This window comes from Haemaphysalis longicornis, unplaced genomic scaffold (assembly GCF_048455015.1).
Source record: "Haemaphysalis longicornis isolate Haplotype H1 unplaced genomic scaffold, Haemaphysalis longicornis Haplotype H1 scaffold_3, whole genome shotgun sequence".
Taxonomy (NCBI): Eukaryota; Metazoa; Arthropoda; class Arachnida; order Ixodida; family Ixodidae; genus Haemaphysalis; species Haemaphysalis longicornis.
The window spans coordinates 173,950,435-174,094,613 of NW_027526335.1; the positions used below are offsets into that span (position 1 = coordinate 173,950,435).

The following is a 144,179-nucleotide window of genomic DNA, read 5'->3' on the forward strand; positions in this document are numbered from 1 at the left end:
GACACTGCCACTTACGTGACTCTTCCTAGTGTCGTCGTATACAATATTCGACTATGCGATCACTATCGAGCGTAATATGTTAGGTACGAGTCCGGCCTGGAAAAATTGTGTGCGGACAGTTATCGTTCCGCCATCTACGAAGGCCAACGGTAACCTGACCAAAAAAATATGTTTGTGCCATGGGCGGCTGCCGTAGTCAACATACTAAGGTTTGCTTTATTAGCCTGCCCTAGGTATGTCGTTGTCGACGTTGCCACGAAACAGACAAGGTGGCTGAAGAATTGCAATTTTGGCTTTATTTTCTCAGTGTGTAAAGCGTCGTTCTTTGCCGGAGAAACAATGAGGGTACTATAAAACACCAAATGTTCCGCATAAAACAAACTGGTATTTTGTGTTCATGGCACCTTGAAGGAAGAGTAGGCTTCGTTAGGTATTCGAACACCTTTTGCTTTTTTTCCGGCAGTTCTGCCATTTATGCAAATCTGCAAATAAATCTTACCTGACCTTAACCATGACGTCTCCCTCTTGAGTTTTTTTTTTTTTTTTTTTTTTTAACTGGGACACTCTTTCTTTCTCCCTAAACATCACGGCCATGTCACTTTTTTTTAGATTCGCGGGAAATTTTACCTCACAACTTAGCAGCATTGTTGAGTCAGAGTAACGCATTTCTTGATCACAATTAGTACTCGAACGGACGGTGTACCGTCCGTCTGCCAATTGTATCTTTATTGCAATACGAGGCGCGTGCAAAAAGCCCCGTAGCGCAACTGAACCTTAAACCCGCTGGTAGTATTCATGCGTATGCGCTTGATGCTAACGCATTCCCTACAGCAAAAGATGCTTACCCATCTTTGGCGAAGTTAGCGATGGTGCTGATCATCCGTAGAGACATGGTTTTTTCCTCGTCGGTGGAAATTGTCGGGTAGAGAAAAGGGACGCCGAAGAGCATGGTCGCATCTTCCCCGTGCGTCGCGCCGTCGCCAGCGAATTTAGAGAAAGACGGCTTTGGCACGTACTTGCGGAAGAAGACTTTCTTTCCTATGGCCGAGAGCTGCTTACCAAGCGCTATTTGGGGGCAGTGAAACAGAACGTCACCGAAAAGGTCTATCCAGCCTTTGTTGTCGGGATCGTCAATATTGTAAAAAGCACCCAAGAGCTGGATCGCGCTGGCTAATTCCCTATCGCTCACGCCGGCAAAAATGTAACCAAAGCTCGGTATGATTGCCCCTATCGTTACCTTCACGTGGTTTTCGACGACGTTTGGCCAAAGCTGTTGGAACATGGCCATTCCTTCATTCAGCGTGGTGCCCATAATCGTGTCCACGCCACGTGAACGCAGGAATCTATCCGGTCGTCCGGGAAATAGAGGGGCTTCAAAGCTTGGCATTATGGACATTGGAATAGCCCTGTTTGCCCTTATAAGTGCCGACGCGTTGAGACCCCGCATGCAGTGCAACTTCCCTGGCACGTCCGCCTGCACGCAACCCGCAATGGTGGCCAGTTTGTCAAAGTTCTCCTTGGCGAAATCGCCCGTGTTGCCAGGAAGGGGCGTGTGCATGGAGCCACTCAGCAGATACGCCCGTCTGAAGGAAGCGCGTGCCGAAGTGAGAGGACTCGCCATGAGCAGGGACACAATTATGGCGCCAGCGCTCTGCCCAGCGCCAAGGATGCGGTCCGGGTCACCGCCAAAGCGTTCCGCGTTCCTTTGGACCCAGTTGAGCGCCAGCAGCACATCGTGCAACGCCATGTTCCCAGCCACGTCAGCAGTTTCAGAGTTGAGAAAGCCGAACGACCACACGCGGTAGTTCGGCACCACGACAACCACGTCCCCAAGGGCCGCCATAAAGCGGCCGTCGTAAAAGTCGTAGCTGTTGCCGCCGAAAACGAACGAGCCGCCGTGGAGCCAGAAGACGATGGCTCGCCTGTGGCTTGGCTTGCGGTCCACGCACGAGCCAGGCACCCAGACGTTTACGTGGAGGCAGTCTTCGGTCGTGTTGGGCGCGTCGATGACGTGATTTTTCGTCAAGACCGTGTTGTGCTCGGCGCAAGGCGGCCTCTTGTACGTCGCGTTAAAGGCGTCTTTCCATTGTGTGGGGCACGTAGGGGGCGCGAACCTCCTTTTCTCCACGGGTGGGCTAGCGAAGGGGATGCCGTAAAACGCGACCGTGCTGTGAGATTTTTCGGCGACGGTGAACTCGACGAGAGCACCCTGCACTTTCCCGCTCGAGGTGCTCACCACGAGGCACTCTTGTGCGGGCACTCGCTCGTAACTTTTAGAGAAAAAGAGCACCGCAGAGGTCGTCGTTATGAAGGCAATCAGGAAAGCCAGAAGGCAGGCGAGGACGCACCAAGTCACTTCCCTGCAATGAACAGAAAATTACTGGCCGTCAATGTAACGCCTCGGAGGGGACCGGCAAGCACGCAAGAATAAGCGTCAATAAAATTGAGGATTTGTGATGTTGATGGGGTGAGTTTAATAGCGCGAGTTCAACTAAGGCGAATAGCGTCAATAAAGTGGTTCAAAACCTCAGATAATAATAGTAATATTAATCAATCAATCAATAAATCAATCATTTATTTGCGTGCCCAGGAACAGCCGGGGGAGTCCTTGTGCTGGCGCACGGAAACAAAAACACACGAGACATGATGTACACATCCCCCAAAGAAAAAATCAGAGGAGAATAGTAGTGGTAACAGAAAACTACACATTTTGACATAAATACACACAAACGCATGAACACAATAGCAGTGCGTGGAAATTTGGGCTTGTTGGTTCATAACTTACAAATTTATAGCGCAGAAGACGAGAGACACAGACAAGTAGACACACACGGCGCTAACTTGCAACGCCTTTATTGAAAACGATAACACACATATATAGGCAAGAATCCCGTGACGTCACACACATGCGTACATCAGCGCGAACGTAAGTAGGCAATCTCTTTTTCTGATAATTTGATAGAAGTCGAACTCTTTTGATAGAAGTTGGAAGCTCTTGGGTAAGTTCGACTTCTATCAAATTATCAAAAAAAGAGATTGCCTACTTGCGTTCGCGCTGATGTACGCGTGTGTGTGACGTCACGGGATTCTTGCCTGTATATGTGTGTTATCGTTTTCAATAAAGGTGTTGGAAGTTAGCGCCGTGTGTGTCTACTTGTCTGTGTCTCTCGTCTTCTGCGCTATAAATTTGTGAGATACAATAGTAGTGGTTACACACAAAGAAAACTGCACATTTTCACAAACACACACACTTACAAGCACTCATTCATCCACGAAAATAATGCCTAACAGTGAGGCATATCTTACTGAAGTACTAAACCAAACAATTAAAAAGTGTGTAAAAAGCAGAAAAAGACGAAAGGATAGCTTACGTTGAAGTCACAGAATGAACGTCAATTAAGTTCATGAACTCAGGGATAAAAGACAAATACAGAGTAAGTGAAGTTGACAGTTACACCAATACAAATTCACAGACATGTTTGCCAAACAGAGTAGGACAATCATTAAATATATCAAGGTAATCCGAATACCGATTGCATGTGCATTACAGTCGGAACATAGGGCACAATACACGCAGACATTTGGTATAGCAAAAGGTATCATGTTTCCTGGTCCACTTTTATGGCCCATATGAGGAACATGTAGCAGCTCACCGCAAGACACTATGCCGTGAATAATTTTAAAGAAGAAGAGAATATCAGCCGTATTCTGCCTGGATGTTAAGCATGATAGCGTCAATGAAGATGGTGATCTAGGGTTACAATTACAGTGCAACCCCGATAATACGATTTTCAAGGGACCGCGACAAAGCGTCGTATGACCGGGGTGTTGTACGACCGGTGTGCGTGTAAATGCCGGCCTAGTAGACGATCTCACGTGACAGGTGGGCTAAGAACTTATTTAAAGTACTATATTTAGCGCGTTCGCGTGTGATTTGCGAACCTTTAGGTGAAATCCTAAGTAAAAAAAAGCAACGCCTATGTTGCGCCCCCCTCCATTCCATGCGTCCGAGTTATCCCGCCAGACAAGTGCGCGCGCTACACGACACCCGTGCCGTCCGGCGCTAGTTATAGCCCGCCATTCCCGCGCCTTGCGCGCGCGAGATAAGGCCAATGTGGTCGTGCAAACTGAGAGCGGAAAATGCGAGTGTGAAACTGCCAAGGCTAAGCGAAACGATCAAGGCGGAGATGAGAAAAATAGCTCGGCTATGCCAGGATATACGTAGCGTAAGCTGAGGTTCAGCTGGTTATTCTTAACTTTCCAGGTTGTCTAGGATTAGATTGATTATCAAGCTTACTGCTGCTTCAATGACACACACATGGTATACGCATTATGTGACAGATGTATATCTAACAAGCGGCTCCGGCACAGCGTCACCAATCGCCTAAGAGCTAAGCTGGTTCCACAGGTGCACGCAGGTGTTGCTGCTACTCAAGAGCCATCGGTTCCACACCCGGCCACTGCTCGCATGATCATCAAGTGGACCGGGCCACCACGTGCGACACTGACCTGGTTATATACGCATAAAAAGCTCCGCTAAGTTGGCTAATCGCGTGCGGACGTAAGAGCCACCGAACTGCCCTAACGGCTGCCCGCGCTTTCTTCGCCCGCTGTCGTTCAGGAGAGGGGAACAAAAAGAGCAGTGACCTCACCATTTTTGTGTGTTTGTATTGATTCCGACCACCCAATAAGCGCAGAGTGGTGGGGAAAGAATAGAGGGGGGGGGGGTGGAAGCGGCGGCCAGATTCCCCCTGCGTATCGTTCCCTGCCTCAACCACATCAACGTCAACTTGTTTTCGTTGGTAGGCATTTATTTGCAGACAGCCATGAATGAGTGTTTGTGTCGCGGCGGCAGCTTCTGTTTGAAACGTACTGGTTTTCTCGACGTGCTAAGGCTGCGCGGGAAATGTGCGCTTATCGCCCGTTGAGTTAGCTCGTCTGTGTCAGTGTGCAGTGTGTCCCATAGGGTTATGAAACTCTATCGTGTGTACATCTCGTGGTTTGCTTCAATTACCTGTGCTTGGTCCAGCACTGTCTGCGTGTCAGCTCGCTCGTCTTATATGCGCTGACGGCTCTCCGTGCGACGACGTCTAATGACCATTGGATACCGACTCACACAGCAGTGTGGGGTACGTGTAGCGCTGCCTATTTTTTGCGGATTACGGGTCCTCCGCGCTAGGAGCGTTTGCGTTGCTACCTGTAAGTACCGCGGTCCTGACTGTTGCACAAAAGGTGCAAAAGTAAAAAGAAATTGTTGTTTTATTGTGCTATGCTCGTTTTTTTTTTTTTTTTCTTTCGCGGAGCCGTATTCTGGCATTTCTTCATCAGCGCTTTCAACTTGGAAACATCAGCTTGTTTTAACGGTGGCCTGCGGCGTGGGCGTTGCAGGTGACCGGCGCTAATGTTACCTGTACGCGTCTTTAATAAAGTGAACGCGTTTTGGACCCCTCTCTTGGGCGTTGTTTTGAAGTGAAGGTTGCTATCAAAAAAAAAATATTTTCAGAGCCGCTTTTAGCATGTTCAAGTTTCATTTCGAAGTGGCGTGGATGGACTGTGGGGTATCAATCGCCTTCGCAAGCGGGGCCTTATAAATTGCCGCACTGACTTACTACCTACACACAGCGTTCATCAAAAGTTACCTAGAGCGAAACTTCTTTTGTGCGCGGTAAGGCGGAACGTGCGATGGGATTTCTCTAAAAACTTGCAACTTTCCGCGGCTTGTCCTGTTCAGAACGGGTAAATTGTCCGCAACAGCTGTTGTTTTCAAAAAGTAACTGTCTTTTCCCCGCCGCCAATGATTATAAAGCCTTTTGTGTCGGCTTTTCGTGTCTGTGGCGATTTCTGCGCTGTTATTATTATTTCCGTCTGAGATGTGCCTGAAGCACTCTGCGCTGAAGTGTACTACCGACCGAGTCCAACGTTCCTTCAAAATTTCAGCTTTGATATCCAGAGCTTGCGTTGGGTTTCCAGCTGCGGAAAGCAATGCAAGCTAATGCCTGATGTGTATTTCGTAGATTTCCACTGCTCCATTGGCAATGGAGCAGTGGATTCCTTTAAGGTACGGGTAAATTATGCGCAATTTGCTCATAATTTCCCCGTACGTTAAAGGAATCTTGTTTGACCGACTAGTGCTCTATAGAAACCCATGTATTTTTGTCGTTTGTTTCTCCTCTATTGAAATTTGACCGTGGCGCCCCCTAACTTAAGCGGCGCCACCTATAGGACGTTCTCCTGGCCAATAGGGAGAAAGCGCGTCGTGAAAGGAAGACACTTGGATCGAGCGGACAGGGAGAGCGGGTGTTCGGTCATCGCTTTGTGGTTGCGTCGTATGTGTTTTCGCGTTCGTAGGCGGCTGAATTGAAGCTTTAAATTCATGGTCCGCCTGCCACCCGAAACTTCGTCTTCTAGCGGTTGGCGTGTTGGCGTGCTGCTGCCGTGTAAGGCCGTCGAAGGTTAACTCCTGCTCACGAGTACCCGCCTACTTGCTTGCGTCTGTTCAGCAAGTGGTCTGCCCTCATACGTAACTTTGCACATCAAGCAGTGTCAAACGGTGCTCCAGAGTAAAGAAAAGTCGGGACGAGGCGGCGAGACGGCGTAAATTTTGGGAAAAATGCCTGTTAGTCCGCGTCAGGATCCGTCTCTTAAATACGTCTCTTATTTCTGGAAGGAATCGCTAGAGTTTCGGTAATCGTCGACTCCCATCTAAACATGCGATCCGCAGTTTCAAATCAGAGCATATTACTGTGATCGATGATGCCGACTAAGAAAAATTGGTCGATTGATTGATCGATCGATCGATCGATCGATCGATTGATTGATTGATTGATTGATTGATTGATTGATTGATTGATTGATTGATTGATTGATTGATTGATTGATTGCGTGTAGTTTTAACGCGCCGACGCAACGCAGGCGATGAGGCGCGCCGTAGTGGATGGCTCCGGGTCAATTTTGACCACCTGGGGATCTTTAGCGTGTGGCGAAATGTCGCACATGCTTTCCTTTGTATGTTCATCCAGTTGCTGTCGTTCCTGCATTGTATCTCTCACTGCTTCAAAGGACATTATTTCAAAGGTACGCTCCGTTATGCGAGTACATAACAACCAACCAACCACCCGACCAATCGACCAGCCAGTCAGCCAACCAGCAAACCAGCCAGCGAACCAAAACAAAAAATGAATGAATGAATGAATGAATTAATGAATGAATGAATGAATACATAACGTTTCCGTGCGAGTAAAAATAAACAGCGTGTGATCTTTCCCGCGTTGCACTGCGCTTAGATAGCTGTTCTCACACCGTCATTATATAAGAATACTGCTAATTACTTAACTATATTATAATAATATTTGAATACATTATATTTTATTTTAATATCTTATGATACCTTGAGACATTCTCATATTATTTCGCTATTTCGGGGATCACGGGAATACGTAGGTATATATAGGAACATAAGGTAGTCGTGGATAACATCTTAACATTGTGGGTTTAGTGGGCAAGCCTTAAGTTGACAAACTGCAACCAATCTGATTGATTGATTGATTGATTGATTGATTGATTGATTGATTGATTGATTGATTGATTGATTGATTGATTGATTGATTGATTGATTGATTGATTGATTGATTGATTGATTGATTGATTGTGAGGTTTAACGCGCCGACGCGACTCATAAGTCGCGCCGTTGTAGAGGGCTCCGGATTAATTGCGACCACCTGGGGATCTTAAATCGCTTCGAAATTTCCTACACATGGGCGTTTTGCTTTTCGAATCCACCAAAAAAGTGGCCGCCGCGGCCGGGAATCGAACCCGCGTGCTCGTTCTCAGCAGGAAAGTGCCACAGCCACTGAGCCAGTCCGGCGGGGCAATCAATCTGAGCCCATGAATGGTACCGAGTCATCTTGTGCCCGAAGAAAGCCAACTCTAGATTTAGCCCAGTAGTTGAGTTACCTCTCAACAATTAATAGCGACAAATACGAGGAGTACGGATTTATCAGTGACCTAGTACCTCTCGACATGGGCGTGCGCAGGGAGAGGAGAGGAGAGGGGCTGGGTGTTATCGAAACTAAAGGCGTTGAACGTGATACGGAGGTAGTTAGAATGAAACAGAACACACAAAGAAACAAGCAATCAACTGAATTAAAAAAAACGTCGCTGTGTAGTAGGCCTTCACCACATAGGTTTTCGATTTTTTTCATGATTTCTGTGTTGAAGGACCATAGTAAAATGCGTTACCGTTGTGCCGAACACAAGAGTCGACTTGGCCTCCAAGGAGCCTTTTTGTGGTTATGGTGGGCGGTGTACTTTCAGTATTGCCCCCCCCCCCCTCCCCGGCTTCTAAAAAGCCGGAAAAAAAATTTGGCCGGCCCCTTGCTTCCCCTTCATCAGTGCTCATCGGGATTTTTGAGGTTGTGTCTTTGAGCAAACTTCTTACATGTAGACAGCTTGCCAGGGGTACGACAAGAAACAGCTAGCCGGGGTGACCGATACGGAGCCTGCTACGCCAAGGCCTCTTCCTATAAAATGCGGCATTTTTGCGCAGTTGCGCCCTTTAAAGTTTCACGTTAAAATTCATGCACATGAAACCACGGGTTGCTCGTCTAGGAAGTGCGCCAGGTTCGGGAAAACGGTCTCGTCCGTATATGTCGTGTTGCGTGCGTTCGACCAAGACAGAGAAGACACGAGTTATCTTCTTCATTTGGCACACATATGTCGTTTAGTGCCGTTAACAAGGTAGGGCAGAATGCGTCCTATTCTTAAATGGCAAACCGTCTGTCATCGTTATTGTTACCTCCCCTCTTTGCTTTTGGTGTTACAGAGTACATTACAATATTCATCTGGTCTATTGAACCTTCACTAAGGTTGATTTGAAGATGCCTTTTTGAATAACGCTGCTGTATTTATTGCATCCAAATTTTACCACCGCCCTGGTGCTGCCACTACTAAGTCATCTGTCAACATCCCTGCTCTCAAAATTTCCCGGCAAAAGGCAGTACTCTTCTCACTCTCGCGTACTCTGGCGCACATCGGGTCTCCACTAATTAAGTGTGGAACGTCTATCTACAATTCTTCCAAACCGTCATGGTCGCTCACCCTTACTTAAGACGGGAATAACGCAATGAATCTACATCCAGTGAACACAGCCATATGAAAATGAAAGTCAGTGATAATACTCGATTTATTATTATATCTCGAATGTATGCAGTTCCCTTAATCAGTGCTTATTTCTGTTGACACTGTTCACCCTGAACTTACTCACGCCTATACCAGGTAAGCAGGTGTTCGCGGGTTTCCAAAACCACGTTTAAAATAAATTGACGAGAACTCGAGCAACACTTCATGAGGATGTGCAGTGTCTGTAGGCGAAGAGGCCTTTCGGTTCACGAAATTCGCACTGGTCAGGTTTGCTATGCACCGCATAAATCACTTTAAGATTTCTAGGATTTCGGTATGAACAATTTGAACAATCAGAACATTTAGATGTAGTGGCTAGTGGCCGGTATGCCTACCTGTTTTGAGGTAAAAATAACTTAGATGGACTATTGTAAGTTGTACACCCACCATAATGAGAGAAATATTTTTCACTGTGGGTGCATATGGCGAACTCCTTTAGGGTCCTCTGATGCTCGCTGCTGTAAAATCAGAGCTTTTTTGGCGAGCATCAATTCTCAAACAACATATTCGCAGAATCCTTGGAATCAGTATTGGCACGCGGTACAACTGCCCCGCGGAGTTTCGGCGTTTGGAAGTTTTAGTCACGCTAAACAAAGCTGGCTCATGAACATGCTAATTACTTTTCTACAGCAGCGTTTAGTGACACGCCAGTTTCCATAAAAGGTGGCTGGCCTAAATTTGCTGAATAATATTACGTCCCAACGTAACCTGGCGTAACATAACCTCACTGAACCTAGCGTAACCTAACCGAACGCGTCATAACCCTCCGAATCCAGCCCAACTGCAAGAAACCTAGTCTAACCCAGCCCAACGACACAGAACACAACCTGTATTACGCAATTCAACCAATTCTAGAAGTCCATTGCGTCGATCTCTTGATTTAGTAAAAACCCGACCAATAATATATTAACAAATTCCCGATGACCAAAAAAAATCTGAAAGCTAAAAAAACAGAACCTTGCAATGGCGGACTCGCACGTGAGCCTGCGGCAAACACGGCTTTTTTAGGGAATAATTATCGCATAGAATCTCTGCGTAGCGTGCTTAGCCAATGAGAGGTTACTGCCGTCAGGAATTGCTGACGGTAATTATGGCGGTTGCCGGAATAATAGACACTACCCTTTTATATGTCGCTCCTTTTGCTCAGAAATATCTTTAGGATTTTCAGTGAGGAGAGGAATTCTAACCGTAGCTTCCTAGCGTTAAATTAGTGAAAGTGACGTTTTTTACAGGTTTTAAACTCATAAATACCATTACAGTATACGACACCTTTTTACTGTTGCCAAAACGTATTGATCTAAAAAATTCGAACGTGTCGCAGCACCACGCCAATGTTGAACACCGGATTTTATAAGCTTCTGCATATAATATTGCCGTTCGCGTAAGCCTGAAATTGGTGAAATGAAGATAGAATGCAGGAGGCAATTCAGTGGAAACCGCGATGACTGTTGTCGCATCAGTCGCTGGGGGACCGTGTCCAGCAAATGCAACGTATTTCATGGCTTGCTGGTCATTTAGAGTACGTGGAAAATACCGAACACCATCGTAGTTTATGAAACGGATAGTGCAACAGCTAAGCTTCATGATCAGTACTCAATCGTTATACCGGTCGACTTAGCCAAAAATTCTCGGAAAATATAACCAGAAGATACACAAACATTCCTTGTCTCCTCCCGGCATTAGTTATACGTGAGTGCGGTCAGAACGAATGTAAATTTCGGCACCGAGAATTCTCCGGTCTGAATGTTGTATTCGCGTTGTAAATTATTGCCCAGGAATCACCAGCTTGGAGTTGCTCATGATCCTGAAGGTTTTCGAAGTTTTTAAGCCCGCTTTATGGGGCATCCAGCTCCCTCGCATTGTGGCGAGTAGCTGTGTACCTGATTATGAGAATTACCGATTCGCTCAAACACGCCTACGCGCCGTCGGAGTGATCGAATCCTTACCTGTTTTTCACCTCTGGGGTGCCACGTGTGCCGCTTGGAGGAGAGGTTTTTTTAACTGGCCGGTTTAGTGTGGTGCCGCTTGGAGGAGAGGTTTTTTTAACTGGCCGGTTAGGTGTGGTGGCATCGGTTTTAGGAGCGGTTCCAGCCATCGTCGTTTTTCGCCGTCTTCTTCGTTTGACTCTGAGGGCTCGAGTAACACGAGCTTACCAAATAAGCATGCGTCAGCAGATAGTCGCTATGCGTCAACAAAACACTATGAAACAGTCTTGCTGGGGCTTGTTACCGTATTTGCATAATTCTAACGCGCAGACTTTTGCTAAACTAGCCATTAAATTTGTGGGCGTGTTACAATGGGTATCAAAGACGAAATTAGCTTCAAAGCGGTCAGCAGCAGTGTCATGGACACGAATTTCTCTAAATATGCGCGGTGGAATCGGCGTCAAATTATGGTTTCGAATTTTTTCATGGAAACTTACCTGCACGTTACAGTCTTTGGCGGGTTAGGATCTTGCAAATACGGGCTATGCGTAAATTCATTTCCGCGACGATAAGAAAATGAGAGCGAATTTCAGCATTACGTGCACTATTTTTTAGGACTAGGTGCCCGCAGTGTCTTTTTTTTCTGCCGACGCTTACCATTCGTTCTCTTTCCATTTTTTTAAAGTAGCTGCGTCTAGTGCAAAAGAACTGATAGCTTGAAGAATGGTGACGTAATCCCAGTAACGGCGGAAGTAATAAAATATAGAAGCTATCAGTTGCTTTTTCCCTAGACGCAGCTACTTTAAAGAACGGCGAGAGAAAGAACGGTAAGCGTCGGCAGAAAAAAGTAGACGCTGCGCCCGTTGGTCTTTGGCAATATGATTTGTACCATCCGTGGTAAGATGATGATGATGGATGACGGTTATGATGACGACGACGACGACGATGATGATGATGATGATGATTATCGTTATGATGGTGGTGATAGCCCAAAAGAGTTTGGGAACGGTGGTAAATTTTCTCGTGATTTTCAAGCACGTGGGATTGCACAAGAAGCTCAGCCCTGCGGGAAAAAATGCCGGAGTTAGTTTTGAAGACGCGCTGGCTTTTTTTTGTGGGGCGAGGGGTGTATATTATTGGGCTAGACATAGGGAGTAGATTAAAAATGGGTAGTTGCAAAAACTCGCCTCCACATTCTTGCCTCTACGCAGGTACAACCTCTTGATGGCTCATACCCCAGCAGGGATTGACCAAGCTGCTGTGTCAACGCTGTTACGAATGTGTTATGGAGATTGATCAGCTTGGTGGGTTATAATCAAGGAGGTTGTATGAAACTTCTGGAGTGGGGATGGCGCTCGCAAACTGACGCCGACGGCCGCCATCTTGACGTGGGCAGAAAACTCGCTCAGTGGTAGCAGACGCATTGCACCCGTCGCATCATGTACTTGTTTTTGCGGCGGGTTACGTTATATTTTTGCTTCGGTTCTGTTTTTGTTTTGCTTGTGGTTTCGGTTATGCTCCCCTTTTCGTGTTTCTAGTTAAGCGCTACCCACGTCTCTTGTGCGTGCGCCGGTGGCCGCACACATCTGCTAATTATTTACATTCTTGGGCGCAAACAACTAAAATAAACAGAAGACACAATAACATTTTTTTCTGCCCCATGTGTCGTTCTTCCGAGTTCTCTCTTACCAAAGAGCAGAACTCGTGTTTGTTCCATCGTCGTTCGCGGATGGATTCTCCAAAGGTGTAGAAAGCAGAAATGGTCTGCTCGTGCGTCACGTTCAGCTGCGCTAATCGCGCGATGAAGACGTCGGGGATCACCTTTCATCTGTAAGTACTGAGAGTCTCTGTTTGTTTTGGGCCTCGAGGGCATTACTATAGTATTATAACGTTATAAGTGCACACTTACCTGCCGTTTGTGCGTGATGTAAAGGGAAAATTCGCCGCAGCACCTGCCGTACGCTTACTGAACATACCATACGCGCTTTTGTATGCAGATATGCGAATGTTTTCGCTCGTAGTTGTGGTGGTCATGTAGTCGCTTGACTGCTGCGAAATAACATGTTTTTAAATATGTGGGCCGCAAATTGTTTTTCCGCACTCTATTAAAGCAGAGTATTGCTCAAACAGTTGCAGTCAAAAATCAAGACACTCTTGTTTAATATATTTCATTTGCATCCGGCCCTACGTGAATAATCTGACGTTTCTCGTTAGCGCTGTTTCGTAGAAGTCTCTGACGCACCGCAATGCTCTCCCGCGTTCTTCGTCCGCGTGATTTTCTTATCAATAGCACGCTGCTCGCGTACGAACGTACGCGGTCAACGAGGTTGTAAATGTGATTGAGTAACCTCCTGCGCGTAGTTTTCTCAATTACCAATAGCACGCTACTATCGTGCGAACATGCGCGGTTAATGTACTCGTGCATTTAATTAAGTAACCTTCTGGATTTGAAAAATACAGAAAGTCAATGCGAGTGAGACATGTACGTGTGATGATCATGCTTTCTGTAAAGTTCACACGAAATAAAAAAACCTGCTTCAATGAGCTTCAGTGTGTGCCTAACCCATTTTGCAAAATACGATTGAAAAGCTGAAAACAGACCCGCCGCAGTTGCCGAGTGGCTAAGGCATTGTGCTGCTCATCCCTAGAACGCGAGTTTGATTCCAGGGCGCGGTGGCGGCTTTTCTGACGACGGTAAAAACGAAAACGCTTGTGTGTACGAGATTTCGGCGCACGTTAAAGATCCCCAGGTGGACAAAATAATCTGGAGCCCTCCAATATGGTGTTCCTCATCGCCTGCGTTGCGTCGGTGCGTTAAACCCCCAATCAATCAATCAATCAATCAATCAATCAATCAATCAATCAATCAATCAATCAATCAATCAATCAATCAATCAATCAATCAATCAATCAATCAATCAATCAATCAATCAATCAATCAATCAATCAATCAATCAATCAATTAAAAGCTCATGCTTAATTTGTTCTTCTCCGGCCAGGGTAAAACTCGGCATGTTGTTTAAACCAGAAAACGTGCATGTGCAGTACATATAAAGATTGCAATATCCTGATGCAAATGATTCCTTGCAATACTGCCTAAAAACCAATCGAACCGCTAAACTATGTCTACAGAGCTTGCTTGGGTGTGAGAGCTGCGCTATTATTCGTTCACCATTAATGAAAAAGCATCCATTAATCCCAGTAATGCTGCTAAAACAAACAAGCGTCAAATAATCGCGCTGTTGCATGTCTTGCACTTTCAGCGTGAAATCACGGCCATTCGTAACCTTATAACGCGGCATCTCGTGCCATGGCGTGCAACATGAGGTAATTTCGATGTTGAGGGGGGCGGCCTATAGCCTTAGATATACCGAATAAAAAATAAAAACAGGGGTGGTGTCTTTAGGCAAGCGCTACGCGTTTTCCCGCGGCGACAGCTGCGTTCACCACCGTAAGATATACACACGAGAACTCACTGCTTGAACCATATCTTACGTCAATACCTTCCGCGTAAGGCAAAATTCAGGCTGCCCTCATATATCGTAATCGATAAACCAGCTTACCCATCGTTTTCTCCCTTGTAAAGCCAAATAAACACGACCGCACTTCAACTTCCCTGCCGGCTCAGCACCTTTTCTGCCCACGACAATATGGCCGCCGACCAGTTCGACCGGTTCCACCTCCCCGCGTTGCCTGCTATTGGCGGCCTCCACTCCAGAAGTTTTATACAACCTCCTTGGTTATAATACGCGCGGCTGCGTCTAGTTTCGGTCGCCTCGTAATCTAGGGCGCGTGTCTGAAGGCTGGCGACAGCACCGGTTTTAACGCGAAAGTGTTATATGCCCGGGTACACCAAGGTCTGACCGGCGTCATATACTTCACGGAAATGACTTCGACTTCGCCAGAAGTAGTTCCAGTGACGCGACTGCGCCGGAATTCGAGCTACGAACTTTCCCGCCGCAACGGGGGGCACGCAGCGCTCTGCCTACTGCGCTACGAATTCAAACGGAAATAGGTTTACGAACGCGTCTTATACTATCTTTCCCACCACTTTCTTCATTCAGATGCCGTCTAGCAGATACTGCCGTCTAGAAGAAGTGAAGCGAAGTACTTCGACATGGCACTAATGAACGCCGAGAGTTGGCGCCTCGATGCCAGCGTCTTCGTGTACGTGGGAGGCGGTTGAATCGAGGTACCCTCCGCCACCTACTGCTTTCGGTTTCGGTTTCGGTTCTGCTTCCTTGGCACGGTTTTCAGGGGGCTGTGGTTTCAGTCGGATTTACGTAAAGTTCCGGCGCGTGCAATCTATTGTCTAACATTGATGCGTCTAAAGATGACATACCGACGTAATATAAATAGCGATCTGCAAATTCATATGAATGCACAATAAATGCTGCCGTGAAAGAGGCATCAACCACATTTTTTTGGTGGAAGGATGTTCAGGGGAGTTGCGGTGCATGAGGGAGCTATACATGTCAGCCCTCATAGAGACAAACGAGGTTTCCCGTTGTCCTTGATGCCAAGTTTTAACGCCCCGGTATTTCCCTGACCACGGGAGCGATTTCTGTATTCACGCGGTCGGGACACGATTTTGTGCGATACGTCGAATTAAGGTGCGGCTATGTCCCACCTGCTTTTTCCAAACTACGTTAACAACACCGAGAAGGCAACGAAAGAGGCAATATCTTTTTTCGAGAGATTGCTTTAGCTCAGAAGAGGAAGTTTTCGAAGGCACAACACGTGCCGTCTCAGCATTGCGATGCAGCAGAACGGTCAACGACAGGAAGGTACCCACAGAATCCGTTATCATGACTTTAGCGGGGATCTCTTGCCCTTCTGAGATTAAGGCATGGCCTTTGCTATTTCTGGTGGAACCTCTTCAGCCAAGGCCCTTCCAATGCCATAAATGCTGGAGATACGTCCATAGTACGAGAGGTTGCAAATCAAACTCCCGATATGGGTCGTGTGGAGAAGCTCGTGCTGCCTCGGAGGGCCAAGCAGCTGAACCTCGATGTTGCCTTTGTCAGGGATCTCACCCTGCTGATTACTCTAACTGTCCAACTCGTGGCCAGGAATTCAGTGTGTTGGAAGTTATAGATAAGAAAAGGTGTTCGCATGGTGAAGCGGTAGCGGTAATCAAAGAAAGGGCATGCGATTAAGCTAGTGTCGCCTCCCGTCAAGATGCTGTCAGCGAAAAGTCAATTTCCAACATCATAAATACTTCGGTAGTCAAATCCATGACTTGCATTGTACAGCCATTGGTAAATTCATTCTCTGCATGTTTGTGTCAAATGCAAGCTATAACTCAGAAAATGGCAGAGTTGCTGCAAATTCTCTCGGTGATTTCCTCGGGTTTTCATCTTCCACCTGCAGGCGTTGCATCATCACTGAATAGAGTCGGCCTACCAGCAGCAGCACCATCTTCCACAACGTCGGCTCATTTGGCCCCATTGCCACTTACGGATGCACTCCCGGGTGCCCCTCAGGGATTTAAGCCACCTCCTCATGCGCACATGTCATGTCAATCTGATGAGAAGGCGGCAGCCAATGAGGTAGAAGGGCAGTTTCCTTTGCATCCAGATACGCCGTCCGCCAGTGTTGAAGACTCGGACGAGATGGAGGTAGGCCAGTCCATCCCACTGGCACAAAAGCGTAGGCTCTCCCCCACTGAGGAGGAGGTCAGTAAAGTTCCCAAACCAAATAATAATTAAAATACAAAAGATTTCCGTACAGTCAACCAATCGGTCTCATGAAATACTACAACAGGCCAAATCCTCGGCGCAGCTTTTTTAACCATGACAAGTATGCGAGTTCTCCAATGGAATTGCTGCTCTATTTTCTCTCCTTCTCCTGATCTCAATTGGCTCGTGGCTCAACTCCACCCTGACGTTATCCTACTTCAAGAAACGTGACTTTCGCCACGAAAATCATTTTTCATTCCGTATTTTCAGTCTTTTCGTTTGCACAGGCAAGGTAGGGGTGGAGGTCTGTTTGTTTTAGTATCATTAAAATTCTGCCTTAGTGCACACATGTCCTTTATTTCCCTCTCATCTAAGAATGAAATACTTGCAGTTGACTTTGACTTACCGGGAAATGTTTCATTTTCGCTTGTAAATGTATACTTTCCTTATGGGGTGACCTCGACTACTTCACGGGATGCACCTGTACCGGCTTGTCAAAATAACGTCGTATTCGCAGGGTATTTCAATTCTCATCATGTTGACTGGGGCTTTCGTGCTGATGCTTGCGGAAGGCGCTTACGGGAATGTGCTAGCGACCACTCTCTCTTCTGTATGAGCCCTTGAGTTGCTACGTACCTATGCGACCAAAGTGAGTCGGCATTAGACCTGGCTTTTGCAAAAGCGGGTCTGGTTTCTCCTTGGTCTGCGGTAGACCGTGCAACATCTAGCGACCATCTCTCTGTGGTTTTTTATATCCGTGTAAGGAAAAACGTTATCCGTAGGGCACACTCCTTCGTAAATATACCTCGGTATGGAAACCTTATGCGTTCAGCCCTGCCTTCGATACCCACTCAAGATAATCAATGTCGCGCCAAGGAGCTAGTATCATTAATACAGGATTCGGCCACGCGAGATAAATTTACTATTACTTCAGTCCAAGGGAAGCCTTGCAGTCTCTGGTAGAATGATGGATGTACGAGGGACTACAGTGGAAGAAACGCAGTTCGGAAAAAATTGCGGTGTAATGCGTGTCCTAATAATCGGAGCAATTTTAAGTATTTTCGCGCTGTGTTTAAACGTATGGCTGCACGGGCAAAAGAAATGTACAGCACAAACCGCTTCTCTATTATCTCAAAAGCTTGTAATAGGCGTGCGCTGTTCAACTTTTTGCGGATAAAGAAAAAAGGCGTTACTACATCAAACCTCGATTCCTTCATTCAGACGCCAACTGCCTTAAACATTCTTCTGCAGGCTCGGTTCACTTCTCAATATTCTGACTCCCCTTGACTGAGCTAGGCTGTAAATTTGAGGAAGTTACAAGGGGTGCGTTATATGACGTGTTGCAGCGTGTACCCGATGCAGCACCAGGCCGAGGTGGAATTACAGTTCCAGTGATAAAGGTGTCGTCCAGTGAGTCACCGGAAGACCTCCTGCATATTGTCAACCACTCTTTGCGTGCTTTCTGGATTCCTTTTGATTGGCGTCTGTATAAAAGTATCCCCTTCCTTAAGAAATCCTGATTATGATATGCATTGGATAACGTAAGACCGATAAGATTAACGTATAACCTTGTCAAAATTATGGAGAGGATTTTATTGGCCAGAATCGAGAAGTTTTTAACCAGTACTAACGTATTGAGCCCTCGGCAGGTGGGCTTTAGGCCAGGCTGTTCGGTATGGTCGGCGCACATAGACCTAGAGAGCCGCCTTCATCTGGCTCGTCGTTCTAGAGAGGTCGCAGCACTGGTGACATTGGATGGATGTGGCCAAAGCTTATGATTGCGTGGAACATGGCATACTTTTAGAAAAGATGGCGAGATTATCTTTTCCGGAATATATTACTTCCTGGGTCAAGTTGTTTTTAACAGGTCGCAAATTCTTTATTGCCCAGCACGGAGTCACCTCCTCGAGTTACAGTCAATCGCGAGGCCTACCACAAGGATCCGTCCTGTCTCCAGTGTAATTTAATGTGTTGTTTAGCGAAGTGTCGGTTATTGCGGGAATACAATTATATTTGTATGCTGATGACTTAGCCTTTTTTGCATCGTCAAAAAATATACATTCTTTGTTCCAGTCCCTGCGGCTGTATCTCTCGACCTTATGATCGTGGCTAGACGGGCTCTGCCTATCCTTAAATGTCGGAAAGTGTGCCCTCTTGACATTCCCGGTGCAAGACCAAGTTTCAATTTGTTTCAACAAATTTGTTTCAACAGGAAGTAACACCACAGGTTACTTCCCGGAAACATCTAGGAGTGATGTATGAGACCGATCTAAATTGGTGTCTTCATATTGATTATACTGCTGGCAAAATGGGGAGGGTGGTTTCACTGTTAAAAAGATTTTGCCACAAGAAGTCCCGTATGCGCAGAGACATTCTCCTTATGCTCTACTGCCTGTACGTTCGACCTATTCTAGAATTCGGCTCCATCCTTTTTACAAATTATCCGCTTTATATTCTACGTCCATTGATTACACCACAATGAAATGCTTTGCGCTTGTGTTTGGGATTACCGAAGTACGTTCCTATTGGGGTATTGTACTGGGAGGCTCGCATCCTTCCCCTGATTCCCCGATTCAAAGTGTTGACAGTAGAGGCATACCTTCGTGTAATGAAATTGCCTATTTCAAGGTCGCAAATGGTCTTCGTTCACTCCTCATCGTCTTTTTTCCCTCAGCCATGGGCCAGGTACAAATGCCCGCAGGTGGTGTTTCTACAGTGTCTAGTAGCCCCATTAAACATCAACATTATCTTGATTCCTTCCTTTGAACCTCGAAATGCGATGGTGAAACTTGATTTTGATAATATTTTTCTCTCAATTCCAAATATTTGCCAGAGAAGACTATATCTGGTCCTGTAATCACCCATTTAGATCAGTTTCCCACCCATGTGGTTGTGGCCACAGATGCGTCTGTTCAGGAAAGAAAGGCTGGGATTGGTATCTTTTCACCTGCACTTGACTGGACATTGTCTTTGCGGCGACCCAATTTCACAAAAATATTCTTGGCAGAATTTTTGGCGATTGCCCTTGCTATTAGAAAACTCAATGAACACCATTCGAAAGTGCTTATTGTGACGGACTCACTGTCAGTCTGCTTCACCCCATCTACTTCAAGGTTTACGCCTCTTCGCCGAACGCTCTCGATGCTCGTACCACCCTATGTACAAAACATCCGCCTGTTCTGGGTTCAAGGGAACAGGGGTATCCACCTCAATTAAACACACCGCTGATTATCTGGCAGGTGTGGTATTGAATGGACCACTGGTTGATGCTGTGCCCCCCATAGCCCAAGTTGCATCCCGGCTTCGTAGGTATAGCTCGCTTAACAGCTTGCCCCCCCACCTCCCCAGTATCTCTGCCTGCCCCTAAATTGGGCACCTCCGGTATTCGTGGAAGAGTGACGTTGTGCAATCGCGATTGTGCGAGGTCACGTTGACCAGCTTTCGCTGCCGAGTGCTTAATTTGAATGTCTACCTTCACCGCGCATGCATAGCACCTTCGGCCGTATGGGAAATTTGTCAAGAGGAGGAGAAGATTGAACACTTCCTGCGGTCTTGCCGGTGGTTCTCCTCTCTCCGAAATCTATTCCTGGAGGTTCCCCTCCGGCGCCTGGGTCTTTCCTTGTCTGTTTCGAATTTACTGTCTTTTGGGGCATCGCGTTTAGTTTTCTGCCACTGGGATGTTTGGCGCGCCCTTCACGCTTTCATTTCACAATGAGGTCGCCTACCCTGTTAAAACACATATTATACTTTCTTTTTCTGGTACGTGTAGTATCGGTTTTGCTTCGGTATGTTATAGGTTTTTCTTCGGTTCGCAACATTGTTAACATCACGTCCCTCACATTCTCCACAGCTCTATTTTACCCTAACATTGAATTCTTAGCCTGTTTACCATATCGGACTTGGCCAATCCCCCAGAGTGGGTACGAGCTGCTGGACACATATGGGTCCCGTGACTAGGGAACCACCCCATCTGGTGCCTGCACGCACACACCTTATTTAAAGGGCTCAGTAAAAGTTGATTCTCTCTCTCTCTCTCTCTTTTTACGCAACAATGCAAAAAGACGAGTGCTGCGGCTTCATATCCAACGCTTAAGATCTGGGGGTCACCCAGGATGGGGGCTTGTGTCTCCGAGGTGTCACATTCAGCCGTTTCTAAGACCTGGGCAAGTCGACAACCGGGGTTCAACGTAACTTTCCGATGCACGAAGCGCAATCATAAGGACCACATGTTACTTTCGGCCACCGTAAGCTACAGTGATAAAGACGGCGCGATCGCGTTCTTGGGTTTTCTTTGCACTAGCGATGATCCCGACAACAATGGCCGCATAAAGCTTATTAGTGACCTGATTCATTACTGCCTAACGACATAGCTCGGCAAGCAGATCTCGGGCACACGAAACAGTCTTCTTCCAAGAGTACGTGCCAAAGCCGTCTTTTTCTGTATACACTGGTGACGGCGCGACGCACGGGGAAGATGCGATCATGCTCTTCGGCGTCCCTTTACTCTACCTGACAATTTCCACTGACCAAGAAAAAGCCATGCCTCAGCGGATGATTAGCCCCATCGCTAACTTCGCCAAAGATGGGTAAGCGTCTTTCACTGTAAGGAACTTTGTACGCTTTGTAGCGCGTCCGTATGGATGCTACAAACGTGTTAGTGGGACAACTGTGGTGCGGCGCTCATAGTAGTGTTCGTCTTACACGAGGTATCAAAACAAAAAAAAAAGTGCGACTGGACTGAAAACACTACGGACGGACGGACGGGGTAGATGGACGGACGGATTGGATGGATGGATGGATGGATGGATGGATGGATGGATGGATGGATGGATGGATGGATGGATGGATGGATGGACGGACGGACGGACGGACGGACGGGCGGACAGACAGACAGACAGACAGACAGACAGACAGACAGACAGACAGACGGACGGACAGACAGACAGACAGACAGACAGACAGACGGACAGACAGACAGACAGACAGACAGACAGACCAACAGACGGACAGACAGACAGACAGACAGACAGGCAGACAGACAGACAGACAGCCAGACAGACAGACAGACGAATGAATGGGTGGAAGTATTTTGCTGCTTAGAGTTCCTACGAGTGGAGCTGTAGCGAACGCGAAGTTGGCACCCACGAAAAAGCTAATGAACGACCTCTTTCTTAACTTTCGAACTCACTAGATGCATGAAAGAAAGCATGATAAACTTGCCTACACCAGAAAATTACATTGAATGGATTCTTTTCTCCCCTATTGCAAATTTGTCCACTTTCGCAATTGATGATGATGATAGTTGGGTTTTATTGGCGCAAGGACTTTCGCAATTGAGAATCTCGAATAATTATCGACTGGGGTCATTAACCAGCCTATGCTGTAAGACAATGGAATGCGACATTTATACTCACGTTATGAATTTCTTGGAAAGTAATTCATTTTTCACTAAGTTTTAACGTGGGTTCCGGAAATCGTTTTCGTGTGAAACACAGATAATATGCTTTACGCATGATCATACTGTTCTTGATCGCGGGTTAATCACAGACTGCATATTCCTCGATTTCACTAAAGCGTTTGATACAGTCCATCACGAATTGTTACTTTTCAAATTTTCACATCTGAACCTAGAACCTATACGTACTTGCATTGTGGGACAGCGTCCTGACTAACCGTTATCAATTTGTAAATGTTAATGACACTAATTCGGCTTTTTCTCTAGTAATTAAGGTGTTCCAATAGGTTCCCTTTTGGTAGCATTCCTGTATTCAACATACATAAATGATTTACAAACTAATATTTCTTCATCTATCAGCGTGTTCGCCGACGAGTGCGTGGTATACAGGGAAATTTCCAGTGATTCTGCCGCTATAGCACTACGATGTTTACCGTGTTTTGCAGTGGTGCGAGCTCTGGCAAATGAAACTCAATATTAATAAGTGTAAAAGCATGCGCATTTCTCGAAGTAATACCCAAGCATTCTGTTACTCTATTAACAATGTTCCTCTTGAAGATAACCCGTCCTATAAATACCTAGGCCTGCACATATCATCTACCCTATCCTGGAAAACTCATATTATGTTGTTAACAACGCCAACAGCACTTTAGGGTATCTCCGGAGAAACTTTATCAGGCTACTTCTTCTTTGAAATTGCTTCTCTATAAAACATTAGTTCGTCCAAACTTGGAGTATGCGACCGGTGTTTGGGATCCGAACACGGCGTACCTCAGTTCCGAGTTAGAAAGCGTTCAGAATCGAGCCTCGCGTTTTATACTTTCGAATTATCACCACACATCCAGTGTTACATCTATGAAAGCAAGCCTATCTTTGTCTCTTCTTGAACATCGCAGAAAAGTGTTCATGCTTGTTCCACAAGATTTGTCATTGTAATCCCATCCTCAGAAGCAGGCTATTGTCCAGTCCATTGTACATGTCGTCCCGGATCGACCATCAGCACAAAGTCCACGTTCCATCGTGTCGCACAAACCTGTTTCAGGATTCCTTTGCCCCGAACACTTGTGCAAGTTGGAATCACTTTCCTGAGTCTGTAGCTGAAATCGGCAATGAGATTGCTTTTCGTTCGTATACATAACCAACCTGTTTCCATAACAAGCTGTTATTTGTAATGTTTGTTGTTGTTTCGCTACTTTTGTCCCTATTTATGTGAGAAAGAGAGAGGGAGATGGTATATTGTGAGTCTAGATAGAGAACGACACCAAGGACGAGCCACCACCGAAACCGAAAAGGGATGACTAGCGACCTCGAGACCCAGACCAAACATCCCGCCCGACCGGACTCCAGCAGCGACGCTGTGGACATCGCAGCTTCCTTAGGTGTTCCCGTGATGTTGCGGCCGGACTTCTCGCATTAGGGCATCACATCGATGTAACACATTCATGTAAGTCGGGCATGAAAAACATACTGCGAAAGTGTAGGCGGGCGAATTGTGTGAGGGTGAGTATGGAGAGGCCAAGGTGTCTATGCTTGAAGACAAAACGAAGGTAAATGCCGCCTGTGTCTGTCCGCTACTAGTCAGGTAATGGCGTTCCAGCTGGGAACGGATCTATGCGGAGCCACGTATAAACGTGACTACGCCTTTGGAGCATCTCGTAAATATTCAAACAATGAAGCTCTCAGTAGCCTAGCAGAGATGACTTCCACGGCGACTGCGCGGATGTGCAAGAGTCACGTGACGAACAACAAAACGAGAAGCGCGCACACAAGCTCTTTAAGAAACACGAGAAATATTTCTTTGCCCGTTAGATTTCATAAGTCCTTCACAACTATAAGTGTACAGGTATAATTCAAGCCGTGCCGACATTCGCAAGCTGCCAAGCCGGGGCGCCGGTGGCGGTCACCATGGTTATTGCAGTTTCGGCGTAGTCACATGCCTATTATCTCCTGTTTACGTCATCGCCGCAAAGTAGCGCGTAGGCGTCCCACTGTTCTGCTCTTCTGTGGAAAGTGCGTTGCGTCTGATAGAAAGAGTGTTTGCTCCCTCACGTAGCACTGCCTGCACGAACGTAGTTTTGCATCCAGTCGCTGTTTGGTGGCATTATTCTGATTTCTAGAGCCCCGTTTTACCAACACGCACCAAGTGAACCCGGTTTGTTTTGTATTTTTTAAAGCAAATCTTTTTACCTCTACCCCCAAGGGTTCTTTCGCGACCGTTGGTGTCAATAGAAAACTCCCGCAAACAAATAAAAGAAGTTACTGGCACCACCAGGAATCGAACCAAGAACTAATAGAGTAACAAAGCGAGAGTTTGTTGTCTTACCGATTGAGCTACGGGCCCACGCGGAGACGAGGAAGACTCACCAAGCACATCTGCTGGTTTACCCCCTGTATTCTCTCTGAATTGCACGTGATAGCGTCACGTGACCTCTTGCGCCGTTGTGCGCTCTGCCCACGGCACGTGTAGCGGCCGTGTGCGCGCCTTGCGCATGCGCAAGAAGTTATAAAAATAAAAGGAAGCTCACACCAATGCATGGCATCTCACTTTTAGTACGCCAATATGCTAAAGCCTGTGGCCTTCAGTGTTCACCAGAAATATCAAAGATCCTTGTCGTCCGCCCTCCTGCCAAACGGCACATCAGGGAAGGCATTGAAATACTCCTTGATGGGCAGGCCATAATTCCAAACCCCAGCATCAAGATCTTGGGCCTACACCTCCAGGCCAACAGCAAGAGTGACGTATCCTTGCAGCGCCTCAAACACAGCATCTATCAAATCATACACATGATCAGGCGAGTTGCCCCCAGGAAGCGAGGCCTCAAGGAAGCCCATACCTTTCGATTAATTCAAGCCTTTGTCCTCTCTAGAATCACTTACGTAACCCCCCCCCCTGTCTTCTTCTCGGCAAGGAGGACATAAAGATGTGGATATAATTATTACACATGCGGTTGAGCAGACCATTGGTCTTTACATGAGTGCGTCCACGAAGAGGCTGCTTAGGATGGGGCTCCACAACACGGTGGAAGAGCTGACGGAGGGCCATCTTTCTAACCAGAAGCTCCAATTTAGCAGACCCGCAGTGGGTCACCGCATCCTTCACCAGATTACCTGAGCAGCTCAGAATGTCACACCGCATGATTTACTCCCGATCTCTTGGCGACAAGAACTAAAGAGGCCCATTTTGCTTAGAAATATGAACCGTTCACACGACGAGGGTCGCCGACAAGCATGGGCTCAAGCGGTAAACACCACCTTCGGCTGGCATCATGCAGTTATCTACACAGACACCTCCCAACATCGAGGGTAGCAATACGCCATCATCGTGGCTACCTCCAGAAGCAACCTCCTTTCATCTGCCTCACTCAAGGCCCAAGACATGATGGCAGCAAAGATGCAGATATCGCCTTGGCTCTCACAAAACCAGGAGTTCGGAAGGTAGCTATTGATTCCCAACAATCCTACCGGAATTACCAGTCGGGGTGGGTGTTCCGAGCTGCACTGCGTGTGCTAAAAAAAACACTCACCAACCAGTTCCATTTAGCTCAACTGGACGCCTGCTCACGCTTCCATGGAGGGCAACGAATACGCCAACCAACAAGCCAGCGCTTTTACCCCCAGGCTATGGAGCTGCACGAAGACAGTCAACCGCTTGTCACGTTCAAGGACATGACCCAGCATTATCGCCTTCAGAGACAGACCCTACCCACGCCTTACCCTGACCTTTCCAGGGAACAGCAAACTACCCTACGGCTCATACAATGCGCCTCCTTCGCACACCCGACACGTCTTCACTTAATGCACACGAATCGCTACGACACTTAAAGGGACACTGAAGTGATTTGTAAACATTGCGGGATTACTAGCGCAAATTGTAGTTCGGAGTCCGTATGCATTGTTTCGACCACTCTGGCCGCGTTTACGCGAATTTATTTAGTAGAAAAATCAATTCGAAAATGCTGTCCTCCTCTCTTTACGCTCGCCCATTTTCTGTGGCGTTTTCGTGTGACGTCAGCAGGAGATGAGCTGGAAAATGGCTGCGCTACTGCACGGTTCGCCGACCAGCCGACATACCGATCGAGTCAGTCGGCCCAGCGTTTCGTCTGCCGGCCGCCGACGGGTCGTCGCTATTCGCTCGCTCAATTGAAACTAAGCCACAACACCTTTGTGAATGAAAGAATGTGCCTTTCCTTACTTTGTTAGTTTGTACACTGTGTCAAACTCAGAGTCCGGGTCGCTCCACACAAGCGCTGCACAAGTGCACATGCGACGCTTCGCTGACTTTACGCTAGTAGAAAAATTTAAGACCAATTGAAGGCGGGAGAAAAGTCAGCGAAGTCAATATAGGTACTAAGAAAATAAAATCACCTGAAACTTTTACCGTACAGCGCAAAACTAGGGAGCAGGAAGCACTTTTTGTGCTGGGTAAACAAGCACAGCGGTCAGCAGCACGACCGCACATCTGCGAACGCTTTTCCGTCAAAGAAATGCAATTGCTAGACGTGAGATATTGTGGAAGTTTGGGTGACACTTACTGTAGGAGTGATATACAACAAATAGTCACATAAAGTACGTAAAATGCTTAAAATAAATAAAAGTGTAAACTGGTCATACATTATAAATTTTATATACCCAAAACCGGCCAGCGCCGGCTAGTGGCCTAGCGGTCTGAGGCGCTGGAATCAGTTTTGAAAGTCGCAAGTTCGAATCCCCGAGGGTACATGTATTTTTTTTTGTTTTTTGTAAGTTGACTTTTTCGTATGCGGCCGATCTTTTCTGAACTGAGTTCACCATTTTTGGGCCGTAACGTTCACTGCTCCACGAGCGAGATCGCAGAACGCGCGCATACTGACAATGACGCGCTAGCGAGTTCTCGTTGGCGTGCTGTTGCCACAAGCACCGACTGCTTGCGGGCAGTGGGCCCAGGCCTGAATCAGCACACCCTTGGCCTGGTGCGAACTAGCTTTTTACGAACAGACATGAGTGAGGCAAGCTCCGAATATGCGGGAAAAGCGCATGGCATTTGAGAGTCTGCGGTGACGCGGAGGGCGTTCATCCACTGCGTAGGCCTCGTCTAGTGATTTCTACGACTCCAAGCCGCCCTGGGAGGTTTATCTTAGACATTTGACAGCCGACAACATGGCAGAAGCGCGGTACGGCGATAGTTGAGAAATTGAGAATGCCCATCCAACAACGCCATCAGATGTCAAGCATGTTGTTTTACAGAACCGAAACCGAAACTTTTGATTGCTAACCTTGGGCATCGTCCAATCACGGTGCCCCCCCCCCCCTCCTGACGTCACAGCCTTTAGTTGGTGCGGCCGCGGCAAACCGCGCATAGTAGTTTTTCTTCTTTCGCGCTTTGTAAAATAATTACCGATTTGTCAACCGGATAAACGATGAATAGTGTGTTAATTTGAGCCAGTCTACACAGTGCAAGCAAAAACGGGAGCTTGACAAATTCACTTCAGTGTCCCTTTAATGTAAATTGTGCTCAGAAGTAGGAACACTCCGCCACATAATCGGGGTGTGTGACTTTAGCCCTGAACAACCCCATCTTCCCGTCAACTACCCAACAAGAGCAATGGGAGAGGCTGCTGTCCAGTCCCTCTCTGCCTACCCAGCTTCAGCTGGTGGACAGAGCACAGGCGCCACCTACTGCATATGGGCTGCAGTGAAAGACCCACTCCCCTGCGCCGCCCTCTGGGCCATTCAGACACCGGAATAAAAGTATTTCCCCTCCTCCTTCACCTCCTTCGTCTCTGCCGCCGATCTCGTTGCCTCCGTTGGCGGCGGCAGAGACGGAGAAGTGACATCATGCAACAGCGGGTTTGAGCTTCCTTTAATTTTATAAAAAAGAGTTTCCGCTCATGTGCTACACTAATACAACTCAGCCAACCACCGTTCATGCAGTATGCGTTTATTTAACCTTAACAAAGAATATCTCTTGGAAGTGATAAAGGGTGTGGTTATGTGCATTTCACTTGTCTCTGGTTTCACTATTTGTAGAGCCAAGTGAGTGAATTTAAGTAACGTCGCATGGGTAATCGTTGTGGGTGCCGTTCACAGCTTTGCTTTCCAACTACATTCGCAGGGTGGATCGGCGCGAATTTTTTTGTCTACAAGGGGATATTTGTGTGCGGTGGATGCGGCTGGGGCACACGCATAGCGCGGAGTTTGTTTACATGAGCGACGTAAAGCGGCATGCTGAAACGTCTCAAGTTAGTTCGTGAACGCGAAGGTTCGAACATGAGTATTGCAAATTACTCTGTCGCGGTGATTCCGTTGTTGCGTTCGCGTGGCTGAGTTGTGGTCGTGCAATCACTGCACAGAGGGCTGGCGCATGGTTTGCGGCAGTATTCAGACCGCCTCATTCGCAAACGCGTCATTCGCACTTTCCCTGCATGTCGTTATAGGCCGCAGTGCAAAGTATAAAAAACGAGCACATTAAAGTTCTCGCGACTCCTGATTGGCTTCGCCCATGACGGCTGTACTTTTGGAAATATGTCCATGGCGTGGCAATGTACGTGCGGAAGGCGTTCGCAATTACGTTGAGCAGGCAGTCGCGATGTAGTCGTGCATATCTGTAAAAGGCTGGCAATAAAGGAGGTGCAATTTAGGAATGCTTAAATGACCAGCTTACAATCAGCTGTAGTGCTCAGTTTTCTAAAACTACCGGGCTTGGAGGCGATTAGCGCGCTAACAGGCACAATTTTGCATCCTTGTTACGCTGTATAACCAACATTGATTCATTTGTGGAGTTTCATAAATCACGATTTGCTACAAGCGAACTGGGTGGCTGCACTGCTAAAACGATTTTCGCTAGCAGAATTTCGCTAATGATGGAAATAAACGAGTCGTGAATGTTATAGTAAAAACTTCAGGCCTACTGCGAAATAGCTGATCTACACGTTGTACTGGACACGCGTTTTACCGAAAATTCTTATCGGTATTTCTTAATTCGCAGCACACCACTTTTGTGCGTGCGCGCACGTACAGAGACACGAAAAATCCCTGCGCCCCCCCAATCCACACCCGGATACATTAAATTGCACGAACGGCCGTCCGTGAAGGTGGAAACCAAACAAGAAATGTAGGCACGTAATTCTGGGAATAGGCACCAGAGAAGACTGCGATCAATCGATTGGATAAACGGTAGAATTACAGATTCTGGCATCTTAGTTCCCACACGAACAAGAGATCGATTTCCTAGAGGAGAAATAGATATATACAAATTTCTCATGCAGTAACTGCGGCAGTGAATTGCTCATGCAATCCGTTTTTTTTACCGAACGTGATCGCGTTAAGCCATTATTAATGGAGACAGGGACACGCAATTGGTTTGTACTGGAATATATTCTGGCATATTTGTACATGAGCACTAACACACGAATACATCTGAAACCAATCTAAAAGAGAAACCACATGACAATGATTAGCAAGCTAAAACAAAAAGGTGTATCACAAAGATTTTATTGGAAGAAAGGTCCGTAATGACGGCGTGCAGGTGGCTTGTGCTGCTGAGATGGCTTACTGTGAGAAAAAATGCTGGAAGTGTTTTCAGTTTTTTAACGCCAAGCTTCTCAATATCCGCTGCTCGTGAATTGACCATATTGAGAAGGACAAAAATTTTACCACCAAGTCTCAAATGCGCCAAGATATATATATATACATATACATACATATATATATATATATATATATATATGTAGTGAATCAGAATAGGAAATGAGGGGCTCGTTGAAAATAACACAGAAATAAGGGTTGGCAGTCGAGAAAACCTCGGAAAGCAAAGGGGAGGATGTGGTAGATCATTGAAACAGATTAAGAATTTGGAAAGAAAGAAAGAAAGTGAAGAAAAAATGCCCGCCAGGTGGGATCCGAACCCACGACCTCCAGAATACCGGTCTGGTGCGATAACCACTACGCTACCGGCGGGGCGATTTTCCCATTCACTTTCTGGGGTATTTATGTTAGGTATGTTTGTTTCCTGTGCTTGGGGGTGGTAGCCAGCGTCATTCGGACTAATCGGGGTGAAGGGGACCTTCTTTTTAACCCCCGGGTCGTGACTCGAGTGTCTACGACATGTCCAGAGTGGTCGACCAGCTTTGAACCCTCTTAAGCTCCCTTTGGCAACAAGACTGCGAGAACAGAGGCCCTCGCTATGCATGTAGCGAATCAGAATAGGAAATGAGGGGCTCGTTGAAAATAACACAGAAATAAGGGTTGGCAGTCGAGAAAACCTCGGAAAGCAAAGGGGAGGATGTGGTAGATCATTGAAACAGATTAAGAATTTGGAAAGAAAGAAAGAAAGAAAGGCAGTCTTGTTGCCAAAGGGAGCTTAAGAGGGTTCAAAGCTGGTCGACCACTCTGGACATGTCGTAGACACTCGAGTCACGACCCGGGGGTTAAAAAGAAGGTCCCCTTCACCCCGATTAGTCCGAATGGCGCTGGCTACCACCCCGATGCACAGGAAACAAACATACCTAACATAAATACCCCAGAAAGTGAATGGGAAAATCGCCCCGCCGGTAGCGTAGTGGTTATCGCACCAGACCGGTATTCTGGAGGTCGTGGGTTCGGATCCCACCTGGCGGGCATTTTTTCTTCACTTTGTTTCTTTCTTTCCAAATTCTTAATCTGTTTCAATAATCTACCACATCCTCCCCTTTGCTTTCCGAGGTTTTCTCGACTGCCAACCCTTATTTCTGTGTTATTTTCAACGAGCCCCTCATTTCCTATTCTGATTCGCTACATGCATAGCGAGGGCCTCTGTTCTGGCAGTCTTGTTGCCAAAGGGAGCTTAAGAGGGTTCAAAGCTGGTCGACCACTCTGGACATGTCGTAGACACTCGAGTCACGACCCGGGGGTTAAAAAGAAGGTCCCCTTCACCCCGATTAGTCCGAATGGCGCTGGCTACCACCCCCAAGCACAGGAAACAAAGATACCTAACATAAATACCCCAGAAAGTGAATGGGAAAATCGCCCCGCCGGTAGCGTAGTGGTTATCGCACCAGACCGGTATTCTGGAGGTCGTGGGTTCGGATCCCACCTGGCGGGCATTTTTTCTTCACTTTCTTTCTTTCTTTCCAAATTCTTAATCTGTTTCAATGATCTACCACATCCTCCCCTTTGCTTTCCGAGGTTTTCTCGACTGCCCACCCTTATTTCTGTGTTATTTTCAACGAGCCCCTCATTTCCTATTCTGATTCGCTACATGCATAGCGAGGGCCTCTGTTCTGGCAGTCTTGTTGCCAAAGGGAGCTTAAGAGGGTTCAAAGCTGGTCGACCACTCTGGACATGTCGTAGACACTCGAGTCACGACCCGGGGGTTAAAAAGAAGGTCCCCTTCACCCCGATTAGTCCGAATGGCGCTGGCTACCACCCCCAAGCACAGGAAACAAACATACCTAACATAAATACCCCAGAAAGTGAATGGGAAAATCGCCCCGCCGGTAGCGTAGTGGTTATCGCACCAGACCGGTATTCTGGAGGTCGTGGGTTCGGATCCCACCTGGCGGGCATTTTTTCTTCACTTTCTTTCTTTCCAAATTCTTAATCTGTTTCAATGATCTACCACATCCTCCCCTTTGCTTTCCGAGGTTTTCTCGACTGCCAACCCTTATTTCTGTGTTATTTTCAACGAGCCCCTCATTTCCTATTCTGATTCGCTACATGCATAGCGAGGGCCTCTGTTCTGGCAGTCTTGTTGCCAAAGGGAGCTTAAGAGGGTTCAAAGCTGGTCGACCACTCTGGACATGTCGTAGACACTCGAGTCACGACCCGGGGGTTAAAAAGAAGGTCCCCTTCACCCCGATTAGTCCGAATGGCGCTGGCTACCACCCCCAAGCACAGGAAACAAACATACCTAACATAAATACCCCAGAAAGTGAATGGGAAAATCGCCCCGCCGGTAGCGTAGTGGTTATCGCACCAGACCGGTATTCTGGAGGTCGTGGGTTCGGATCCCACCTGGCGGGCATTTTTTCTTCACTTTCTTTCTTTCTTTCCAAATTCTTAATCTGTTTCAATGATCTACCACATCCTCCCCTTTGCTTTCCGAGGTTTTCTCGACTGCCAACCCTTATTTCTGTGTTATTTTCAACGAGCCCCTCATTTCCTATTCTGATTCGCTACATGCATAGCGAGGGCCTCTGTTCTGGCAGTCTTGTTGCCAAAGGGAGCTTAAGAGGGTTCAAAGCTGGTCGACCACTCTGGACATGTCGTAGACACTCGAGTCACGACCCGGGGGTTAAAAAGAAGGTCCCCTTCACCCCGATTAGTCCGAATGGCGCTGGCTACCACCCCCAAGCACAGGAAACAAACATACCTAACATAAATACCCCAGAAAGTGAATGGGAAAATCGCCCCGCCGGTAGCGTAGTGGTTATCGCACCAGACCGGTATTCTGGAGGTCGTGGGTTCGGATCCCACCTGGCGGGCATTTTTTCTTCACTTTCTTTCTTTCTTTCCAAATTCTTAATCTGTTTCAATGATCTACCACATCCTCCCCTTTGCTTTCCGAGGTTTTCTCGACTGCCAACCCTTATTTCTGTGTTATTTTCAACGAGCCCCTCATTTCCTATTCTGATTCGCTACATGCATAGCGAGGGCCTCTGTTCTGGCAGTCTTGTTGCCAAAGGGAGCTTAAGAGGGTTCAAAGCTGGTCGACCACTCTGGACATGTCGTAGACACTCGAGTCACGACCCGGGGGTTAAAAAGAAGGTCCCCTTCACCCCGATTAGTCCGAATGGCGCTGGCTACCACCCCCAAGCACAGGAAACAAACATACCTAACATAAATACCCCAGAAAGTGAATGGGAAAATCGCCCCGCCGGTAGCGTAGTGGTTATCGCACCAGACCGGTATTCTGAAGGTCGTGGGTTCGGATCCCACCTGGCGGGCATTTTTTCTTCACTTTCTTTCTTTCTTTCTTTCCAAATTCTTAATCTGTTTCAATGATCTACCATATCCTACCCTTTGCTTTCCGAGGTTTTCTCGACTGCCAACCCTTATTTCTGTGTTATTTTCAACGAGCGCCTCATTTCCTATTCTGATTCGCTACATGCATAGCGAGGGCCTCTGTTCTGGCAGTCTTGTTGCCAAAGGGAGCTTAAGAGGGTTCAAAGCTGGTCGACCACTCTGGACATGTCGTAGACACTCGAGTCACGACCCGGGGGTTAAAAAGAAGGTCCCCTTCACCCCGATTAGTCCGAATGGCGCTGGCTACCACCCCCAAGCACAGGAAACAAACATACCTAACATAAATACCCCAGAAAGTGAATGGGAAAATCGCCCCGCCGGTAGCGTAGTGGTTATCGCACCAGACCGGTATTCTGGAGGTCGTGGGTTCGGATCCCACCTGGCGGGCATTTTTCCTTCACTTTCTTTCTTTCTTTCCAAATTCTTAATCTGTTTCAATGATCTACCACATCCTCCCCTTTGCTTTCCGAGGTTTTCTCGACTGCCAACCCTTATTTCTGTGTTATTTTCAACGAGCCCCTCATTTCCTATTCTGATTCGCTACATGCATAGCGAGGGCCTCTGTTCTGGCAGTCTTGTTGCCAAAGGGAGCTTAAGAGGGTTCAAAGCTGGTCGACCACTCTGGACATGTCGTAGACACTCGAGTCACGACCCGGGGGTTAAAAAGAAGGTCCCCTTCACCCCGATTAGTCCGAATGGCGCTGGCTACCACCCCCAAGCACAGGAAACAAACATACCTAACATAAATACCCCTGAAAGTGAATGGGAAAATCGCCCCGCCGGTAGCGTAGTGGTTATCGCACCAGACCGGTATTCTGGAGGTCGTGGGTTCGGATCCCACCTGGCGGGCATTTTTTCTTCGCTTTCTTTCTTTCTTTCCAAATTCTTAATCTGTTTCAATGATCTACCACATCCTCCCCTTTGCTTTCCGAGGTTTTCTCGACTGCCAACCCTTATTTCTGTGTTATTTTCAACGAGTCCCTCATTTCCTATTCTGATTCGCTACATGCATAGCGAGGGCCCCTGTTCTGGCAGTCTTGTTGCCAAAGGGAGCTTAAGAGGGTTCAAAGCTGGTCGACCACTCTGGACATGTCGTAGACACTCGAGTCACGACCCGGGGGTTAAAAAGAAGGTCCCCTTCACCCCGATTAGTCCGAATGGCGCTGGCTACCACCCCCAAGCACAGGAAACAAACATACCTAACATAAATACCCCAGAAAGTGAACGGGAAAATCGCCCCGCCGGTAGCGTAGTGGTTATCGCACCAGACCGGTATTCTGGAGGTCGTGGGTTCGGATCCCACCTGGCGGGCATTTTTTCTTCACTTTCTTTCTTTATTTCCAAATTCTTAATCTGTTTCAATGATCTACCACATCCTCCCCTTTGCTTTCCGAGGTTTTCTCGACTGCCAACCCTTATTTCTGTGTTATTTTCAACGAGCCCCTCATTTCCTATTCTGATTCGCTACATGCATAGCGAGGGCCTCTGTTCTGGCAGTCTTGTTGCCAAAGGGAGCTTAAGAGGGTTCAAAGCTGGTCGACCACTCTGGACATGTCGTAGACACTCGAGTCACGACCCGGGGGTTAAAAAGAAGGTCCCCTTCACCCCGATTAGTCCGAATGGCGCTGGCTACCACCCCCAAGCACAGGAAACAAACATACCTAACATAAATACCCCAGAAAGTGAATGGGAAAATCGCCCCGCCGGTAGCGTAGTGGTTATCGCACCAGACCGGTATTCTGGAGGTCGTGGGTTCGGATCCCACCTGGCGGGCATTTTTTCTTCACTTTCTTTCTTTCTTTCCAAATTCTTAATCTGTTTCAATGATCTACCACATCCTCCCCTTTGCTTTCCGAGGTTTTCTCGACTGCCAACCCTTATTTCTGTGTTATTTTCAACGAGCCCCTCATTTCCTATTCTGATTCGCTACATGCATAGCGAGGGCCTCTGTTCTGGCAGTCTTGTTGCCAAAGGGAGCTTAAGAGGGTTCAAAGCTGGTCGACCACTCTGGACATGTCGTAGACACTCGAGTCACGACCCGGGGGTTAAAAAGAAGGTCCCCTTCACCCCGATTAGTCCGAATGGCGCTGGCTACCACCCCCAAGCACAGGAAACAAACATACCTAACATAAATACCCCAGAAAGTGAATGGGAAAATCGCCCCGCCGGTAGCGTAGTGGTTATCGCACCAGACCGGTATTCTGGAGGTCGTGGGTTCGGATCCCACCTGGCGGGCATTTTTTCTTCACTTTCTTTCTTTCTTTCCAAATTCTTAATCTGTTTCAATGATCTACCACATCCTCCCCTTTGCTTTCCGAGGTTTTCTCGACTGCCAACCCTTATTTCTGTGTTATTTTCAACGAGTCCCTCATTTCCTATTCTGATTCGCTACATGCGTAGCGAGGGCCCCTGTTCTGGCAGTCTTGTTGCCAAAGGGAGCTTAAGAGGGTTCAAAGCTGGTCGACCACTCTGGACATGTCGTAGACACTCGAGTCACGACTCGGGGGTTAAAAAGAAGGTCCCCTTCACCCCGATTAGTCCGAATGGCGCTGGCTACCACCCCCAAGCACAGGAAACAAACATACCTAACATAAATACCCCAGAAAGTGAATGGGAAAATCGCCCCGCCGGTAGCGTAGTGGTTATCGCACCAGACCGGTATTCTGGAGGTCGTGGGTTCGGATCCCACCTGGCGGGCATTTTTTCTTCACTTTCTTTCTTTCTTTCCAAATTCTTAATCTGTTTCAATGATCTACCACATCCTCCCCTTTGCTTTCCGAGGTTTTCTCGACTGCCAACCCTTATTTCTGTGTTATTTTCAACGAGTCCCTCATTTCCTATTCTGATTCGCTACATGCGTAGCGAGGGCCCCTGTTCTGGCAGTCTTGTTGCCAAAGGGAGCTTAAGAGGGTTCAAAGCTGGTCGACCACTCTGGACATGTCGTAGACACTCGAGTCACGACCCGGGGGTTAAAAAGAAGGTCCCCTTCACCCCGATTAGTCCGAATGGCGCTGGCTACCACCCCCAAGCACAGGAAACAAACATACCTAACATAAATACCCCAGAAAGTGAATGGGAAAATCGCCCCGCCGGTAGCGTAGTGGTTATCGCACCAGACCGGTATTCTGGAGGTCGTGGGTTCGGATCCCACCTGGCGGGCATTTTTTCTTCACTTTCTTTCTTTCTTTCCAAATTCTTAATCTGTTTCAATGATCTACCACATCCTCCCCTTTGCTTTCCGAGGTTTTCTCGACTGCCAACCCTTATTTCTGTGTTATTTTCAACGAGCCCCTCATTTCCTATTCTGATTCGCTACATGCATAGCGAGGGCCTCTGTTCTGGCAGTCTTGTTGCCAAAGGGAGCTTAAGAGGGTTCAAAGCTGGTCGACCACTCTGGACATGTCGTAGACACTCGAGTCACGACCCGGGGGTTAAAAAGAAGGTCCCCTTCACCCCGATTAGTCCGAATGGCGCTGGCTACCACCCCCAAGCACAGGAAACAAACATACCTAACATAAATACCCCAGAAAGTGAATGGGAAAATCGCCCCGCCGGTAGCGTAGTGGTTATCGCACCAGACCGGTATTCTGGAGGTCGTGGGTTCGGATCCCACCTGGCGGGCATTTTTTCTTCACTTTCTTTCTTTCTTTCCAAATTCTTAATCTGTTTCAATGATCTACCACATCCTCCCCTTTGCTTTCCGAGGTTTTCTCGACTGCCAACCCTTATTTCTGTGTTATTTTCAACGAGTCCCTCATTTCCTATTCTGATTCGCTACATGCGTAGCGAGGGCCCCTGTTCTGGCAGTCTTGTTGCCAAAGGGAGCTTAAGAGGGTTCAAAGCTGGTCGACCACTCTGGACATGTCGTAGACACTCGAGTCACGACTCGGGGGTTAAAAAGAAGGTCCCCTTCACCCCGATTAGTCCGAATGGCGCTGGCTACCACCCCCAAGCACAGGAAACAAACATACCTAACATAAATACCCCAGAAAGTGAATGGGAAAATCGCCCCGCCGGTAGCGTAGTGGTTATCGCACCAGACCGGTATTCTGGAGGTCGTGGGTTCGGATCCCACCTGGCGGGCATTTTTTCTTCACTTTCTTTCTTTCTTTCCAAATTCTTAATCTGTTTCAATGATCTACCACATCCTCCCCTTTGCTTTCCGAGGTTTTCTCGACTGCCAACCCTTATTTCTGTGTTATTTTCAACGAGTCCCTCATTTCCTATTCTGATTCGCTACATGCGTAGCGAGGGCCCCTGTTCTGGCAGTCTTGTTGCCAAAGGGAGCTTAAGAGGGTTCAAAGCTGGTCGACCACTCTGGACATGTCGTAGACACTCGAGTCACGACCCGGGGGTTAAAAAGAAGGTCCCCTTCACCCCGATTAGTCCGAATGGCGCTGGCTACCACCCCCAAGCACAGGAAACAAACATACCTAACATAAATACCCCAGAAAGTGAATGGGAAAATCGCCCCGCCGGTAGCGTAGTGGTTATCGCACCAGACCGGTATTCTGGAGGTCGTGGGTTCGGATCCCACCTGGCGGGCATTTTTTCTTCACTTTCTTTCTTTCTTTCCAAATTCTTAATCTGTTTCAATGATCTACCACATCCTCCCCTTTGCTTTCCGAGGTTTTCTCGACTGCCAACCCTTATTTCTGTGTTATTTTCAACGAGCCCCTCATTTCCTATTCTGATTCGCTACATGCATAGCGAGGGCCTCTGTTCTGGCAGTCTTGTTGCCAAAGGGAGCTTAAGAAGGTTCAAAGCTGGTCGACCACTCTGGACATGTCGTAGACACTCGAGTCACGACCCGGGGGTTAAAAAGAAGGTCCCCTTCACCCCGATTAGTCCGAATGGCGCTGGCTACCACCCCCAAGCACAGGAAACAAACATACTTAACATAAATACCCCAGAAAGTGAATGGGAAAATCGCCCCGCCGGTAGCGTAGTGGTTATCGCACCAGACCGGTATTCTGGAGGTCGTGGGTTCGGATCCCACCTGGCGGGCATTTTTTCTTCACTTTCTTTCTTTCTTTCCAAATTCTTAATCTGTTTCAATGATCTACCACATCCTCCCCTTTGCTTTCCGAGGTTTTCTCGACTGCCAACCCTTATTTCTGTGTTATTTTCAACGAGTCCCTCATTTCCTATTTTGATTCGCTACATGCGTAGCGAGGGCCCCTGTTCTGGCAGTCTTGTTGCCAAAGGGAGCTTAAGAGGGTTCAAAGCTGGTCGACCACTCTGGACATGTCGTAGACACTCGAGTCACGACCCGGGGGTTAAAAAGAAGGTCCCCTTCACCCCGATTAGTCCGAATGGCGCTGGCTACCACCCCCAAGCACAGGAAACAAACATACCTAACATAAATACCCCAGAAAGTGAATGGGAAAATCGCCCCGCCCGTAGCGTAGTGGTTATCGCACCAGACCGGTATTCTGGAGGTCGTGGGTTCGGATCCCACCTGGCGGGCATTTTTTCTTCACTTTCTTTCTTTCTTTCCAAATTCTTAATCTGTTTCAATGATCTACCACATCCTCCCCTTTGCTTTCCGAGGTTTTCTCGACTCCCAACCCTTATTTCTGTGTTATTTTCAACGAGCCCCTCATTTCCTATTCTGATTCGCTACATGCATAGCGAGGGCCTCTGTTCTGGCAGTCTTGTTGCCAAAGGGAGCTTAAGAGGGTTCAAAGCTGGTCGACCACTCTGGACATGTCGTAGACACTCGAGTCACGACCCGGGGGTTAAAAAGAAGGTCCCCTTCACCCCGATTAGTCCGAATGGCGCTGGCTACCACCCCCAAGCACAGGAAACAAACATACCTAACATAAATACCCCAGAAAGTGAATGGGAAAATCGCCCCGCCGGTAGCGTAGTGGTTATCGCACCAGACCGGTATTCTGGAGGTCGTGGGTTCGGATCCCACCTGCCGGGCATTTTTTCTTCACTTTCTTTCTTTCTTTCCAAATTCTTAATCTGTTTCAATGATCTACCACATCCTCCCCTTTGCTTTCCGAGGTTTTCTCGACTGCCAACCCTTATTTCTGTGTTATTTTCAACGAGCCCCTCATTTCCTATTCTGATTCGCTACATGCATAGCGAGGGCCTCTGTTCTGGCAGTCTTGTTGCCAAAGGGAGCTTAAGAGGGTTCAAAGCTGGTCGACCACTCTGGACATGTCGTAGACACTCGAGTCACGACCCGGGGGTTAAAAAGAAGGTCCCCTTCACCCCGATTAGTCCGAATGGCGCTGGCTACCACCCCCAAGCACAGGAAACAAACATACCTAACATAAATACCCCTGAAAGTGAATGGGAAAATCGCCCCGCCGGTAGCGTAGTGGTTATCGCACCAGACCGGTATTCTGGAGGTCGTGGGTTCGGATCCCACCTGGCGGGCATTTTTTCTTCACTTTCTTTCTTTCTTTTCAAATTCTTAATCTGTTTCAATGATCTACCACATCCTCCCCTTTGCTTTCCGAGGTTTTCTCGACTGCCAACCCTTATTTCTGTGTTATTTTCAACGAGTCCCTCATTTCCTATTCTGATTCGCTACATGCATAGCGAGGGCCCCTGTTCTGGCAGTCTTGTTGCCAAAGGGAGCTTAAGAGGGTTCAAAGCTGGTCGACCACTCTGGACATGTCGTAGACACTCGAGTCACGACCCGGGGGTTAAAAAGAAGGTCCCCTTCACCCCGATTAGTCCGAATGGCGCTGGCTACCACCCCCAAGCACAGGAAACAAACATACCTAACATAAATACCCCAGAAAGTGAATGGGAAAATCGCCCCGCCGGTAGCGTAGTGGTTATCGCACCAGACCGGTATTCTGGAGGTCGTGGGTTCGGATCCCACCTGGCGGGCATTTTTTCTTCACTTTCTTTCTTTCTTTCCAAATTCTTAATCTGTTTCAATGATCTACCACATCCTCCCCTTTGCTTTCCGAGGTTTTCTCGACTGCCAACCCTTATTTCTGTGTTATTTTCAACGAGTCCCTCATTTCCTATTCTGATTCGCTACATGCGTAGCGAGGGCCCCTGTTCTGGCAGTCTTGTTGCCAAAGGGAGCTTAAGAGGGTTCAAAGCTGGTCGACCACTCTGGACATGTCGTAGACACTCGAGTCACGACCCGGGGGTTAAAAAGAAGGTCCCCTTCACCCCGATTAGTCCGAATGGCGCTGGCTACCACCCCCAAGCACAGGAAACAAACATACCTAACATAAATACCCCAGAAAGTGAATGGGAAAATCGCCCCGCCGGTAGCGTAGTGGTTATCGCACCAGACCGGTATTCTGGAGGTCGTGGGTTCGGATCCCACCTGGCGGGCATTTTTTCTTCACTTTCTTTCTTTCTTTCCAAATTCTTAATCTGTTTCAATGATCTACCACATCCTCCCCTTTGCTTTCCGAGGTTTTCTCGACTGCCAACCCTTATTTCTGTGTTATTTTCAACGAGCCCCTCATTTCCTATTCTGATTCGCTACATGCATAGCGAGGGCCTCTGTTCTGGCAGTCTTGTTGCCAAAGGGAGCTTAAGAGGGTTCAAAGCTGGTCGACCACTCTGGACATGTCGTAGACACTCGAGTCACGACCCGGGGGTTAAAAAGAAGGTCCCCTTCACCCCGATTAGTCCGAATGGCGCTGGCTACCACCCCCAAGCACAGGAAACAAACATACCTAACATAAATACCCCAGAAAGTGAATGGGAAAATCGCCCCGCCGGTAGCGTAGTGGTTATCGCACCAGACCGGTATTCTGAAGGTCGTGGGTTCGGATCCCACCTGGCGGGCATTTTTTCTTCACTTTCTTTCTTTCTTTCTTTCCAAATTCTTAATCTGTTTCAATGATCTACCACATCCTCCCCTTTGCTTTCCGAGGTTTTCTCGACTGCCAACCCCTATTTCTGTGTTATTATCAACGAGCCCCTCATTTCCTATTCTGATTCGCTACATGCATAGCGAGGGCCTCTGTTCTGGCAGTCTTGTTGCCAAAGGAAGCTTAAGAGGGTTCAAAGCTGGTCGACCACTCTGGACATGTCGTAGACACTCGAGTCACGACCCGGGGGTTAAAAAGAAGGTCCCCTTCACCCCGATTAGTCCGAATGGCGCTGGCTACCACCCCCAAGCACAGGAAACAAACATACCTAACATAAATACCCCAGAAAGTGAATGGGAAAATCGCCCCGCCGGTAGCGTAGTGGTTATCGCACCAGACCGGTATTCTGGAGGTCGTGGGTTCGGATCCCACCTGGCGGGCATTTTTTCTTCACTTTCTTTCTTTCTTTCCAAATTCTTAATCTGTTTCAATGATCTACCACATCCTCCCCTTTGCTTTCCAAGGTTTTCTCGACTGCCAACCCTTATTTCTGTGTTATTTTCAACGAGCCCCTCATTTCCTATTCTGATTCGCTACATGCATAGCGAGGGCCTCGGTTCTGGCAGTCTTGTTGCCAAAGGGAGCTTAAGAGGGTTCAAAGCTGGTCGACCACTCTAGACATGTCGTAGACACTCGAGTCACGACCCGGGGGTTAAAAAGAAGGTCCCCTTCACCCCGATTAGTCCGAATGGCGCTGGCTACCACCCCCAAGCACAGGAAACAAACATACCTAACATAAATACCCCAGAAAGTGAATGGGAAAATCGCCCCGCCGGTAGCGTAGTGGTTATCGCACCAGACCGGTATTCTGGAGGTCGTGGGTTCGGATCCCACCTGGCGGGCATTTTTTCTTCACTTTCTTTCTTTCTTTCCAAATTCTTAATCTGTTTCAATGATCTACCACATCCTCCCCTTTGCTTTCCGAGGTTTTCTCGACTGCCAACCCTTATTTCTGTGTTATTTTCAACGAGTCCCTCATTTCCTATTCTGATTCGCTACATGCGTAGCGAGGGCCCCTGTTCTGGCAGTCTTGTTGCCAAAGGGAGCTTAAGAGGGTTCAAAGCTGGTCGACCACTCTGGACATGTCGTAGACACTCGAGTCACGACCCGGGGGTTAAAAAGAAGGTCCCCTTCACCCCGATTAGTCCGAATGGCGCTGGCTACCACCCCCGAGCACAGGAAACAAACATACCTAACATAAATACCCCAGAAAGTGAATGGGAAAATCGCCCCGCCGGTAGCGTAGTGGTTATCGCACCAGACCGGTATTCTGGAGGTCGTGGGTTCGGATCCCACCTGGCGGGCATTTTTTCTTCACTTTCTTTCTTTCTTTCCAAATTCTTAATCTGTTTCAATGATCTACCACATCCTCCCCTTTGCTTTCCGAGGTTTTCTCGACTGCCAACCCTTATTTCTGTGTTATTTTCAACGAGTCCCTCATTTCCTATTCTGATTCGCTACATGCGTAGCGAGGGCCCCTGTTCTGGCAGTCTTGTTGCCAAAGGGAGCTTAAGAGGGTTCAAAGCTGGTCGACCACTCTGGACATGTCGTAGACACTCGAGTCACGACCCGGGGGTTAAAAAGAAGGTCCCCTTCACCCCGATTAGTCCGAATGGCGCTGGCTACCACCCCCAAGCACAGGAAACAAACATACCTAACATAAATACCCCAGAAAGTGAATGGGAAAATCGCCCCGCCGGTAGCGTAGTGGTTATCGCACCAGACCGGTATTCTGGAGGTCGTGGGTTTGGATCCCACCTGGCGGGCATTTTTTCTTCACTTTCTTTCTTTCTTTCCAAATTCTTAATCTGTTTCAATGATCTACCACATCCTCCCCTTTGCTTTCCGAGGTTTTCTCGACTGCCAACCCTTATTTCTGTGTTATTTTCAACGAGCCCCTCATTTCCTATTCTGATTCGCTACATGCATAGCGAGGGCCTCTGTTCTGGCAGTCTTGTTGCCAAAGGGAGCTTAAGAGGGTTCAAAGCTGGTCGACCACTCTGGACATGTCGTAGACACTCGAGTCACGACCCGGGGGTTAAAAAGAAGGTCCCCTTCACCCCGATTAGTCCGAATGGCGCTGGCTACCACCCCCAAGCACAGGAAACAAACATACCTAACATAAATACCCCAGAAAGTGAATGGGAAAATCGCCCCGCCGGTAGCGTAGTGGTTATCGCACCAGACCGGTATTCTGGAGGTCGTGGGTTCGGATCCCACCTGGCGGGCATTTTTTCTTCACTTTCTTTCTTTCTTTCCAAATTCTTAATCTGTTTCAATGATCTACCACATCCCCCCCTTTGCTTTCCGAGGTTTTCTCGACTGCCAACCCTTATTTCTGTGTTATTTTCAACGAGTCCCTCATTTCCTATTCTGATTCGCTACATGCGTAGCGAGGGCCCCTGTTCTGGCAGTCTTGTTGCCAAAGGGAGCTTAAGAGGGTTCAAAGCTGGTCGACCACTCTGGACATGTCGTAGACACTCGAGTCACGACCCGGGGGTTAAAAAGAAGGTCCCCTTCACCCCGATTAGTCCGAATGGCGCTGGCTACCACCCCCAAGCACAGGAAACAAACATACCTAACATAAATACCCCAGAAAGTGAATGGGAAAATCGCCCCGCCGGTAGCGTAGTGGTTATCGCACCAGACCGGTATTCTGGAGGTCGTGGGTTCGGATCCCACCTGGCGGGCATTTTTTCTTCACTTTCTTTCTTTCTTTCCAAATTCTTAATCTGTTTCAATGATCTACCACATCCTCCCCTTTGCTTTCCGAGGTTTTCTCGACTGCCAACCCTTATTTCTGTGTTATTTTCAACGAGCCCCTCATTTCCTATTCTGATTCGCTACATGCATAGCGAGGGCCTCTGTTCTGGCAGTCTTGTTGCCAAAGGGAGCTTAAGAGGGTTCAAAGCTGGTCGACCACTCTGGACATGTCGTAGACACTCGAGTCACGACCCGGGGGTTAAAAAGAAGGTCCCCTTCACCCCGATTAGTCCGAATGGCGCTGGCTACCACCCCCAAGCACAGGAAACAAACATACCTAACATAAATACCCCAGAAAGTGAATGGGAAAATCGCCCCGCCGGTAGCGTAGTGGTTATCGCACCAGACCGGTATTCTGAAGGTCGTGGGTTCGGATCCCACCTGGCGGGCATTTTTTCTTCACTTTCTTTCTTTCTTTCCAAATTCTTAATCTGTTTCAATGATCTACCACATCCTCCCCTTTGCTTTCCGAGGTTTTCTCGACTGCCAACCCTTATTTCTGTGTTATTTTCAACGAGCCCCTCATTTCCTATTCTGATTCGCTACATGCATAGCGAGGGCCTCTGTTCTGGCAGTCTTGTTGCCAAAGGGAGCTTAAGAGGGTTCAAAGCTGGTCGACCACTCTGGACATGTCGTAGACACTCGAGTCACGACCCGGGGGTTAAAAAGAAGGTCCCCTTCACCCCGATTAGTCCGAATGGCGCTGGCTACCACCCCCAAGCACAGGAAACAAACATACCTAACATAAATACCCCAGAAAGTGAATGGGAAAATCGCCCCGCCGGTAGCGTAGTGGTTATCGCACCAGACCGGTATTCTGGAGGTCGTGGGTTCGGATCCCACCTGGCGGGCATTTTTTCTTCACTTTCTTTCTTTCTTTCCAAATTCTTAATCTGTTTCAATGATCTACCACATCCTCCCCTTTGCTTTCCGAGGTTTTCTCGACTGCCAACCCTTATTTCTGTGTTATTTTCAACGAGCCCCTCATTTCCTATTCTGATTCGCTACATGCATAGCGAGGGCCTCTGTTCTGGCAGTCTTGTTGCCAAAGGGAGCTTAAGAGGGTTCAAAGCTGGTCGACCACTCTGGACATGTCGTAGACACTCGAGTCACGACCCGGGGGTTAAAAAGAAGGTCCCCTTCACCCCGATTAGTCCGAATGGCGCTGGCTACCACCCCCAAGCACAGGAAACAAACATACCTAACATAAATACCCCTGAAAGTGAATGGGAAAATCGCCCCGCCGGTAGCGTAGTGGTTATCGCACCAGACCGGTATTCTGGAGGTCGTGGGTTCGGATCCCACCTGGCGGGCATTTTTTCTTCACTTTCTTTCTTTCTTTCCAAATTCTTAATCTGTTTCAATGATCTACCACATCCTCCCCTTTGCTTTCCGAGGTTTTCTCGACTGCCAACCCTTATTTCTGTGTTATTTTCAACGAGTCCCTCATTTCCTATTCTGATTCGCTACATGCATAGCGAGGGCCCCTGTTCTGGCAGTCTTGTTGCCAAAGGGAGCTTAAGAGGGTTCAAAGCTGGTCGACCACTCTGGACATGTCGTAGACACTCGAGTCACGACCCGGGGGTTAAAAAGAAGGTCCCCTTCACCCCGATTAGTCCGAATGGCGCTGGCTACCACCCCCAAGCACAGGAAACAAACATACCTAACATAAATACCCCAGAAAGTGAATGGGAAAATCGCCCCGCCGGTAGCGTAGTGGTTATCGCACCAGACCGGTATTCTGGAGGTCGTGGGTTCGGATCCCACCTGGCGGGCATTTTTTCTTCACTTTCTTTCTTTCTTTCCAAATTCTTAATCTGTTTCAATGATCTACCACATCCTCCCCTTTGCTTTCCGAGGTTTTCTCGACTGCCAACCCTTATTTCTGTGTTATTTTCAACGAGCCCCTCATTTCCTATTCTGATTCGCAACATGCATAGCGAGGGCCTCTGTTCTGGCAGTCTTGTTGCCAAAGGGAGCTTAAGAGGGTTCAAAGCTGGTCGACCACTCTGGACATGTCGTAGACACTCGAGTCACGACCCGGGGGTTAAAAAGAAGGTCCCCTTCACCCCGATTAGTCCGAATGGCGCTGGCTACCACCCCCAAGCACAGGAAACAAACATACCTAACATAAATACCCCAGAAAGTGAATGGGAAAATCGCCCCGCCGGTAGCGTAGTGGTTATCGCACCAGACCGGTTATTCTGGAGGTCGTGGGTTCGGATCCCACCTGGCGGGCATTTTTTCTTCACTTTCTTTCTTTCTTTCCAAATTCTTAATCTGTTTCAATGATCTACCACATCCTCCCCTTTGCTTTCCGAGGTTTTCTCGACTGCCAACCCTTATTTCTGTGTTATTTTCAACGAGCCCCTCATTTCCTATTCTGATTCGCTACATGCATAGCGAGGGCCTCTGTTCTGGCAGTCTTGTTGCCAAAGGGAGCTTAAGAGGGTTCAAAGCTGGTCGACCACTCTGGACATGTCGTAGACACTCGAGTCACGACCCGGGGGTTAAAAAGAAGGTCCCCTTCACCCCGATTAGTCCGAATGGCGCTGGCTACCACCCCCAAGCACAGGAAACAAACATACCTAACATAAATACCCCAGAAAGTGAATGGGAAAATCGCCCCGCCGGTAGCGTAGTGGTTATCGCACCAGACCGGTATTCTGGAGGTCGTGGGTTCGGATCCCACCTGGCGGGCATTTTTTCTTCACTTTCTTTCTTTCTTTCCAAATTCTTAATCTGTTTCAATGATCTACCACATCCTCCCCTTTGCTTTCCGAGGTTTTCTCGACTGCCAACCCTTATTTCTGTGTTATTTTCAACGAGTCCCTCATTTCCTATTGTGATTCGCTACATGCGTAGCGAGGGCCCCTGTTCTGGCAGTCTTGTTGCCAAAGGGAGCTTAAGAGGGTTCAAAGCTGGTCGACCACTCTGGACATGTCGTAGACACTCGAGTCACGACCCGGGGGTTAAAAAGAAGGTCCCCTTCACCCCGATTAGTCCGAATGGCGCTGGCTACCACCCCCAAGCACAGGAAACAAACATACCTAACATAAATACCCCAGAAAGTGAATGGGAAAATCGCCCCGCCGGTAGCGTAGTGGTTATCGCACCAGACCGGTATTCTGGAGGTCGTGGGTTCGGATCCCACCTGGCGGGCATTTTTTCTTCACTTTCTTTCTTTCTTTCCAAATTCTTAATCTGTTTCAATGATCTACCACATCCTCCCCTTTGCTTTCCGAGGTTTTCTCGACTGCCAACCCTTATTTCTGTGGTATTTTCAACGAGCCCCTCATTTCCTATTCTGATTCGCTACATGCATAGCGAGGGCCTCTGTTCTGGCAGTCTTGTTGCCAAAGGGAGCTTAAGAGGGTTCAAAGCTGGTCGACCACTCTGGACATGTCGTAGACACTCGAGTCACGACCCGGGGGTTAAAAAGAAGGTCCCCTTCACCCCGATTAGTCCGAATGGCGCTGGCTACCACCCCCAAGCACAGGAAACAAACATACCTAACATAAATACCCCAGAAAGTGAATGGGAAAATTGCCCCGCCGGTAGCGTAGTGGTTATCGCACCAGACCGGTATTCTGGAGGTCGTGGGTTCGGATCCCACCTGGCGGGCATTTTTTCTTCACTTTCTTTCTTTCTTTCCAAATTCTTAATCTGTTTCAATGATCTACCACATCCTCCCCTTTGCTTTCCGAGGTTTTCTCGACTGCCAACCCTTATTTCTGTGTTATTTTCAACGAGCCCCTCATTTCCTATTCTGATTCGCTACATGCATAGCGAGGGCCTCTGTTCTGGCAGTCTTGTTGCCAAAGGGAGCTTAAGAGGGTTCAAAGCTGGTCGACCACTCTGGACATGTCGTAGACACTCGAGTCACGACCCGGGGGTTAAAAAGAAGGTCCCCTTCACCCCGATTAGTCCGAATGGCGCTGGCTACCACCCCCAAGCACAGGAAACAAACATACCTAACATAAATACCCCAGAAAGTGAATGGGAAAATCGCCCCGCCGGTAGCGTAGTGGTTATCGCACCAGACCGGTATTCTGGAGGTCGTGGGTTCGGATCCCACCTGGCGGGCATTTTTTCTTCACTTTCTTTCTTTCTTTCCAAATTCTTAATCTGTTTCAATGATCTACCACATCCTCCCCTTTGCTTTCCGAGGTTTTCTCGACTGCCAACCCTTATTTCTGTGTTATTTTCAACGAGTCCCTCATTTCCTATTCTGATTCGCTACATGCGTAGCGAGGGCCCCTGTTCTGGCAGTCTTGTTGCCAAAGGGAGCTTAAGAGGGTTCAAAGCTGGTCGACCACTCTGGACATGTCGTAGACACTCGAGTCACGACCCGGGGGTTAAAAAGAAGGTCCCCTTCACCCCGATTAGTCCGAATGGCGCTGGCTACCACCCCCAAGCACAGGAAACAAACATACCTAACATAAATACCCCAGAAAGTGAATGGGAAAATCGCCCCGCCGGTAGCGTAGTGGTTATCGCACCAGACCGGTATTCTGGAGGTCGTGGGCTCGGATCCCACATGGCGGGCATTTTTTCTTCACTTTCTTTCTTTCTTTCCAAATTCTTAATCTGTTTCAATGATCTACCACATCCTCCCCTTTGCTTTCCGAGGTTTTCTCGACTGCCAACCCTTTTTTCTGTGTTATTCTCAACGAGCCCCTCATTTCCTATTCTGATTCGCTACATGCATAGCGAGGGCCTCTGTTCTGGCAGTCTTGTTGCCAAAGGGAGCTTAAGAGGGTTCAAAGCTGGTCGACCACTCTGGACATGTCGTACACACTCGAGTCACGACCCGGGGGTTAAAAAGAAGGTCCCCTTCACCCCGATTAGTCCGAATGGCGCTGGCTACCACCCCCAAGCACAGGAAACAAACATACCTAACATAAATACCCCAGAAAGTGAATGGGAAAATCGCCCCGCCGGTAGCGTAGTGGTTATCGCACCAGACCGGTATTCTGGAGGTCGTGGGTTCGGATCCCACCTGGCGGGCATTTTTTCTTCACTTTCTTTCTTTCTTTCCAAATTCTTAATCTGTTTCAATGATCTACCACATCCTCCCCTTTGCTTTCCGAGGTTTTCTCGACTGCCAACCCTTATTTCTGTGTTATTTTCAACGAGTCCCTCATTTCCTATTCTGATTCGCTACATGCATAGCGAGGGCCCCTGTTCTGGCAGTCTTGTTGCCAAAGGGAGCTTAAGAGGGTTCAAAGCTGGTCGACCACTCTGGACATGTCGTAGACACTCGAGTCACGACCCGGGGGTTAAAAAGAAGGTCCCCTTCACCCCGATTAGTCCGAATGGCGCTGGCTACCACCCCCAAGCACAGGAAACAAACATACCTAACATAAATACCCCAGAAAGTGAATGGGAAAATCGCCCCGCCGGTAGCGTAGTGGTTATCGCACCAGACCGGTATTCTGGAGGTCGTGGGTTCGGATCCCACCTGGCGGGCATTTTTTCTTCACTTTCTTTCTTTCTTTCCAAATTCTTAATCTGTTTCAATGATCTACCACATCCTCCCCTTTGCTTTCCGAGGTTTTCTCGACTGCCAACCCTTATTTCTGTGTTATTTTCAACGAGCCCCTCATTTCCTATTCTGATTCGCTACATGCATAGCGAGGGCCTCTGTTCTGGCAGTCTTGTTGCCAAAGGGAGCTTAAGAGGGTTCAAAGCTGGTCGACCACTCTGGACATGTCGTAGACACTCGAGTCACGACCCGGGGGTTAAAAAGAAGGTCCCCTTCACCCCGATTAGTCCGAATGGCGCTGGCTACCACCCCCAAGCACAGGAAACAAACATACCTAACATAAATACCCCAGAAAGTGAATGGGAAAATCGCCCCGCCGGTAGCGTAGTGGTTATCGCACCAGACCGGTATTCTGGAGGTCGTGGGTTCGGATCCCACCTGGCGGGCATTTTTTCTTCACTTTCTTTCTTTCTTTCCAAATTCTTAATCTGTTTCAATGATCTACCACATCCTCCCCTTTGCTTTCCGAGGTTTTCTCGACTGCCAACCCTTATTTCTGTGTTATTTTCAACGAGCCCCTCATTTCCTATTCTGATTCGCTACATGCATAGCGAGGGCCTCTGTTCTGGCAGTCTTGTTGCCAAAGGGAGCTTAAGAGGGTTCAAAGCTGGTCGACCACTCTGGACATGTCGTAGACACTCGAGTCACGACCCGGGGGTTAAAAAGAAGGTCCCCTTCACCCCGATTAGTCCGAATGGCGCTGGCTACCACCCCCAAGCACAGGAAACAAACATACCTAACATAAATACCCCAGAAAGTGAATGGGAAAATCGCCCCGCCGGTAGCGTAGTGGTTATCGCACCAGACCGGTATTCTGGAGGTCGTGGGTTCGGATCCCACCTGGCGGGCATTTTTTCTTCACTTTCTTTCTTTCTTTCCAAATTCTTAATCTGTTTCAATGATCTACCACATCCTCCCCTTTGCTTTCCGAGGTTTTCTCGACTGCCAACCCTTATTTCTGTGTTATTTTCAACGAGTCCCTCATTTCCTATTCTGATTCGCTACATGCGTAGCGAGGGCCCCTGTTCTGGCAGTCTTGTTGCCAAAGGGAGCTTAAGAGGGTTCAAAGCTGGTCGACCACTCTGGACATGTCGTAGACACTCGAGTCACGACCCGGGGGTTAAAAAGAAGGTCCCCTTCACCCCGATTAGTCCGAATGGCGCTGGCTACCACCCCCAAGCACAGGAAACAAACATACCTAACATAAATACCCCAGAAAGTGAATGGGAAAATCGCCCCGCCGGTAGCGTAGTGGTTATCGCACCAGACCGGTATTCTGGAGGTCGTGGGCTCGGATCCCACCTGGCGGGCATTTTTTCTTCACTTTCTTTCTTTCTTTCCAAATTCTTAATCTGTTTCAATGATCTACCACATCCTCCCCTTTGCTTTCCGAGGTTTTCTCGACTGCCAACCCTTATTTCTGTGTTATTCTCAACGAGCCCCTCATTTCCTATTCTGATTCGCTACATGCATAGCGAGGGCCTCTGTTCTGGCAGTCTTGTTGCCAAAGGGAGCTTAAGAGGGTTCAAAGCTGGTCGACCACTCTGGACATGTCGTAGACACTCGAGTCACGACCCGGGCGTTAAAAAGAAGGTCCCCTTCACCCCGATTAGTCCGAATGGCGCTGGCTACCACCCCCAAGCACAGGAAACAAACATACCTAACATAAATACCCCAGAAAGTGAATGGGAAAATCGCCCCGCCGGTAGCGTAGTGGTTATCGCACCAGACCGGTATTCTGGAGGTCGTGGGTTCGGATCCCACCTGGCGGGCATTTTTTCTTCACTTTCTTTCTTTCTTTCCAAATTCTTAATCTGTTTCCATGATCTACCACATCCTCCCCTTTGCTTTCCGAGGTTTTCTCGACTGCCAACCCTTATTTCTGTGTTATTTTCAACGAGCCCCTCATTTCCTATTCTGATTCGCTACATGCATAGCGAGGGCCTCTGTTCTGGCAGTCTTGTTGCCAAAGGGAGCTTAAGAGGGTTCAAAGCTGGTCGACCACTCTGGACATGTCGTAGACACTCGAGTCACGACCCGGGGGTTAAAAAGAAGGTCCCCTTCACCCCGATTAGTCCGAATGGCGCTGGCTACCACCCCCAAGCACAGGAAACAAACATACCTAACATAAATACCCCAGAAAGTGAATGGGAAAATCGCCCCGCCGGTAGCGTAGTGGTTATCGCACCAGACCGGTATTCTAGAGGTCGTGGGTTCGGATCCCACCTGGCGGGCATTTTTTCTTCACTTTCTTTCTTTCTTTCCAAATTCTTAATCTGTTTCAATGATCTACCACATCCTCCCCTTTGCTTTCCGAGGTTTTCTTGACTGCCAACCCTTATTTCTGTGTTATTTTCAACGAGCCCCTCATTTCCTATTCTGATTCGCTACATGCATAGCGAGGGCCTCTGTTCTGGCAGTCTTGTTGCCAAAGGGAGCTTAAGAGGGTTCAAAGCTGGACGACCACTCTGGACATGTCGTAGACACTCGAGTCACGACCCGGGGGTTAAAAAGAAGGTCCCCTTCACCCCGATTAGTCCGAATGGCGCTGGCTACCACCCCCAAGCACAGGAAACAAACATACCTAACATAAATACCCCAGAAAGTGAATGGGAAAATCGCCCCGCCGGTAGCGTAGTGGTTATCGCACCAGACCGGTATTCTGGAGGTCGTGGGTTCGGATCCCACCTGGCGGGCATTTTTTCTTCACTTTCTTTCTTTCTTTCCAAATTCTTAATCTGTTTCAATGATCTACCACATCCTCCCCTTTGCTTTCCGAGGTTTTCTCGACTGCCAACCCTTATTTCTGTGTTATTTTCAACGAGCCCCTCATTTCCTATTCTGATTCGCTACATGCATAGCGAGGACCTCTGTTCTGGCAGTCTTGTTGCCAAAGGGAGCTTAAGAGGGTTCAAAGCTGGTCGACCACTCTGGACATGTCGTAGACACTCGAGTCACGACCCGGGGGTTAAAAAGAAGGTCCCCTTCACCCCGATTAGTCCGAATGGCGCTGGCTACCACCCCCAAGCACAGGAAACAAACATACCTAACATAAATACCCCAGAAAGTGAATGGGAAAATCGCCCCGCCGGTAGCGTAGTGGTTATCGCACCAGACCGGTATTCTGGAGGTCGTGGGTTCGGATCCCACCTGGCGGGCATTTTTTCTTCACTTTCTTTCTTTCTTTCCAAATTCTTAATCTGTTTCAATGATCTACCACATCCTCCCCTTTGCTTTCCGAGGTTTTCTCGACTGCCAACCCTTATTTCTGTTATATTTATATATATATATATATATTTATATATATGTATATATATATATATATATATATATATATATATATATATATATATATATATATATAGTAAAAAGGGGCGCAATAAAAAACATAACTTTACATCGACGTTTCGGACGGGGACCGTCCTTTATCAAGACGCTTGATAAAGGACGGTCCCCGTCCGAAACGTCGATGTAAAGTTATGTTTTCGAAGTAAACTTGCTATGTTTTTTATTGCGCCCCTTTTTACTATTTAACCTTCACTAGCCTAATCGTTTACCTTATATATATGTATATACATATATATATATATATATTGCAATAATGGATTGCAGTAGAGTGTTAGCGACCGTTCAAACGTGGCCGGGTATTCGCGCTTCTGGTCAGCGCCGCATGCACCCTCAACTTGGCGACAATAAATGCGTTTAAAAAGCGCCTTGCTGGAGACAAACAGGTGAAATATATTTGTCCAGTGTGTTTTGGTTCACATCGCAATGACCGATACGCTACGCCGTTGACAGTTAAGCTGAAGTAAGTGCGCACGCAGCAAATTCACGGCCTCACGTATAACGCCAGGTTCAGACTGCTGTATGAACTGTCGTAATATCTTTAAATGATGACGTCATTCGAGGTCTCAGCCACCCAAACTGCGTGAAACGCCTTTTTTAGGTGCATAGTTCACGGCATGGCTGTTACGTCGGCAGTGTGAACATAGCACAAAGCAAACGTTAAGACGTAATGAACGGTCCTCTGTGCGCTATACATACCCGCACGAAAGGGCGTGCAGCCGTTGAAGCGCGAATAGGGAATTCAAGTGCCACTCAAACGTACGGGAATTTAACAAAGCGATAATAGAAATTGGGAATCAAATGGACAGCCGGCAAAAGGCTTGTCTATAACGGTCGAGCGGCGTGCTTCGGAGTGCGCGAGAAACATCTAGTGATAGTCCCTGGTTTGAGACCGGTAGAATGTGAGCGTGCTTCAGCGTGCTTCAAGGAAATTTCTGGGCAATTAAAGCCTCTTTGCCGCAGAATAACCACTGAGAGGTATTCGTTGCAGTTGAACTTTCGTCTGAGCCCAACTTGATAGTTGCCGTCAGTGTCCCTTTAATTGTTTGAATGGAAATGTCAATTTGTTTGGATTTTTTTACCCATTGCATTTGGAACAGCTACTCCTTTTTCTTCACAATTACTCGCATACTGAAAAGGTTTAAGCAATTTGATTGCGATTACTTTGTTCGCATCGCCTAGAACTGCATAAGCTCACCATACACTTTTTTATCCATAGCGAAGTCTGTGTATATGCCTACATCTGCTAATTGGTCATGTTACCTGGAGGTATGTTTCAACTTCCTTGTTGGGTGTTCTTACCAGATGCTCGCATTATTAGCGAGCTAGTTAGATAGTTAGACAATGCTAGCCACATGTTAACCAACCCTAACTGCACTAGATTTTCCTCCCATCAGAACTTGTTTTGCCTAAGGTAAGAACTAATTGTGGCAAATTCACTCTACTTTTTTCTGCTATTTCTTTTTGGAATGACGTACCACTTGAAATAAAGGTAGCTAGCTCACTTCAACCCTTCAAAAGAAAGTTGAAGATGTTCTTAGCTACTCATCACTAACTTCCAGAAAGATTTTACTTGTGTGACATTTTTTCTCTGCTTGTTCTGTTGTCAATCGAGTCCAATTTGCCAATTTTTTCCACAAAATGTTGTATTTTTTACAATGTCCCATTGTTAAACGATGTTAGATGATATTTGTACAACGTCTGCCACACTTACTGGTTGCGATGGGTTCACAACTTGTTAGCTCCAAAATATCAAGCATCAGAGGTGCGGCCAGAGGTTCGGAAACCTTGGGACCCCCTCCCGTAAATTATACACTCGTGTACTTATCTGAACAAATTTGAATATGTATAATGCTGTAGTATGCGCCGCCCGGCGAATTGAGTCATTTTCATCCTTATATTATTTTAGAAAAGTCCGTTTTCTGTTGCTGTTGTAACTTGGATATATGTGCTGTCACATACCATGTTGAAAGGTATGTTTGTAATTGTTCCGAAGGTTTCACTGTTTTTTAACAAATGAGTGCGTCGTACAGCTCTGAATTCTCCTTTCTGGTCAGTATTGACTGAGCACCATAACGGGGAGACGTATATCATTATTCTTTCTAATTACCCATTGTAAACGTAGCTTGTAATTGATTAGGCGACATGCGTCAGCTGCGACCTGGGGATCCACTCCGACGCCGAAGCACGAGAACCACCTAGGTACACATTTCAAAAGAGAAGAGCCGCCAAAGTGCCCCAAACAATTTCCAGGTGGCGCCAACGCACAGCACCAGAAGCTGCTAAGCTCGGTTCAAATTAATAGCGCGCTTTTTGGAATACCGGAGAAAACCGCGTCAGATGGCGCCATAGGAGTAGGATGAGAGGGTCTTTACGTTAGCTTGCCGCGAAATGCCTACGTTTGGTAGTAATCATGCGTCGCTCAGCGGACACAGTGAACAGCTAATGACAGCTCATATTTTATCTAAGGCATTCCTTGCCTTAGAGGTGAAATTACAATGGATATATGTTTTAGTGCTTGTCTTTTCTTTTTATACGCGAGCGTCGCTGAATTTCTGCAGTATTTTAGCAAGAAACTCCATGCACTTACTCCTTACGATTAAATAGTAAAGGAAGTTAAATTTTTTTGCCATCATAGAACATGTTTACATAGTCTTTTTTTAAACACTGCATAGGGGGTTGAAAAACCAACATGCCTACAAACACGCCCTATAGGACGTGTTTGTAGCAATATACCAAAACGATCAAGCGGTATCTGCAGGTTGATGTTTTTGCGGAAATGTGCGTTCGCAGTGTATGCGATAACTAAGGTTGAAAAACTGCAAATGACTTGCCTGTAGAGCCTATCCTTCGTTATTCGATACTACTAATAGGTATACAAAGTGTCGATAATTTTGTGATTTTCGAATGTCGGCAAATTCATTCATTTATTTATTTATTTATTTATTTACTTATTTCATTTATGTATTTATTCATTCATTCATTTATTTATTTATTTAATTATTTATTCGATACCTTTATAGCATACGTACCCGTCCGTAGGCGGCCCTATTTTGGGCAGGACGGGGATCAAGAAATGGGACTCAATAAACACATCAACAAGATCCGCACATAGCCGTAATAAGTGAAAATTGGTTAAGAAATGAACTTGGGGAGGATGAGGTCTCCCCGCCCCATTACAACGTGTTTCTCAAAGACAGGACCACCAGATGTGGGGGCGTAGCCGTCATAGTAAAGCATCCATTAGAGGCTAAGATTCTAGCCGATATAATGAATCCTGAATGTTTATGCATCGAATGCCTTGATTCTTGAATGTTTAATTCAAGCGTCTTTGTTAACTGCAACACTACCACGTGAGTGGAGGACAGCTAGAGTCATCCGAATCTTTAAAAAGGGGGATCGATTAATTGCGGAGAACAACCGTCCTATATCTTTAACGTCAACATATTGCAAATTAATTGAACATATCATAGCCAACCGTATTATTGAATTCCTTGAAAGAAACTGGATTCTAACAAGCTAAAGACATAGTTTTAGGAAAGAGTATTTGACTGTGACTTAACTGGTTACCGTCACACACGAATTTGCGAAGGTTCTCGACAATAATGTTCAGGTAGACACAACTTTTCTTGATCTTAGCAAAGCATTTGATAATGTTCCTCATGACAAATCAATTCAAAAATTCAGAAACCTTAATCTTCCAGAGACTTTAGTTGCATGAATGTCTATGCACTTGATGAATACAGAGCAGTATGTTTTGATTGATGGTCATGCCTCAAGCTGTCTTCCAGTCATATCCGGACGTTGCTTTTTCTTTTAAATATCAATTATATCGTCAGTGTAGTTACACCTACCACTCATATCCGGCTGTTTGCAGATGACTGCATTTTACTCCGTGAAATCTCAAGCATGCAGGATCAAATCGAACTCAACACAAACCTGGACAATATGTACAGTTGGTGCAAGGAATGGGGCATGGTTGTCAACGCAGAGAAAACTGCTTCCCTCCGGATACTGCGTAAAAAAAATCTCCATTCGAATTTCAGTACACACTGGAATCGTGTGAAGTTAACCAAGTCAACAGCTTCAAATACGTATCGTAACGTTTACTAATAATGTTTCCTGGAACTTGCACATCGACAAAACCTCCTCCTCCACTTTTCGAAAACTGTGTTTCTTGAGACGCAATCTTCGTATTTCGCCGCCAAGTGTTAAACTTCTTTGCTACCATTGATACCTTAGAGCCAAACTTGAGTATGCTGCTGTAGTATGAGAACCGTACACCAAAAATAACATCGATGAATTGGAAAAGACTCAGAGAAAAGCTATTAGGCTGATTTGTTCAAAATTGCGTCGCACAGATTCCCCTTCTGAATTAATGATTTCCAATCACATTCCCACGCTTCAGTTAAGAAGACAGAAACTCCGTCTTGATTTCCTCTGCTCGCTTACTAACCATGAATCGACAATCGACAATCGACCCTCCCTTTATATATCCGCCCTGACTACAAGACACACGCAGCACAACCACCCAAGATCGCTAATACAATACCATGAGAATACTGATACCTACAAGTTTTCATTTCTCCCCCGTACCGTGGCAGAATTGAATTCCATTACTTAGCCATACTCGTTATATTCTGCATAACCCTGTTTTTGTTGTTGTTGTTGTTGTTGTTTGCGTCTAGGTATTGGCAATATCAATGCAATTTTCGTTGTTTCATTTTTTTGTCCCTTTTACTGTTTTGGTCGTGTTGTGATATTCAAGGGCTCGTCCTGCCGGGAACACAAGTGTGCTGTGCGGTATGTATAATTAATAATAATGTTGATGTTCCCCCTTCGATAGGAACCGGTGAAACACGAAAGTGAAATACGCTTTCACAGGAGCAGTTGAATGTTTATTATGCGTCGATATGAACTTGCACATCACTATTTATATTTAGTCGGTATGGCACCGTTATACGCATGAACGTTAGACACTGGATCGCACGCGCCGTAACATTGCGTATATCCCACTGAAACCACAGGCTCTCGCAAACCGTCCGTGCGAACGAAACGAAATGGGTTGTCTGACGGCACTCAGAATACTCGAGGGAGGAAAACGACGTGTACCCGAGCACAAAGTCGAACTGATATGGACACCGGCTTTCTCAGGGCTGGAGGGCAACACACTCGCACACCAGCTCGTCCGAGTACTTGAACACCGGACATCACGAGCCACTACAGGGAAGGCAGACGGCGGTACCCTGAACCGCACAAATCGCTCAGCAGAGCGGAGCAAACGATCTGCAGGTAAATACAAGCTGGATCCTTCCCGCACCCCTGTCTCCAAACCAGAATGTACCCCGAGAGATACGAGGAAGAGTGGCGCTTCTGTAGGCAGATGGGCACGTGGGCACGCTCTGGCACGGCATTGGAGAGTACGATTTCTTGAAACGATACCCCCACCCCTTACCGAACGCCCCACAACCCTTCCCACACCCCTTAAGAAGTGATTGGAGACCTTGCTAACCAACCCCGCCTTGGAAGAACAGCTCGTCCTGATCTCCTGGGGCCAGGCGGACGCGGACGCATATCGGTCCAGTGAAGAGGGAACCACCCCATCCGGCACATAGTCGCCGCAGTTGGCTCAATGAAGTTGTTCTCTCTCTCTCTCTCTCTCTCTCTCTCTCTCTCTCTCTCTCTCTCTCTCTCTCTCTCTCTCTCTCTCTCTCTCTCTCTCTCTCTCTCGATTCCAGCGCCTACGTGTATGGGGAACGCGCAGCGTAAGCTGCGAGCCGAATTCCGGATGTCACGCTCGTGACACGGCCCGCTGTTCCTTTTGCTGTAGCGTACCGTGTGTTCACCAAACGATTCGCTGACAACCCGTTTGGTATCGTTCGCACGGACGGTTTGCGAGCGCCTGCGGTGTCGTCAGTCGGGTTATCGCAATTCTCCGAAGCCGGCAATCCAGTGTCTAACGTTGATGCGTCTGACGGTTCCATACCAACGAAACAAATAGCGACGTGCAAGTTCACATCGATGCACAATAAACATTCAACTGCTCCTGTGAAGGCACATTTCACTTTCGTGTTTTACCGGTTCCTATGGAAGAGGAAACAACCACATTTTTTCTACTTTTCTCTCAGCCGAACTGGAGAGGAGAGCGCGAGCGAGCATGAGTGGGGACTGCCGAATTTCATACCTAACTAATTTTGGGGCCCTACAAAACACGTTCCGCCGATTTGCCCGCCCGCAGACAGTCTGGACGGGAGAAGCGCATGTGCCTCACAGGTGCTGCACAGTGCCAACGCCTACTTTTTGCAAGTTCGCCGTGGTCTTCCCTATTTCCTCCCCTATCTCTATTCGTCCCGAGCCCGTCGTGTGCCCCGTCCGCAAGCTTCCAAACGAAGTTGTGGGAAGGAGGGGGGGGGGGGGGCAACATGTACTGTACTACGACGACGTCCTTTTTAGGACACAGCCCTTTGGCGGCCGTCTCTGGGCTGAGCCGGTTGACGGCGTAACCGAGAGAACTGTGGCAAGACAGACGAGTGAAATAAACAGCGAACGATGAAAGAAATCAAATGAGGAAAGTGTCACAAAATTAATAGAGGAGAGTTAGTGAGTCAGTGTTTTATTGATTCATAAAGTGGAAAGGAAGTGGACTGGAGATATTTTGAACTCATTTGGGAGTTCACCACCATACACCCAGCGCTCTCCGAAGTGTGCGGTGGCGGAGGGGAGGAGGCAGTATGCTGTGTCCGCACGAGGCGCTTGACGGCGCGACGCTGTGGCGAAAACGTGAGCGGGGCGTGTGTGTGTGTCGATGATGTACGTTCGCTTAAGACACACTTCGCGGTTCCTTGCTGAGGCGCACTTCCCACCACCGCCGCAGAGGCTCACCATAGCTGCCGTCGAGAAAACCCATGAGTCAGTGCTGCCTCAGCGCATGCTGCTGAGTCCAAATACCGCATTAGGGAGTATCGTAATCACCAGTTCCTTTTGTGTTTGCATTTTCTTGCACTATTATTGTCGTTTGGTGGCTGCGATCAGTTTTGTTGGAAAAGAGTGATCCCCACGGAGTTCATCTGGCACTTCGCGTTCGTGAAAAGCCGATCAAGTGGCGACTGCGAGCGCAAGGCCCGGTCGGCAGATAGTCGATCGTTCAGTGTACCTGACTTGCACCTTCACGCCAGTTTGTTACATCTTCATCAAAATTCCATTGCCTCAATGCCTGCTGTGACGTCGTACCACGTTCGTTCGTTGTAACCGAGCGTTCGTTATAACTGAGAACGTTATAAGTGGACCCGACTATAAGCGACGGCAGCAATGGTCTCATTGAACCACTTTTTACTTATCCGCAGTCATCAGCACTAGTTCCCAGGTCTGCGCGGAACCACCTGCGCCTGCACGTCAAACGGAACGTGCCCTCTCCTGTATGAACCGGCCCCTTGTTGCCCGGCGCCACTACGACTACCTGTTCCCGTAACCCTTCATGCTGTCGGGAAGCCAACGCCATCGATATCGTCAAGACATCCTGGACACTACGAATAGCGGCAGCCATGCCCCGCGCACCTCACTCGGCATGTCAACGGAGCTTCCCAGCGCTCGGTACCCTATACCATCAGGTGTTGGAGTGCCAAAAAACACAGGACCTGCAACCAATCCCCAACCCCTCCATACAACAATGGACGGTGCGGTTGACCAGCAAGTACCCTACGTTCCAGCTTGACCTGGTTCAAAGGGCCCGCGCAGCCCGCCGCAGCCAGGGGATCCCGGACTAGGGATCCCCTCCACCGGGCAGGTGCCCTAACAACTTAACCTGTTGTTGTTCATAAAGATTTCTTTCATTCATTCATTCATCAAACCACTTTTTTTCTTTTCGTCTAGGTTAGTCCCTCCTATGATTTTAAGTCAAAGAGAACTAGTAACTCTTCTCTTCTGCAGTACCCATGCCCAAGAGTGTTGCTTGTTACAATGACAGATTGTGTTCTTGTATTGAAAGCACTCCTCCTGTGCGGGGACAGTTAACAAAACCCAGGCCCGTATCGCGAAGTACTAGACCCCATTAAGAATCCAACGACGCACTTAGATGAGCCTCAAGACAGCTTACAGAATACTATTAACGAAGTTAAATAAACTCTTCGCCATCACCAACATTTTCAGATTTCTCGCTGGAAAGACATAGCGCACATATGTCAGAGGACTACTGCAGCTGTGCGATACACTTTTCCTGGGAGTTTTGGGTTCCAGCTTACCAGCGATATCCACTGCATGCTACACTAAACTTAGGGCGATCCAGAGCATCCCCGCGCAAGCTCTGCGCATGTGTCTTGGTTTGCTTCGGTGTGCGTCAACAGTGGGAATAATATACATTGCCCAAGACAATCCTATAGCAACTTATGTGACCACTGAGACGCTGCGCATCCACATCAGGCTCCTCACGAGGCTACCATGTCACCAACTTCCGCAGCTTATTAGAAGTGGACAACGCTCTTCATTTGCAGCCACTGTCGCAGCGCACAGGGTTGAAATACCGTCGAGTTACACGCTTGCGGTCACACCGTTCTCCCTGTTGTTGTGCCTGGCAACCCCAGAGATTCGTCTCCATGTTCCAGGCATTGGAAAGAAGGCCGACTGTCCAACATTTGCTCTCAGACAGTTTTCCATGCCGTTACTGCACGAACCATACAATGACCGGAAGCATATATACACACATGGTTCTGTAACGTCCTCAAGCTCGGCAAGTGCGGTGTTTTTGCCATCAGAATCAACCAGAATTCGATTCCTTGTCGCCCATGGCACGATCTCGAAGGCTACTGAACTTGCAGCCATCCGTGAAGCGCTTGAATACATTATGGTAGCTCCTCCACAAAAATGGTATATTTTTACCAACTCCAAAGGCGCCCTGCAAAGTTTGCGAGCAGCCTTGGGTATGGTCCTCCTTTCCAATGTTCCAGAAAGTGCAGAATGATTTCACCAGGCTGTCATAAAGGGACATAATACTTTGTTTCAGTGGCTGCCAAGCCACCGTGGAATAACCGGAAATGTTTTGGCTGATGCAGCTGCCCGAAAGGCCATGACAGGGAAAGAACCATCTTGCATCCACTTTCAAGGACTCATTCCGCTAAGGTGCTTCGTCAGTTCCCGCGCAGGACCTCCATTTGTCATGATGTCAGGGTTCGGGTGTTGGTGAGCGAGACTAGCGCACGTGATCATGTTGGACCCCAGCATAAAACACTTTCGTGTTTAAAAGGCAGCCTGGGAGAAGAGGACGTCGAGAAGAAATGCGATGGAGGCTGCTCGCCGGACGCACGTTCAGGGCGCGCCTGCATAGAGCAGTGAATACACCCGTCGACGCCGCACGTGCGACCATGCCGCGACATCGCCAGGTACCTCCGGATCACTAGCCGGGTCCGCTACTGCACCGGGCAACAGCGCTGGGATCCCTCTCCTGCCGTTTTGCTGAGCCTCGTGGCTTCGCCTTCCGTTCCGGTCAGCCTATAGGACCATCGATGTCACTCATGACCGAGTCACAACGCACTACATCAGTGGGGCGGTTCTGTTTTCCTTCGCGCTTGAGCTTCTTCTCACGAAGCGCCATCGACCTCCGACAGCGAAGGACTTCTTCCCGCTGACCTCTCTCTTTGTGCTTCATTCTTTTCTTTTTCATTTTTTTTTTCATCCCGTTCTGCGGATTCCCGCTTTGCCGCTATGTGCAATGTAATACATCTATGTTACACCTTCTTGTTGTGACTCTATCGTTATTGCTCTTGAGTGCACATCTCGGGGTCCACACCACCGAACCCTGACATCATCACACCGGGCTTTGTGCAGCCGCGCCACCACAACTATACTCGGTTGCAACTTAAGCACGGCACCGGAAGTTGCCGCTGTGCCTTATCACCGTAGCCGGATGTGTCTCCGCGCGGCGCAAGTAGGGCGTTACTGGGAATATTTTAAACATGGCGTGAGCCGTGCCCGTGATTTTTTGGACTTAATATGCTTATAAACGACTCCAGTGACGACAAACAAAATGCGTGAGACAAGGTAGACGATATCACCCATTCATAGCAAACCCCTTTCAAAACGCACGCGCACTGACGTCACGGGTCCGGCGCTTTGGCGGAGTGATACACTACATGAGATGGTGCCGTTCTTGAGTTGTAACCGAGTATAGGACCCTCTACTGCAGCGCCGTCTTCCGTGTGGGCTATCTTGATCACAGTCTACTTTACCTTGTATACTGCCGTTGGGAGCGGCCTTCATGAAAGCCTATTCCTGCCTCATCGGGATGGCCAGTAGTGCCCACGGCGACGCCTGCGGTTGAGGAGACCATCGAACATGTGCTTTGTCGTTGTCACCAGTATTCATCGGAAAGACGCGTATCGGTCACCGAGCTCAGCCTATTGTACAATCAACCGTTCACAGCAGAGACTATTCTTACCCGACAATCAACTACGCAGAAGGCAGGAAAAGCGCTTCTGCGTTTCACGAAGGACACACCCTTGGATGAAAGACTATAGTGCCCATGAAGGAACTAAAGTGTGTGCGCGGCGCCGCTCCTATCCCCTTTTTCGCCTGCCCTCTTTTTCATCCGCCGAACTCCCCGTCCGCAGTGCCGAGTGGTGAGCACTAGGCCTGGATGACCTCTTGGCCTTTCCGATCATTTTTCTCCTCCCCCTTCATACCTGATGGTAAGAGCTGGCTGAGGGACCGAAATTACAAGTTGCGGGGCATCGGGAAAGGGTGGTAGGTGGCAGGAAGAAAGGAGCGAAGGTGAGTCGGTGTGTAGTGCAATGTTCGGAAAGGGGCATCTTCCTCTTTAAATAGATGAAAACGTGCTGCCGGTAACATACTTCTGCTTCACTGGCCCACAAGTTCTCTTTGCGGGGCAGCGCAAACGTTGTTTGCCATTCTTGGGTAATGGCCCGGTATATATGTGCATGAACCGCGCCGTGTGCCGCCACATTAACAGCGCATGTGCGATGAGGCTATTCAGGCAGTTTGTATCTCGAGTAGCTGAGAAGTAGTTTTTATGTTACACAGAGCCGTTTCGCAGATGCACCCTTGTAGCAACTAGGCATGCTTCCTGCGAATTCATTAGCGCCGTGATGGGGTTGCCACTTGTCGCGGCGATGACGAGGGCAACTTCCTCTGCGACGTGCGTATTGTCGTGCAGAGAGTGAGAGCGGTTATTTATGCCTGTTGCGATGGTGACGCGTACCACGAGGTCGGCCTGTTCAGTATATGGGGGTGCGTCAGTGTATCGTTTTCTGTGGTTTTAGGTGTAGTTGATGGTGACCTGCAATCATTGACGCATTGCAGAATTAGGGTGTAGAAGAGCATTGCGTAAGAATACTAGAGAATACCTACAATGGGTTCACCGATACCAATGTCCTTCATAAACAGAGCAGTAAAATACCTATAAGGAAGGGCGTCAGACAAGGAGACACAATCCCTTCAATGTTACTCACAGCATGTTTACAAGAAGTACTCAGAACGTTGGATTGGGAACAGGTGGGCGTATAATTGAGAATACCTCAGTAACCTCATACTTGCTGATGAGGTTGCCTTGCTAAGCAACTCGGGGGACGAATCGCAAAGTATGATTACTGCACTGGACAAGCAGAGTCGAATCTCGGGCCTGAAACATGATATGCAGAAAACTAAAGCAATGCTCAAGCGCCTCCCGAGAGCACAGCGGTTTGAGATAGGTGACGATGCAGTAGAAGGGGTAAGCGAATATATCTACTTAGGCCAAGTTGTGACCCCGGATCCCAAACATGAGGCAGAGATATTTAGAAGAATAAGAATGGAGTAGAGTTCATTCGGCAGACATTCTCAGGTAATTAATGGCAGCCTACCATTGTCCCTGATGAGGAAAATAACAGCTGCACCTAACCGGTACTCACCTAACTCACCTACGGGGAACAAACTTGGAGGCTCAGTAAAAGGATTCAACTTAAATAGAGGACGCCTCGGCGAGCAATGGATCGGAATGAAGGTGTAACATTAAGGGGCAAGGAGTGAGCTGAGTGGGCGATGGAACAAACCCATGTTAAGGACAAATTAGTAGAAAATAATAAGAAGAAATGGGTGTGGGCGGGGCATGTAATGCGAAGGCGAGGTAACCATTGGTCACTAAGGGTAAAGGGGTGGATCCCTGGAGAAGGCAAGCGCGGCAGGGTGCGGCAGAAAGATGGGCAGATGAGATAAAGAAGTTTGCGGTGATAAAATGGTCACAGTTAGCTTAGGACCGGGGCAATTGGAGATCTATGGGAGAGGCCTTTGCCCTGCAGTGAGCGTAGACTTGATGATGATGAGAAGGAGGAGGAGGAAGAAAAAAACATAGAATACATTCGAATGCATGATGATGCTTACGCACATGTTTACAGCTGTAACCTCTGATTAACACGAAGATGACACAGAATGCGTCTCCAGACTTACCGCGGGACGCCAACCTGTCGTGCCACCGACCCGACCGACCGTCATGGCCGTGGGGCTGACATTCTACACTTTTACCAGCTCAAGCCATTCCACTGCCGGTATGCGTCTTCTTAGCGCGCGGGTCAGCCGCTTCAGGAGCGGAGGAGAAATATTTCAAATGATCGACAAGCCGGCATGGAAATGTGCATCCAGATTGTGTATCCAGACACGGCGCGGTTCATGCACGTGTACACCAGGCCATTACCCAAGAATGACAAACGGTTGCGCTCCCCTCCAGAGAGTATGTCTGGGCCAGTGAAGCAGAAGAATGTTACCGGCCCCACGTTTCCATCTATTTAGAGAAGCAGATACCCCTTTCCGAACGTTGCACTGCACACCAACTCACCTTCGCTCCTTTCTTCCTGCCACCTACCAACCTTTCCCAATGCCCCGCAACTTGTAATTTCGGGCCCTCAGCCAACACAAACCGTCTGATATTGAGTTGCAACAAACCCCAGGTCTTCCCACAACCTTTTCCTCCTTCGAGCAGTGGGTGGCTTGGGTGACATTCCCGGACCTCGCGACCAGCACAACAACTTCAAGGCCAGGACACCGAGCCAACCTGGACAAAATGCTCCCAACAGGGCGGGTGCCTGAACAAGAGCAGCAAAGCCAGATAAATAAATTTATTGCTAACCCTCTTTCTTTATATTGCCTATAAAAAACCGCCTGTTAAAAAGATGATGATGGTAATCAGCCTCAACATATGGAAAGCCTCTACTGTGTCAAGGGACAGAGGGATGGGTAGTTATGTGAAGGAGGATTTCTTGGGGCTATTCTGTCGATTTAGCTGGACACATTTGAAGAGGTCGACGGCCAGAGGCAGTAGCCAAGCAGAAGGGGCAGGCCTTACCTCACACGACTTTGGCCAGCCTAATTGTGACGGCATAAATCCATAATTAATGAAGAAATTCGTGATCTTGGTCAGGTGCATCTTCCGAAGAATCAAAGGGAAGTGCCAGACGCAAGGTTTTGGTGCCCTTCTCGAACAAATCCCGGGTCATCTCCACTAACGTGAAATCTGGAGAGGGGCGAAGCATGCAGCGTACAAGTGTATTCTTGGCACCTTGGCGTTTTTGCCCACGGAGAAAAAACCGTTGGAGATTGAGGTATACAGCTTTGCTGTAAAAGTATTGTGTCTTCGAAGCACGAAGCTCTCTAGCGCGAAACGTAAAGGAGTTTCCCGGTGTTTTAGTACCGTTACTAAAAGAAACGACGATTACGACGACGACGAGTGCAGGAGACGTCAACAGCCTAGGAACTAAGGGGCTTCGCGTTCGTCAAGCACGACGCACTCATGGGAAGCCGCGGCAGCGCGATCGAGCTATGCGCGACCGAGCTGACGGTGGCCACCGGCAGACGCAAAGGGAAGAGCACGAGCACGACCGTGATGGCGGTCAACGTGTACAGCAATCCGCAGCACCGACAGCAAAAGTTCAGCAAAATCGAAAAGTACAGTCGCCAGCTATGCGCGCAGCAGTGGTTCGAGCTGTGCAGCGAGGCCGACGGCCAGCTCCACCGGGGCGGCACGTGGAAACTCCTCCGCCACCTCATGGACGAAAGCCAGAGTAAAGAGTACCAACGACACCGGCTCGCGCAGATCATGTACGCGGCGACGAAGGAGCTCGGGGAGCGGGAGGTTCACAAGAGTCTCAACGAGCGCTACCTTCCCGAGACCGCGAGAGAACGGCACGGAGAATATGCCGGCCCGCCCAACCCCTCGCTCGACAGAGACATCGAGGAGTGGGAAGTCCGGCGCGCGACCCAGGCCCTGAACTGCCGGTCGGCGGCGGGCCCGGACCGAGTCACGAACAAGGCGCTGTGCAACCTGAACGACGCGGCCGTAACCTCACTCACGAAGTACTTTAACGAGCGCTGGGTAGCCGGCAGCCTCCCGTGACAGTGGAAGACGGCCAAGACGATACTCATTCCCAAGCCCAACAAGCCGCCGGGCATAGAGAGCCTGCGCCCCATCTCCCTCACGTCGTGCGTGGGGAAGGTGCTGGAGCACGTTCTCAACGACCGGTGGCAGCGGTACCTGGAGACGAACGACCTGTACCCGACTCGATGCTGGGATTCCGCTCGCGTCTGGGGACGCAGGACGCGATGCTACTGCTGCAGCGCGAGGTGCTCGCCCCGCCAACGAGGCCGACCTCGGACAACCGCGCCATCCTGGGCCTGGACCTGCAGAGCGCCTTCGACAAGGTGAAGCACTCGGCGATCCTGGCCCAAGTGTCCCGGCTCGGCCTGGGACAGCGTTCCTACAACTACATCCGGACTTTCCTAACCGGCCGCACGGCCCGACTGGAGGTGGGCCAAACGCAACTAGAAGAGCGAGAGCTGGGCAGTGTCGGCACGCCGCAGGGCTCGGTGATCTCGCCGCTGTTGTTCAACTTGGTCATGATCGGCGTGGCCCGTCGCCTGGACGAGCTGCCCGGTGTAAAGTATACGATCTACGCCGACGACATCACGCTGTGGGTGTCGGACGGCAGCGACGGCCACATCGAGTCGGCGCTGCAAGAGGCGGTGGACGGCATCGAGGAGAGTCTGCGCGGAACGGGTCTCCGGTGCGCCCCGCAAAAGTCGCAGCTGCTGATCGTGCCCCCGTCGGGCCGGTATCACAAGAAGGCGTCGGCCGAAGCGGAGCGCAGCATCGTGGTGCGAGCGAGCGACGGCACGGCCATACCCAAGGCGACGAGCATACGCGTTCTCGGCATGCACGTGGACGCGAGCCGCCGCTACAACAACACCACCGTGTAACGGCTGATCACGAAGATGGGCATCGCCACGCGCCTCGTCAAGCGACTGGCGACGCGAGCGCGCGGCATGAGAGAAGCGAGCCTGCTGCGGTTGCTGCAGGCGTTCGTCGTGAGCCAGGTGGCTTACGTGGGAGCGTTTCACGAATGGAGGACCAAGGAACGAGCCAAGATCGACGCGGCGATCCGCAAGTCATACCGGGCGGCCCTGGGCCTACTCAACGGCACGAGCAACGCGGCCCTCGCGTCTCTGGGAGTGCACAACACGCTCGCGGAGATCAGCGAGGCGCAGAGAGTGGCGCAGCTGGAACGCCTGGGGTCGACCCGGACGGGCCGGAGACTGCTGCAACGCGTAGGACTGGGCTGCCCCTTCGAGGAGGAGGACGAGCTGATCCCGCTACGAAACGACATAGCCAACAGCGTGGTGATGCCCCCGCTCCCGAAGAACGCCGCGCCGGGACGGAACTCGGAACGGAGAATGGCGCGGGCGTGGGCGCTCGCCAAGGAGTACAACGAGAGAGGCGATGCGGTGTTCGTGGACGCCTCCAAACATCGGGACCGAGACGACACCTACGCGGTGGTGGCGGTGCGAGCCGCCACGGGAGAACTACTGAGCGCCGGCAGCGTGCGCGCCAAGTCCGCCAGACAGGCGGAGGAGGCGGCGATCGCGCTGGCCCTGCTCCACCCGGGGACGAAGACGGTGTTCAGCGACTCCAAGTCCGCGATAGCCAACTTCGCCAGGGGCACGGTGTGCAAGACGACGATGCGCGTCCTTTCCGGCATCAGAGAGGGAGAGCGCAGGAACACCAGCACGACCATCCGGTGGTTTCCGGCTCACATGGGCCGGGAGCTCCGCAACGGCCACCGAAACGTCAACGAGGTAGCCGACGCCGCGGCCCGTGATCTCGCCACGTGCCGAGCCGCGCCAGCGACGGACGCCGACGTCGACGAGGAATCGAGCGAAGAAGGAGAAGACTACGACGCGGAACCCCTGACCACGTACGGCGCGACGCTGCGCTGGTACAGGGAAGAGAGGCGGGCCTACCCTCCGCCCCATCCGGGGCTCGCGAGGAGGGAGGCCGTGCTTCTGCGGCAACTACAGACTCGGACGGTGCTGACGCCGGCGCTCGCGCGCCACGTGTGCCCGGACCTGTATGAAGACTGTGTGTGCAGTGTTTGTGCGCGAGTGACCGCGGACCTGACCCACCTGATGTGGGGTTGTGAAAGACACGACGCGAGTGACGGCAGGCCGACCCTCCCTCCGGACGTTACGGACTCGATCGGCTCTTCGGAGCGCGAACACCAGCTAAGGGCTATCCAGCGGCTCGAGGCTGCACTGGGCAAGCAACGGCGAAAGGAGAACCCGCACTCCTCTCGGCCTCCTCCTGCGGGAGCGAGGGCTAGGGGAGACAGCGGCGGCACTCCAAGTAGCCCGCGCCGACCAGACGCAGGCCTCGGGGTCGGTCCGACGCCGCAGTGAGCGGCGAAGACTACGGGACGGTGAAGCCCTGCGAGCAGTAGTATTAACTCTATGCCTGCGAGGCCTGACCCGTCCCCGACTGCAGGAGATCCAATAAAGTCCTTTCTCTCTCTCTCACCCCTAAACGTGCGACAATGCCAAGTGAAGGGGGCAAGTACAGTCAAACCCGGCTATAACGAACCCGGATAGAGCGAATTATGCTATATATCGAACAAAAATAATTCAGTTTCCGAAATACATGGGAAACATATTCCTTATAACGAAGTTCACATCCTATATATCGAACTCTGCGCGCCTAGAATGACCGCAGAAATGCACGGTCTCAGAGCGGCGATTGAGATGTGGATTGGCCGCGACCACGGAGCAAGAGTTGCGACTGAGACATTGCGCCTCGCACGGACGACTTGACGCCAGGCACTTTCCGTAACTGTTTCCTATGCGCGGGACTCACGTCGGAACCCGCTCAGTCAACGAGTCCGGACCAAGACAGCACCATCGGTGAACTGTGGGAAGAGCTCCCCCACGTTCCCGATGATGTCGCGAATGAAAGCCGTCCGACGCTTATAAAGGAGCGCTTTCGGCAGTCGATGTGCTCCGCCAATGCTTCTTAGATTTTGGATGACGCGGACTCGAACTTTGGAGGGCGCGGACGCGAACTGGTGCAAACAATGTTTCGTGTAGAGAATGCTCTGCTAGTTGAAGCCGCCAAAACGAAAGTGAAAACAAAAATCACCGCTTTTTTCTTTGCAAAGTAGGCAGTTCAGGAGGAAAGTAGCTTTATTACTTGCAATAAATGGATTATTTTGGGTATGGTAATGACTGCTTTACAGTGTGCGTTTCTGCATTTGGTGATGGTGGAGTTGGGGTGGCGGAGGGTGGGGGGGGGTCCCGCGGATTGCGAACTTGTAACAATAAGTTCGTTATAGGCGGGTTCGGCTATATCGAACTATTGGATATATCGAACTAATCGCTGCGCATATTGCATTTCGCTATAAACGGGTTTGACTGTATACAGCATCTGAGAGTGACAAAAAAGACAAAACAGTGTGCTAGTGGTACAGGGCGGAGCCATTTTTGAAGGATATCAGGGCTGAAGGCAACTCATATTTTCTTGCCTACATTTACTCTCATTCCCCGTTTAGTAATTATTCATTGTCCCACATCAAACTACGCTTACCTGTATTTATGCAATAAACGTAATATTGTTTTTTTCTATTCGTGGAAGTGGAAGACGAAGAGGAAAGAGACGAAGAAGAAATTGGGAGCCCCCATTAATTATCAGGATCAACAACAACAACAACAACTTTCACGAAGCAAGGCATAAGCACCTGAACTGCCGGCACCAGCCCAGACAAGACTGACGACATGGCGAAGTCTCCGAATTCCCGTTCCCGGAATGTCTGTTTGTGAGTTCCATCTTTCGCAGTTTAGTTCGGTTACAACCCGTGAAAAGAAGCACACTATATGCAAGCGCCATTGCGGGTAATGAAATGGTAAGGAGGTGCTCTGATTCAGGACGCTACGCGAACAATCGTAAAAAAAAAAAAACTTAAATCGAAAATCTACTGCCGAGTCTTCATGAAAACATTAGCATCGCATATCGCTTCCTCGCTAACTTGTGGACTAGCACCATGGGCACGCCTTGCTCCCATTTTGAAACTGTAGGCGCGGCATTTCTCGCCCATGCCTCTCATGCTGTGCCAACTATGCTTTGCGCTCGAATTTTAGTCCCGTTTTTTAAAGACGGTACTCTTTCTTGGGCTACTTAAACTCAGAAATTGTTGTCTGTCTGCCTTTCTATCTGTCTGACTCGATTCAGCCAGCCGGTCAAAATGAAAGGAAGTCTGCGCAATAGCCTTATATACTCACGGCCAAATCTAACGGATAAGTACGGTTTATATGTCCATACTTGTCAATATTGTTGAACAAGAACAAGACGTCACGCAAATATGAGGCAGAAAATACACCAGCAATATTTACAGTGTTACTTTATAAAAAATTCATACACGCTTGATTTTCTGCGAAATGAAATACAACATCCACTGCAGAAAAAAAATCACTCTCGCCAGCTGTCACCCGCGCCACTATAGCTTCTGGCGGCGTTTTAAAAAATCAAGCGGCAACCGTTATGAAAGGTCCCACTACAAAAATTGCACGTTCTGCTTCGAATGCACGTGGACTGGGGCAACGCGGTTCAAATAAACGTTGTAGTAGGGCGCCTCGATTCACGCGCGTCTCTGCCGTACGGCAGCGCTGACATGAAGGCACCCGGCCAGGAGCAGTGGAACGCGGTAAATTTAAATTGACTTAAGCAAACCTTTATCGCTTCTACCTTGGGAGGAGCGCGACGCCTAGAGGAACAACATGAAAGGTGAGCCGGAAAGCGACGGCAGGCATTTACTTGACAAATGTTGACAAAGACGATCGTCTTTTGTCGACATGTGTAACGAAAGGGGGAGATCTTACCCTAGCAGTGGCATTGTGTACCTTCTGTCGCTCCATTTGTCGTCCACCAGTGGGGCTCTTCGATTTACCACCTCGGAATCACCGCGGATAGTCAGCGGGTAGTCGGAGGATTCCCCGAAGCCATGGGGATACATGGGAAAATCGAATGCCGGACTGCTTCTCGGGGAGTCCGCGGTGAGTCCGAGACTGCAAATCGAAGAGCCCCAGTATCGGCCATTTCGTCGCCGTCCTTCCCATTGTGCACTTTTGCCACCCACTCGGCCCTGCACTTCCCGCGCCCCCGTATTACAGCGCCTACAAGCGGGGATGGGACGCTTCGGGAAGCATCCCATCCGCTTCGAATGACGCCGCCGGCATGGGTCTTCACCTGAAGTCACCCTCTCCATATGCTCTCTTTCCTACTCTTATGTTTTGTCGTTCTCTGTCCCCACATTGACGGCGCAAACCGGCGCAATGATCGCCATTCACATTGCATTCTACGCTTTGGATGGTTGCGATAGGCTTGAATAAACACGACGGCACCATATTTCCAGGACTAACCAAGAGACTTCTCGGCCGTGTTGTGTCATAGTCTGTGAAAATAGGGTGACCAATAAAACTCGGCTTCTAGTTTTAAACGATCGGAAATCCCAGAAAATAAAGGGACAGCAGTACTTTTTACATGATACTGCTTAATGAATTCAAGATAACAAAGTTGTTTAAGGCCATTCTACAGCTTTGGGAAACGTGTTCTTGTGAGCATGCTAAGTTGGCGATTGAGTCAGCCGTAAGCTTACGTTTTGTATTGTTTGGGGTGTAGCATGACGAAGATACTCTACTACAGTTTGGTATCAGTAACGCTTTTCGTGGTATTAATAAAGTACAAGCACAGTCAAAACTTAAGACTGAAAACGTTAAGTACTGCTATCAAAAACAGCGACGGGTTTAGTTGCTTTTCCAGGCATATGAGCAAAATATCGACCCCTTGATTCAACTAATAGTATTCACGCTTCTCATAGTGGCCGCAGCAAAGTTCAGAGGCGGTTCCTTAGCAATGCACGCCGGGTATAGTGGGCCTTTCTTTTACGCCGTAGGGGGCAAAAAGAGTAACGTCTGACGTATGGAATTCCCCCGGTTAAAATAACATCGCTCACTGTGGACGAAATCTGAAGCATGCATGCCCATAAAACCTGGCGATAGCCAATGTGTGGGCGTACACGCCCAGAAAATATTGAAAGCCCGCGTTTATAAACGCACTGCGTTTGCTTGGGCTCTAGTGCTCACTAGCAGGAACGAATCAATGTAGCGTATTTTTGCGATTCTAAGCACGCCCGATTCTAAGGACCCTCCCAACTTTCGAGGGGGGAAATTGAAAAAAGAAGTTTGCTATCGAATCCGAGCACCCCCTTTTCTAAGCAGCCACAACAAGGTGAATTTAAGAAACGTGAAAGCGGGCCGAAGTTGACGTTGTTGTCAAGTCGTTTATGAAATTTGAAATTGCAAACCAATTCAACGGAACAAAAGACGACCTACTGGGGGATTCTAGGAACGGTGGCGCAAGCCGCGCCGCGAATTTTAATGGCAGTGAAGGTGACTGAGTATCAGACGTAAGCGGTAGGTTCATTGTACCTATTATTTTTGTTCTGAACGTAATTTCGCCCCTATAACGCGCACCGAAAACGCGAAAATTTCAATGGCAAAGTAGGGGTGCGGATAATATCCGGGGTTTTTCCTTTAGTGCAGCTTCACGGCAATGCGCGTTTTGCCGCGGTGATCCTACGCAGTAACACTGACTAAGCCTTCAATGGCAGCGATTGCTCAAAACACCATCCTATCCTATCCAAGGAAGAAAACGCAATGGCGATTGCACTCTAACAACTGAATTTGATTAGTAAATTGTGGCTTTCCCCTAGCAGTCAGTGTATTCTACTTGCTAAATTTACCCTTTTCGCTCTACGTAGTATGTGATAGGTTGCTTGAGGAGTAGCTTTGGCGCAGCCATTCCTGTATCGAATGAGCTGGCAATACGCGGGTTTTTTTTTTTTTTTTTTTCTGGCGGGCTAAAAAAGGGTGGCGGATTATATGCAGGGGCGGGTTATACGCGCAAAAATACGGTAAAACGTTATTCCTTGCGCTGTCCCGCTGAGATGCGGAGGCGAAAAAATGGCGGGGCGGGAGGCCATTTAGGTTTTTTTTTTGTTGTAAGCATCCCCCTCACTTAAATTTGGGCATCGCAATCGTGGAAAAAAAGGTGGTGCTTAGAATCAAGTAAATACGGTAACTCAAACTAACCGGAAATAAATCCCGGAAACTAACCTGGACTGACGAGGCTCTCTGGCACCGCTCTCCAAAGACACTAGGGGGAAGAGGGAGGGTGAGGAAGGGGAGGGGTGGCAGCTAGAAGCCAACAAACAAACAGCTCGGCTACGTAGTTCGTTTATGCATCCACGAGTGCTGTTGGCGCCATACGCGTACAGTATGTCAATGTGATAGGGTTGTGTACGTAACGATTTTTCACTCGTACGTTGATTATAAATGCCGGTAAGGCCCCAGCGTAAATATTTACACGGAAATAAACGGCTGCGTGGTACTTTCTGGTGCTTAGCGCTCTAGAGCTATGAGGCGTGCCATAGTTCAGGGATAATTTTGACCCCCTGTGGACCTTCAACGTGAGCCGAAATGTCGACCCAGTGATGTTCCCTCTTTTGGCGTCCATCCGGAACACCGCCACCGCGGCCGGATTCAAAACTGCGTCTTGGAGCTCAGCAGCGCACCGCATTATCTGAGCCACCGTGGTGGATATTGGCGTGGTAATTCACCGTATTCTACGCAGTATATGTGCTCTATGGATTTTGTTCATGGTAGACATAGTCCTGATGAAAGCCGTCGGCCGATGCCACTGACAGGGACTGCTCTGTGGTTGTTCCTAATGTAAAACAAAGCCCAACTCTGCAATACTTCAACAAATATTGGGGATAGCTGGCTAGCCAATGAACTCTACTCGCGTGGAGGCTAAATTGCAAGGTACAGTCTTTGACATAGCTTGCTAGGCCACGCCATAGTAATGTCCGCCACAGAGCATTCAAAGCTAAAGCTAAATGTTCAACGCGGCCACAATATTTTATGACATCAAGAAACATAAGCGTTTTCTCCAGCTTCCTGGCATAAAGCATTTCAGCCTTGCACGAGAGGTAAGCTTGTACTTTGAATTTTTGGTTGCCTATGCTCTTCTGGCATGGCCAAGAAAATTTCGCCAAAGGCTGTACATCATGGCGAAGGGAAGCGCCGTTAGGAGATCGTCCTCCAATGATGTTACAAAGGTTTCTTTCAAATCACTATCACCACCACCATCACCACCACCAGCCTATCTACGCCCACTGCAGGGCAAATGCCTCTCCCATTATTCTCCAATTACCCCGGTCCTGTGCTAACTGCCACCAATTTATCCCCGCAAACCTCTTGATCTCATCTGCCCATCTAACTTTCTGCCGCCCTCTGCCACGCTTGCCTTCTCTAGGGATCCACTCTGTTACCCTTAATGACCAACGGTTATATTGCCTTCGCATTACATGCCCTGTCCACGTCCATTTCTTCTCCTTAATTTCTACTAATATGTCCTTAACACGCGTTTGTGCCCTGATCCACTCCGCTCTCTTCTTGTCCCTTAATGTTACACCTATCATTTTCCGTTCCATTGCTCGCTGAGTCGTCCTTAAAATTAGACCTCACCAAAAAGAAGGCCGCACCCTTCTCAGTAGGAAGCGCGTGCTTTACAGAATGTAGTATATTTGGGTTTACTTATCATGGGTTTCAAGGTCTTATTAGCAATCAGGGCGCTCAAAACAACATAAACCAGGGTCTCAGCTCATTTTCTTTTTTTTTTTTTCAAAATGCTTCACCTTCCCATTAACAGGAGCGAGAAATCGCCACTCGGCAATGCTTCGCAACTGCGTCTTTGAACGTTAACTGCAAATAGTATCTCCTGCGCGGGAAAGCGAGCCGCGCACCACGCATCGGCGGATACGACTTGCACGGTAAGCGGGTTACCGCTCGAAAAAAGTAGTTCGCGTCGCATCTGACAGATGGCGCCACCAGTCCATGGCGCGCGTATAGTGCCTAGAATATACTGTATATTCCAGGCACTATAGCGCGCGCGCCGCTCGTGGGACCTTGTTCTCGGCTTCTTGGCGGTTGTACTCGGTCTTTGCAAGAGGTAGAGTCAACATCCCCCTCGCGAGGAGCACGATCAAATGCAGAGCATTTCCGGGGGCGCACGACGTTAAGTAGTTTGCGTTACGTTAATGTTGTTGCACTTGTGGCAACTGCTGACGAGAGAGCGCTCGTCAGCAGTAATTTGAATGAGTCAAGGATATAAGGCGTGTCCGTAGCCTTCCATTCTGTGTCGGCCTTGTGGCGCAGTGGGTAGAGCGTTGCATACATTGCGTCCCGCCCGCAGGGTCGAGGGATCGAAAGCTGGCGACGGATTGTAATTTTTTTTTGTATAGTAGGGACAACGACGGTGCGGACTACGGACGCCAACGCGGGTGACATCGTGAGTTACTGAAATGCTCTGCATTTAAAATAAAACTTAATGCGCAAGCAACGTAAAACTTGCGCTAGAAGAGCTGATAATGGGGCTGAAAAAATTGGCTCCAGTCCACGCATTCAAGGTGGTTGAAAAGCAAAGCTATAAACGAAAACCACAGCAATTGCCCATGCGACGTCACTGCAATACCCACACGTGGCTCTACAAAGAGTCAAACCAGGGATTCTGCCAGCCGTTACCTGGAATTCGCGGGAGCAGCGTCCCGAGCGCAGCAGCAGCGTCGGCCACGGCCGGGCTGGAGCTGAGAACGCCCCCGCTGTAGCCCGGCCGTGAGTCGGGAGAAAGAAAACGGAGAGGAGCGTCTTTTGAAGGGTGCGACAGCGGAACCTAGCCATCCTGATGTGCTAGCTCGGCGCTACACAACGGCGAGACTCAAGCGCAGACACTGAAACAATTCGGCATGTGAGCTTAGTGATTTTCATTTATACCGATTAAAACTTAGTTTAGTACGATTGACAATTGCGAGAAAGCTGAGGGAACTTTTATAATCGCTATTTATCAGAACCAGTTGCTCCTTTCGCCTTTTGTAATACCTGTTAAAATACAAAGGAATTGGTATTCACCAATTTATAAAATGGAGTGCCATTCGGGGAAAGCCGTGCGCAAAATGCAGCGTTTCTCTATCGCCCGTATGTATGTGGTTTGTACATTTTATTTCCCGCCCTGCAAACCAATCCTTAAGGTATCTTTGGGGTACGACCACTTAATTCTGTCGGGTGCGGGTTACCGCGCAATGCACGCGAAGCTGTGCCAAAACAGGCCCAAAACAACCGTCGCGAAAGCAGACGACAAAGCCGTACCGCCGACGCGCCCGCCGGCGAGCACGTATCTCCGCGCGGGGAACGCTGGGTAATTCGCCGCGCAATCTATATTGTGCTCCGCTCCCCCCCGCGTTGCCGCCGCCGCCTTGTTGGGAGGTAACTGTCCCGCACGCCGCGGAAGAACCGTTGGCTGGTAGAGGTAGAACGCTTTGCTTTAAAATACACTACAAATCGTCACCCGCGCCACTTGTGAAAGTGGCCATGGAATATCCGCTGTGGCTCTAATCCTAAGCATGCCTGTAGTCGGCCGAGCAGGCTGCTCCGAATGCTTTGAAAGCTGTTTGAAATCGGCGCCACGGGCACAGCTCTTCCCATATGCGCAGATGACAGAAAGACATGCGCCATCAAAAACGTTTCTGCGGGTTTCGCTTCTTAGTGCCAGACCCATGTCGCGCGCTTATCCCCTGTTCGCCGTTGGGCTGCCCTGTTAACCTCCTCTATGTAAAAATTCCGCTTAAAGGTAACGATGCCTTAGCTGCTTTTGTCACGTATTTTGCGGATCATTTCTCTAAAGCAAGCCTTACAACCTTTTTCCATAACCGTGCTCCCTCCGTACACCGTCATGCATTTACAGCAGACGGGAATTCTGCAAAGTTTGCAACATCGCTGTGAAAGAACTAATTATGGCCAGAAATAAGATTAGATGACGTACTGGTTGAGTCGTCTTAGGGGCCAATATCAGTATGATTCTTTCCGAGGCTCTGACATTGCATCGAGCGATACAGAGCATTCGCGAAAAACTGGAGACGAAATTATTTTCAATGTCGACGAGACGTTATACGGGCGGACATAGACCGCTGCTGAAGGCACTCCTACAGATCTTAGCTGTAAAACCCAAGAAAGGCCAGAAGGGAACAAAACCATTCCAGTCCTGTGTACGAGATGAATAATGCTTACCTTGAACTTGATTTATTAGCGATTGACAATAATGATTGGTAATGTGAATAACGCAGGATTGAAACGGAGAACGGTCCATAAAGACAAACTGAGTTGCAATTAAAAAGATAAAAATAAATTATGTTGGAAATGATCAATTAGTGATTGGTACTAATTATTAACACGTCACGACTAAACCGAAATAAAACGAATTCCAGCGGATTTGCGGGTATTATGCGGATTAAAGTGGCATAAGATATATTTAGATTAATTGCGGTAGCTTAGGAAGAACTCAGGTGGATTTACACGGATGAGGTGGTTAAAGGGGCACTGACACAAAATTTTGAAGGCGAGATAACTTCGGAGATAGATTGGTGGGAACACATATACATCATCTGCAAAATATCAGCGGCGAATACAGCCTAGAACATATTTAAAATCAATTTTGAAGTGTGCGAAACGCAACCGAGCAGCCAGCAGAGGACCACGCGCAATTGTAAATAAACAACATCCAAACACGTCACGAGTTTGTGTTTGCCGCTTCCGCACTACCGGCGTTTTTTGCCGGCTCGCCCTGCTCGCCGCTCCAATCGGAGGGCCGGAGGGCGGAGCTTCTGCTCTCGAGAACGAACGACCCGATCGTTGGCGGCGGAGGCGCCGTGATTTCGTCAGCTAATCGGGCAGCTGGCCGCGACCAAAGTTCTACAGCGATCCCAGGCACTTTGTTTCTATTACTGTTTATTACCATTGGATACGAAAACGCGCCGGAGGCACGAAAAGCTCCCTGAGCTAGCCGCACGGTCGCTGTGCAGGCGGCGGCCACGGCCGCGAAGTGGCCCAGGCCGGCGCAGGTAGCTCGAGTGATAGCTTGTTACCGCTGCACGAAATTGTCCCCAAGTCCCGACCATGGTGGCTTACATGAGAAAGGAGTTAATGATGCGATGGCGGGTTGCATTAAAAATTGTCATCTGCACCGCTTACGAGAGCGGCACTCAAATATCCGCCGCAGTGCTGAGCCGAACACATCTGTATGCGGACCTGTAGGCAGACCGGCCGGCTGCTCCCAGCGCGCGTCTTGCCACCCACCGTCTCGAGCGTCGCGCGTCGTTCTTTTGCCGCGGTAGCATTTGCACTCGCAGCGCCTGCGTCACATCCACGGTCGCTTTTTAATTAAGCGCCTCACGAGATCAGTACGTGGGGGCATTCGCAGAAACTGCCGTCGATGCGGATTCGACAGTGCTACGGCGGCTCTGCTTTGTGATATCCCTCCGATGGTCACGTGGTCAGCTTTGTTCACACAAAATCCACAAAATCCATCGTTTCGCGGCACTCGCTGAAATCGAAACTGCGACTGGCCGCATTGAAAATGCCTCTAATTAAACAACCGTCACACGCTGAAGCAAATGAGGTTTCTACAGATTATAAGTAGGTCACTAGCTACTTATCGCAACAAAAAAAAACAAGATGCAAAATTTTTGTGTCAGTGCCCCATTAAGGGTGGGTAAAGGAGCTTGAAATAGCGTGGCTTCGGTGTCAAAAGTTCGACGTGTATACAAAAGGCATACGCCACAAACTTAATCTCACCCTTTCAGCTTCAAACACGTAAGGCTACGCAAGTGCCCCGAGATATTTTTATATCTCTTACTTCGCGGATCAAATCTAGAAAAACGGGCTCGAAAACGCTAGATCACGCTAGTAGTCCACCCTGTGCGCTCCAACGTGGCCGTTTCTTGTTTGCTTGTGGTCTTAATAGTTGTATATCTACAAGCAAAAACGTACCTTTTCGCTGTAAAATTCAGTGCTCCTCTTCGAACATCACAGCCTTCAGCATCGCCATAATGCACGGTGGCCTGGGCGCAACCTGCAAAGAAACGACTGCTGGAGGCAACACAGAACAAACGCGCGAGTGACGCACCTTCACATTTTGTTATTAGTATCGAACTTTGCTTCAGTGCCCATATGCATTTCGCTTAATGTTATAACAGTGAACGCTATTCTCACTTGTCTCTGCAGGCCACTGTCCTGCGTCCTCGGAGGGTTTGTGATAGCCTTCGTGGTTGCTGTCATTGCTACGATCCTACTCACGAAAGCCTACGAAGGCGTGCCAGTTCCAAGGGCTTCGAAAGGAGCCCAAGCTCCGTGCTTAATCGTCGGGACGACGAGGGGACAGGTTGAGGGCACCCTATCCCGCTTCACCGACAAGGGAAATGTATACAGCACGGTGGCGTTTTACGGCATCCCCTTCGCCAAACCGCCGCTCGGGAAGCTGCGGTTCGCGCCACCGACATGCGCCGCCCTCTGGACCGGTGTCTTCAACGCGTCGTACAAGAGACCGCCTTGCTTCCAGGAAACTAAACGCCTGCCCAAAAACGTCGTCATCGACGCGTCCAATACGACCGAAGATTGCCTTCACGTCAACGTCTGGGTGCCGGGATCATGCGTCGGGGAGCAGCGGGCCCAGAGACGCGCCATCGTCTTCTGGTTGCATGGTGGCTCTTTCTCTAGCGGTGGCAACAGCTACGACATCTACGACGGTCGTTTCATCGCCGCGATCGGAGACGTGCTTGTCGTAGTGCCAAACTTCCGCCTTTCGGTGTTTGGCTACCTCAATTCCGGGACTGGGGACGTGGCCGGCAACATGGCCTTGCACGATCAGATTCTGGCGCTCCGCTGGCTGCATGAGAACGCCGAGCAGTTCGGGGGCGACAGAGAGCGCATCCTCCTGGCCGGACACAGTTCTGGCGCCATCACGGTCTCGCTCTTAATGACTAGCCCGCTCGTGGCGAGACACGGCTCTTTCCGCAGGGCGTACCTGATGAGCGGTACCATGAGCACGCCCATAGATGGCAACAAAGGCAAACGTGCAGAAGGCTACTTCGCCGAAATTGCGGCCAACATTGGGTGCCAGGCAAAGGCCGTCGCGAGCCAATTGGAATGTCTCCGGTGCTTAAACGCGTCGGAAATTCGAAAGGGCGCCGGCTCCTTGGGAGGTTCCATGATGCCAAGTATCGAAGGCCCCGTCTTCCCCGGAGGCCTGCAAGCGCTGGAGGAGTGGTTTCTGCCATTTCGTGGGCGAGATGCTATGATAAGCGCCACACAAAGCGAGGGAATGGCTTTCCTCCAGAGCCTCATGCCAGGCGTTATAGAAAAGCGGGAGCCGATCACCGCAGAGATGCTTCAAAGGGCCTTTCCATCACATTTTCCCGGCGTGGACCCGTCCTTGGTGAATTTCATATTAGCTCCCATCCGCCAGCGGTACGACCTATCGGATCCTGAAAACAAGGGGTGGGTACAGTTTGTTGGGGACATGCTTTTCCGGTGTGCGGGGTTGGCCTTCGGGAAGGAGCTGGCTGGCACGGGGGCAAAGGTGTACCACCAAGTGTTCGTGCCGAAGCCGTCTTTCACGGTGTTCGCCGGAGACACCGCGACTCACGGGGAAGACATGGTCATGTTGTTCGGGTACCCCTTCCAGTACCCCCACTTTGCGACAGATGAGGAAAGGGCCACGTCCAGGCGCATGATCACGACCATGGCCAATTTCGCGAAGAACGGGTAAGTACAGTGTGCGTTCGACGTGAACATTGCTCTAAGCTAACAGATGCCGACTGTTCAAACCTTAATCAGAAGGCAATCCTTAGCCCAAAATTTCTATAGAGGAAAGACACATAAATCTGAAGATAGTGCAGAAGTAGACTGTATTTCGAGAAACATGGGCACTATGGCCGCGTAGTGCCGAGAATGAGTGACTGAGGTGGGAACTCACCCCCGACTGCTCTTTTGGTATTGCATGTATACCCACTCGAGTCACAGGCAGTGCCGCTAAAGAAGCCCGCTTATCTCTAGCTTATCTCTTGGAAATGTTGGCACGCAGAAGCCCTCCTCAATACATTCCACTCTAACCTCCGCATTCAAGCACGCCTTCACCTGTTCTTTCGCCGGGCGGCAAAGGCCAAATGGAGCCAGAGGCTCAATAAAATTTTCGCTCATAGGTACCCGAAGAAATGGTATCGTCTTTAAAAGCACGGCAAACGTAAATATCCCACCAGATTTCTGAAATCAAATTGCAAACATGTACTCACGACGCTTCCACATAGAGCTAGAATAAAACAATTAGAAATTTCATCCAAAGCAATTAATTAACCTGCAAAAACAAGACTGTGCCCACTCATCAGCCACGCAATTCCAACCACCCCCTCTACAAAACTCATGCTGTGCCACATATATAACCTTGACAGCACATCAGGAAATTTTTGTTACCTGCATTAGTAACTTTCTTCAAAGCTTTTAATACAGAGCCACATCGTTGACATACTCACTACATGACCGTCACCAACCCCTGCCATTTGTAACTTGGTGCCACTTAAAGCAATCTACGCCCTCCGAAAAACATGCGTTTCCCGCTTGCGAATGCTGGTATTTGTACGTAGGCCAGCGATTTTAACCGACACCTGCACACAGATATGCCCCATACTTCTCTCACATGTTGAACTGTGTGCCGAATTTACGTTTCCCGGCAATGCGTGAAGGTGTACGCGCTTCGCATAACGCTTCCAAACTGGACGAAAACATGCAGTTGAAAATTTCCAACTTGCCCCAGCCTGACATGCCCGTACTGGCCCCTAGACAAATGTTAAAAGGAAAGTTTTAATGATGTTATGGCTCAGAAGCCACCCTTAATCAGATTAAAGATTCAAACTCGTTGGGCATGAGTAAGACTCCTGGAAAGCGTTGCACTTTGGAGCACTCGCGTTGGTAATTTTTTAAGTTTCTAGCTTACTCAAGCGCTTGAAACATGCCTTCCACATCATCTGTAGCCTGCCACACAACTCGTGCATGCTGAAATTGTCTTCTACATTTTCATGGTTTAGCAATGTGGCCTATCCTTCTAGGCACTTACTAAAGCGCCCCTAATGATAACAAGCGTGCGATGTTAGTCCTTTTTACCGAAGGGCGCCATCTACCAACACGTTTGGAACTCTAACCCCGCATTATCCCTGACAGTGTCCCTAATTCTAATACAAATTTTAATTCGGTGCGGTACTTTTCTGGGTCAAGCCTCCTTCAGATGTGTGTTCAATGAGCTTTGGAACACTTTAGATACTGTTTTCCTCGACGCCCATAATTACCTATCTTTCAACTATTCCCGCAACTTACCTATGAAGCTGCTCCCGTTCCCAAGAGGTATGACCTCTCTGGCGTATTTTGTTTTATTAATGCGGTGGACGAATTATCGACGCTGAGCATTAAAATGCCAATAAACGGCGTCAAGGATTAATGAACTAATTTCGTAGAACGAGCCAATTGCACTCCAAGCATAAAACCTAATGCGCATGGCTCATACGTGTACATATTCACTACATTAGAATTTGATTAGATTGATTAGAATTTATGAAAGCGCACCAGAGTGCTGGGTTAAGAATGCGAAGCAGCTTTTATGCCGCAGTTTTCTACCGCGCGCGCTTCTCCCGTTGATAGTGTAGTGGCTAAAGTGTGTGAACTCAATGCAGGATGGCCCGACGTTAATAGATAAAGCTATTCTAGTACCGTGGGCTGGCCGTGCCCTTGGGCGATTCGCACAGGAGGAACGTTTTTTTTTTTTTTTTTTGCTTGAGCGGTTTTGTACCATTTAATACAAAAAAATGTAGTATTCCGAAGAGAATTAACGTAAAATTTATCAGGAAAACTGGCGGCAAACCGTACAAGCAGCCAGTATATCTGACTTCTACTACAATGGTTGCCAGACAACTAAGCGGACGCTACACCAGTCACGTCGACAGAAAACTGTTTATGGCAATGAATAAAGGAGGCATTATTTTTAAAATATACGGTTTGCAGCTGTATAAATCAATATACACAAAGAGCATTTAACTCTCGAATACTCTTACTGTGACGTCACTGCTAGGTGCGCTGCCGACTGACGATACTGGCATGGTCGCTTGCGATGAGCCTCATAACGAGAATTTCAAAGGCGTCTCCCAAATTACAGAATCAATAAATTGTGAAAATATCCGCGATTTATGTTCTTCAACATTAATCAACGACAAATGCATTTTCTCTTCACGACCCGTTTAAACTGAAGTACAAGAAATTGGCCGCGTACCAAGCTGCTTTCCTGCAAATTACGTCCCACGACGGTAGCGTTCCTGTTTTTCCTGCCTTTTCCTTCGCCTATACCGCGCCGTTCTGACAGATAGCCTGGCCATTACAGGGGTCTTTTAAGCTACGCTCGGTAATTAGATCACGAGATTACAATTAACAACTGGAATTTTCTAAAGTGCGGTTTAACTCTTAATGTTATATCAATGGCCACCTTATTAAAATTCAGCGATCATCTTTTCGCTAAGAGCAATATGGAAAGAAAGTTTAGGTGCCTATAAGACCTTTTACGCTTATTGTGCCAAAAAAAAGAAATTTTGCAATAAAACGATCATAATAAAACACATGCCAATAAGAAAATGTGGCATGCGTACAGCACTGGTGTTTGGAATATTCGATGGTCAGGAAGCAAGCGTAACGCCCACTCATGCGGCATGGTGCAGGTGGGGATCATTTGTAAAATTCGCGCTTAACTCATCGAATCAGCGGCTCGGATATGAGACGCGCCATACTGCAGGGGGGGTAACGAGGGGGCCACGGACGTATCCTGGGGTCACTTATGGATACCCCGAAAAAAAGTGGCTGCGGCTTACCTCAGCTAACCTTGGTTATCCAAAGCAAAAGCTTGGCTTAGCCTGGTTCAGTCTTGGTTTCTCTTGGTCAAGCTTTGACATAGCTGTATGCCGACCACGTCTCGAAGGCGTTCGGTACTGTGCCACGCTTACAGAAGGCGGCCCGGCCTCACTTTCATTCATGGCGAACGCGGCGCAAGACGAGTCATGTCGCTCGAGACGACCCAGTACCGCATGCGTGGGGGGCTGCGGGCTTGGTCGGCTGCCGATCACCTGAGGGGCCGCTCCCATCACGGCCGCCGCCGCTACTTCGGCAGAACGACTGAAAACGGGGCCTTTTGCCTAGCGCGGAAAGCGGGCCTGGCGAATCACGCGATGAGCTTCAGGCGGTGGGTCCGTGGTAAAAAGGTGAACTCGCGCATCCGCGTACAAACCGCTCGACGAAAGTATCAAAGCTTTGCTTTAAAAACTTGCCCTGAAGTTTCGGAGTTCTAGAGTTTTTTTTGCGCATGTATAAGAAAAAAAGCATGGCCCCACACTAATCGTTATCAGTAGCCTACCGTCCTAATCTCCGACCCACATCGGCGTGTAACTAAGGCGAAAAGTAAAGTTATGTTTGTACAACATCATGCTTGCCGTATAGGCTGTGAAATATGTTCCTGAGGGATATAAGGTGAAGTGAGGCGATCATGGCGAAAACCTTACATGTACGATTGGAAGGTTGACCTCGAATGACCTCGGCGTCAACACGAATGATGTAAAAGCTCAATTAAAACACCGAAGGTCAGAAGCGAACCACAGTGTTCCAGCCATGTATGAGAGATTATTAACTGCTACTATAGCTGCTTAGTTATTATTTTCGATTGATTAGCGATTATAGATTAGTACGGTGGAATTGAGATAAATTGAGGTGCATTATGATCAAATAAGATTGTTAAGATGGAAGAGCAATAACTAGGAATATTTATTGATTGATGATTGATTGTAATAAGTAGTAAGGGGGGATTAAGGTGGATGAAGATAAATTAATACAGAAAAATGTTTCTTAGGATTGACTAAGGGGCAATATATGAGCAAAACCAGTTCAGGGTGCTAAAGGTAGAACAATGTAAATTTAAGAAGTGGGGGATTCAGTTCGATTAAGGTGAATACAGATGAACTAAGATGGGTTAACATAGACTAGAATAGATTCAGGCGGGAATTAAGGCGTACTTCGGTGGTTCTAAGTTGGATTATAATAGATTATGGTGGATTAACATGTTAATTAAATTAGAATAAGGTGAATTAGGGTGAATGAATGTAGATTCAGGGCGATTACGATGTATTGAAAACGTTAACATGAAGTGGCTGCTATGTCGACGAGTGTATAAAATCTGGACAATTATTATTCACCATTATACCCTGGCTGAAAGCACGCAGGTAGACCTGGGTGGTAAACTGGAAGATATTGTTTGTTGCGGAGACATGTGGTGGTGCAGTTGGTATCAAGAAAACTGGGGAAAATGCGTCCATTTTAGGTATGGTAGCCAGGATGGTGAGGCCTTATATGGCCTCACGCAGGTTTAGTGCACATACCCAGCATGGATGGAGTACATCGTATTACTCCTGTGAGTGCGGGAGTTGCAAATGTCATGTGTGTATTCGGCGCCATGCGTTTGTGTTTTTTTTTTTTTGGGGGGGGGGGGGCGGAGATGAAGCTAACTTTGAGCAAGGTACTTAGAAGCCGAAAGTTCAAACAAGCTTGTCGGTTCTTGGCGCATGATAATGGTAGCCTATGACGGCAGCCATTTTTTTTGCTGGAAACGTCTTCAAGATGACATCGTGTCTGTGTTTTTAGCCTGCCTTATGTAAAACACTGAGCATGACCAAATTTCAGTGATAGAATTTTGCAACTTTCTTTTTATTGAAACCGGTGTCTCGCAGTATCGCACCGCAAAACAACACATCATAAAGCAAGAACAATTTTGAGTAGCTCAATGAGCTTTATTGGCTGAATTTTGTTGCTCTGCATTACCGCCTGCTGTGGCAGATGCAGGTACGAAAGAGCAACATTAATTTTCACGGCAGGAGCACTGCGTTCGGATATCCTACTAAAAGTGCTACCAGCAAGCACGGATTTTCTGTCGCTCCTAGACCTGACCATGAAGGTCCACTAGGTTTTCTATAAAATATGCTTGGCGTGATAGCGGCAAGAGCGTAAAAATGTCCGGCGTTGCAACCAGTAGTCGCACGGATTGTTTTCACGAATTTTCGAGGCAAAGGTTTTTCACGCAGTGGTAGGTTCGCATGCTTATCGTATATAGACAAAACCCATTGCTTATGTATCAAAATGCTTTGCGCTGCTGAGCACGCACTCTAAGAAAAAAGGGTAGAAAAATGGAGCAACTTTCACAGTTCGTCCCTTGAGCCGCGCAGTTCCCTGTCACACGGGCATTTTCAATCGCGATTGAAGTGAATCGCGATCGAGTTTTCGAGCGCGCTCAACGCACTGCCGCTGCTACACGGCACGTTTCAATCGCGATCGAGAAGTTGCACGGTTGCACGGGTTGCACTCGTGTACGCCCGATGGCGCTAACAATGTACTTGCGGCCGGCGTCAGGTAACTTCGCGCGGTCGTAGGTATACGTAACTATGTAAATATTACCTCACGCTTATTTGGGTCAAGTAATCTGACACAATTTGTGGCGTTAGTTGAAGTTGTCACATTCTGTGCCATTACTGAGCGGGGACGAGAGTATCGCCGCTTTCGTTCGATCGCGCTTGAGAAACCAGGATTGAGTTCGAGCGGGATCGAGGTCGATCGCAATTGAAACTGCCGTGTAGCAGGGGCCCGATCCGGATCGAGCTCGATCCGGATCGATTCAATCGCGATTGAAAGTGCCCGTGTGACAGGGGTACCCTCAGCCGCGAGGGTATCGGGCGAGGAGCAACGTTGCTCCTCCACGAACCGCTCCCTCTCACCCTCCACGGCGAGAAAGATGTCTGCTCAGCGGTGCCAAACAATTGGCGGCAGCCAGCGGCATCAACCGCTCGCCACCACACACCACCGTGTTTTGATTTGCGCAAACTAAGTGCTACATGCATGAAATAAGCGAATTTTGTGCGTAAATATTTCACCACAGACTGCTGCACGCGCCCCTAATAGCGGCGCTCATCGCATATCGCCCTCTATACTAAGCCTATTCCGGCCGGCGGAGATGTCTTGGCCGCTCTCAGCGATTCAAAACAACCGCCACCGGCGCAGCGTGACGTGGCCGTACCTCCGGGAGAAACACGTCAATCACCAGAGGCAGCCACCGCGCGCCACGCGCGCCGATCCTCGCCCACTTGTAGTTACCAGTTCCAGTTTTCTCTACTCTTTGGTTACAGTTAACTATCATGTAAACAAGAAGATATGTGCAATCGCTAACGCCCTAATTCTTGACCGTTATTGTGTTTTAGGAATACTAATGCACAGTTTCGTAAACATGCAAAGAGTGGCATGCATCACCCCGGCGCCCGCATTTGACAAACGGCGGCTATACTTATATGAAGTGTAGTCAATGCGAATGACGAATTCTTGTGCCACGTATGTTTCCGTTTCTGTCGTTTGAGCTGTGGTGTGCACATGTGGTGTGTTATTGACGTCGGGTTTATGGAGTATCCTTGCAGAGAGTGTGGTACGTGTGAATGCAAGCGTCTGTGAATTACATACACGTCAGAAAAGGCTCTTCGCGCGGACTTGCGCTTTTAAATGCAGAGCACTTCTTTAACTCACATGTAGCGTCGGCCGTGCGTCCGCAACAGCTCACCGCGCAGGCGCGCCCTCTCCCCCACTCCTCCTCTTCCGCATCACGCTACCCTCCTCGCTCTCAACAACAGGTCCGCACCCCTCCCCCTACACTATATAAAAAAATAATACTTACCGGCGCCTGGTTTCGATCCCACGACCCTGCGGGCTGAGCGCGAGGTACATGGTGCTCTACCCACTGCGCCACAAAGCCGACACAGAATGGAAGGCTACGAACGCGCCTTATATTCTTGAATCATTCAAACTACGTCAAGAAGGTGCTGATACAACGCATTCACTACCACCAACTCCCCAAACACTAAACGTTAACGCAATACACCCACCCCCTATGCGACGCATTTACTCGAGTCCCCCTCGCGGGGAGATGGGCCCTTTTTGTTCCCCAAGACTCTTTTAGGGCGAAACTTTTGGACCTTCTATTAGGCTCTGGTGTTTAACAATCAATTGTGACCACAATCTACTTTTAGGGCAAAGCTATTGGACCTTCTATTAGGCTCTGGTGTTTAACAATCAATTGCGAGCACAATCTACGAACAATCGGTTTTTTTTAAGTAAACTGATGCTTTCAGCGGGCTCAAACGCGCCCGCAGTGATCGTCGTAGTGCTCGAAAATGCCCCTCAAGGTATTGAAACACGGTCATAGCAGCATGCTCCAACCCCTTAGGTGGTGTTTATTATACGCGTAGCCTGCTGGCGATGAGATACACATAAGAAGAAGCAAAAACGAGCGGCGCACTGAGTGGGCTTGTTTACCGGCGGCCATTTTGGTTGAAGGGAGCAACGTTCCTCCCTCCGCTAAAGGCGCAACGTTGCTCCTTTTGGGGACGAACATATGATACATCGCAGTTAGTACTTTTAGGGAGCAACTACCACACCCTTTTTTTTTAGAGTGCGAGGTCGCGGGTTCGATTCCCGGCCGAAGCGGCCGCTTTTCTGATGGAGGCAAAAAGCAAAAACGCCTGTGTGTACGAGATTTCGGCGCACGTTAAAGATCCCCAGGTGGTCAAAATTAATCCGGAGCCCTCCACTACGGCGCGCCTCATCACCTGCGTTACGGCGCGTTAAAGGGTCGCGCGGCGCGGTCCGCTCCCCGGGCGAGGTCCTACGGAACAGGCTTTCCGGAGCGGAACGCTACGGAGCGCTACGGAGCGAGAAGAAAACAGGCTTAAACCCCACAATCAATCATGTATCAAAATGCTACGTATACGCTCGTTCTGAACCGCGCTTAATTCCAAAAGATCGCGTTACGTTGTCGACATTTCGTTACAGGTCTGTACCAGTGCTGGAGGACGGAAGCCCGTGGCTACCCTTTTCGAATGCCTCCAATTACTCCGTCGTTGAGCACACCCACGCTGGGTACAGGAAAACCAACGCGGCGTACGACTGCGGTGCCGTTGACGCACTACGGAAATTAATACAAGTATATAACCAATAGCGAAGATCGCTTCGGCGAAGGCGCAACCGAGCTGCCCGAGGGTCGCTCGCATTGCAGCCATCACATCGCATCCTGGAAGCACCTCTTTCTGGACCAAATGAATATAGACTTCTAGTTGGCCAATACGACGGTGGAACCTACGGAGAGACACATACACGGGACTGTGTCACTCCTAATTGGTCGTTCCCCCGTCTCACATGCACCTTTGAACCCTAAAGTGCTTTTGCGTTTATTTTTCGTACTCAGCGCGCTCGTTCCGCTAAGATGGTCATGCGAGGCTGCACATTTTAGCTTGTATAGAATAAAATTTCTCCGCGTACTTCACTTTCCGTTCGCGATTAGAAAAGAAACACCTGTTGTAAAAACCAGGGTGCACATTGATTCTGCGAATTCAGAATATCCGGAGTTTTTCGCTCTGAACTTCGGACCTCAGCACAATTATAAAATAAAAGGGAGGGAAATGCATACTCTGTTCTGAGGAGTTTGGGTGTTATTGGACGAGATAAGCGTCAGTTTGTCGCACAGTCCCGACAGGGAGAAATCACTGGCAAGGGAGGCATTGGTGGATCGCGCAAGACACCCCATACAATAAACTTCCAAGGCATTCCCAGGTAAAGAGAACTTTGTGAAAACTATATACTTTAGAAACCGAAAAAACAAATCCGCAGAAATTCAGAAAATTGTCTACGAATGCGTAACATTGTTATGGCATTGGTCCAGAGAGAGAGAGCTGTTTGCATTCTTAGTTACAACAAGTAGCCAAAAACATTGGGTTGTTCTGTTTTTTTTTTATGTTTTCGTTTGCTGCTTTTCGCTAATGTTAATTTATACAATTGCAGTGATTAAGTGCCTTTACTTCGCCGATTAATTATTTTTCCGCAGATGCAAGTCGAATTGCAGGGGTGTTTCGTGTTCGCGAATTTTATCCGTATAGCATTTTTTGCCGAGTATCCCCATAGCTAGGACCGTGTAACGGCCTGCATTTCCAGAACAATACAGGTTTCACGGAAGTTCCACCTTTAATCGTTATTATAGCATGAAGAAAGATAATTCGTCGGATAGAATTCTGAAATCACAAAAAAGTAATAAAAATAGAAAACATATAGAGAAAGTGTCGAACCGTGTAACGCGCTGCATTTCCACAAAAAAAAGCAATTTCACAAAATTTCCACCTTTATTCGTTACAATAGCGTAAAAATGAGGATAATTGGTCTCACAGATATTTTGAAAAACCAAGAAATACAAAAATTAGGGAAAATAGAATCACTAACCCTGTAAGGCCCTGCATTAACAATAATATGCATAGTTCGCGAAGCGAGAGCGGATAGACATTATTCAGCTAAAAATTATGGCGCCGTTAGGCGCTAGATGGAGTGGGAGGACCCTCTTCACGGCCTCCATATGCTGTTCGGGCCACCAGGGCCCTGGTGATCAGTAGGGTCTGGTCATCCAGGGTGGTGCTGAGCAGCAAAGTCTCCCATCGCTCAAGTAAGGCGTTGCTGGCGGGGGGAAGGGGGGGGGGAGAAGGAGGAAGGACGGTGTAGGAAAATTCGTTCGCACTCTCCAATTACGTGGCAGAGCGTGCCGAGTCGTTTGCAGAAGGGCATTCCTTGTCGTATGGCCCGGAGTATTTTTTTTTTTTTTTTGAAGTAGAGGGTGCGGAAAAGACCCGGCTTGAATAGGTGACCGGTAAAAAGTGCAAAGGCTCATGGGTACATTGTCTGCTTCCCGCGGAGCCCAGCGCCTTCCGGTTCGACAGCTCTCTGGCCTCCTGTAGGCCGGCGGATTTCACGCACGCGTGTGCTTGTTGTTTATCTGTTTCCGCCGAAAAAAAAACGCTCAAGCATCGCACATTCACTGAATACCAACGATGAATCCTCCTAGGGACTCCTCTGAAAGGTAAGCACTCTGTGGCAAATAAACAACACGCACACAGTGCGCGTGAAAGCCGCCGGCGTATGGGAGGCCAGGCAAGATCTCGAACCGGAAGTGGCTGGAGCAGACGACGTACCCATGAGCCCTTGCGCTTTTTACCGGTCACCTATTTGCCGATAGATGCATTGTTCTTGTCGAGTAAGGGAGTGGTGAGGCGGGGGAAACGTGCCCTACCCTCCCTGTAGCCTGAGTATTCCGCGGTAGCTACTGATGGGTCGTTGTGCAGTCTACTAAGCGCGGAGGGTAGCTTCGCGGGCGGGTTGATGGATGAACTCGTTGCCCTCGACTTTGGACTGCGCAGGGACCCATACAAGCTCATTTTGGGGATTTAGAGGGTCAGTCTTGCGGGTCGCTGTGAGAGACACCTACCCTTTTCTGTAGTTGCTGTATGCTCTCTGGGAGTCCGTGATGATGGTCTTGGTGCCGGGTTGAGTAAAGGGTATTGCTATGGCCACTTCCTCGGCCTCTTTGGAGGATGGTGTGACGAGAAAAGCGCAGGAGATGGGCTTGTCAATTGTCGCGATGGCTACCGTTGCGAATGTAGAGCCATGGGGAGTGAGGTGTCTGTGTGGAGGGTTCCGTCGTTTTTGTCCAGGAGTTTGACCAGGGCTTTCACTCTGGCCTTTCGGCGACCTTTGTTCCGATCGGGGTTCATGTTTTTTGGTGATTGGTTGACTTTGGACGATGGTGGTCCAGATAGTGTGTAGGGGTCCTTTGTCTTGGTGGTAGGCTACATGCCATCCTATTTTGGCCAGGACGGTTCGTCTCGCTGTGGTCTGGCTGAGTCTGATTCATTGGTGGGAGAGATGGGCCTCTGTTAGTTTGCGGACGGCGTTGGGCTTCGCCATGATCAAGAGGTTTTCGCTGGAGGAGTGGACGGGAGGGTCAGTGTGGTGGTTTTTCTTATTACTGCGTCGAGTTGGTCGATATATTTTTTGAGGAGTTGAAGGTATGGGGCCGAGTATTCCATTCGAGATGTTACTAAGTCTTGAACCAGCCGAAGTGCGTCTTCCTCCTTGAGTCCCCTTCGACGATTGGATACTCGCCGAATCGTGGATGATCTGATCCAATGTCGTTTGAGTTTGGTGATTGCCACCCCAGCCTTGCCGTATTCTTGAATGAGTAGGCCTAAGCAGTGCCGGATTAGGAAACTTTGGAGCCCGAGGCTACTGCATCCTTGGGGCCCCAATGATGATGATGATGATGATGATGATGATTCCGCTTTAATATGCGAAAATTTTCGATGCCGATGTTATGCTCTCTGATCAGTGATAAATTATACATAATTTAAGCTTTTCGGAAACTAATTTCTTGGATTGAAGTTTAGTATTATATAACGAATTTTATCAGGCGTAAAAGTATGGTTTGATTGCCGGTCCACCACAGATTCACAATTAATCGAAGCGCGGTGTCCGCCTGCACACGACATGGCACGGAAGAGTATTTTCTTACAAGAAGCATATTTTATTAAGCCTCTAAGGTTTCAGTTTTATTGTAAAATTCTCCACCTTCATATATGGGAGGGTTCAAAGTTCGCGCAGGCAGCTGTGACTCACACACATCTGCCAAACAGAAAGCCGCCAAGTCTTATGGCCCAAAATCCTGTAGATTACCCGCGCAGACCAGAAAGCACGCGGTGGTTAGAACACGCGCCGCCTTTGAAGGAGGTTGGTGGTGGGGAGGACTCAGACATGTCGCGCAACGCAAACTTCCTATCGCAGCACGATTAGCACAAAGACGATAAGCAGAAAAATGTCGCTTTTTGGGCTGGGGAGAGGTCCGCTTCGTGCGTGGGCTTGCGCATGGCCGTCGAACTTTAAGTGGCGATGAACTCCTGTTGCGCAGCTGTGATGGTCTTGCTAGTCGGCAAGCCGTTACACATTAACGCGTCCCCTTTGGGTTGGAGAGCGACAGGGGAGCACAAGAGATAGCCTCAGACAACAGTTTAATAGGGATAGAATGCGTCAGCTCACCCACGCGCTGCTGCTCCCGTCGGTGGTGCGCAATTTACACTAAACTTTTTTACACCCTTTTTGGCTGAACGGGGTGTAAACATCTTGTCCCATAGCTAACACCCTTAAAAATTGTTTTGGCAAAAAAAGGGTGCCAAGGGTGTACGGATGAAAGAAGGGTGTTGAGCTGAACACCCTAAAAAAAGGATGTTGAGCCTCACACCATTTTTTTAAGGCAATGACATGCGCAGTGGCAATGTGAGTCGGCGGAGCGCGCAGCATTCAACACAGTCAATACGCACAAGTTACAGTTGGAACACAAATGATTTGAGCAAGAAAACCAAAGGGATGCAAGCGGTACTGGGAGTGCATACTTACTTAGTAATACATGTGCTGTTCTTGCTTTTATATCCAGCAGAGGAAAGCCCCTCGATCGAGTTGGTGGGCTTGTCGCAAAGAAAAACAGATATTTTAGCACTAATTTTGAAAGTATGCATTTTACTGTGAGAATATACAAATCAACACGCGGATTTGCAAAAACTTTTTAATTACGACGTAGTTTTTGTGTTCCATAACTTATGGAATTTCATAAATACCAAACAAATCTTCCCCGCCACCTCAAAACCTTTCAAAAAAGGGTGTTCATTATTTCAACGCCCTTGTTCACAGAAGGGTGTAAAGCTTCAAATTGGGGTGTTCGAAACTAAGAAAAAGGGCGTAAAGAAAAAGGGCGTAAGACAAGACCACCAACTAGGAAAAAAGGGGAAGAGACCTGCAACTTGGGAGGCATTTTGTGCCTGTTTACAGGGGTGGACTGAACATTTTATACTAGCTGAAAGTGTTTTGTGCCTCAGGATGCTTAAAGCAATATGAATTGGCATAATTTATTACCAGTGAAGCTCTTTAAGATTGAGCTACTTTCGGGGGCGTTAGCAAAAAAATACAAAGAAAAAGAACTGCAGCACCTGTAAAGGATGCACCACCGCAAATAGGGTATTATAACAGTGAAGTCAGCTTTCGAGGATGTTAGAGTGTGAGCACAAGGGGCGTATGCGTGTGCGCACCTCTTACTGTACCATTTAAAAAATGCCAGTCTTCTTTGGATTCTAAAAGGCAAAAAATTTCGGGCAGGTTGCTATAGTGGTGCAAGGCTGGAGAAACAGCATAGCTGCGAGCCGACCTAGCTTGTTTCCCCCTTGGATCCCCTGGCAGTGGAGGGGGGGGGGGGGGGGCAGGGGGCTCCCTGGAACAGACTTGAAATATCGGTTAAACTTGGCCTCAGCCCTCAGCAGTCATCCTGGCTTAGCAAGAACATTGCAAAGTTTATCAGACATAACAAAACTTAGCAACACCGGAAGGAAGTAGGTCGACCCCAAGCCCCGCTGTTCGTTTTTTGCAACTGAACACCTATATCACACTTTTTCAACAACCTACAGGAAGCCAAGCGTGTTGCAGTCGGTAAACACCGTTTTGGCCACACGACTAGAGTCTTTTTTTAATTTTGAAGGTTCAATCGGGTGTTTCACGCGCCAAAGCTAAACTTGGGGCATGAGGTGCACCGCAATAGAAACGAGCGATCATTGCATACGAGCAATTATTTTTGTTTTTTTTTGCGTTTTAAAATTTCTTGCGAATAGAGGAGCATATGACAGGATGTCTTCTTCTTTACAGTGCTATTATGCATCCAAACATGACCGTATTCAATGAACAGCTGAACACCTTTTCCACACCTTTTCAACACTAAGAAAAACCAAAAGTGTCGAAGTTGATCGACACCCTTTTTTTCACACAAAAAGGGTGTAGAGCTAGGAAAAGGGTGTTGAGATTCAAGACAAAAGGTGTAAAGGCCTCCCAACACTCTTTTTCCACTTATGCTACGCCCTTTTTGGCTAAAAGGGTGTAAAAACGTTTAGTGTGAACAGTTCCAGCAGTCAGTAGTTCGTTTTGATCGATCGGGTCGTCGTTCAGTCGTAACTGGCAGTGAAAACACGCTAAAGCTTCTCGTCTAGATTCGGGGTCTACGACGGAGACGAGTATGAGTGGACCTCTCGTTTTCGAATCCTCAACACGTCTGCCGCGTCCTCTGTTTTCCCGCGCTCCTTCAAGAGTTCCTCTCCTCCTGCCACCGCGCCCAAGCGGGACCAGATCTGCAGGCTGCCTTTTGGTCGGCGCCGTCCGCCGGCTCATTCCAAAGCGAAAAGCGCCCACGGGGACAAAGCTTACCGTCCCCGAGTCGCGGCGGAGTCCGTTTTCAAGGCGGCATCGAAGGGGCCGCACGCCGGGTGCGTTTTTAACTAGTCACAGCTTTCGTCATCCCGAAAGGAAACAGACGTTGATGTTGCTTTGTTTGGCGTCCTTGCATGAGCTCTTCACTCCGCCTAGGCCTGCTGATTCACTAGCTCGAAGGGAGCCGCTAGGGTCGGGCTGGCCCAGCGGCCTTTGCGTCCGCGCGGAGTGGCGCCTAGAGAATTACTCTACGATTGGAGTCGTGCGGACATGTAGCTTCCGCAACGCTTGTTGCTCAGACAGCCTGCAGACGCTACAGCACAGAGGCACAGGCTGAAGCCGAACGACCCCGCGAGTGGCCTACACAACCATTTAAGTAACCATATATACGCTGACCATTCAGCTAGAAATATCGAGTCGATATCAATCACGCTTATGCGATTCAACTAATCCACCAGCTTTATTGAACGGCTCGTCATCGCAATGAACTGTCTTGTCAAACGCTATATATTGAAATTTGTGGCGAAAGCTGTGCGAGCCCGTAGGGCAGTGCTTAAGATGTCAATAATTATATATAACGTCCCTCCGATCTAAACAATTTACAATGCTCTTCAGACATTATTTCATTATTCGCATGCCTGACCCTTTCTTATAGGCCTCCTGCGCTGCCCAGGGGGCGATGCGCAAGTGGCTCCCGGTTACTACTTTCATGTAGTACGAGGGCCCTAGGACCCTATTCTAGACTGCACAAATTGCCGGCAATTCTCCATGTTTTTTTTTGCGCTAGCACGACGTAAGCAATCAGTGACGTGCTGCACCTATAGCTATGACGACATGCAGTGTAGTTTCACGATTCACTCATAAAAGATCGCAATCAAAGTATCAAATATTGCGCAAGAAAGATATAAAAACACTAGGCATGTACTATAAAAACTAAGACGGTAGCTGACGCTGACAAGAAAAACACATTTCTGGAGGTCAAAATTGGCGTCAACAGCAACAGCCGATGGAGTAACGTTGATCCAAAAGCGAGCGAAAGGCGGATGTCGAGCTAAAGAACATCACACAATTTTTTTACCGTATCTATTTATTTCTTTCAATCGCTTTTAGTAACATAGCTGGGCTCTCTGCTTCAATGCAAGCTTTGTCGCGTTATCCCCTTCCCTGCCGCCACTGCCGCCACGCCATCGTCTGCTTTTATGTTACACGTTTATGGCGTGATCAGAGAAAACGACGGCCGATACCATCGCTTGTATACCATCGCTCGATACCATCGCCTGATAACCGCGGAGCGCACCGATGTCGCCGGGGGTGTGTCTTACAGGCAGTATTGTTGTTGAATAGCAAAGACAGGCTTACGTTGTCATGTCCGCTGCATTTAGTCTGGTTTTTCATTGCCGGCCAAGAATTATGCGCCTTTAGTTACGAGAAATAAGGCAAACTTTATAACTGCTGTCCGTAAACGACATGAAACGTCAAAATGACGACAGCACACACAACCGCTTTGTCAACCGGAAGCACGTGACCAAAATTGAAAGCCAATCAGAAAAGACTTCCGGCAAATTGCCAGAATTGCCGGCAATTTGTGCAGTCGAGAATAGGGCCCTTGGGCCCCAAAGCTGCGCGGGTCCCATAGGATCCCGTGTTGACAGAAGTAAAATGAGCTCGATGCTCCTGATTGTTTTGTGACATGGTCACCAGCCCATCCCCGATGAGTCCGATCTCTTCTGGCGATCAACTTGGCATTATGGGGAAAAAATTACGCCCACCTCCCCTCGCGGGAACCCTGGCGTGATGTGACGCTGAAGGGGGTTTCATTGGCATCGCATCAAGCAATTGTCGGGTACGGCAAGAGAGCAAGCGCAAGGGCGGACGACCGTCGACTGAGAGACCGGCCGGAGCGCGGCACTCCGCTACTATGCGCAGCGCACCCGAAGGAGAGGAGACCGCGGAGAGAGAGAGAGAGTACTGCACATGCGCACAGTGCGCAGCCGCGCGCAACAGATGTTGGGAGAGAGTGTTCGCTATCGGAGAGAGGAGAGGAGAGAGAGAGAGAGAGAAAGAAACTTTATTTGAGCCCCATTGGGCTAGTCTGGGTGGCGGGTGACCGGCGGTGGTAACCGGCCGGTGACCATTGCAGCTCGCTGGATGACCTTAGCCTGGACCTCACGGTCCGAGCTGCACAACGCCTTCGCCCAGTGCTCTCCGTCTGTGAAAGGGGGGAATGGGTTTTGGGGGCACTGCCACATGCAGTGGTCTTGGGTATCGAGGGACCCGCAGTCGGGGCACAAAGGAGGCGAGCGGAGGAGAGACGCAGCTGTGCGGACGCGGACGACGGACGCACGCAGGACAGTGCCGTCGGCAAAGATGCTCCTCTCAGCGTCGCATCTAAAAGCTTTGCAGCACTAAATACGTTTACAGCGCCGACGAAAGTGGCGGGACGGTGACGGCGCTCTTCCACTCGCAGGTTCACCGATCGATGGTCGTATGAAGTGAAATTTGAAGTGGAACTTCTAGTTTAAACTACCTGCTACTCTAGGTGACAAGGACTTTTCAACAACAGCCGATCAAAAAGGAAGAGTGACGCAATCGGGGATGATGGCGCTTTAAAAGCCAGCGAATCCGGCGCACCGCTGGCTCGCCTGCTGCGGTGCGCCGCTCTTTTGCGTACCGGCGCACTATGCATGCACTTTCATTAAACCGCGCTCGTTTGCGTCGCCGCTACGAATAGATGGGGCAGCGTTAGTTTGCCGTTTTGTTGCGTGTCTCAGTGACAAAATGCAGCGAGCGTCACAAGCGTGAAATAAGTTTTGCGATTCCGAATTTAGTGGCCGTAAAACAAAGTGGTCGGGCGATCCGAGAGCCCGCTCGCTTTCTTTGTTTGCGCTCACGTTACTTAATTACGCTCCTGCATCATATATTCCCAGTTCGCACGTAATAGGCTAGAATGAGGGTCAGCAACGTTTTGAAGTGTAGGGCCGAGTTGCATGCAGCCGACTCGGCGGAGGGCTGGACGGCAAATCGGGTGGGAGGGGGAGTGGGGCTTAGAATCCAAAGCGAAAAAAATAAGCGAATCGCCAGTAATATTTGGCAATAATCTGGCGAAGTGTGAAGATGGGGCACAATTGAACTGGAAGCGACCAATTTTTTGTTCTTTTCTCGCTGTCTAACTCCATTTGAGGACAAAACTGGCGTGTCGGCGTTCAAATTGTTAGCGACGAAGATAACCAACACAGTCAGTGATGATCGCACGTAAATATTCGGGGCCGCGCCATGTATGCGGCTGTGTTATGTTATGTTGTGCAAATACAGAAGTACATATTTCTGAAGCAGCGGGCGTGCGATTTGGTGATTGTTTTGCGTCCTTTAATAGCGCTTAATTTGTTTTTTTGATGCAATGCCTCACCTACTCGCTAGTATACATGTACCCTGCCGTTCGTAAATCATGTGGCGTAGAACTTTACACTAGGATCATTCAGTTTGCGAAAATACAAAACAAAATTTCTGCTCATTTTCATGGCGGTGCCAGGCCAGCAGTGTCAGCTGAGTCGGCTGCGCAATTCTTGGGTTCATTGCATGCTCCCGCTGAAGCAACCTTTTGCAGTTACCTCAGGGTATAAGATGAGCAACGTTCCGTGTTTATGCTACTCGTGAACTTTTCTTTGTCGACCGCACGCAAGAAGAAAGAACGGTAATCGTCGTCAGGAAGTTAGACCACCCGACCTGGCGATACTGTCCCACGCCGCGACGACCTCGACAGCTCGCTGAAAAGAAAGCCCATAAATCGGCTCGTTTGAGCGGATATTATTTTGTTTAGCCTCTACTCTCCAACTACTTTTAAGGGCTATTTCATACAGTACGCAGTCATTTAACCACGCCACAAAGCGATTAAGCTATGTACAACCAAGTTTCACTTTGCCTGTGCCACAAAGCGATTAAACTAAGTACAAGCAAGTTTCACTCTGCCTGTAATTGACAGCGCATGGAGGGCGGTGAGGGCCGTCTGCTTTTGTACTACCCAGAGGCGTCGGCCACTGGGGCGCTGCATATCGCCAAAACTCCAGTGCAGGAGGCCTATACCGAAACGTGCGTGCGCCGAAACGTCCGCGTACATCGATGTCCGTGTACCGAAAAGACTAGTACTGAAACGACCTGTGCCGAAAAAGACCAGAGCCGCGAGCTCGGAACCTTTTTTATTTGGCTTCTTAGGCCCCGTCAAGCTTTGTACCCACGACTTTTGATCCAAGACGTCTTCTCATAAACCTCGGGAAAACAAGGAAGAGGAGTAGGAATAACTAAATTAAATTGAAATGGACTCGAAGGTTGTCAACCATAGCGTGAGGGGCCCCCCAGTCCTCCCCACCTGTCACAAGTTAATCAGCTTCGGTGTAAAGTGAGGTTGAAGCTCATACCTTCAACTTTTAATGCGGGCAGCCAGCACACTCAAGATATTTTTTCATATGATCGAGCGGGGCCCTGACAGCTGGGGGCCCGGGGCTGGAGCCCCCGTAGCTCCGCCCCCCCCCCCCCCCCACTTAATCTGGCCCTGAGCCTAGGATCAGCAATTGATTTGGAGGTTTGATGTCAGTGCCGTCTACTGTGAAGGTTATGGAAGGTACTTTCACTCTTTTTTCTGCTTGGTGTTATAACGAGGAGTTCAGATTTTTTGGGAGACCAGTTGAGGCACATTATCATGCGTGTTCTTAGATCGCGTTTTCTGCGTGTTGGAGGGCCTCTTCCATCCATTCACTCGATCCCGCCTTGGAGTGACTTCATTATGGTGATTATGGTGACTTCATCTGCGTAGAGAGCGCAGTCTGTTTCTTCTATAATGTCGAGGATGGTCGGGCGGGGAAGGAGGACCAAGTTAAAGAGCATGGACGAAAGGACGGACCCTTGTGGGGTGCCCCTGTCGCCCAGCTGGATCGGCTGCGACGTTTCCTCTCCGATCTTGATGACTGCTCTGCGGTTGCTGAGGAAGTCTTTGGTGTATCTGAATATTTTCTCGCCGCATCCGGTCTTCTTGAGGTTGCGGAGTATGCTGGCGTGAGTGACTTTGTCAAAAGCCCCTTTTAGATCGAGGACCACGATCGCGGAAGTTCCTCTTGTAATTGTTATAATAGCGCAAATGGAGATAGTTCGTCAGACGGAATTATGAAAAACAAGAAATAAAAAACAGAAAAGTAGTCACGTAGGCAAACCGTGCAACGCCGTGCATTTCCACAAAAACTCAGATTTCGCGGAAGTTCAACCTTTATTATTTTAGTAGCATAAATGGAGACAGTCGGTCGAACAGAATTTTGAAAAATGAAAAAAAAATGGCCTTAAAGAACTTCTACACAAGCGGAATAAGAATGATACGCATTTGTAGATAATTCCCCAATTTTCTACGGATTCTTTTATTCGCATTTGAAACTTTTTTTTCGGGCTCTTTCCGCTTAGTCTTCTATTTTTTGGAGTACACACATTTAATTTCGTAAGATCGTTTTGGTGAAAGTATTTCCTATTTTTCTTATTTCTGGTTTTCCAAAATTTTGTTCGACCAATTACTTTCATTTGCTTTTATTTTAATGACTAAATGAGTTACACCGCTTGTTATCAATTTTTGCGCGAATGCAGGGCGCTACATGATCCTGTATGGGGGTACTCGGAACATGATGCTACGCATGTAAATGCGCTCTGGTTTCTGTACCCGCGCAGTCGTAATCACCATCGTCGTCGTCGTCGTCTTCGAAGTACGCGCCATCGCGGAGGCGCCTCGTCGCCCGGTACGCGGAAAGAGAAACGCACCCGCTGCCTTCACACACAGCTACTTCACCTGTAAAACGGAGAGAAGTATGTAGAGCGAAGTTAAAATCACATAAAACTAATAAAACCCAATTGTGGACGTTATTCAAGACGTATACAGTCATGTCCCGTTAATATGGATCCCGTTAATATGGACACACCGCAATATGGACGAACTTTTTGGCGACCGGTCTCTAGCCATGCAATTCTGCCCCGTTAACATAGAAACCCGGGGTCCGGACTATGGACAGCAGTTTTGGGGACGGGTCGCACAAATACAGGCATTTTTTGGCTCGTTATTATGGACACGGGTGAGCAAAGCAAAAAATAGAAGCCACGACTAGTGACCCCCAGCGGCCCCAGCACGTACCAGGAATTCACTGTTGGCCGAAGCATACAAATCTGAAGCATGAAGGTACCTACGAACGCTGTTCCTTTCAGAATCATTGAACTGAATTGGCAGCCTTCGTCATTATCGAAAAAATTTCCCCATCTTCACGTAGTGGAAGCCTGAGTAGTAAGCGAAGCAGCCATGGCGTCGACTCAAGTTGACCGCGTTTTGGTTGTTCGAAGGCATCATGCTCACCTCGTCTATGATCACGCATTACACGTTGCGGAAGGCCACGCGGACGGTGTTCGACTAGCTGGCGCTGAGGCCTCCGTCCTTGTTGGGGCCGGTGGTCTTCCGAGAGAGCTTGAAAGCCGCGTGCACAGTTGTTCCTCCCACTGCCACAGCCGCCTTTCCGGCGCTCGCGCAGGTGACGAACGCGATGTAGGCGGTGTTGTTGCCGGTGTTGTTGTACCGGTTGTAGAGGTCCATGGCAAGAATTTTCACCAGGAAGCTGGCTGGCCTAAAATTTGCTGAATAATATTATGTCCCAAGGTAACCTAACATAACATAAACTCATCGAATCTAGCGTAACCCAATCGAACGCGTCACAACCTACCCAAATCCAGGCCAACTGCAACAAACCTACTCTAACCCAGCCCGACGACGCAGAACACAACATTTATGAAACGTAATTCAACCCATAGTAAAAGTCCGGTGCCTCGATCTCTTGTTAAAGGTTTGCACGGGCTCGGGCTTACCCGAAAGCCCGAGCCCGGCCCGGCCCGCGAGTCGGGCCCGGGCAACCCGACTTACTTTTCACCCGGGCCCGGGCCGGACTCGGGCCGTAATGTAAATGCTTCGGACGGGCCGTCCTGACGACCCGGGCTGGCCCGGCAAAGTGAAGCAATAACTAAGGCTTTCTATGACATCACAGAAACTGCATGCTTCTGACGCGGTAAAAACACGGATCAGGACTTGCTGTTTAATTGGGGTTGTTTTGCCCGTTTAATGTTGGTTTGGCCTGTTATCATTCCCCTTACGATGCATTTTACGGCCTAGAGGTAGTTTTCGCTTCCAAACGTTCCCCAATCACGCGCGGGCCCCTGCGGTATTTGGGCTGGAAACACGCAGCCGGGCCGGGCCTGGGCCATAAGGTTAAGGTCTGGGCCATCCCGGGCCGGCCCATCGGCCTTCTTCGTCGGGTCGGGCCGGGCCTACTGCGATGAGCACCGGGCCCGGGCTGGGCTCGGGCCCAGATTTTTGGCCCGTGCACAGCTCCATATTGTATAGTAAAAACCAGAGTAAAAAAGTATTACCAAAATCACGATTACTGAAAAATTCTGAAAGCTGAAAAAATCGCATTGCGGGATTCGAACCTGAGCCTTCTGGTTTAAAATCAAGTGCTATATCACGGCGCTACGGGGGCTTTTTTTTTCTCTATTACCGTTCGTCTCAAACGACAAACGCTACAGGGGCAGCTGCAAACGCGGCTTTGTAGGGAATATTTATCCCATAGAATCTCCGCGCAGCGAGCTTAGCCAATGAGAGGCGACTGCCATAACAGATTTCTGACGGTAATTCTCACTCTTGCCGGGATAGCAGACACTACCTTCTAAATAATATCCGCTTGTTTGGAACATATTCTTCGAAATCGAATGGACTGACTGTACGGTAAGCTAATAGTGCTCGGCATGACTACGATTGAAATGCGAGTGTTGTTGCTTATCACTATCCTTTCATTACAGTTTTGTAGTCAGCCGGCAACCCTCAATTGAAGATGTTACGTCCAGACAGTTATTGGTTTGTTCCTAGTACGCATAGGGAAATGACGCGAACGGACGAGCGTTATTGAAATCGTTAAGGGACGTTGAACACTCAAAATCAGTTTGCTCCGAAATGATCCCTATGCCAGAATTGAACCGCGTGCGAGTCAGTGGTTTCAGCGACCAGCTTGCCAGAAATTCGTTTTCGTGTAGCAGGTTCTGGACGATATCCGCAAAGCTTGCGCCGGTGGGTGTAACCATCAAGTTGCCATTGCAATGTATGCAATCAACACCATTGCATTCTATATATTTGAATTCTAGCACTAATTTTAAAAAGGTGACAAGGTGTAGTTTTGCCTTTCGTATTCGTTTAACGCAATAATTATTTGTGGCTTTCCACTGAAAGTTTTGCCCAGCGTTCGGAAACCTATATTAGAAATGCTGAACCCACGGACACTAATTAACGTTTGAAATAGATTCTCTGATCTTATCTCGGTGCATCACTCAGACACGCGAAACTCGCGCTGCCGCAAGCTTCAGTTTTAATTACGCAACCAACTTACTTAAGCGCCAGAAAGCATCGCAACGTTTTCAAAATTGCGAAACGAAACGACCAGCGTCACATATTCGTTCGCCAAGGTTACCTAGTGCAAATACCATGATGGTCATTGGAATGCTTACGCTATTTCAAATTACTTTACGCCTTCATGCTAATGCTGTGAGGTTTCTCCGGTATAGTCACCTGAATACATGTTGAAGGCTGAAAATTTAATAGGCAATGATGCCCTTCCCTAACACGTCACGTTTTCTTCATTTCTGTTTTCGTGGAGTCCCGTTTCAGTATTAAAGCTTATTTACAATTCATGTAAACTCAATATTCCGCATTGTGCGCCAAGTCGTTTCACAACGCGCCGGGATTTCCACTTTCCGCGCTTTCGTTCTTTTTTGGCAAGCATTTCGATACGGTAGTTTGAAAGGGTATTCGAAATCCGATCCGACCATTACTTCACCGCCTCCGTGTTGTATCGGAAGAGGTGGTACAGGCAGTGTGGAGGGAGGAAGGTTGGTGCAAAGAAAAAGCTGTTATTATGCTGCTGTGCCCGTCAAGGCACCTCGCTGCTTCGGCATCCGGATTCCCCTAGTTGAGACTATTTGGAAGTGCACTGTACACGGTTTCTGGCGCCCTCGCAAAGCCAGCTGATTTTCCGCATATAAAGAGATGCGCCATCGCTGGCACAGGGAGGAATAGCTCCCAGCTTGGGCACACGGGTTCAGGTGAGTTTCTGGCTGCAGTGCTTTTCATTACCTCGCTCGGTTTGGTTCTTCCCTTATCCTGTAAAGTTGCATAGTGGTGTTTTTGTAGAGTACACGATTAGATGAAAGTGAAGCGCGGATTTCGGCGCACGGTAAAGATCCCCAAGTGGTCAAAATTAGTCTGGAGCCCTGCACTACGGCGCGCTTCATCGCCTGTGTAGCGTCGGCGTGATAAACCTCATAATCATCAAATTATCAATTGAAATTTGTCTTCATAAGGTCTCTGAATGAGTTATTGCATGCCGAGGTACAGTTAATAATATTTATACTCACCATTCCACAAAGTCGTACTCATAGGACCCTCGCTGACCTCGCTTTACCACCATAATCTTTGATTCTACCGAACGCTCCGTCAGATCTTTCGCGCACTGAAGCAGCCTTTGATAAAGTTTATAAATTGGCAGCGTAAGTTTTAGTAAAGCGGGAAAGCATTTCTTCATTTGCACGTTTTCATTATCTTCATTAAGGATGTTCAGTGGAGGTTTGTGCAAGAAGTAGCAAAGCTCGCGGTGCAAGCTTTTCAGGAAAAGTTGGACACATTGAGAGCGAAAGCCAGGCCAATTATCTTGCTACTTGTGGCAGGCAGATTTGCTATGAAGGTGGACCCTATCAGTATAAACCGGAGTAGCCTTGTCGATGAAGCTGTTTTAGTGGGACCGAGTTGGTCAGGCTGGTGGTTTCCTGCCCTACGGACGGTTTTCTTCCCGGCTCTTTAGCGTTACCTTCAACCTTTTCGAGATGACTGCTGTGAATCTCACGCTCACTAAGATTGAGGTTGGGTTAATATGGTTGCGTGTGGCCGTTTGTGTGTATTTGCAAATGGCGTGACGATAAGCGGCCATGATGTGCTCGAGCACCCGGATGGTTGGAAACGATGTGCAGTAGGGTAAAAATCAGTGTATGCGTCCTTGTGGGGGTCCCAGTCGCACCCTGTTGTTCCCTTTTTGAAGGAAACGCATAAGGCTCATTCACTGAAAACCATCTTTCCATCCAGAGCGCCGTTTGGAAAGTTGCACTGAAGCCTTCCTCCATTTAGGACATCAGTGGAGCGTTCACCCTGCCGGGTAATCCAGCCTCGCCTCCAAGAAAGATAGACTTCGAGATAGGGCATTTTTGTGTCTAGGAAAGTGTATAGAGGCTCTTTAAAGAGTCTTCGTCCAGGACTTACCTCCGACTTCCCCAGAACCAATCCATCATTTGTATTTCACATTTCTTACGGCGTGGAAACCCTTCGGACTACCTTCGGTGAGTCAGCGACTCCAAATTGCCCACCTCCTCAGACTACACTGCTTCATTTCGCGCATTTTGTGACCTGCCGATATTTTTGTCACTTCTTCGTCTTATTCGTGTGTTACATACATCGCTAAAGGCACGTAATCAATTTCAATGATGTACTTGACATACGACATCCTGGCAAATTTAACCCAAACCGAGTAGGTGCTAGATTGAAGAAGTGACCTAACTACGTTTCCAACGGCCAACTACCATGTTACAGCCTTTAGTTAAAACATAACTTGATAGCTAGGGTGTGTCGAACGGCATCCATATTGCTGAACGTTGCCGCCCAACAAAGCGAAAAAATGGCGCTTTCTTTCCCAAGCAATTCTACCTGCAGCAATCATCGGAGGCCGGCAGTAAGTGCAATATCGCAGGCGGGAGCGGCTCATACAGACTAAGCAGCTTATATTCCGCGGACTTGGGAACAGACATGTATAATGAGAATTCAACCTGAACTCGGGGATTCTTACTATTCGTGTTAACCCACCCGGTTTGTGCGCTGATCATAAGAAATGCACAACAAAAAGCGCAGAAAAACAGTTGTCGCAAAACTGCTTGCTTCGCTGCAATTTTTTTTTCAAATAAAATCAAATGAAACGTTTATTTGTTTCAACACAACGTTGGGGTCACATCAGGCGAAAAGCAGTTTCCTACGGCTTGAGGGTGCCTGACGACCTTCGAACGACAGCGTGTTCGCAATAAAAAGTACTGCATAAAATGCCGTATTTACAACCTAAAGTACTTGCGATAAAAAGTAGCATGAAATCGTACGCTCATATATAAAAAACGTATACTGCACCAGGAAGAAACATGTGTGCAAATGATTTGTTCACAACGAGTTGTCTAAAAAGTATTCCACCAGTTGCTGCCGGGTAACACTTCCGATATCAACACTTTTTTCACACGTATTAAGCAGAACAGGTAATGTGTATTCGAGTGATTGCAGTACATAGTCAGTGCGTCGGCGTGGTACAAGCCAGTTGTAATTGCATCTAGTGCGCACATCCATAACATGTTTGGATAACCCAGACACTGAGTGCAAAATTGATTTGATGGTCTGGTTTGAGAATCAAAAATAATAAAGCAGACGAAACTTGTATGTTCGCGGAAGGGGTATTATCTTATAACTTGTAAACAGCGGCTTTGTCGTGTGCGCAATTTTTTTTGAGTATTTGATTTTTATTTCTTGGCAAAACCAAGGGGGGGCTAAGACTAAAGGCGTACGTGGGCTGACAGAGGCCTCAGCCACCCGATTTACAGCGTGCATAATAACACGTCTGTTAACAAATTTAAACATAATAGCAAAATTTTAATAGAGAAATAGCGCAAAGCAAAGTGATTACTACATTTCCTTTGTATTATACAAAGCATAGGTCTAAAATTCACAGAAGGATCACAGTGTACACATAAACGCAGCAATTCGTACGCATGAACTTTCATCAGTTACGCTACTATGTAACAATTACGTATTAATGAATTTTTGTTTGTACTTGTTTTTACTTTCTACCTTTAGGGAAATATGTAGAAATATACTTCAAACCCTTAATTATATATCATTATTGCAAGCGTTTTTCTTAAGTAACACTTCTTTGACCTGTTATTTAAACGTAAGTTCACCGGCGTAGAAGTTTCCTTCTTCTCCCGATTTATCTAATATTTCAGTTGACTGGTACAGGAAAGATTGCTTACCATAGGTCGTTCTTTCTTTTGGAGTGTGCCGTATTGTATGCCTGAGATGGTTGCCAGTAGATTTATTGTTAAGTTGATTGTGGGTCTTTCGCTTATAAATGGTGTGCAGAACCTTCTTTTGTCTTCCCGTCCCCTGCCACAATAGTGGATGCGATGAAAGAGAATGTAATTCACTTTTCCCGCGTTCACACTGCCCACGCATAACTTTTTGGCGCCTTTTCTGTGCACTGTTCTTACGAAACGGCATGAGCAGACATCTTTTTAATAGTTTCTTTTACCTTGCCCGCCGTTGACACCGTTCTTTACCGCGTTGTTATTTTTCATGGCCAAAACAAACCCATAGTTCACTTTATTTATTTATTTGTAGATACCGCGATCTCGTAACGAGACCTTAGCAGGGTGGGTTGCATCTTTGTAACGAGTACATAACATGGCACAAAGTTATACAAAAACATGGTCGATGGCAGGTAATAGAAACAAAAGACAACAACAACAATCAAAGCAAGCGCGACTCGAATAAAGATAATGAACTTAGTGAAACAACATCATTCGCCAGTTCATTCCAATCTAGAATAGTCCGTGTGAAAAAAGAATATTTAAAACAGTTATTTCGCGGAACAAGTGGTGTAATCATAAGGGAGTGCCGTTTTCTGGTAGCATAACCTGAAGAAAAGGATACAGTCAAACCCGGCTATAACGATCCCGGACAGAGCGAATTATGCTATATATCGAACAAAAATAATTCAGTTACGGAAATACATGGGAAACATGTTCCTTATAACGAAGTTCACATCCGATATATCGAACTCTGCGCGCCTAGAATGGCCGCCGAAATGCATGGTCTTGGAGCGGCGATTGAGATGTGGATTGACCGCGCGCGACCACGGAGCAAGAGTTGCGACTTAGACATTGCGCCTCGTACGGAGCGACATGACGCCCGACACTTTCCGTAACTGTTTCCCACGCGCAGGACTCACGACGGAACCCGCGCAGTCAGCGAGTCCGGACCAAGACAGCAGCATCGGTGAACTGTGGGAAGAGCTCCCCCACATTCCCGATGATGTCACGAGTGAAAGCCGTCTAACGCTTACAATGAAGCGCTTTCGGCAGTCAATGTGCTCCGCCAATGCTTCTTAGATTTTGGAGGACGCGGACTCGAACTGGTGTAAATAATGTTTCGTGTAGAGAATGCTATGCTAGTTGAAGCCGCTAAAACGAAAGTGAAAACAAAAATGACTGCTTTTTTCTTTGCAAAGTAGGCAGTTCAGGCGGAAAGTAGCTTTAATACTTACAATAAATGGATTATTTTGGGTATGGCAACGGCTACTTTACTGTGTTCGTTTTTGCATGCGGGGATGGTAGAGTTGAGGAGGGGGAGGGGGGCTCCCACCGATTGCGAACTTGTAACGATAAGTTCGTTATAGGCAGGTTCGGCTATATCGAACTATTGGATTTATCGAACTAATCACGGTGCATATTGCAATTCGCTATAAACGGGTTTGGCTGTAAAATGTGCGACGTATCTTCACGGTAGTGCCCTTTGACTAACTGAAAAAGAAATTTTAAGCGACCGATGCGATTTCTCTCGGAAACTGATTGGAACCCACTTCTGTTTAGGAGTTCAGTAATGGAGGAGCGACCATATGAGTTATATATAAATCGAATTGCTTTAAACTTCAAAAGAGAGTGCTACTGTGCACTTTGCAGTGATGTTTTGCCTCAAATATGTTTAATTATGCTTATTTGCTCAAACACCTTCACATCTAGGACGCATACCGCCATTTTGAAATTACAAAACGCTGTTACGCTCTGTGCAAGCAATTTTTACAGTTATTATTTCGTGGTGTTACTCGCCGTGCGCGATTCTAACACTTTGTCAACATCCGGCACGCTTTTAGGAACATGTCTTCAAATAGCAGGACACTTCTGCCATATACAGTCGATCCCGGATATATCGAACTCGAAGGGATTCGCGAAATAGTTCGATGTATCCTTAATTCAAAATATAAAATATACCATCAGAAGCTTATCCGAAAACTCCGCACCCCACTGGGGCCTTTCCGAGATTGCGACAAGCACTAGCATATTGCCCATTTCTTCCTCAAAGCACGAAGTGACGAAACACAGCGCGACGTCCACCGCACCTTATCTGGCACAAGAAACGTCCATGAGCTTTGCGTCCATTATCTTCTGAGTCATGAAGGTCATGAAATTGAGTTCAAGCTTACTAACGCTCTTCAAATGAGAAAACCTGGCGCCGTCTACTGCGCCGCCACGGCCGGGAATTACGTTGAACGCATACGCCAGCTCGGTTGCCGTAGGCGGTAGGGAACGTCGTCAGGGCCGCTAATATGGCCCGGTTCTTCAGTAACGGTGATCTCTTCCGTGATCCGTGCATCGTTGCGATCCGCCTCAGCCTGCACGACATCTTAAACACTTACGAACTTAAGCGCTGTTGCGTCATCCAGAATTGCGCATAAGAATGCTGACAGCTCTCTCATTCACTCTCGAGGCACTCAACGCCGTCGTATTTTGTGTCCGAACACCTCTTGTCTGGAGTCGCCACGAAGCCGCTTTGCGGAACCAGCTGCAATGACACGCGCGATATTTTTTTTATTTACAATTTCGTTCAGACACACATCGTCTGGGATGAGAGGGCTAATGGCAACAAGCTGCCTGACTAGGGCCCTGACACCCAAAGTAAATTGCACAGGAGCGATAAGCAGCGAAATGACCAGTTCGCTGGCAAGAAAAGTAACATAGCACGATAATTCAAGCGTTACGAAGCAAGCTAGCCATTCATTATACAATAAATAGCGACATATAAAAGGCGGTAAAACAATGACGCATGCAGATGTGTTTTACATAATGTTTAGCAGATAATTATAACGTTTCTATTAGTTTTTTATACACACGCATGTAAGTTTAACAACACACACAAACATTTATTACAACAAAAAGAAGAGTTACAGGAGAACATAACTGAACCATATATTTGTTACCGGAAGACGCTGCATGGTCCGCTTTTTAAAATAATTGTGAGCGAGTGATAACAAGTACATTTTACCGTTATTTTTACATTTATAATCAGAACAGCAATTTTTAATCCAATTGATTATACCAGGATGTGTATTTAGAAAATCGGGTATCAAGTAATCTAGTGTCTTTGTTCCATAGTTTGTTCGAATGGCTGGTGTCCTAAAACGGCTGCGTCGTAAATCATACTGGGTGTTTGCTACAATCAATGATTGAAAACTGGTAGCTTGACTCAATATAGCTTCATTTCGTATATGCATGGCAAGTTTAAGGTGAAAAAGCTGACTAGCTGTAAGCAGGTTATGTTTGTAGATAAATGGCGTTGCGTGATCCATTCGTTGAAGGTTTTCTATGCAGCGTACAGCTCGCTTTTCTAAAACCACTAGTCTTTCTAAATTGTACTTAGTTGTAGTACCCCAGATTAATAAATAGTAATGGAGATGGGACTGAACTAAAGAGTAGTACAGTTGTACTTTCAGCCAGTTTGGCACTAAATTTCTTATTATGTACAGAACTGCAATTGATCTCGATATGCTTGCGTGGATCTTGTTCACATTAGGTGTCCAGCTTAAGTTTTCATTAAAGAGAACGCCAAGAAACTTATATGTACATACTTGCTCAATCGCATTATTCTGAAATTTAATGTTCACATGATAATTGTCTGGTTTGCTTCTGCTCTTGAAAACGACATATTTAGTTTTACCTACATTTAAGTGGAGCTCATTTAAATCCAACCACGTCGATAACTGTAACAACCATTTATTAGCGGCCGCTTCAAGAGTACCGAGATTATCACCTGAAAAAAATAAGCTGGTATCATCAGCATATAATATTGCCTCAGGAGTTTCCGATATAAAAACAAGATCATTTATATAAACGATAAAAAATAACGGTTTCCAGATTGAACCCTGTGGTACCCCATATGTTATCTGTTGTAGCTGAGACTTGTGCCCATCTAGACAACAATATTGTAATCTGTCAGTTACGTATCAAGTCTAGGGTCAAACCTCGGATTCCGTAGTAGGGAAGCTTGCGAAACAATACATCATGTTTAATAGAACCGAATGCTTTCCTAAAATCAAGGGAAAGCCCTATAGTGTAGTGCTTTGAGTCAATATTTGAGCATATCTTATCTTTTATTGGCAATAGTGCAATTTCCGTCGACCTTTTTTCCCTGAATCCGAATTGTTCTTTTACAAGTAATTGTTGGCCCTCCAAACACTTTGTAAGTCCTGTTTTCAGGGAATATTCCACAACTTTAGAAAATAGAGGAAGTACTCCAGAACAACCATGCTGCAGGACAACCGAGCTGCACTTGCCCTCGCTTTACGTCAACGTGCAGCGCAGTGTAGTGCTCACACCTGCTGCCAGCAATTGCGAATTTCGACTCTGCAACCTACGACTTCTTTTCACTGGCCTCCACCGGTGTAATGATGCCGCCTTCGTCTTTAACTCCGAAGTGTACCGTTTTTTCGCTACCATAGGGCTCTGAACACATGTCGCCCCGAACAAAACAAACAAGCAACACGCCACGACGGTCTCCACGCCGTGAGAGCCGCCGCTCGGTCACAACGCCTCTCGTCGATTTCCCCGGCCCTTCCTTTTTCGCATCCAATTACACCGTGTACTCGTTGTAGTAGGGCTATCCACATGATAGCGCATTCAGAAGGTCGAGCAGGTGTTGAAGGCCACCCAAGCGGTGCGATTCGTGAGAAGTCATCATCATCGCTTAAGACTCATCACGAGAAGAGCACTTCCAGGGGCACTTGCAGCGCGGCGTTCGATATATCGAATGTGACGGTGGACAAGAGTTCGATGCACCTGTACACAGGGGATACAATTTTGCATGATATTTCTAAGCGGGTGCTTGGTCTGTTCGATACATGCACTAATTCTATATGTTGGGATTCGATATATCCGGTATCGACTGTATTGCTTTTCATTACGCATGGACTCTTTTTATGGACTCAGCCTCGTATATCTCACCACAACTACGGACTGTAACGCCAACGAAAAGTCTCACTGCTCCCCATGCCCATTTCACACCGACTCACACAGGAAAGATACCCGTAGGTGAGATTAGCCAAAAACCTCAAAGGCGCTTTCCGCGTGCGGGAATAGGGCACATGGCGGAAGCCTTGGGCTGGTTAGCAGTCACATTGGATCAGAATGGTATCTCGTTGCGTCACTTTGTACCCCCATCATGACGCGCCTCAGTGCGCATGGTGCCGCAGCGCGCGCATGATCATCGAACCGCCTTGCAGACTGAGCTGTTGTATTGGTCGTACATCGCTTCTTTGACGGTGAGCGCAGGTAACGCAGAACTATACAGGGGCATAGATACCCGCCATCGTGCGTTGGGCATAACAAAAGTAGTAGCCCCGGCCTTTAAAAGCTCGTTTACAGTCAAGCCTGTTTGGTGCTCTACCAAAGGACAGCCTCCCTGGACAGTCTCCCTTCCCACTCAGGGTTTTCCAGCCTAGGTAGAAGTAAACACTCGCGGATGGTTTGCGGTACGCTTGGTAGAAGCTCCTCTTTTTAATATCCAGCGCTGCCTACGAACGAAGCAATGAAACCCGACGTGGATGCCCGGTAAAGTACGACGAGGAGCAACAATCTGAATTTACAGAAGGAATGTACAAAATGTTATTAGAAAATTTCGCGGATAGGACACCGCAGTCTTAGTGATGTACTATCAGTGCTGTTGGGAGCTGGAACTACAATTCTTTACGTGGTTTGCATAGAGGCTGACACAAGGACTCTAGAAGCTGAAACCCAGCCTGCCAGTTTGCGGTTAGGTTTACCTTATTAGGTATATAAACTGCAGTCGCTGCACTTTTTGCCTACGAATTGATGGCTTTCACGCCACAATGAGTGCATCACTGCCTCCGTGACTGGTGGTCGACTTCTCCTTGGTCGATTAAACAAATCACAGGATTACACGCTGCCCACCTCTCGAATACGGCTATCACCTCTGCCAAACGCAAAAGTCGCAGCAGGAAGAAGAAAGAGACAGGCCCAGGAATCGTCGTGGCCAGAAGAGTCGTACTTGCCTCAATGCGACAGGATTTGACACCGAGTCGCCTGACTTATACACAAAGGCAGCGCAAGTTTGCAAGCGTAACGCAGTGTAATTATTGCGGCGTGAGTCAACGGCCGCAAATCTACCGGAAGTTCCAACGTGAGCAATAGCTCTTTGTTGCTTTTCCATTGGATGCGCCATTGAGGGAGGCCGTGCGGAACCGTGCGGAACCGTGCGGATCCGTGCGGAAGTACTAGGGTCCGGATAGGGTTTCACAGTATCGGCACTCTTTTCTGCTATTGTTCCATGCCGCCGCTCAGATAACTGGTCAGTTCGCATCACGTGACATTTGTTACACTGCGACGGTTCATGGGCGCCTCCATTTTGTTGCATAAGCGTTTTCAATTGGTCTTAGCTTGTCCTTTCTGTTCTGCGGCCGAGTGCGACTGCCGTCGCTCCGAACGCGAATCAAAATACCGCGATTCGCCGCATTTCAGAAGATATCGTTTTGCTGCGTCTTTGGCAGTGTTGTTTAAAACTACTCAAACTACTGCTGTGCACTTGATAAGAGTCAGAACACACAAACAGCGCGATGTCTTTCCGTGCAAGCCACAATGACGCGTGGCTTAGCTGCAAAAACAAAGTTGAGAAATGGGTATTTCAAGTATAGAAATACCGCGCCTTTATTGCAACTCCACAAACGGTATTTTTTTATTTTGCGTCTTCTGGTTCATATTTTTCCCATTCTCATTTCATTTGTCGATGAGTGTACGCGTCACCCATGCGCGTGCGTCTGGCAGATGGAAATTGTCTGGGCATTCATCCTCTCCTAACAGAACTCTGCCAAATGTTCACGGCGAACAAAAAGAGTAAACCTTTACCCATCCCAGTTCGAAAAGAAAGATTCAGAAGATTATAGTCACTTTATAGATCTTTACAATCTGTTCTTTCCCTGCAGCGTGCACAGCACGCCGCTATGTTGGCGTATCGCAACGCCCATTACGTTTTGACCGGCAATTCTGCACTCCCAGTGGGGAAACAAATTCACATACGCGCAAGCAGTGTACCCAGCGGACCGCCGATAGCTAATCGCCCAACTCCCCGAAACATGGAGTAAAGACTACTAAGGAGAAGCCGCTGGACTCCCAATGCATTGCAAAATGTGTGCAGGAATTGACGTCATTTTTAATGAGCCCATAGACTGCGTTGCCTAGATTTTAAGGCTGCGGCAGATAAATCTGGCTTAATGCCACGGACACGTTTTTACGGCGCTTTGACTGCGGCTGCCTCGCTGCGATGGCGACAGAGCGCAGCCGCTTGGGCGTCGTCGTCGTCTCCAATCTGGGCACTACAGCTGATTTCGCAGCGTTTCTTCTATGCCGTGTCCTTTGTGGTCTAATGTTTCTTCTAATTCAACGTCCGATGGTTAATAATTGGCGTCGTCGGAGAGCATTGCCGCCGTTCTCTTGCGGCGATATCTCGTCGATTCCGAGCAGGGGTTTTCCATCCTTATCGGTCTGCGGGTGAGAAGGTGCGCGTTGGCAGCTTTGGCAAGTTTTGCCGGGTGCCACCGGCAACCTGGCACGCAACAGTGGGGCATCTTGCAAACCACTGCAGCCACTTATCCGCGTGCAGTGATATTCAGCAGCTGAGACGTAGCGCGCAAAGACTGCCGGGCTGTAGGCGGGCCCAAACACTGCTCCCGTCGTATGCTCTCGCTTTCGCGATACCCCCTTACCGCGAAGCTGTTATGAAACCGGAAACAGCAGAAGAAAATGGGAAAGAGTAGTGGGCTCAGTAGGCTCATCGAAATGGTGGGTGCAGATTCACAACGTGATGTCAGGGCCTCTCCTAACCTTTCATTTCCTCCGTGCTCCGAATACAATGAGCTCCTGTACGATTACCGCTGCTGTCACACGACAGGCCAATACGGTGCCCTCGATAAAATCTGTCGCAAGTGTATCTGGGAACCTTCGTGCAGACCCATACACAATTATGCACATAGTAAACGCCGGGAATTGACCAAAAATTAATAACAAACTGCATAATAACGAATGCCGACTTCCTTGCTCGATTGTTTCTGGCTTATTTTGTAGCTCACTTGGCAAGTACATTTTCCCATTTCGTACAAACGACGACTTTATGGGGAAATGTTAGCTGCCATTTCGTGTGCACAGCGCTTACGCCTGCAACACGTGTAACCACTCCTGTGGCCGCCTGCTTTCCAAGCTTCTTTTTCATCTGTATCATCTACTGCACGACTGTCTGCCACATCAGTTCAGTGACAATTAGTCCTCGCGTATAACCTGTCATGTGCACTTCATTTCAAACAATTGTTAAGGAAACAAAATTGCAGAGTGACAAGGTGAGCTAATAAAGTCTGCATGGGCCTTCTTCAACGAAACTACCACTATGAACTACACTTTATGACCAATCTTTGTATCCCGAGCAGATTCAGCAAGGCGACATGCACGGCCCGCAACATGAAAATATGTAAGCCCGAAAACTGTGTCCTGTTAGAACAAGTATATGTATGCCATATTTTGGTCCAAAATCTACTGTTTATGCGCACGGACGCTTTTCCTATTGAAATAGCATGCAAACAAGGGGAAATTTCTCTATGTCCGTAACACTGTGCAAGAATTGCATCATAAAATAATCAGGCGTAACCTTCAATACATCATGCCTTGTTGGTAGCGAATTATAGCAAACTTGCTCCCTGGCTTAATTTGTCACTATTTAGGGTGAAATTCTAGTGTGTCTAATGAAATACAAAAAGCGACCATAGTCCTCGTCAGTGGCATCCGCATGAATGATACTAAACGTGAGCTCAGGGGCAGGAACTGCACAGTTGAGGGGCGCAGCGGGGCTCTGGCGCCATTTTTGTACCGTAAGCTACACTGGCCGAGCTTGAGCACTTTCGCGTGGACCTTGAAGCGCCGTGCTGCACAAGCGCGAGGAGAATTGGATTCGATTGGGTCGGATTGGATTCGATTTGGGAGGGATTGGGTTGGATTGGATTGGATTAAATTTGATTGTATTGGATTGTAAATCCAATCCAATTGGAGTTTGCTGAGCAGACAATTGGATATGCACATTCGCCGGTCTGCGCATTCCAGAGGAGTGACATCATAGCCCCCGCAGACGCACTGGCGCTGGCGCGTGCCCAGCTGTGCGCCTCCAAGTCTGACGGTGCGCCGGAGCCGCTTGATAGCCGTTTCACGTTGCTCCTGGAGAGCCGTGCTGCGCATGGGCGAGGAGCAGTGACTGGACTGGACCGGACTGGATTGGATTGGATTGGATTGGATTGGATTGGACTGGAATAGACTGGATTGGATAGGATTGGATTTGAAATCGTTTTAGCAGCAGTAAGCATGATAATCAGCTAATCCTAGACACCCAGGAAGCCTGAGAATAACCAGCTGAACCTTACCTTACGCTACGTATATCCGGAGACAGCCGAGATAAGCCACTGCTAATTTTTTGGCTATAAAATAGTCTGACTGCTGCTCTACCCGCCGCGGTAGCTCGGTGATTAAGGCGTTGTGCTGCCGAGCTTAAAGGAAGCGGATTCGATGCCTGTTGCGGTGGCTGCTTGTCAGACGGAAGCCAAAAGCGAAAACGCCTGTGTGCCGAGATTCCATAGCACGTAAAGATCCCCAGGTGAACAAAATTAATCCGGAGCTCTCCTAAACCAGGTGTACTCTGGGCGCTTCAAACGTCAAATTGATCGCTTTTGATCGCTGCTCTACGTGCGGACGAGAGTAGAACGCTAGCAACCAAGAGAGAGAGAGTAAGAGAATTTATTTTCCTATTTATTCTCTTACTCTCTTATTTAAACCTTATTTCTGAGGCGCTCAGTGCGAAATCCACTCTGGACGGAGGTGGCTCCCTCTTCACGCGAATTCATATGCTGCTCCCGCCACCTGGTGTCCACACTCGGCCTCATTCTTCAGGGCGGGTCTGGGCAACAAGCTCCTCCCGATCTCGTTAAAGGTTAGGGTTGGGCTGGTAAGGTGAGGCATAGGTAAGGGAGTGAGTGTTTCGGACTAACCCTACACTTTGCTATCACAGGCTGGAGATGGCCCAATTTTTCGCAGTCTAGGAAACCTTATTCTCTTCAGATTGCCTTGGGAACATGCAGTTGAGTAGTCAGGGATGCGGAATGGATTCTGTCTGGATTTACCGTTATACAGTTAGCTGTCACTTCGCGAGTTCTGCGCGTGGTTCTGAGAGTCTCCGCCTGTAGTGCCTGTAGTAAGTAGTTACGTCCCTATCATTGAGCACTTGTTTGGCTTTTCGCCTCTTCCACGGCCGTGTTTGCGGGCCTGCTGTGGACAAATTCAATGTCCTCCATCGCAGAACAGACCAGGACCCACGCCAGTTTAACGTTCTATTTCGGGGGCATTTTGTGTATGAGCCTACGGAGGGCCAAGTGGGGCACCTAGCACGACTGGAAGCTTCTTCAGGCTTGGACCACTTTGCTCTTACCCGGTAGGGTGAGGAAAAGGGAAATCCCAAATTCATCTGCCTGCTCAGCGTTCTTAACTTCAGCAAACTCACACACCAGTAGTATCTGCGTGGGAGTCACCGTTGCTGTGGACCGGTTCGTACGTTCGTTCACAGAGGCGTCCGAAAAACAGGAGCCTGTTGAGAGCCCATGCTCTAGCCTCCTGCCTGCCACGGTGGTTCGCCGCTTTCATGCTCTTGGGGATTGGCTTCTGTGTGATGGCTTCCAGCCATTCGTCCGCCAGCTTTTCTCTCTCCTCAAGTTCCGTCGCCTTACAGCCGATGTTTTGCAGGATGCGTCTGCCCGCGTTTGTGTGACTCAGGTTCTCAATGGCAAGATGAGCCTCAATAAACTCGTCCAACATGTTATGCAAGCCCATTTTCAAGCGTTTCCTTGTACACTCGACCATAGAAATTCCAAAAGCTTGCTTGACGGCTTTGCGGATGATGACATTCAGCACCTGCGTGTCCCCTTTGTTCCGGAGGAGATAAGGTGTTACGCGTGGGATACGGGAAACCACAAAGGTTTGAACCAGCCTGAGTGTGCCGCTCTCCTTCAGGCCTCCTCTTCTTGACGCTAGCCGTCGGAGCATACAAAGGAATTGTTCCGACGTGTGCTTAATTTTCTCAACGGACATTAATGCTTTATTGTCGGCCTGAACGACTAAACCGAGAATTTTGGTGCTAGGACATGGCGGATGTCTTCGCCCTCTAGACTAACTTTCCCGCCCTCTTTTTGTTTCTTTAGCGCCCATGGCCGGATGATCAGCAGTGCTGATTTCTCTAGGGAGAATCCAAGGCCACACCTTCTGCCTGCATCGTGTCTTGGATCCATCCTAAGGAGCCGGTTTTCGAAGTCAAGACGAGTTTAGAGCGCTTGCCCCTAGCCATCGATTGCTCCGAGCGCCTTAGGCAGACCCAGGAGGTCCATGATGAACAGGAGGGATGACAAGACGAATCCCTGGGGGAGTCACCCGGATCCCCAACTTCGCGGGGAGGGGGAGGGGATTCCTGTTCTGCTTTGATTTGGGTCTTGCGATGGGTGAAAGGCTCCCAAGCGTAATTGTCGACCCGCTGTCCGCATCCGGGGCCCTAGAGGTTCAACAGGACGCTGGTGCGGGAGACGTTATCAAATGCGCGCTTGAGGTCAAGCGGCAAAAAGGCCCTGAGCGAATGTCTTGTGGCCTGCTTCCTGACGTCCTTTTCGATTTGTAGCAACACTTCCTGCGTTCCGAGGCGCTCCGGAAATGCAAGCATGGTGTCCACCAGCATCTGATTGATGTTGTCCAGATGCTATAGCAGCCTATTTAGCACCGTCCTGTATATCACTTCGCCCACACAGGACGTGAGGGAAATTCATCTTGAATTTTCAATGTGAGGAGATTTTACGGGCTTCGGTATTAATCTGACATACCACTGCTTCCATCGCCTCGGTAGGCTACCGCTCATCCAGTCCTCGCTTATGTGGCTTAAGGGGTCCTTCTTGGATCAGTCGCTCAAGCTTTTAAGCAGTCTGTACGTGATGGCATCTGGCCCCACGACACTATTTAGGTTGCTTTAGGCAATTGACACGTTTAGCTTGGAGTCGATAAAGGCTTATTCAGTGTCTCAATGGGTGGTCCTCGGTTAGATCATGGAACGAGGACATAAGCAGTGTAGGAGCGCGGTGCTGCTCTCTAGCACTGCACGGGCCCGGGCCGGCCCAAAAGCCCGTGCGCGACCCGGCCCGCGGGCCGGGCCGGGCCGCCCGAAGGCGATTATCGGCGGGCCCGGGCCGGGCTCAGGCTCGAGGCCGTGCGCCCGGACCGGGCTTGGGCTTGAATTCATAGGCCCAGCCGTTAATAGGGCCGAAGTAAAGTGCAGAAAAAAGCAAAAAAATCAATATTCGGAGTTTATTCCTACGTGCTTCCTGATGCTAGTTCTACGCATAGTTTTAAAAACGAGTTGTGCTGGGTGTGATACCCAGGCAGCACAGGACTGTTCGGCCTAAAACAGGCCGGTGTACTTTGGCCGGTGATTTTCTGTCCGGCCGTTTTCCGGCAGCCATGTTCGGCCCATGTCCAAATGTGGGCCTTTTGGCCGTATAATGCCGTACTCCCATGGCTGTCCAACGGCCAGTATCCGTCGGCCAGTCGACCGGCTTACGGTCATACGGCCAGATTCCAGCCGTAGGGCTCCGGCCATTCCAAAGCTACCCGTGTACGGCCGAAGTACGGCCGCCGGAGGACAGCCGAGATGCGGTCGTCGGACTTCGGCCGGACTAAAGCTACCGGAAATACGGCCGTGCTACGGGCATTGGAGTTCAGCCACAGTACGTTAACTGTACTGAGGCCGGTCACTGCATGTCGCGCAAGCAGATGACTCGTTCGCGCAGTGCAGAAGGAGCACAAACCCAGCATTTTGGGTCCAATGCAGCCACATCAAAGTGAGCTCGCGCGCAACCACCAGCCGTCAAGCTTTCAGCGCAGCCTTGCATAATTACCAGCCTTAGTTGACAGGAAAATTCATTTATTAAACAGTGCTCACAAATTGTCGTTCCTTTAATTGCTGTGCCTCTTTTACTGCCGAAAACAGAAAATATTCAGTTCTTTGTAGAGTTTGAATAGATGTATTGTCCAGGTCCTGATATCCTCTGTGGGCGACTTACCTGTAATAAACGGGGAAAGAGGGGGGGGGGGGGGGGGCGGAGGGCGCATACTTTAGTGGGTTGAATTTCAGAGAGATAAATTGCGCCGCTTTTAGACAATTTCTTTTAGGGCAATATTCCGGAACACTTTCATGCTATGACTACGTAAACTATTTTTATAACAGTCGCTTGACCAATATTGCTCTATATAAAACCGGCGTGAATGCCTTTACGAAGCGTTTTGGTTCTCAACAAAACACTCAGGAGCATTTAATATAACTACTTCACAAAAAAGTATGTCTAGTTTTTGCCCATTTTTCTTGCAAAGACATTTTCTACTCGATCACTTTTCTGATGATCTTGCGCAGGGCTGATCCTAAGAAGGAGCGAACAGGTACTTTCATTTTCAATCTATTTTGATGTTGTTTTGATGAGTATACGTCCACACCACTTAATAGTCCAAAAGAACTTAATTTTCTTCTTATGTCATACTACGTTCAAAAAATTCCAGACGCGTTGCGAATGACGCTCTGCTTCAGGTGGCTGCAGTTGTATCCCTCTGTGTTCACGCAACGAAAGGCGTAAAATTACAGTTACATAATTTGTTTCAAACCAATAACATAGCAATGGTAGAATGCATACAGGAAACCTTGCATACTGCAACGATTAGGGTAATAAATATTTTATTGGTCAAAGTTGAATGCGTAGGGTTCTCAACCCGTCGGAGGCAAACTTGCGCCTCTGGAAGTTTATTTATTTATTTATTTATTTATTTACTTTTATTCATTTATTTATTCATTGTTTTTTAATTTATTTATTTATTTATTTATTTATTTGATGCCTGCTTGCCTTTGCATGCATTACAGAAGGGAGATACATAACACTAAGCATTAAATATGAGACAAAATAACAAAATGTTTCTACAAAGCGCGCTGAAAATCGTCAATATAAACACTTAATGCAATCATACGTGGAAGATAATTACACTGCAGTATTGATGTAAAATAAAATTAATCGCGCAAGGCGTCACCTTTAAAGGAAAGCTAATAATTTGCTTTAAGCTAGCGGTCGCACTTTGCGATATGTAGAATGGCGCTTGGACATACTTCTCCACTTCTACTCCAGTTTTCGAATGATAGAATATTACGAAAAAAGTTCAACCTGTGGTTTCGTCTGTGATCTTTCACGTCCTGCCATTTCAGTTTGCTTTTACTTTCTCTCATACTAAGTTGAGCGTGCCAATTACCTAATACGAATCGCACTGACATATTCTGCATGTTTTCGAGCGTATCAACCAGCTCTTTGGTGTAGGGATCCACGAAAATACATGCGTACTCCAAGATTGAGCGCACATGAGTGAAATACGGTTGTTCTTTTAGTTAGATGGCGGTTCACTGAAATTTCGTCTCAGAAAGCCAAAAACATATGCAGCCGTCACTTTCTGCCTATTTAACCTCTAACTACTCCTTAAATAAACTCCTACGTATTTATATTCCTCGGCCGTTGTCACAGCAGCATAATTAACGGTATACGTATTCAATTGGAATGAAGGTTTTCTTGTAAAGGTGCCGTTAGCATACTGTATAACATCCAAAAACTTTTCTGAATCAGCACACCAGGATGTTATTAAATTCGAATAAAGCTGCAGGTATACGGAATCACTTTCATTCGCTACAGTCCGGTAAACTACACAGTACTTTTGAACAAAGCTATAAGGCCAATAGTAATAACAGTGCAAAAAACGATTCATTCAGTTCATAGGATGAAATGTACTTCGCAGAAGGTGACATGGAACACCATCATTTGCTTTTTTGCAGTCCAAGAATATTTAAGCTTATGTATTGCAAAAGCCAAATAGTGCGTGAACTCAACAATCTGCGTTGAGCAAGGAAATCCTGACAAAATCCGTGTTTGCAAGGATGCTGGCGATTATGTTTAACCAAATGAGTCTTATCCCAAGAGTAGCTAAGCTCACCTTCAAACATCGGAACGAAATTAACAGCTAGGCTTAGTCAGTGACAAGGCTCTTTTGTTATCGCAAATTTAAAATAACTTTTTTTTTCTAAATAGGCAGTCGTAAAATCCCATGAAGTAACATAGTGCAGGGCATGAAGTTGATCCTACCAATGCACGAGCGAGTCTCTTCTACGTTTATCACCAACAACATAGTGCAACATTGCTTGTCGCAGTTAAATTGTAAGCAGACTAACTTGCGCTTTTTCTCGCACTTGCCTTTCTTTGGTGGGGAGTCCTTGACATGGTGGCGGTTTACCTCCTGCGTGGTGGCCGCTTGCTCGCCGCCCTTGAAGGCCAGTTATTCTGGTGAACCGTCTCCATCTCGGATCGGAAATCTCTGCCGGGTCGATGTCTCCAATGCTCTCCATTTCTTGAGGGGGCGAATAGCCTCGAGCTGATGCGTCGACGAAGCCGGCGGCAGAGGCATGGTAGCGGCGATGACTGGCGAGGCTTAGCTCACCCGTCGGTGTGGCACAGTCTTCTCGTGGCAATAACTGACATTTCGATGGCCTAAAAGGTTCCCTGCTAATGTCCAGTGAGTCCTTGCACCTGGCCCGTTCACCGAGAACACTCATTACTGTTTGACAAACGATGTTCGTTCATTTAAAACGAAAAAACACGGAGCGGATGAAAAACGCGTCCCCGTCGTTCGGCTCCCTAACGGCTTTTTCTCCGCCCAGGAAAAAAAACGGTTTGTCTCCTTCCAAACACGTCTGTGCATGAATTCTCGGAGCCCAACGCGTGCCGTTGTTCGGCTGTATGCCGTTTGCCGAAAAAATGACGTATAACCAGATACCTTACGTAGGCCGGTCTCCTCTTGAACACCGGTTGCCAAATATTCTGTGGCCATTCGCTTGCCGTAATTCGGCCGAGGACAGCTAACCGAATGAAACACGTATATTCTGGGGCCGTACGTCGGCCGGTATCCTTCATAACACTGGTTGCCGAATATTCTACCGCCGGACGCGCGGTTCCCCGTTGAAACAATGAATGCACGGCAGCCGCGCTCCGGCCGGTCTCCTTTCGAACACCAACTGCCGCAAGAATACGCATATTCTGTGGCCGGTCGCTTGCCGTGCTTCGGCCGATTACCGCTTCCCGAAAAAAAAACGGATGTCCTAAGGCCGTACTTCGGCCGTTCTCTTTCTCAACATCGGCAGCCGTAAGAGAACTGAATATCTGGCAGCCGGTTAGCTGCCGTTGTGCGTCCGTACACGGGTGGACGGAAAAATACCGAAGCGCTGGTTGCCGAATGCTGGCCGTTCAACGCATGATCAGTGGCTGCCAGAACCTGGATGCTGGCCGGACATGCCAGAAAGCGGCCATAGACGGGCCGGTCTTGGGGCACACTTTCTGTGCCGCCTGGGTATTCACTATACTGTAATTTTAATTATAATTCACGTACTGCATCAAGATTTTATATTTTGGTGTATAACATACCGAAGATACTATTACAAGGAATGGCCTAGCGAGGAACAAATTAATTCAGACAACCTAAACCTGTGCACCTATATTTATGTATAGGTATGTTTTAGATTTCGCACCAATCTGAATGCGGCTTCCGTGGCCGGGAATCAAAGTCGCGTGCTAAAGAAACACCACCGCCAACAACGACCGCAGGTAAAATATCTCAACGCACGTACATACACGTGGATTCAAATGTTCAGCAAAATATTTCAGCAATACCAACTTGTGGCTGAGATATATATATATATATATATATATATATATATATATATATATATATATATATATATATATATATATATATATATATATATATATATATATATATATATATATATATATATATATATATATATATAGAGAGAGAGAGAGAGAGAGAGAGAGAAAACTTCATTCTTTAAACAGCCCTAGTCCTGGCCGTCGTGCCACAGTCTCTTCATGAGGAGACGGCTGGTCCGTAGAGCTCCCAGAGGTCCGCACTAACACAAGAAAACCACGTGAAGTTGCCAAGAGTATGGTCATCAAAGGTGATGGTGTCCCCCGTGTAAGAATACCAGCGATGTGGCGCGAACTGCAGGCGGTGAAAGCTAAACTACGTGAATTTTTAAACCCTTATTTTTTGGGTTCCAGTTCATGACGTGCTCCGTCTGATAGCCCGCTACGAAGGCACTGAACGAAATATGATAAACAAATTTTCTTCAGCGTCTAAGACAGGCCCCGCCACACATACGCGGGCCCTCCTTAGACCAAAAAATAAATGGCCGGGCCCTGGCCAGGTTCACTTATAAATGCGCGGGCCGGGTCTGGTCCCGGGCTGGGTGTTACGGGCCCGGGACTGGCTCGGGCTTCACAAAGCGGGCTCGGGCCGGGCTCGCACCTTAAAATCAGGCCCGTGCAGTGCTATAGCTCTGGCGCTGTTGCCCGGGTTTTGCGTTCGTACACGTGCGCAATCCTAAATGTCTCTGCGCAATTTTTCTTTCAATCAGTGTACCTGGTATTCACAAAACGATAGTCTAACTGTGTCCCATTGTCCCAATTCTCAGATGTGTGACAAATGTTTTTGTACCACTTAGCAACCAAATTAGTGTTTTGCTTTCTGTTCCCAGATTTTTGCAGGCCCAATTAGCCAACATGACGCGCCAGTCCTCCATGGTCACCTTCGTGGTCCTGGTTACACTGTGCAACCTGGCAGTGGCGCAACTCAACGGCATTTATGGACGCGGCATCGGAGGATTTGTTGGCTACCCTTGGTTTGGGGGATACCGACGATTCGGTGGCTTTCGTCCGTTTGTGGGATACGGAGGATTCGGTGGCTACAGGAGCTTCGGTGGCTTCATTCCATACCGTTGGTACGGACGCGGCTTTGGCTTCTACGGATGAAAAGAAAACTACCGTCTTCATGTCAGACAACGAGAGTTGCTTTATTTTCTTGTAAACGATATTACACGAAACAACCCGTATTTCAGGCGAGATACTGTCATTCAACGAGTGTAAATTTTCTACTTCTCAATAAAATTGCTGAAATAGTGTAAAAATGAGTTTATTGCTTTGTTTCAAAGAATATCAGTTCGTCTAGTGTGCCATTTGTCTTACAGATTAAGCAGGTGATAAAAAGGGCAGTTTCGGTTCTCACGTATTACCTGCAGTCACTTTTTTAAGCTGTGTGTCAGGGGCTTTGGCTTACGTTACGTCCGTACGTACGTCTACATGTTAAAGAGCACTGATCATTCTTTTTTCTCAGCATATGTTACTGGACAATTTTTTGTGGCCTATACTTTATATTTTAATTGACCTGATCATGTAGTGGTTTTTGTTAGATTTGCTGTCGCAAGTTTTACTGTTTCCTGGCTTTAAGAATTAACTGCGATAAACATGAAAGCCACTGATTGCAACCCTACGTAGAATTTGATTACTTAGCGTTGGAATGATGAATTTCACTTCCCTGGCAGCCTATGAGTTGTGACACTGCAGGGGACGACGACGAAAATGTTACGGATAATGTTCTTTACCCTTACAAGACTGTTTTTTTAGCGTTTATTTTGCCCCAGGGCATAGATAAATGGTATGAGTTGATGATGAGGGAAGTTCGCTAGATGAAGAGAATGTTCGCTTCGCGTATAAACTCTAGGAGGGAACGATGATGGGGCCCATATATCCATGTGTTGCATGCGGATACGTCGTCAACGCGGAGGCCCGTCGCCGGACTTCCGCAACGGAATCTGTGCCTCAAGACTTCACAGATACTAGCACGTGTGCTCGAGAGTACTGGCTTTCGCAAAGTATGTACGGGCTGCTCAGCGCGGGCGGAAACTGACAACATACTTCCGAACGACAGTCGTATGCGGTAAAGCACAAGTTTTTGTAGCGTGAGCTACACTGGCCGAGCTTGAGCAGTTTCGCGTGGCTCCTGCAGAGCCTTGCTGCGCATGCGCGAGGAGCAGTGACGTCTCGCGGCGCACAGCTGGCGCGCCGGAGCCGCCGCCGCTGCGACTGGATTAAATTGGATTGGATTGGATTGGAAATTGTTTTAGCAGGAGTAAGAATGATAATCAGCTAATCCTAGACAACCAGGAAACCCTAAGAATAACCAGCTGAGCCTTAGCTCACGCTACGCATATCCTGGCATAGCCGAGCTAAGCCACTGCTACTTTTTTTCGCTACTTTTCCACACTGCCTCTCATCCAGCTGTCGGATTCTGCGCGACACGCCGGACCTACGGGGTAACAAACAATCGGCAGCAGTTAGGAATTACCACTCCATAGTTGGGATGACTCCAGAATCTTCCCGCCTTCTTGCAACCCCGCAATGGAATGTCAATGGAATGCATGCAAGACTTAGTGGAAAGGAATGGTAATACAATAGAGCGCCTTTTGCTCGAAATGAAATAGGAGCAAAATGGGCTAAATATATAGACCAACTGAACTGGCCTCACCTGGGACCTGCGCAGGCACAATGCCTAACCAAGCTGCTTCTCGTAAGAGCAGCTGATCGCTGCCCTCAGTCTCATACTCATCTATGCGTTCACCCCTGACCTTGAGCGAAGTAACGATCAATGAGATGCTGCCGGCGGGTAACATTTTTCTAGCGCCCCAAGAAACGTCAAAGTAGCTGTTTGCGCCTACTACTGTCGCAGTACATGTGCACACACAGACATACTGTAGTTTGCAGTAGCTGTGCAGACGATGTAAAGTGTATTTTGGCGGTGTAAGATGTGAAATTGTGGACCAGTGTTACAGCCTTGGAAAGCACGGTGACTCGTGGCGCAAAGTGACATCGCGAAAGCTTGCGGCTAATAACCCAAAACTCACCCCCGAAACGACAAAGGGTTTCGAGCTGTCTCCAACCTTGACCCAGCGAGCAATCAGCGCCCTTGTAGCTGTTTCATGAAAGCCGACCTGGTACATTTTCCTGTGAATTAAGTGCCAACCTGGCGGCAATCTGTCCGCGCGAAGTCTGTTTGAGCCTAACCTGGACCCCAGCACCCGCTCAGAACACTCGAACGCTTACAACATCGCAAGCCTCAAGTCTTCAGCAATGGAAGGCCATGTTTAAACGCTAAAAACGACGCGCTGTGATTACCTACTCAATCGCCGATCATAAAGAGATCAAAACGAGATGAGCAGAGAAAAAATTAGAATTGGCTTAGCTCGGCTATGCCAGGATATACGTAGCGTGAGCTAAGGTTCAGCAGGTTATTCTTAGCTTTCCTGCTTGTCTACGTTTAGCTTGATTACCATGCTTACGGCTCCTTCAATGACACACACACGGTATACGCATTATGTGACACATATATATTTATCAAGCGGCTCCGGCGCAGCGTCACCAATCGCCCCAAAGCTAAGCTGGTTCCACAAGCAAACACCGGTGTTGCTGCGACACACGGGCCATCGGTTCTACACACGGCCATCCCTCGCATGATCAAGCGGTCCCGGCCACCACGTGCCGAACGGAGGTTGGCGAAGGCGCTGGCCGCGAGGCGTGTGTTAGAACCGCCGGGCAGAGAGCAGCGTTCTGTGCGCCTTGTGACGTCACTGCTCCTTGCGCATGCGCAGCACGGTCCTCCAGGAGCCACGCGAAACTGCTCAACCTCGGCCAGTGTAGCTCACGCTACAAAAAAATATTGTACCCCTCTTTCTAACGACGCGATGGCTGAACGTGAAGCTTTCTCGTGATGGATTCTTTGGTTGCGCTAGCTGCATATTTTTCGGGAGGTTTGGGACATATACCAGCGATACCGAGGAGCAGAGGTAGCAGTCGTTACCTCAACGGATCAACCACTCATCAGTCTCACAATCAGGACCGGCTCCATCCAGGAAGCGGAAGAAGTGGCAATCGCCCTGGCTCTAACCAAAACCACTGCGATTACAGTAATCGCCGATTGTTACGCGGCATGCAGAAGCCATGTGGCTGGCGAAGCTTCTTCACCAGCACTGCGCCTCCTGAGCAAAACCACTCCCTCTGGCACGGTCAGAATCGTGGGGACCCCTGCCCACTCCGATCTCCCGTGCAACGACACAGCCCATGCATTGGACTGCGCTCTCACCCACCTGGCCTCAGAGGATTAGCACAGTACAACATGGATTGAGACTTACCAGGAAATAACACAACATTAGAGCAGGAGGACCTGTCCCCTGCCCAAACCCGTTTATCTAATATATAGCAAAACACGTTACGACGAATTCAAATGAACACATTCCCAAACCCAGTACGACTAAATCATCTATTCCTATTCCCTACCCAATACTCCCCGGAGTGTGCGTCGTGCGAAAATTCAGGCATACTCTATCACTTCGTCTGAGAGCGCGATCGAAACCCCGACCGTCATCCCCTTCCCAAGCCTTGCCGTGAAACGTGGGAGAGCATGCTATCCAGCTCGAGCGTCGAAGACCAGATTATATTGTTGACCGAGCGGCGAGCGCCAGGCTTGCCTGTGGACTTCCGGACTAGGAAGCCACCACGCAATTTATTGTTGCCGATTAAAGTTTGTTCTTCTTCTTCTTCTTTGGTTGGCCAATCCGACACAGTGAGTACGTGCTACTCTGGAGGTACGCACCAACTTTCGAGAATACCCACAGCAACTCTCGGGCGTGCAGTCCGTAGGCGCAACATTTGGATTTGGGGTGTAGGGCGCGAATGGCACCTGCTGGTTGTCGCTCAGTGTGCGATGTTTCGATGTTTTGAGTGGGTGCCGGTTGGAGCTGTTAAAGCCCAAGATGTGAAGTGAGGCCTAATGTCGTAAACCTCAAAATGGGAAGTTAGACCTAACGTCTTGCGGCTAACAGCTTTATGGCGGCGCGCAGAGCGACGCCATTCTTCTCGACGTATTCTTTGGTTGTCGTCTGAGTTTTCCAAGATCGCTTCGATAAAATAAAAGAAAGAAATGTCGAAATGGGTCAATCGGATAGACGCCGGCTTCATACGGCGAGGGTCCCGGGTTCGACTTCAGCAACGGGAAGCGTTTTTTTTTTTTTTCGCTTAACCCACGATCCTTCATCAACATCGTCAGAGAAATTTGGCTTTTCTGCAGGGCGTATTGGTGTACAACGGCCCCAGGGAGGGCACTAAATCTTCTGTTTAAAATGACTTCTGAACCTTCTGGCGCCCTCTCCAAATTACCAAGGATGAACCTTTCGGCATCTGTGTTGATGTGTTTTCAACATCTCTACTTTTCTACTGTGATAACCAGCTTGAGGGGTGTGGTAACGTTAGGTATACTGCCACACCGCAGAACATACGGAGGACTAATGGCATTTATTCTCAACATTTCCGGCTTGAGCAGTTTCATCTACAGCAGATGCCTTTCGACGCAAGTAAGGCAGTCAAGAGGCTTCGACACCTCTAAGCAGTGCGACACCTAAGCAGTGCGACACCGTACTTCAACGCGATTGTGCAATAGTTTCCTCCAGATGTAGCAAACCTATTTGTGACTTTGTGACTTAACATTACTTGCGGTCTTTTCTTGCAGTGTTCGCACCTGTCGATAAACATAAGCATATATGTTAAATATTTTCAGGGGGTCGTAATTATTCCGTAGCCCAATTCACAACAGCGCGCCTCATAGACGAAGTTTATACTACAGCTTCGGTGCGTTAAACCACGGATTTTAAGAGGAGCTTATATAATTATGGTTTAGTGTATTTTTTATGTCTGTCAACCAAACGTCATCAGCCTTTAATAACGCGCGCGGGGTTCTATCGACGGGACGTTGGAAAACGAACGTCCCAGTGTGTCTGCTATTAGCACCCGGCCACCACCAAAGTGTCCGGCCGTTCAAAAAATTAAAGCCGTTTCCCTCAATGTGAACGCTGTCGGAAGTGCAGAGCAGTGACTCGATTCTGTAGCTCCGTTATCCGCTCAGTGCTACCACCCAACGCAATTCAAATTTCCCGCCTTCGAAATGCTCGCGCGCCCCTTTCTGAAACTGCGCCAGCGGGAGTTCTGTTCCTTTTGTGTTTTCCTCCCACGCGTGCCGGCGTCGCACTGCCACTTTTGCCGGTTATATACACAGGTTTTGCCTGAAATGTGCCTGCAGTTTTCTTTGCGCTAAACAACGGGGGGACCTATGACAAGCGCTAGCGGTTCACGCGATTCGAACGGTTATGACTGTATAAACCGCTTGGCTTTCGAAGCGTCTGGGTTACGCTGCGATGACAGCCGCTACGAAGGAACGCCGCGTGGCTCTATCTGGGTCCAGCGAGCGAGCTATGACAAAGCGAGCCCCTTACGTGCTCTGCCCTTAAAAATAAAGTAATATAGTTCCATGCACCGTTTTCACTCAGCGCAGCGACGAAGTTAGATAACGCCGCGTGCGCGGGCGCCGAACGCGATGGGAAGACAAACCAAAAAAACTTCCACGCCGCACGATGGTGTTTCCACACCAAGGTTGGACAAGCACTCTGGTAATTTGTTCGTACTGGACATACGTGGCTCGTTGCCAGAATGCGCGGCATGTACTGAAGGCCACGCGCTCCGTTGTTCGCATTTCACTGTATCGCGATACTAGAGCATTGGACGAACCTCGGAGACACACGCAGAAGAATGTCCCAACTTGTTCCCGGCTCCTGATAATGAAGGAATTGATAATACCCTGTATTTCAGGGGTAGTGGTTAATGACAGGATAATTCACAGTTAAAATGACCAATGTGGAAAGGATAGCGATTTCTGTGCAGCGAATGCAAAAGTGTTAATACTGTGCGGTACGTGACGCCTCTTTCTTTCTCTCTCTCTCTCTCTCTCTCTCTCTCTCTCTCTCTCTCTCTCTCTCTCTCTCTCTCTCTCTCTCTCTCTCTCTCTCTTTGACTTGTCTCTCCCGCTGCAACAGTGTAATTTCCGCTCACTGTAAGGGATTTCAAGTGCATGTAACGTCCGGAGAAAAACTCTGGATTCCGTGCGAGCGGGGGCCGAAAGGTGCTGCAGCGCCACCGCACGGCAGATCCCCTGCTTCCGAGACACTGGCTGTGCTGCCTAATTTACTGCACGCTTATTCATTTGCTCGCACAACTCGATACGCTGTTTGTAAAATGAATGGCCGTATGGGGTCGCTTCGTCTGCCCATGTGGTGCCAATTTTTATAGTGGTCTCGGTGAGCAACGAAGTTTGCTTTCAATGCAGCATATGTACCTATCAGTGGACGCATCAATGCTCTGCTGTGTATTCGTTATTTTTAAAGCGAAGCTTTTTGCCTTTACCCTTCCCTTCCCAAGTGTTCTGTTGCGACCGTTGGCGCCAACAGAAAAATACCTCGAAAAAATAAAAGTTACTGGCACCGCCAGGAATCCAACCTGGAGCGAATAAAGAAACGGAACTGGAGCCCGTTATCTTACATATTGAGCTACGAGCCCACGCGGAGACGGGAGAGCCAGACGGTGCAATCACCGAGCACATCTGTGCGTTGAACCCCCCCCCCCCCTCCCGCGTTTTCACTGAATTCCGCGTAGCGTCACGCGACCTGTCGCGCCGCTGTGCGCTCCGCCCCCGGCACGTGTAACGGCCGTGTGCGCGCCTTGCGCATCCGCCAGGAGCTATAAAAATTAAAGGAAGCTCACACCAACGCGCGCCATCCCACTTGTCCTCCGTCACTGCCGCTGCCGAAGGAGGCGACGAGATCGGCGGCAGAGACGGAGGACAAGTGAGATTGTTTGTACCGGGTTTGAGCTTCCTTTTTTGATAAACAAAGACAGTCCATTCATTTGCTTCACTAATACAACTCAACCAACCCCCATTCATGGATCATGCATTGCTTTAAACTTAGTAAAAAATATCTCTTTGAATTACTAAAGGGTGTGGTTAGCTGCGTCTCACTTGTATCTCGTTCCACGTTTTCTAGAGCCACGTGTGTAAATTCAAGTGAAGTCGCATAGGTAATCGTTGTGGCTGCCGTTTACAGCTTCGCTTTTCAACCACCTTCACAGGGTGGATTGGCCCGCATTTTTTTATAACTCCTTCCTGCTACCATTATATTTCACAAATATGCCCAATCTGTGGCGTAAGCGTAAACTATTATTCATTAGGACTCGCACGAAACGCCCATTCAACATATAAGTTTCCGCTAATTCTGCAGCTCATACACAACGCTTTAAAAAAGCACGGCGCATGTGCAGCCAAAAGAATACCGTTAGGCCCTATAGGCTACCAAGAGCGTATCGACTCCTGGGAGCAAATTAATTTTTCTACAGTTAAAGTAAGCCGCACAGTGAGTGTCTCGTCCGCACGCTCTCCTTCACGTGATGGCGCTGTTCGATGGCGCATTTCGGACGCTCCTCGTGTACAGCCACGACCGGCTTCGGTCGTGTGTACAGTCCAGGCTTTTGCTCCTGACAGTATACAAATATAGAGGGTCCTGAGGAGTGAGATTGTTGGCTGCATCTCACGATTGGCACTGGTGTGCTGATATACAAAAGAGACAGCAAAGTGGGACGCTACGAGATCCTCAACAAAAAAAGGCAACCAAATAGCACTGTACTAGTATAGTTGCTTTTAACACCACCATAGAGGGGGGAGGGGGTATTAGAAGCGTGCAAGCCATCGATGCATACTTTACCACGACTACAAGGAGATAGAATAATTACACAAGATTTGTCACCGAGCTGCTACAATCCCTTGAATTTGCTGGCGCAATCTGAAGGCGTATTTTGCAAATATTACCAATTTGACACATCTTAGAATTTATGCTTTTTTTTGCGTTCGTCTGTTAATTCAAAACCGCTATCAAAAGGCTACGTCGAGGAGTTAGAGTGGTGGAATTAAACTGTTCGGCCATCCCAGCGGTCGGAATGGCTTAAGTCTTGGCATTCATACGAATCGAAAAAAAAAACGAATAATGACACTTTATAACTCCCCGGAATGCAATTAGAATGCAATGAGGGTGCCCATTCCGCAATACTGATCGGGAGCGAATGATGGTATCACGCTAGTGGTAGCAGAAAGCTAAGGAGCCCGCATGTTTCCGTACATTCGAGCACTTCTGCGTACGTTCTGTTCTCTTCCGCGATGGCAAACATAGGCTCTGACTGCACCCTTAATATTAAATTATGGGTTTTTAGTTCCTTCCGTACACTTTTTGCTAACGACGCAATGCGCAGCAAACAATGGCAGCCTACGACGAAAACTTCAAATGTGAAATGGCAGTAGTTGCAAGTGCAGTGCTGGCGCCGTCTGGTTTAGGTGAAATGAACTGCGTACTAGGCGGTACACTTAAAACCCGATCAACTAAGTCACCGCGAATCGCAATTTATTTCGTTAAATCGAGAACCTCGTAAAATCTGGTCTGTAATTTTACAAGCAATTGATTCCACAAATTTGACGTCTAAAGGGAGGCGCATCCTAGCTGCTACCATGACATCGTAATTTCGACGGCTTCAGCGCTCGCCTGCCGATAATTTAGTTGTGCACTGAACATTCTCGGTGAAAATATTAACAATAATACGCGGGGGTTCTGCGGGATAGGAATTTATTTCCTGGCAAAAAAGCATGTAATTTTGGCCTGCGTGCACATACATTTTTGTATACCACGCAAGCGCTTTTAATGCGTCCACGGTTCCTTGTGAGCCCCGGCAAACCTCCTGAGCAAGTCAGCAGCGCCCATCACCTGGCGTGGAGCGGGCACATGAGCTTCAGCAGTTTCTGGGTCGTCAGCATCTTCTGACATCTTATAGCCGGACACCTCGACCATGTCGGCGTCTGCGTCTGCGTCGGCGCTCAGGTAGTCGTGGTAGCTCAGATCTGCTGCCACCTCGTTGAGCCGACGAAGCAATTTCCAGAGTGCTATGCGGGATTTCTTCTTCTTGCTCGGGTTGAAGGCTTGCGGAACTCTAATTACTTCGTTAAATCTGGAATGGCGCTGATTGCGTTTCGTTAGTTCGAGTTCATCAAAGCATTCAGTCATATGGGCCCCTGCGGGGAACTTCGAATTTGTTCGTTAGATCAGAACATTTGTAAGGTCGGGTTCCGTTGGTCCGCTCGTGTCTGTATCTTGGTCCGCTGGTGTTCGGTGTGGTTAACAAGGTCGTGGACGCTTTCCTGTGCCCACCGTGTCTTCTACTTTCCTTGTCTGCGCCCGTCATGGCTATTCCGTTCACCTTGAGGAAACTCCTGACCACTCTGGAAAGTTTACGGGGACCTCGCGTATCAGGTCCTGGTGGGATCAGCAAACAATTCATTTACAACTTGGCCAACGTCAGAGCGTAAACAATGCTTCCTCCTCTACTTGAACTTTGTTAAGGGTGTACGAAATATTCCCTAGTTGTGGAAGCTTGACCGCGTGGTCCCCATCAAGGACCACGCGGACATTGCGTCATACCGGCCTTTTTAAAGCGAAGCTGTAGCGCTGTAAACGGCTGTAGCGCTGTTATCCGCTCACGGCTACCACCAATTGCAATTGAAATTTCCCGCCTTCGCAGTGCTCGCGCGCCCCCTGCCTGAAACTGCGCTAGCGGGAGTTCTGTTCTTTTTGTGCTTGCTTTTTTTCGCGCACGTGCCGGCGTTGCACTGCCATTTTTTTTTCGCTTACTATCGTAAAAGCCAACCCAACGAGCGTTTATAAATAAATGAATGCGGGCGCGTCCAGTTAATTACGTATATTTTGCCTCTAATGTACCTACAGTTTTGTTTGTGCTAAACGACGGAAAGATGTATGACAAGCTCCAGCGGTTCCCGAAATTCGAACGTTTATGACTATATAAACCACGTGTTTTTCGAAGCCCATGGGTTGCGCCGCGACGACGGAACGCCGTGTGGCTCTACTTGGGTCCAACAAGCGAGCTACGACAAGGCGAGCCCCTGAAGGGCTCTGCACTTAAAAAAAAAGTGTTCCGCTTTCATAAACAGAACCGCAGTAAAGGACCCCTCAACGAAAGGAACAAATTTAGAACCCCCTCTAGATGCTGCGAATATCGTACCTTTCTCTTCAAAAATTCCGCTAGCCATTAGGTAACACACCGTTTCTACGCCTCGGCGTCCCGGGGTATCCCACGGTAAATTTTCTGGAACGACAACGCGCTGACTTGCTCCCCAGCGCCACTCTTGGAGCCCCGTTGAAGGCGTTACGCAAGAAATGCCGCTTAGCAGCGCTAGATGGGGAAACAGTCTCTGTAGCTGGCTTGTGCCTGCAGGGAGGCGAATTTTTTCTGCTGCTGCTGCTGCGGCTGTTGTCGTTGTTGTTGTTGTTTCTCCTGATGCTTCTTCCTATTTAAATAAACTGCCTGCGTATTAAGTGGGAGGAGTAAGATTTATTATATGCCTGCAAAATCGCCTACTCAGACACATTGCAACTTGGGGGCCTAGTTCTAGAAGCGAACTAATTTTTGCAATAGGCTGTAAAAACGCGTGTTGCTCTGTTATCTCGACGTCTGGTGTAGTTTACAATGTCTCGTTTGACATGTCGCAAAAATTTGCTGAATATATTAGATCACCCTGCGTACACCTAGAACTTGTCTTTCCAAATATTACGAAATTTCATGCATGGCATCTGGCCAACTTCTTAATAAAGCTTTTTAAAATCATGCGCCAAGTCGTTTCTTAATTTATTCCGGCGGGTGCTGTGGGATAGTTGCAGTAGTGCATGGAAATCTGGTAACTACGCATTATCGTGAATTAATGTTATTTGCCTGCCTCCGCGTCTAGTATGCGCCACTCGCACAAGACCAGACTTGTTGGGAGGACACTGCCATTAGTCATCCCAGCTGACGGGACGACCCGCTGGCCCCAAGACACTTGCTCTTACCGCTTTTAAGGGCAGAGCACTTTATGGGCTCGCCTTGTCCTCCTAGCTCGCTAACGGTCCATGTCAAGCGACTGCCGGAATCAGCCGTCGCAGCGAGATAACGGATCAGAGCGTGGAAGGAAGGAAGGAAGCAAGGAAGGAATACATTTTTTCGTTTATCGGGATCAGGCATTGGGGGCGGAGGAGGCCCACAGGGCCGCCGCGACCGCCAGGGCCCGGGAGGTGGTCAGGACTTGGCCTGACTCCCCCGGGTCACGCATCGTTCGCTCCCAGAGGTGAGGGGGGGGGGGGGGGGTACGGGTCTGCGGGGTATTCGCAGAGGCAATGGTTGTGAGTGTCGAGTGCCCCGCAGGCTGGACAGGTAGGGTCAGTAAAGAGGTGTGGATGACTGTGTATGCTGCACCGTCGTCAGGCAGTCACGCTGAGGCTTCGAAAACCACGCGGTCTAAATATTCATAACCGTTCGAACCTCGTGAACCGCTGGCGCTTGTCATACATCTCCTCGTTGTTTAGCGCAAAGAAAACTGCAGGTATGTACATTTCAGGCAAAATCTGGGTATATAACCAGCCGTTATCGCGTTCATTTAGTTAGGAACACTCGTTGGGTTGATTTTTACGATAGTAAGCGAAACAAGCGGCCGCGCAAAAAAGAAATGGCGCGTTTCAAATGACGCAGAAAGGCTCCAGCCGCGCAAGAAAAAAATTACGCGTTCGAAATGACGCAGAACAGCTCTTGCATACGAAATCAAAGTAAGCACAAAAAGAACAAAACTCCCACTCACGCAGCTTCTGGCAGGGGGCGCGCGAGCACTGCGAAGGCGGGAAATTTGAATGGCATATATATCAAGAGAGGAGTGAGACAGGGCGGCGAAGAGCGTGATTGGTGGTAGCTGGGAGCCGATAACGGCGCAACCACCGATTATGGCGAATCACGGTTCTCCACTTCTAACAGCTTTCACATTGAGTCGAGCGGCTTTAATGTATGCTTCAAAAACGACATAAATTAGAAATACGTTTAGTTCATAAAAAAATACTCCTTTGTTATAAAAATGACACCAAGTTTATCGCAAACGTGAAACAAATAATGTAGACATTAACAAAAACAAAACAAAAAAAAGCAGTGGCGGTTCCCCAGCTAGTTTGGGCGACGTATCTATGCAGTCACTGCATCTTGTTTGTCCGATTGCCGGACGCCGAGAAAGAAACTGGACTGAGCGACTGTAGTGGGGCCTTTAGTTCTGTTTCATTCGATAACTTTAATCCTAACGAGAAGAACTAACACACTATAACGCACTCCTAAAGCACTAAAAACTGTTTTTGTGTTGGCCTGTTTTCGTCACTGTAGCACAAAATTTTGATGCTTCTTTATTTGTCTTGCGTTCTTTCAGTTTACCAAACGTCTTTCGTTGCTGGAATCTAGCCGAGTAAGTAACCAAAGTCTAGCTCTTTTAACGTTAACAACATTGTATTTTCTTTTTATGGCCCCTTTTATGGCAACAGTAAAGTTTAGCATCGCCTTCGTCTCCTGGATGGCTTGTCTCTTTTTCTCCAAGTAAATACCGCTGATTGAACAACGCTGTCGGAGTATAAAGAAACGACTTTATTTATCTACAGGTGTTCGCCACTTGTAACCAGGTGAAGCATATATTTCGGAAGCAGAGGCTGCGAATGTCAGCTTTTACGGCTGCAGGTAGCTTTCTCTGAGCAAGCGTACCTTTCCAAGCGCAGCAGACAAGCCAACGGGTGCCGGGAGAAGTCGTCACGAGATAGACTTCGAAAGATTATGCCCACTCCTAGAAAAAGCTCTTCACTCCCGAAGCTGCTTTCAGAACACCTAGTTACGGCCGGGCTCCAGTATTGTTGTGGTTTAATAAATTGGTCGCCATCCCGCCCCGCAAAACTGTATGTTCAGCAAAGCGGCTGTAAACCACTACAAACGGTGATGGAAGAAAGCGTGAAATCTTTATCGTCCTCTCGGCGGGTTTGTCGTTCGCGCTCGGCTAGCGTCACCACATGAGGGTACACAGTATCGGCCCTCTTTTCACCTACTGTTCCTTGCTGCCCCGTGATCATTGGTCAGTTCGCAATACGTGACATTTGTTTACACTGCGACGGTTCATGGGCGCCGCCATTTTGTTGCTCATGCGCTTTAGTCAGGCAACTCTGATAGGCTTAGCTTGTCCTCCCTGCTCTGCAGCTGCGCGCAACTGACGTCGTTCCGAATGTGAATCAAAGACAACGCGTGTAACAGCATTTCAGCAGCAGAAGTGTGTCCAAAGATGCCGTTTAGCTGCATCTTCGGTAGTGATGTTAACAAACGACCCGTTCGAAATTAATGGCGAGGCCGTAGACGCGGCGACCTCGCAACACTGGTGAACGACAAAATGGCCGCCGTTGCTGACTTGCGTGCTTCAGTGGTGATCGATGCTCCGATACCTTGTGTACTGACACTACGCTTGGCTTCTCTGGCGGCGAATGCTGGGTCCTGCCTAGCCTGACGCATAAGCTCGGCGTTTTGCATGGACAAGAACTTCCCTATTTAGTGGCAGCAGTGCTGCCTAGCCTTCAAAGATAATCTGCAAACAATATTTACGAGGAACACATGGTGGGGGGGAGGGAGGTCCCATTCTTCACAGGCGTCTTATCATCCATAATACAATTTCTGTGCTTCTTTTTTTTTTTGGTTTCCTTAATTTAATTCTCAGCTCTATGCTGTATTCCTGATTAGCATGGCGCATGCGCTCGGCGTCTTAGGCCTTGGCGCCGTGGCGTTTTTTACCGCGGAGTTCGTTTTTTGCCCACGGGGGTGAAACCATTGGGGTGTAGATGTAAACAGCTTTGCTTTTAAAAAGTCGGTGTATGTTTCTCTCTGTTATTCTGAATGTTTGGTAGAAAAGGCTAGGGCACTAAGCCCAGGAGGACGAATAAGGAAACAAGCGACATACACAAGCGTTTGTTTCAACCTTCGTCGTCGTCTGCTTAGCGCCACGGGCGGATATATTCCGTTATGGTTGCCTTTCTCTCCGTTGCCCGCCGCTAGTGCAATGTTTGCCGTTCCGTTTGCTCCAGCAACGCAGAAGACTTTATAGAAGGGCAAATAAAGATGATTTTCTCTCTCTCTCTCTCTCTGATCGCAATCTTTCAATAACCAAATTTTGATGCCGCTATACAGGCTCCCGAAAACGAAAAAAACGGACGTTTAGAGTGATTTTTTGAGTCCCGTGGCGTGGTTCTCGTAGTTGCAATACAGAAGTCCAGGTACAAGTACTCACCAGAACCCATGAGTAGCATACAACTGGTTTCATCTCTATCGGGAAATGTACAGTGCTCACGGATTGAAACGCGACACTGCGAGCGCGTGGCCTGCGGCACATGCAGCGCCGCCCGTGGACGCCCGTGGAAGCTAGGTGTTGCATTGTGGTATACCGCGAGGATGAGAGCCTGTTGACCGTAGGCTTACTGCTTCGGTTGCCAATGAGCGGGGCTGTGGTTCCCCGCAGCGACAGCGGGGCGCTGCGAGCCTGGAGCGCTGGAACGCGTTTTGGGCGCCGACGGTAGTAGCCCGGCTGTGCGCGCAGCCGATTTCGCGACATCGTGTGCGCGCGCTCTTGTTACTCGTGCCCTTCCGATGTTTCAATCCGTGAACACTGTACATGCCCGGCTATTTTGACCGTTTTCCGTTAAAGTGTTGTGTGCATCAAACGCCTGCCATATTCAAGAGTTATTTTGAGGTACGAGCAACGCTTTTTTGAGAAGTTCAATTGGGTTTATGCACCATTATGCACCAGTGCGCGACCATAGAACAGATGTGTTGTAATGAACTGGCGGACAGATTCGTTTAACGTGCGCCGCAATCTAGGACATACGTACACTTGAAAATATCAACTTTATCGAACTGTCAATCAATTTCTACACAAACCGGACCAAACAACGTGTGCAATGGTGCAGTCTCCCTAACACCGCTGCTGATGCTCAAAGTAATCCTATCCTAATCTGTCTGCCCCACAGCGTTACTTCAAAATCAGCCGGCTAAAATTAGTCCAGGCATTTAGAGAAGTGTTTACTCATGCGTAAACATTCCTAGGCAGCTTGTCTTACTTTGACGATTTTTTTCCTTCGGCAAATAATGTATGGTTGCACTTTATCAATGAATAAGTGTGTTAACTTTACGAATTGCGTATTTTTGGGCAGATGCAGGGCGTTACACGATTCTTGCTTTTTCGCAATTAATTTTTTTTTAATTTTTGGATCGTTTTTGTTTGGGGGGAATTTTTTTCTTGGTGTCCGGGTGGTGTATATGACTGACATTTCTTATTTAGTGAATCCTTATCGAATTCTAATTTTGTATTTTTTCCATTACTTTGGTTTTTACTCCGTTCGACCAACCAGCTAGATTTATGCAATCGTAATGAGTAAATGTGTTAACTTTGCGAATCATTCGTTTTGGTGCAGATGCAGGGCGTTGCACGGTTGGGGATGTTGGGCACTAAGCAAAGGATATCTACGTATTGAAAAACATTAACCTTGCTTTTATGTCGTTTTGAGCGATCACTTCAGATGTGTTTTTATACTAGTCGGACCGGATCATAAACGGTGGAGGTGCGCTTGTTAGAAAGAAGCTGAAGTATGCGCTAGCATGATGAACTGTCCTTCAGAGACAGTTCATTTATGCCAGTCGTGCTGTCCCTTGGTCGTCTTCCATTAGCCTGCAATAAAGCGCCTTTGCAGGTAATTTTTATTCGTACTGTGCCGTTAAAACAGCCCATAAACGTACAGGTCCGCGCAGAAGTAAACGGAGCATGGGAGCGGTGGCCGAACTGCATCGCTGCGCCGCGTATGGGCGCCGACGAGAACCATGGAGCGCCGGTCAAAGAGTGTGTTCGCACTGCCCCCTCCGCCCTATCTGATATTTTTAATCACCGCTCTGCTGGCGTGTCATGCTGCGCGAGACGGTCTTCAAAAGGCAGCGCTGGGCTATAGAGGGGCGCTGGTTGCATTGCCGCTAGCAGGCATCAGCGGCGATCGAATCCGCTACTCATGAGCTGGACGAAGCTGCGCGCGCCCAGAAACGTGCCTTGTTTCGCGCTGTAATATAATTTATTGTAATACGACACCAAAATTGCCCTGGAGAATATAGAAAGCACATTCACAGACATTTTTGTTGTTCGGAAAAAAAAAATCTCGCTTCCGACATTTTTTTTTTAATTTTGAGTTTGTCCCAAGTTATTTCTGAGGGTCAGTCCAGGTCTGTTCTGAAGAAAGGGGGAAAGGATGTCCATGTGGTGGAAATTCTGTATTAGAGAACGCCGTAAAGAATAGGTACAAACCTTGCGGCTATTACAGCGGGCCTCGAAGGCCGCATATTTTGTTGTCGCTTAACCCTTTCGCTCCGGTTGACGATGATAGGCGTCATAAAATTTTGTACCAAATTAACCGATAACGAGTATGGTCGTCATCGATCATGACGACTATACTCGGCATCGGTCATTTTAGCCGTCATAAAATTTTGTACCAAATTAACCGATAACGAGTATGGTCGTCATCGATCATGACGACTATACTCGGCATCGGTCATTTTGGAGCCCTGACGGCGCTTTTTTGCAAGACATTGAGGTCCTGCAGGGAAGCCAACTTGCAATTTATAGCGTAATTTAATTTAAATCTGCAACACTTTCTTAACTGATATAAGGTGCTCGTTAAACTTAACTACGTCGGTTTTAATGCGACAACAAAATATGCGCCCTATGAGGCCCGCTGTAATAGCAGGCAACGATTGTACCTAATCTTTACGGTGTTCTCTAATACCGAATTTCCACCGCATGGACATTCTTTATTCCCCTTTCTTCAGAAAAGACCTGAACTGACCGGCAGAAAGAACTTGGGACAAACCCAAAATCAAAAAAGACATCCCGGAATCGAGATTTTTTTCGGAACAACAAAACTGTCGGTGAATGTTCTTCTATGTTATCCAGGGAAATTTTTTTGCCGGCTTACAATAAATTATATCGCAATGACATGCTATGCCAAACCGCAGCGGCCTACAATTTTATGCCGCCCTTTACAGCGCGCAACAAAACGAGGCACGTTTCCGGGCGCGCGCCGCTTCGTCCAGCTCATGAGCAGCGGATTCGGTCGCAGCTGATGCCTGCGAGCGGCAATGCAACCAGCGACCCTCTATAGCCCAGCGCTGCCTTTTGAAGACCGTCTCGCCCAGCATGACACGCCAGCAGAGCGGCGATTAACCATATCAGATAGGGCGGAGGGGTCAGCGCGAACACACTCTTTGACCGGCGCTCCATGGTTCCCGTCGGCGCCTATACGCGGCGCAGCGATGCAGTTCGGCCACCGCTCCCGTGCTCCGTTTACTTCTGCGCGGACCTGTACATTGAAGCGGTGCATGAGGGCATCACAAACATCACTGCACCCCTCAAGCGCCTCTTTCTAAGAAGTTCTCTGTATTCCACAACATTTCAGCCGCAATAGAAAAGCCCTCCATCTTGATCTAAATACCATAAGCATGTGACTCAGCTGCCAGAAGGTTTCCCCCCAGCTCCATTTGACGGTTTCGGCGCTGCTGTTGGTGCAGGCCTCGAAGACCCTCTTGAGAGAACGGTGATTCATCCAGGCAGAGTGCATTACCTCTGCCGATGATGCACTCTGACTTGATGAAAAGCCGCGATTAAACACTACAACGAAAAGAAATGCAAAGGAAACTTCCACCGTGAACCTGCTTGCGTGGGTTTTACGCGCGCTCTTTAGAACGTTGTTTTCGCTATAGGTCCATCTCTATTCCGTCGGCCTGCAATACACGTTACGCATGCCAAATACTTACACCAAACACGAAACACTCAACAGGTATCGTTATCGATGCTTATCGATATCGATGTTTCCTTTATGACTAAATAACGTTGTGTTCAAGATCA

General features: G+C 48.2%; 2 protein-coding genes across 2 annotated transcripts; one reads left to right on the forward strand and one right to left on the reverse strand.

The window, feature by feature from the left end:
• Positions 1-841: 841 nt before the first annotated feature.
• Positions 842-10,977, reverse strand: LOC144175540 (acetylcholinesterase-1-like). The gene is made up of 2 exons (XM_077704613.1): positions 10,949-10,977; positions 842-2,360 (listed from the first exon to the last, which is right to left on the reverse strand). The coding sequence occupies exons 1-2, from the start codon at positions 10,975-10,977 to the stop codon at positions 842-844; spliced, it is 1,548 nt and encodes a 515-aa protein (XP_077560739.1).
• A 5,081-nt stretch (positions 10,978-16,058) lies between these two features.
• On the forward strand, positions 16,059-81,747 carry LOC144175541 (acetylcholinesterase-1-like). The gene is made up of 5 exons (XM_077704614.1): positions 16,059-16,181; positions 16,589-16,780; positions 66,808-67,000; positions 68,320-68,452; positions 80,205-81,747. Exons 1-5 carry the CDS (start codon positions 16,059-16,061, stop codon positions 81,745-81,747), a joined length of 2,184 nt encoding a protein of 727 aa, XP_077560740.1.
• The last annotated feature ends 62,432 nt before the right edge of the window (positions 81,748-144,179 follow it).

Coding starts and splice junctions, on each gene's coding strand:
- LOC144175540 (XM_077704613.1), bottom strand. CDS start 10,977: ATGAGCAACTCCAAGCTGGTGATTCCTGG. Junction 2,361..10,948: donor TCCAAGCTGGTGATTCCTGG/GCAATAATTTAC, acceptor TGTTCATTGCAG/GGAAGTGACTTGGTGCGTCC.
- LOC144175541 (XM_077704614.1), top strand. CDS start 16,059: ATGGGTCGTGTGGAGAAGCTCGTGCTGCCTCGGAGGGCCAAGCAGCTG. Junction 16,182..16,588: donor AACTCGTGGCCAGGAATTCA/GTGTGTTGGAAG, acceptor GGTGCCCCTCAG/GGATTTAAGCCACCTCCTCA. Junction 68,453..80,204: donor GAACGGAGAATGGCGCGGGC/GTGGGCGCTCGC, acceptor TTGTCTCTGCAG/GCCACTGTCCTGCGTCCTCG.